The following is a 144,179-nucleotide window of genomic DNA, read 5'->3' on the forward strand; positions in this document are numbered from 1 at the left end:
ATAATTAAAAATTCCTGACTATATCCAGCTTTCTTTTTTGTGAAAATGAATATCGAACATGGCTTGCACTCATAATAATTTAGCAACTCCTTAAAAGTACAAAACACAGATGTCACATATTCCTGGAAAGATGCCGCCTTATATGCAAATATCCACAGAAATGTGTTAAACAATGAACCCGCTGCAAAGTGCATCATCTTGCAATGCTAAATACAATTAATCTTTCTTTAACATCGCATAAATGCTCCTGAAATTCATATGTTCTCTGAATGACTAAAGAGCACTGCATTGAAGCATACTAAAAAATATATGAGGATAGAAACAGTGGAGTTTAGTAATTTTACTAAGTTATCATTGATTTGACTGCTTTTGACCTTCTTTAACTTCCTGCATTTAAATTGTGAACAAATATTTTGCTACTTCTTGAAAGAACAAATAGAGTTCATTTCCCACTAACTCTAATCAAAGGGAAATTTGACTTCAATGATTTAATTCAATGTTACTTTAAACAAAGGGAAAACTGCCAAAGCATGCTTTATTTACAAAAATAAATTGTTTCATTTAAGAAGTCATGGTACAAAACTGAAACTGACTCTGAGCCCAGATGAGAAGCATTAGAGTGTCTTAGAGGAAACCCACACACTTATACTCACGTTGACAAAACCAAACTGGTCTCTTGCATTTATGTCACGGATAGACATTTTCTCATATAATTCATACGACTAGCTGTTGAATACAAATCACCTCTCGATTGTCAAAGTAAGTGTGATTCTTATGCTACTGTGTTCCTTCATGATGCATGCAGAGCTATCCTTTATAGGATTGTAAGATGTTCCAAGACAGTGTGGGGGTCAAAGATTCAGCATCTAGGACAAAGATTTGGTGAGTTATTGGAGAGTTGGCAAGCCAATCAGAATGCCTACAGGTGGTCAAAGATTTATGTAGTGTAAAAAAATATATATAAAAGAAGGATGATTTAAAAGATAATGTTAAAATAATCAGTGTTAATATCTACTACAATGTATGAGAAACACTCGGAAATTTATTTGCCAAGTCAATTAAGAATAACTCAAAGCAGATATTAGATAGTCTTAGAGAAGGTTTAGTTTTTTACTTCTGATATTACGACAAGAATATCTGAAATGCTGTTTTGAAATTTTTTGCATAGTCTTATTTTCCCCATCCCTGTCTTTAGGTTAAGCTGTCAATGCAAAGAAAGCAAGTACTTGAATTTTAATGAAAAGTTCATTATAAAAGGACTTGCTGCCTGGTATGGTGTAACATGTCTGCAATCCCAACCGCTCAGGAGGCTGAGGCAAGAGGATCCCAAGTTCAGATTCAGCCTTGCAATCCTCCTGCCTCAGCCTCAGCAACTTAGGGAGGAGTCCTTGAGCAACTTAGTGACAGCTTGTTTCAAATTAAAAAATTAAACGGGCTGGGGATGCTGCTTAGTGGGTCCTAGCACTCCTCAGTTCCATTCCTCGTACCACCCCCACAAAAAGATTTGCTAGATGTCAGTTTTTCATAAATATACAATCCCTTTCTTCCCTACTTTGTAACTTATATAACGTATTCCTGTAAGGTAATTCATGAGGGACATTATAGTGTGGTTTAACTAGACATGTGAGCTATCAGTTACTTATTAACAATCTTAGCAGGCAATGACATAAGCATACTGTGAGGGAGCCCCAGCATTAAGCCTGTGTTAACCAGTGTGGGACAGGTTCTCTGGGTGCCCTGGTTCTGTCCCACCTTTCATCCCATGTCTTAATATTGAACAGGTTATTTCCATTTCTAGTGCTACAAGTTCCCAAGTCAGAGTATTTGTGAAAATCATTTAGGGTTACATAACATATGAAAATTTAAGACAATTTTTTTATTCTTGAACACGATATCAGATTCTTTGGTTCTGATTTGCCTCCTATACACGAGAGACATTGTTGAATTCAACAACATTTGAAAAATCAAATGTTAACTTTACCAGAGATCACCCTTTTACTGTAGTAAAAGAATGCGACCGAGTCTCAAGGGAAACACATATATACTGAAAGTCCATTTCCAGTTCCCTGGCCTTCCAAGTTTGGGGACAAGCAAGGTCATTAAGATTCCCTGTGTCACTGCTGGTAGTGTGAATGAGTCATACTCTTCATAATGTGGCTTGCATTTTATGGTGGCTTGTTAACTTGTTTTAAATGCTGATTGATGAATTCTCTGACAATACTGAAATGTGACCTAAACAGTAAGAATTTGTTCTGATTTCTAAATTGTGGGACAATAGAACAATGACTTGTGATTTATCGTAATGCCTTGCTTCCTGGCACTAACATTAGCGATGAGGTGACCTTTGTTTATATGCATTATGAGAACAATCTTTTCCCGTGGATGTTTATTTTTGTGTAATAACACTGATGTTGGAAGAGAGCTCAGGCTTAATATGTTTCGCAGCATTGTTGAGAATAGACATTACACTTAGTTTTGTGGGGACTTTTTTGTTTGTTTTAATCATGAAATAAGGAAAAGAGAAAATAAACTCAGATTGCTTTCTCCACTAATTTTTCAAAGCATATGAACAAAATTAATACTCAGAAAAAGAAGAGCAGAGGATTATAAGCATAGCTTACATGACAGCAAAGCTGGTTCAAATCCCAACTCTGTCATTTAATAGCTGTATTATACCAGGCACTGAACTTGCCCAAATCTCAGTCTTTCATCTATAAAATGAAGAGAACAAGATTATGCATGGTATAGAATTTGTCTTGAGAAACAAATATAGGAAAAATAATTAACTAATATTCCACATGTATTATGCCTCAGTAAATGTTAGTTATTATAATAACAATAATTTTCAAATTTGTAAGTCATGATATAAAAATATACATACCCTTCAATTGGATCAGTATTGATTTTTAATGTTGATTTTTTAAACTTTTTACATGCTATTCTAAATTATTTCATTCACCTTTTAAATCTCACAAAATTCCTTTTATCAGGAAGAATTATATTTTCAAATTATGGGTGAAAAAGTTTTGACTACAGTTAAAAATCAAGGCTAATTCCACAAATGTTCTTTTGAGTGAAATGGAAATGGTGAACTTTTCCAGGTTAGAACTGTAAGATTTTGAAAAAATATATATATATTATATATATAATTGTTATTTGTAATATATAATTGTTATTTGTAATATTTAATATACATATTTATATTGCCTAATTATATTTGCATTTCCGATAAGCAAAGAACAGTTTTTTAGTATGGGTATGTCCCCAATACTGCATGGGATATACTAAAAATTGTTACTTGTTCATTTGAAATTCAGATGACAACCTTATATCTTTTCTGACACCCAAGTTTCATATTGTCATGAAGAAAATAACCATTGGTAGTTCGAGTAAAGAAGAATCTGTGTTAGAGGATCTTTAGCAAAAACAAGAATTCATTTTCCATAAATGATTAAAACTATTAATTGCTTTACAAATATTAATCAAAATTAGTAATTATGTTTGTTCTAGGGAAAGAATAAAGTGTAAAGTAAAATGTAATGAGGATTGCAAAGGACTGTGCACAAAATAAAAAAGACCCATAATAGAGTAAATCTCTTCATTTAAAGCAGGAAGTTAAATAGTCCAATTTTGACTATGTCTCCTTAAAGAAACTTCAGATTATCCCATGTAAACAAAACACAAGAAAATGAAAGGACAACGTATCATTTCCTTCTAGTTAAAACAGATTTTTATTTACTCAGAAGTTATGTGTTTGAAGGTCTTTGATCAATCAATATATTTTGCAATGAGCTAGTAGCAATTACCACCCACTTCTTCAGCCCTAATGTGGTGTTCTGAGAACTTTTATAACAAACCTCTAGTGTAAATCAAATATTAAGATCAGTCCTACTTACTTGTAAGAAATAATAAACTTCACATTCAAAATTTTAAGGAGAAAAAAGGAAAAATAGGTACAAAAATTTCACTGATCAAGTATTAGAATTCTGACCAGAAATTTCCACTTTTAAAGTCATCTTGCAAAGACATTCAGCTACTGACATTTTCCAGAACATCTTAATGCATATACTTTCTGAAAATATTTGTCACTTATGTACAAAATTATTGACTTGAGAACTGAATTTTAAGATAACTAAATGTATCTTTTATTCCCCATGAATTTTGGTCCCAGAAATAAAATAAACTTTAAAAGAAACATAATCTCTTTCTGTCCAATATATAGACCCTGGAATTTAGAATTTTATCCTTAAAATGGAAGAGACTTTTTAAAGTTGAAAACTTTTTTCTTACTTTTTCTGACTAGTTCTTGAAATTAATGTCAGTGCCAGACTTTAGCTAAGAAATCTTTTGTGTTTTGTGACACAAAAGAAATCTTTTGTGTTTTCATTTCCTATGAATTCAACCCATAGCCAAAGACACCACATACCATTTTCATTTTAAGATGGAAATTACAGACATATTCCACATTCAAGTGCACTGGGCCTCACCTTCTGGTTGATGTATATGTTCTCACAGGGTGACTGCTCTCTGAAACACAATTTATCTTTCCTTTTACCACACATTCCTATTTGCAAAAGAAAAAGAAAAAAGTTCCCAGCTTGTTTCTTAAACTAGCAGAATTACCATTGTTCTATTTTCTAAATATTTATTTTGTATCTCCAAAAGGACAGTCTTGAGTAGAAGATACATATTTTAAATGCTCAACATTCACTTTTGGAAGATGTTATGTGCAGTTGAATCCTCTAAAGAGAAACCTTTTTAAAGATTATGTAAAATTTAGGTTTTTTTGAAGCAACTCAGATAAAAATAGATACCTATCATGTGAGTCTACTGGACATTAGAATTACGAATTATAGTAGCATTATTTAGTAAATGGTAACTGGTCAAGTTCCATGAGGTAAAACTGAGGTGTGGAAGTTTGAATGACTATCAAGAAAAGAAAAAGTAATATTTATTTCTTTTTGATGACTATAATTGATGGTTTTCAACTGCCTTTTTCTCACTATAAAGGTAGTAACTGACCTCAATATAAATTGGAAATTGTTGCTTCATTATAAATTTCTCTTTTTTCACCTATTAAATAAGGGCAAGGAAATACACAATGGCATAAGGATTTATTGCTCATTTTATGTGCTATAATAAAAAAGAATTTGGAATAGAAACAAAATAAATGTGGCTTATATAAAAACAAATTGATGCTGTATAGTTAAGATACTTAATATGAGCTACAAAAATGAAGATATAGAAAATCAAATCAATCTAAAGGTAGTGAGACCCATGTTGAAATGCAGAATTCACCAAAAGTCATCTTGGAAAATACCATTATTCTTGAGGATTTTTAAAAAGAGATTCCATATGATTATTATTAGGTTATGAGTCTTTTTCAGAAGTCAGAACCTATAAAAGTGTTGTAAATGTTATTAATTGTACTTAACCTATATTTTAATAGGTGCGCATATATTCCACATATGAACATGTAATACAATATATTATAAATAAGAAAGTTGATTATTGAACTTTATTGTGGCTATTAATATCAATTCCTGGTGGAAGCAGTCTAAGAATTTGAGATATTCAAAATAATCGCATTTTAATGAAAGTCAAAGATGAACTTTAATGCGGAAACTATACATATGCAATATTGTATTTCTCATATCAATGTTAAATTCCATAAAATAGTTATGCTAAGTGTCAGATGTAAATAGGGCACAAATAGATTTTCTTGCTCTATTTGTATCCTATGGGTTTTAATACAAACTACATTTGTTTATTTTAAAGATGTTTATTTAAATTCAATTATAACAAACATAAATTTAACCAAAGTCTAAAGCAATAAATCCCATATATTGTACAGAAAATATTCTATGCAGCAAAGGTAACACCCATGTGAAAAAAGCAATATAGGCTCACTTGAAAACTTTACATAAATATGCCTAAAAATGTATTGGACTAAATGCTAACATACAGAGTATACGATTTCCAAATGTTAATTTAGTTAACTTTCTTGTAGTATCCATACACACACATACTACTTTTATGTACTATAAGTAAAATAGTAAACTATAAGATGTATCAGAGTAGAACAAGGAGGACATCTTGAGGTCATTCTAGAAATATACACGTTGCTAATCTTATACAGAGTGCACATGCAATTTGACTTAAAACAATAGAAAGCTAAGTTAATAGTTTCAATTAAAAGGGTGTTCTTTTTTTTTTTTCAGATACACACATGAAGATTACCAAGAAGTTGTTTGTGCTTAATGATAGATAATACTTTAAAATAAGCATAACACTGTACAAAACATTTTAGCAAAACTGGTTTAAATATTTTTTTCCACAGTGGTAAAATAGAACCCTCCCCCAAACGTTGGTCCAGTGCACTTCCTCAGTCCACTGTCTTCCTATTTCTCCCTCTTATTTCTAGAAACACAGATAACAGCTGGGCCAGGCTTTGCGATGGCCCCATGTACATCTTTTCCTATGAGCTTTGAGTTAAAGCTGGACTCGCAGGACCATTGGCAGAATGTTCTGGTCCCTCGGTGCCACTTGTGGATTCAGCACCTTGCACCTCTTTGTTTCCTTGGTGGGTCTTGTCTGGGACAGCAGATGGATGAACGCAATTAGCACCCTGCTTTGCTTTGTCCACTTCATTATCAAATTCAATTTTATCTTCTTGATTGCTGATTTTCTTTACTTGTCCATTCTGGGCAGGGTAGGTGTTGGCAATAATGTCATATAGAAACTGGTATTGCTCCTAATGAAAGAAAGCAGCAAGAAATTACATGAAGAAAACTGATACCCTTGTTTTTATGTCAGATGAAAATTAGCAACAACTAATCCTTTACTTTTGGAAGCCTGGATGACAGAAAAGTTCTCTGACATGTCCTCATAAAGAAAATTTTGAATGACTTATTTCCTTGCAGTCCTGAAGGATGAGCTGTTTTCAAAATGGACCCTAAAGCACCACCAAACAGGAGTTCACTTCCTTCCTAACACATGCTATTTCAGTTCCATACCTTTGCCCTTGATGTCATTTTGTGTTTATCTCTTTGGCTAATGCATACATAACCTTTAAGAAGGAATCACCTGCTTCAAAAAGTCTACCCTGATCCCCATAGGATAATGCCCTCAATTCATGTTCCTATAATTTCACTATGGTTTTAGTTACTACATTGTTTACTAAGTATCTACCTTTTCCCAACATTAAACAGTGAGTCTCTCAAAAGTAAGAGTACGTAGCAGGCACTCAACACATTTTTAAAATCAATATATGTAAACTCAACATCATACATGATAAAAAGCTTCATATATTTTAGAGAGTAATTAAGTTTATATTGTAGAGAATTATCAATTTCCAGCTGATCATCTATAGTTACTGCAACATAAAGAAGATACATATTTGCTTTTTTTTAAAAAAAAGATAAAACACTTCTTATTCTCCTGTATATACAGCTCTTCATAATGCAACTTCAGGCACTTAGGAAAAGACTAGGAGGAGTCTGTGTCCCCACCCCTTGAACCCAGGCTGGCATTGTGACTTTTTCAGCTGATGCAATACAGAGGAAGACTTGGTATGTTTGTTCCAAGTCTGGGCCTCAGAAGGTTGTCCAGTCACAGGGAAATGGCAGCCAACATTGAGCCTAATGACCATGAAGATCATTTTAGAGTAACCAGACCCCAGAGGACATATCACCTGGTGGCAGACATATGAGAGAGTCTGCTCATCTGAGCCTAAGGAGATCAGTAGAGCAATCCAGCCTATCAATAGGCTTATTGAACTATAATCAATGCTGTTTAAGCTGCTAAATTTTGGGATGGTTTATTACACGTTACTGATGGATAAAGAATTAAAGAAAGGAAATTGAGTAATCCATGATCATGTAAAGAAAACTTTTTTAAATGTTTTTTATGAACTGTCACAACAAATTGCAGGCAAAATCTACTTAGGTCTCTTATTTGTACTGATAAAAATTCCATGTGAATTATAACTTAAAAATAGAAGAGAGAAAAGAAGAAAAGAGAATAGGATGTGAGGAGAGGAAAGGAGACAGGAAATTCAAAATAAAAATGAAAAGGGTGTTGTAAAACAATGGTGAAGTATACTTACAAATGTGGAAACCATTCCTGGCCTAGATTTTCGTAGAGATTTCACTACTTGGAAAACATCAACTACCTCTTCGGTTTCTGCACTTTCCAAGAGATTTAGCAAGGCACAAAATATTCCTGTTTGCTGAGCTCCATCTCTATAAAAGGAAGAAAAGATCAAAATAGAAATTTACTGTATTTTATGGAGAAAGTGATATTAGTATAAAGTAGGGGGAGATAGAAAATAGTTTTTTACTAGATGTTTATTATATTATTCCAATTTCTTAAAAGTCAAATTATTTCTGTTAAATAATTTTTAGAGGGGTGACTGATCATTTACAATTTAGAATTTCAACAATCCTGTATTTTTAAAACAATTGCATTAGGCTTTTAACATATACTTTCTTCTATTTAGTACTTCATGGATTTAAATGTATTTCATTTACACATGAAGTTGTTACAACCAATATAAGAAAGACAGTTTGATAGATGAGGAAACCAAGATTTAAGGACAGAAATTTAAGTCAGGAATTAAACCAAAAGTAGAAAAGACCTGATTTTCTTTCACTCTTCTGCCTCTCAACCACTTTTTACAAATATTTCCACTTCCATATCAGTAGAAAAGTGATAACTGATGGAATTATTCATTAAAACAAAGGAAAACAAATAACCAATCTTACTATGAAAGGTGTAAAACAGGATAATAGATTCAATTTTCCCTTGAGTTATCAGCAGGATGCTGTGTATCATACATGACTAAAGAACAGTTAGCAGGTATTTAAGCATATCCTAAGAGATACATAGAAGCTGAAACTTCCCTTCATTTGCTTTCTTTCCTTCTAAGTCTCATTTTCGAAAATTGAAATAAATGCTGAAAAGTTGTCTATCTCCAAGGGCTTGATTCTAGTATCTGCAATTCTAATAACACTGAGGCTTTTTCAAAAAGTATTTCAATAGGTTTCAATTTCTCATTTTACTTTATGATTTTTTTCATTTCTTATTTATTGTATGTTCATTTTTATGTAAACTTTTTATGTTATGAACCCTTCTCTCAATATCCCTCACTTAAGGTGGCTATTTACCACAGGTGAAATTCTGTAAGGCAGATATTCACCCAGGTGAAATTTGAAAGTCTGCATAAGGGAACTAATAAAATCAAGTATTAGGTTTTTTTTGTTTTTTTTTTTTTTTTTTTTAATTACTAAAATATTTGCCTCTGGGTTCAATTAAGAAAATCAAATGATGGATTTAAAATCAAAATTGCTAAGCATTGAGATACCACTTAATATTTAAATGAAGACATGTTTATTGAAGATGAAGTTTTCATTCCTCTGGCTTCTGAGATACTGAGTAGGGGACTGATGCAGATGAGCACGTATCTACTGTAATCTATCCATCTGTGCACCATTCCTGCCATCATTTGCTCATTCAGCCCTTATGACATTCCAAGCTCAGGTACTGAAGAATCCAAGATGACATGACATTTGGTATTTATTGAGTGAAATTTATTGCCCAGATTTATTAAACTCAAATATAACCATTTCTATTATATTTCTGTAACTATTATGCTGTGGAAACATAACCAAGAGAGTGACCGACTCAATAAGAGATTTTTTTCTGAGTTCATATGTTTTCAAATATGAAGACAAATAGAGAAAAGTGCCAGCAAAGAAGTCAAATGTTATGATTTTTAGAGCACATCCTATCAAATTCCACCCACCTGCAGTGAATTAGGATAGGCACAGTCTTGGTGTACTTATTCCCTTCCGTGGAAGTCTTCTTGGGTAGTTTTTGTTTGAGGATCTGGATCATGGAAATTAAGTCTTTGGGTTCTGCAGGAAGCTCTTCCACACTCCAGTTGGTATACTGGTACTGGTACACAGTTCTAGGATCTTTCCTCTAACATCAGAAGGGAAGGGGACATTAGCTGAAGGGATTCTTGGTCCATATAGTTTACTGTCACATTTTCTTTACAATTGCTTTCATCTAAATAATTTAAATTTTTGCTCTGAACCATTATACAGATGTTTACTTTTCTTACATAAAATAATTTATATCAGTGTTACTACCATACTAATTACATCAAAGATATATACCATCTAAATTGTTTGTTTACCTTGGAATGTCTCAATTCAAATACACGGAGAGTATAAGACGAATATTTGGTTGTATCCTTCATATCAACTTCTAAATCTCCATATGTTTGCTTTTCTTCTCCCCAGTACTGAGCACAGATTTCCTAAATAGGAAAAAGTAGGATTCAATGGCATCTACACAAGTGTTGAGTCTCAATATCTCTCTCTCTTTCTCTCTCTCTCTCCTCTCCTTCATTATGTTCTAATAAATGGAAATTGCTCTGTTCTAAAATTGAAACCTGTACACGAAAAGAAAAAATTCTAAAATTTACTTGAAGATATGTCAAAGACTCATTTAACAAATATGTGGTTTTCTTTGTACAAATAAAGGAAATTAGAGAATAATCAAGGAGGCTAGAAACAGTTATGTCTTTCCTGGTGTTGGTCTTTGAGATTTGTTCCTGCCTTCCATATCCAGATTCATTATCTCTTCAAAATCTGTAGATTGACACCTCCAATAACTCAGGTCCTGTGGTCCCTCCACCAGTCCCAAGGAAGGAACTAGCATCATTTAGAGATTTGTCTCTGCATCTTGATAACCAGTACCGAGTGACTAAATTGAGAGAATATCAAAGTAAAGGGTCATACTGGGGTGTAGGTGATTCTCAAAATGATTTCCTCCCTCTGCAGATTGCTTCACTGCTACAACCCCACATTGCTGACAATGATGCTGTTCCTGCCTGTATTCTCATTCTATTTCTTGACTTGCACAATTAGATAAACGAAAAAATTACTGGAATTTCAAATGGAAATCTGAACCTATGTTTATTTTATAAACCAGAAGAAAGAAAGAAAAAAGAAATTTTTGTGTATGGGACAGAGCACAAGGGGAACAGAAAGAAAGTCATGATTCTTAGTGTATGCCTATGATGGTTTTTATTAAATAAGCATTAACATATGTTAGGTCATTTGGTAAGTGCTAAGGTACATCTTAAGTTCACCTCCAATTGTAGAATTTTATGGCAATAAATACTACATGGGAATGAAGAGGGAAGGATATAGCTAAATTTTCAGGAGTTTTGTTTTGCTAGCATAGGGTCAAGAGAGAAAGAGAGGGCACATTTAGGTATAAGAATAATTAGTAAATTAATACACAGAAATGATAATGTAAGAAGGTTTGCCAAGACTTAGTTTATAAACCTACTTTTCCAGAGTGAAGAGTAAGTAAAACTTAAAAAAAGTGGATGAAAATGAAAAGATACATGGGGGTCTGATCTACGAGGGTCTTGCACATCAGAAATGGAGTTTGATTCTTATCTTTAAGAAAAAGTAGCTGTTGTTTGTTGTGACACTAGAATCTCTGTGTTCTGGAGGTCTCTGAGGAGCAAGACTGGACAGTCAATCATGAGATTGTCAGAAACCAGGTCCAAGATGATGGGGGCCGACATGGGTGAAAGTGGTAAAACAAAACAAACAGACCTGTGTGACAGAAGGACCGAAAAGATGTGGGCACAGTGATCAAGCAAGTATCTCAAGAACGAAGAGTAACATTTTATAACAGAAAGACTTAAAAAATATATTCCCAAAAGTACAAACCTGGTCTCCATGCTTCAACTCCGTCAACATGACAATAACTTTGACTTTTCTTTGGAATATCATCTGCCAAAAGTCGCCAATGGTTTCTTTCAATGGTCCTTGAGCAGCAATCATCATTTCTGGCTTCCAGTAACTCTTCAAAAAAACAAAGGTGGGGATTTGGTTACTACCACTCTCTACAGAGGAAGGACAGTGGATTCTTCACAAAAGCCATTTGGAAAAAATATTTTGATATCAAAGCTGTTACATTAAAATATTGATCCTTAGGTCCAAGAAAGAAATATAATATCGACATATGAAATATTTACTCAGATAACAAAATAGCAAATAATGTTATATCACGATTAACACATACAATATTATCTTGCCAAATAAGATTTTCCTTCCCAAAATACTTTCCAAATCTTTTATTCACTATAATTTTTATTAGGATTATAAAAATAATTCCATAACACTTAAAATTATCTTCATCATGACACTACTTTTTTGATGTCTATTCATTTTTATGATATAGCATAATTAAACTAATGTTCATTGAATACTTAAAGTGTTTTAGGAAATCTGGGAAAAGAAATCCAACTTAGCATACATGTAATAAGTATTTACTGAATGACTAAAATTTTTTTGTTTGAATTCTCAGTTTATTTTTTAAAGTATGTAACAGAGATTCACCTGATAATCCAGTTAATCTAAATGAAAAGTTTTGAACTATGTAAATATAAAAATAAGGATTTGCTTACTTTTTGGTAATAGGAGCAAAGAAGAAACATTTTCAAATACTATTATTTGCTCAAATTTTATTTTTAAAATCAATATGGTAATAGTCATATTTGGCATAAAATATAAACAATAGCATGGCCTTATTCTAAATTAATTCAATAGTTTTTAACATTTTAAAATTGTTTTGAAGTTAAAATATAACACTAAAAGTTGAAACTTTTGTCAATAGGTGTGTAGTTATGATCAAGCTCACTCTTTTTTTTTAAACCAACTCATATCTTTATCAATTAAAACAAATTAGCATGTGTAGAGTTTTTTACATACATGTAAAAGATTTGAGCATTGCTGACATCATAGTATTAGACAACGTTATTAAACAAAGTTATTATGTATTTGTTACACAAATACATATGGAATGTTCATCCTTTGCTCTTGTTCTGGGCACTGGGTTTCACAATAAAATTTAATGCATAAGTAAGCAAATAAAAATAAATGACAAATTCCTGCCAGCAGGCACATTATCCACCAGCAATTCTAGTGGGGAACACACACAAACAAAGAGAACACAAACACATATAAACACACATAGATACACACAAAGTCCCACAAACAGATGTATACACATAGATGCACAGGTACACACAGACCATCACAGAATCTCACTCTTTTATGAAGTTGTGTAATAAATGGCCCTAACAACATGGACGTGATTTTTAAGAGTGTCAGATACTGGGTCTGGGAAATATAAGCACTTACCATAATGAAAGATGCATTGATATATCTGCTTGTTTCTTCTGAGTCACTGTCTTCATCAGAGGATTCCTCTGAATCATGCTCACTCTCTTTGCTCAGTTCCAGTTCATGTTTAAGTGGCACTCTGTTAAAATCATCTATGCAAAATAAATTATCAGTAAGTCTTCTTTAGAAATAATCAGGGCTGGTGATGTAGCTCAGTGGTTGAGCACATGCTTTGTGTGTGCTAATTCCTGGGTTCGATCCCCAGCCCATCAAAAGAGATACAATTAAAAATAAATGATCAAATCTATGCTTGGTTGACTTGTTGAAATTAAAAACTAATTCAGAATTAAATGTGCTAATATAAATGCAATGATATCCTACATATAATTCAGTACTAGTAGATTAAGAAATTATAAAAAATGTCTTTAAAAAAAAAAGGGAAGGCCCAAAAAGTTTACAGGAAGAAACATAGAACATAAATAAATAGATGTCAAAATGCTTGAAATGGTTATGCAATCTTTGATACATATTCTTTAGTTTTACATAAAATATCATCATTTTGCTTGCTATAAATAAAAATAGAGCCTAGAGTTTTGTTTCTCAATCATATTCCATCAACATTAAATTAAGAGTCTTATTTAAATGGGTATCTCAGATTAATTATGACTTAGTCCAAATGTTTTCCTTGCCTCTCAATATTTTAAATTTGTAATAATCTGGTCAAATGATCTGTTTATATTACTATCAACTCAATATTTTAACTATATTCATGAGGACTTCTGCAGAAATTAGGTCAGCCATGCACTGATTTGATTTATTTGGTTGTCTAGTTTATTAGCTTGGCTTATATTTTGTTCATGCTAATTTTAGTGTAAGCAGTTGAATAAAATTACAGTCATACCAGATGTGATCCAATAGATGTGCTTAAATGGTAGAATTCCAGTCTTGAAAACTGTGCACATTTTGATTTATTAAATTTGATGATTGCCAGTTTATAGAGCATTTTCTATCTAATTCCAACCTCCCAGATATTAGGGATAAAGAGAAAAAATCAGAAACAGAACGAATGGATATACTGATTGCTATCTGACAAATACCCTGAAATAAGATTAAGATGAGAGAAAATTAGTAGAGAATACTTGACCTTTCTTCTCCTTGCTTCATAGGTTTCATCTTACAACCCCTTTCTGAAATAACTGGCAGAAAGATAACACTGAATACAGTCTTTCCTCTAGAGACCATTCAAAACATGGGGTTCGAATAATTTGCTGCAACTAAAACTTGAATAACCTATTAACTTCTCTATTGTAAACCAAATATCAAAAATTTGCTCAGAGATAACATGCATGTGGGTCTCACATTAAACAAATCCAAAGAGAGTTTAACTTTAGCTGATACAAAAAGTCATAATAAAAACTACATACATGGAATGACATTAGAATTGCGGTTTTTCTTTTTATTTTCCTCTTGGTTTCCAATGTGCTGTGTCCTCCAGCTCCTATATGAAGGAAGTCTCTGAAAAAAAAAAAAAAAAAAAAAAAAAAAGAACAGAAAACTCCTTTAAAACCTAAATATTAGATTAATTTATTATTGTGATATAAGATGCTTCCCACAGAGAAGCGCTTCATCAATTTTTGTGAAATTTGTATATACTCCCTACAGGTCACAATTTTTAAGTTTACCTGTGAATTTTCCATTTTTCTTGTTTGTGCATTAGGAACAATTGACATGGCGAGTTGGAACCAAAAATATACATTTTTCTAACAGAATAATCTCACTTAAGAGCTGCTGCACAACGAAGTATTATACTTCATTCTGGTATAAATTGAACGTACTGTACTGTTCATTACTACCCATATTGCAAAATCAATGGCAATTATTTTAAATTATGAGAACTAAACTTAGCAGGCATAGCATTCACAGAAGATTTGCTGCTTTAAACACTGATACTCAATGTTTACGCCTCTGAGGCTGCTGTCCCTCTTATGCACAGTAGCTAGTAAGTTAGCAAAATCTATCACTTCTACTGGTAAAGTTCACTTTTACTTTTCTCTCTTCCTACTTAGTGCAGTTCATTTTCTTTTTTTTTTTTTTCACTTGGAAAATATCAACAATTTCATAACTAGCCTCTTTATGTTCAATCTTTCTTGGTCTAGACCTTCTAAAACACAAAATGGCAGATGTCCCTCTTAGGCTCTTTAGCAACTTCCTTCCAATATTTGGAAGCAGTAAAGCTCCTCAGTAGAGCATAAAAAACCTTTAGGGATATGATCTTGACTGTCTCTCCAGCCTAATCCCCTACTAGTTCTCTCCCCACTTCAACCAAACCAAAGTCCTCCATTCCTGGCAGCTGTCAAATTCTAGGATAGCCATGCTGTCCATGAACTCTTGGCAGGATACAGTGGTTTGAATGTATCCCAAGGGTTCATATGTAAAGACTTGATTCCCAGATTGGTGGTATTGGGAACGCCTATGGACATTGAAGAAGTTGGGCCTAGTGGGAGGTCCTTTGGTCATTAGAAATTTGCCCTCAAAAGGGGTCCATGGGATTGTGGGACCATGTTTCCCAAAATCTCTGCTTCTTGACTTGTGATGTGAGTATTTTGCTTCAATACATGATCCTGCATGATGTGCCACTCTTGCCAGAGTCCCAATACTATAAGAACAATCAGTTTTGTATTCGAACCTCCAAATCTGTGAGCTAAGCAAACGTTTTGTTCATGAGTGTCTTGTCTTGGGTATTTTGCTTTAGTGATATGAATCTAAGACACAAACATACATTTTTTTTTCTCTTTCTTCTTTGTTGCTCATAACTTTTCATACTCTGTAACTACCAGTCTAAATGTCAATGCCTTCTGGAGGACTTCCCTGCCTCTTCCCACTAGTCCCTAAATAAATATTGATTGAGTATATAATATTTCAGAATAATAATGCTTAATATTATGAGTAGACTAAACTGAGAAAGCTCCTCATGTGCTATTAAGATTTTCGATACAGACACATGCATGCAAATGTATGTGTGTGTGTATGTGTGTGTATATACACACGCATTAACATGAAACCCTTTTAAACCAACATGGCATCCAGTTTCCAACCCCACTTAGGCCTGTGTGATTGAATGAAAGAGAACATCATCACTAAATACCACAAAATACTGGCCACATGAACACCACCTTGAGCTGCATGTAAAATGAGTTGCTTTGGAAAGCACTACAGAACTTTTGCTCTGTAAGAGAACACCCAATAGCCACTGCCCTCTAGTAGCCAATGCTTGGGATTATAAGTGGAAACAATGGCTCACTTTCTTATAAGACCCAAAGGATTTTTCCATCTTCAATTCTGGCTTATCTCAGTTGCCACCAAAAGTCTAAGCCTCTCCTTGCATCCACATACCTCAGAATTTTATTCCTAGATGGTTTCCTGTATTCTCAGATAAAACCCAGTCTCTAATGTCAACCAAGGCGTTCCTCTGGATCTTTAGTGTCCATGGTCTATCATTAGCAAACCCCCATCCCTGGAAATCCACTTCCCCTTCCCATTTCATTTACCTCAAAAGTTTGAGGAAAGTCATGGGTTCTCTTTGCTACTGCTATTACCGCAAACCATTTTTCCATATTTTGCCCCCAAAAAACCAATAACTTTGATTTTCCTTCCTTATACTACACTATCTTTTATCCACTGCCCTTCACATGGTGGGGTGAGGCACTGATTTCTGGATCACTCCTCCTCTCAGTCTTAGAGTTAGACTTGGCTAAGAGGGTGCTCTTCCTCTCAGGTTCATCCTCGCCCTTGGTTACTTCAACATTGACAAAGATGATCTATCTAACTCTCGCGTTGATCCATCTGTTTTTTCACCACACACGACCTTTCCCTCTATTCCTCAGCCATTCACTTTCACCATTATACCTGTGTAGGTCTTATTCCAAACATTACAACCTCTCTAAAATCATGATTTCAAGCATCCCTGGTCTTAAAAACTATTGGTATTCTTCCAAGAGATTAATTCTAATCCTTTTGACCTAGTAACTTGCAAATCTATCAAAACCTTCAACATATTGCCATTACTAGTTTTTCTTATGTTCTTCATGTGGCCATTCACTCTTTATTATCAACCACTATAATCATACAACTCCCTTGCCTCTCAAATTTCATATATCACATTTCAAAATCTAGATGGGCTGAACCCAGCTATCCACATACACAGGGTCTATCCCAAGAGTTCTGTGTTGCTGTAGAAAACAACACAACTAGCTCATCATCTTTAAATTATGCCCATATTTTTCAAACAATCAAACAATAAATTCCTGCAAACCTATGACCTTTGCCTAGAAAGACTGCATTCTTACTTTGAGGTAATGACTTTATTATACTTTTCCCCTATTTTAATCACTATGATATTTTTTGCCCTACTCACTCCTGTACCCCTAATTCTACTGATGACCCTGACTCACAATTTCTCGAGAAATTGAGAGCAATTGGGATTGAAGTAATTTAGTGCCAATTACCTTGATCTGGTCATTACACATAGTATATGTGTATTGAAGTATCACCATGTCCCCCATAAATATGTATAATTATGTTTCAAAAATATATTTAAAAAGAAAGGAAAGGCAATGAGATTTTCCATTACCAGATTTCCCACACTTTGCATCCACCTCATTTTCTACCTTCCTGTCTAGTGAAATGGAATAATTTCACTGCCTCCAACATCAGGGCTATAGGCACTACCTATGCTCTGGATGATAGTCTCCCATGCCTTCTCCTAAGTTCACTTACAAATCACTTGCACCTAGAATTTTACTTGACACAGAGTCACAGCTCTATCATACCTGCTCAGTGGAAAAAATGCCCTAATTACTGACTATACATATCTATTTTTATCTTAAATATATCAGGATCTCCCAACAGCATGTGCATATGCAGTTTACTAGGGTTAGTGTATTGCTTATGGTAAATTTATAAGCTAAAATAGCAACACAACAACAACAAACACTCCTCTCTTTAAGTCTACTCTGTGCTTGCTAATTCTTCCAGGAAAGTGCAGGTTTTCTGTAGGACCCAGTTGCTTGGTGGTTATTATAAGCTCCACCTCCTCCCCCTACCTTAGTGCCACTTTGATCCTAAACATTAAATGTTTCTGCATCTGATTAAAAACACCTTCCTGGCCTTGTGAAACTCTCCAAATTGACTAGTTTGGTATTTTATAGGAAAAACTCTGTAAACTGGAAATCATCCGTGGAAGAGAAAAGTTAAAAAACATTTTTTGACAACTAAGCAATTCGAAGATAACTGTGTCAACACTCTGAAATCGTAGCAAAATATATCCTCAGTTAACTGCCAGAATAATTGCCTAATAAATAGGTTAGGACACACTTATCCTTTCCTTTCTGTCTATCAGCTCTAGCCATTTCAACTTCCTAAGCAGTCACAAACCCCCCTAATTATTTCCTTTTACAAAACAAAACCAGATGCAGTTTTTAAAGGCAGGATGCTACATCAACTAGAGCAGACCAATTTTGTAGCTATATACTATTATTTTGACACTTCATGTTATACCAGTTTAATGAGTGAGGGTGGGAAGTATTAGGGATTGAATCACACTTCTGGGTTTAAACTAGTCTTCTACATAATAGGTATGTAGATCAAGGTATTTATTTTAATTTCTCTATGTTGGTTTCCTCATCTGTGCTCCATTACTTAGGGTGAGGATCAGAAGCAAGAACTACCTGAAGTGCATAGCAAACACCTAGAAAATAGAAAGCAATACAATTTACTACTGTTATTTATTACTGTTATCCCTATTATTACCTGGAATTCAGCCTCAAGAGGAGATGGCTCACTGGGTGGATCTCTTTTCTTCATGTTATATAGACATGGATGTAATTCAGACAAGTTCACTTCTGTTTCTCCAAACTGATTGTATTCCACTAAGGCCTGATGGATCAAGATGTACTGTGCCTACAGAACCAAATAAAAATAAAAATAACTAGGTAATGCAGTGTCCTGTGTGTCACATTTAAATAAAATATGCATTCACATCATTTCGTTCATATTGGGACAACTGTGGTAAATTAATTGATAGGTATAACATGTAAATGTTCTGGAGTTAGCTCTCACCACTCTCTGGAATATGAGCAAATTTCATTTCAGACTACTTTTCCAGAAAAAAAAAATTGTTTACCAAATAGAGTATCCATTATATAGCTGTATATCTCTTATCTTATTCCTGAACATTTAAAAATAGTCTATTACTCTCTTCAGTGACTATTACTGAGTTAATAAGTGAAATTAATAATACATAAAACTGTAATAACATTCACAGGATATCAAAAAAAGGCAAGTTGATGTTCCACAGAATATATCATTAAAATTTTCTAGAATTTCTTAAAATAAAGAAAATTATTTAAGATCAAATATGCCAAACACAAATTTGGCAACTCCAAACTTGTTTATCATATTTGAATTCAGTACTTTCAAAAGAATTTCATATTTCTGATTTAAAGAGAAACATATTTTTCTTTAAATAGCACCACCCATTCCCTGAGTTTGCTTATATCTTTCTCCTTTGTTTCATTTATTGCACAAAAAAAAAAAATTTAATTTCTTCTTTTCTGGTTAACAATCTATTTTTGTGCTAAGTCTTCATTGATATTTATGAACATAAAGACATTGCATGTTTTTTCTGATTTTAAGATCACAAAAATCATGTTCTGTATGTTTCATTTGGTGACTTCATTCACTGTTTCCATCTAAGCATTCATTCACATAGGCAGATACAGACCTAGATCCTTTCAACTGCAGTATGATATTTGCTATTCAAAGTCCACTGTCCACCCTGCTTCCCCTATCCCCTGCTGATATCCAATTGGAGTGTTTCCACTGTTGTGCTCTTCTACCAATGCTGAATGCAAGGAACAGTCCTACACCTGTTTTTAGTTATGCACATTTGCAATTGCTTCACTTTGATATACACAATACAGACATGTGCGATTGCTTGGTCAAGTACAGACATTTTTCAGTAACAACTACCACTTACAATCACTGAATGCATAGCATATGCCACAAACTTGTCTAAGTGCTTCACTTCTATTTCCTTTTTTTTTTTTTTTTATAAACCCGCACAGTAAGTATTTACCTTTATTTTCATTTTATGGATGACTTAAGTGAAGCATAGAAACATTTAACACTTGTCCAGAGGTGCATAGGATTAAAAATTAGACAGGAATTGAACTTGGGAAATCTAGTTTGAAAACACAGGTTCTTAACCACTATACAGTCTCCTTGGTTTTAATTTTATGAGATGCTGCCAATCTGTTCTTAGTGCTTTTATTTCTTTCCTGGTCTGATATGTATAAATAGTATTTCATTATTTTTAAAAAATACAAAAATTTTATGGTCATTTTTCTTCTACAGAACTTTCAAGGACTAATGAAAATGCTTTTGACTACAGTCCGTGATTGCTACTTTTTCATTTTCAAAAAACTAAAAGAAAACTACTTCCACCCACTATTTGAAGGTTTGATAAATTTAGATTTCTTTTAATACAATTACTATCACCCTAAAAGAATTTAAGTTCAAAAACAAAAGTAAGCATAATTATTAAATGTTAGGATGTACCTCCACTTGAACCATGAGGCATCTCTGTCGCCTAAGCTTGACAACATAACCGTAGACATCCACCTTGCCCTCTGCTTCCAGCCCTTCTAACATGGCATCAATTCCAATGTAGGTGCCTGTGCGCCCGACACCAGCACTGTCAAAATCAGCACAAACAAGTGGAGACAAGATCATGATGAGGAAATGCATGGAAAACCATCAAGCATGAAGCAGAGGTAAGAACTTAAGTTTCTCTTGAAAAAGCTCTATTCAGGGCCCTTGCTCCTGGGTTCACAAATCACAATATCACTTCATACACTCTGAATTTATATAATTATAAGTTGGCAATTTACCAAAAAAAAAAAAAAAAAAAAAATTCAAAAAAGAATATAAATTACACAAAGCAGATTTTTTTCCCCAAAACGGAATTGCCGAAGGAGAGGACATCCTTAACTAAGGACTTGAACAGACCCATAGACCCAGGGTGCCATAGGAGTTTCTATTTACCTGCAGTGCACCACGATGGGGCCACTGAAGAAGTTGCTGAAAGCATTCACTCTCCTTCTCAGTTTGAGGAGCAGGTGGGGGTCTTCAGGCACCCCATGGTCTGGCCAACTGGTAAACTGAATGTGTGTCACCTCTCGTCCCGTGGCTTTCTCTCTTTTCTAGTCAAGAGGTAAAATTTTCTTTTAAGGTAACTTTGTTTTCATAGTAAACCATATATCATAAATAAGTGGGAGGAAGAACCCACGGTAAAAACTCCTCATGCAAATGGAAACTGCTCCAGAGTCTTTTACTCAGGCATTCTGTTCCGTAAGCTTTTTTCAACTACAATTGCATTTCCCTTTCCAATGAATAACTAGCAGTCGAAAGATCATGCAGGAAGTTCATGCACTACCCAGTAAGCAGGAACTTACCAGTGAAGTAAGGTAATGTAAATAGAGCTGAAACTCCTAGGAACTTTCATGCTACAAAGCCAAGAGAGCAAAAATAAACACATCAAAAAATGTGGGTGGGGAGTGGCTTGGAGTCAGGCTGGGGGTTTGGGAGAATGTGTGAAAAAAAAAATCTAGTAAAGGTCACTCTCACAGCTGTTTAAAACTCTTCTGCTTGGTAGACCAGCAAACAGGACTATTTCTCACATGTAGAAAGTCTGACTGTATTCCTTAAGCCCTCACAAGTAGAATCATCAACTTGAAAACAAAAATAAAGACAAAGAAAAATGATGTTATTTTAATTTTCCAATAGGAAATATCTGAGTTGATTAAGAATAGTAACCCCAGACTATCTCTATAGCAAGATAGGTATCAATGTCTACATAAATGCTATCAACATTCATATAAATGCCTATATCTATGGATTGGGGGCCTTTGTAGCTTTGTCAATCATGTATTTAGCCATGAGTCACTGGTAGAATTGTTTTATAACCCTCCAGTGCAAAGCAGTCAGTAATGCAAAAGGAACCAAGAGGGCCTTGGGAGAAATACACAGTAAGTTTGCTTCTTCCTGTAAAAAAAAAAAATGTATTTGGACTGTATAGAAATAAAATATAGATTACTGAAAGACCTTCGACAAATGGAATTCAGAGAAAATTTCAATCCCTCTTGTAAAGACCTGCACTTTTTAAACAGCACTATTAAAGCACATTCTATTAATCATAAACTTCATCCATTTGAAGTGTTTTTATTACATGCACAAATTGATACATCACCAGTATCTAATTATAGGACATTTTTGTCAGCACAAAATGAAAGACTACACCCTGTAGCTGCCACTCCCCACTCCAATCCCCTCAGCTGGAGACAACTACTAACCTACTTTCTGTTTTTATCTGCTTGCCTATCTGGAATTTTTATACAAATACAATCATATAATATTTGTGTTGACCTCCATTTTAACTATTTCCAAGATCTTGGTGGCCTCTTTATTTTCTGAACTAAACATTTATCTCTACTACATATTTAGAATTTATACTTCATGTACTGCTTTCTAATTGTGTAGTTTGTCTAAATGGTCTTTGCATAATGGTAACACTCCATTCAGAATTATTTGTTAATTAATTTAATAATATAATCACTTTTTGACACATTTAATGGACCCTTCTTTTTCTAAAATGCTTCAAGGGGTCCAGCCTAATAGGTACTTTTGATTTGACATAGGCAAACCTAAAATTTGACCTATCAACTTGTTTCTTATTCTAACCTAACCTTTTCTCCTAGAGATCATTAAAAAATTATTTTCCCAGATATATTTTATTTTCTCACATTTACTATCTCATAATTACGTTTTTATAAAAATATCAAAACAAAAATCATGTACTAAAACATACTCACATTTGTAATGCTCAGTTTCTGAATGATATAATCTGGACATCTTTTGTGCTCATATATCTTTACAATAACATCTCCAAAAGCCCGCATGCCTTCTTCCATTGACGGCCAATATTCTGCACACTTGTTCTATATTTTAAAAAATCATTAGTGAGTCCAGTTTTTCATCTAAACAAAATATTACTACACACTCTTAAAAAACCAAAACCCAAAAATTATTCATCCGAAATTCTCACAATATTTACATATTCTTTGTTAAGCACATATACACCTAAAATTGCGGTATTTGAAATGCACTGTTTCCCATCCATGTGTTCAGGAGGACTTCCTTCATACCACCCAGCAGAAGGATGATGCTCCCAGGCTTAGCCGCCTTTAAACAGAAGGCATCCTCAGTGGTCAGCAAAAAAGAGGTGATTCCTTGTAGTCAATTTCAGGTGGGGGGATCAAGAGGCTTTTACTCTTCCTAATGTCACATTATGTGATTTAACATTTGTATGCTCAAAGTTGTATTCACTAGTACTTGTGAAGTTAACACTTTCCAAGGTACTGAATAATGTTGGGAAGCAAATTAAAAAAAAAAAAAAAAAAAAAAAAAAAAAAAAAAAACCCAAACTTGGAACAAAAACAAAGTCCAGTAGTTAAACTGAAGCATCTAAATGTCATGCATTTAGGAATATATTTCATATGTATAAATTTTATTTTTCTGCATGCATGAGAATGCAAATCAAATGTTAGCACAACTAAAATAGAGAGATTTCTATTTCAGTCAGCAAGCATATAAATGTGGCTTTTTGAAATGCAACTCAGCACTTTCTTTTTCTGATCCCAACCACTATCCTGTGAAACTTCTAGGTTCTTACCCTGTTTCCTTCTTCACACCGAGTGACCATGACAATAACAGTGGCTTTTTGTTCCCAGATCATCCTCCAGAAATCATCCACAGTTTCATCCCTAGGACCTAGGAGATTTAAAAAAAAAAAAAATACAAGTGAAGAGATATTTTTTTAAAGTCCTATAAAATAATTTTCCAAACATAATATAGGACTATCAAATAATTACCTTGTGCAGCAATATATTTCCTGGGTTCTTTGAAACCCTGTTCAAGAACACACAAAAATATGTCATTTACTAAATACTCCATTATTCATTAACATGCAAAATTCCTTTTTCTTTTTTTTTTTCTTGGTTTCAGGGATTGAATCCAAGGGCATGTAACCACTGAATCACATTCCCAGACCTTTTTATTTTTTATTTTGAGACAGGGCCTCACCAAATTGTGGAGGCTGGCTTTGAACCTGTGATCCTCCTGCCTCAGCTTTCCAACTTGCTGAGATTACAGGAGTTTGCTACCATGCCCTGCTAATGCGCAACTGAATTAGAAGCAATTGCTTTAGATTTGCTATTTGTTGGTTACAGATTTCCCAAGGCATATTCAAATTATTAAGGGAAATTGTATTAATTTGTGATCAGTCACTTAACTGTGCCAAACGGATTAGTTAGCATTTGCAAATGATATTCATGACTTTCATGTATTTTGCTATACACTGCAAGCAATTTTTAAAAGTTGACTTCATTTTCACTTAGGATAGTACAACAATTTATAGGTGTGTGTCTTTTATTCTTACAGTTTAAATTCTGAGAACCTTTATAGGCTTCTCACCAACCATGTAGTTACTTTCCATTTCTTTGTCTAAATCCCTCTGGAATTGCCCTCTACACTTCCACCTCTTAACTATGGTTGGAATATACTGCTGAGTCCCTGGAGTCCTTTTTTGCAATTCCAGATAAGTGATGCAATCACTTTCATTTCATTACCTAAAATGTCTGCTTTCTCTGCTCCTGTTACTAAGACAAAGAAGGCGCTCAGAAGCAGATGAAACATGCTACTTTCTTTCAAAATTATCTCAGACTCTTTAAATTTACCTTTATCTCATTTACCTCAATGAGAAAAGCTCCATAGAAAGAGATGAAGTTTGCTACTGAATGAAATTTTGTACAAGATCTACAAGAATTCATGTCAATTTTAGTAGCTTCTCATGGCACAGTATTAGTCATGTTCATTTGTCCCCAAGCACTTATTAAATGGCTAAAATATGTCAAACACCAATCTCAAAGCTGAAGATGAATGCATTCCAGGAGCTCCTAGCTGTGTTGTGGAAACCTAAGTACAACCTGATACCACAGCAGCTATATATATGTATTTGAACAGAAAGTTCAAGTTCTTTTGTTTTGTTTTGTTTTTCCTAGAGACCATCAAAGTCCTTGTAAGTCTTAGCAGGTCTGCTCTCAAGTTCTTTACTTTGAAGAACAAGTTATTATGTGTAAAAAAAGACAGTATATGCTAACATAAAATTGATTAGTGTTAACTGTAATGGTCTGTGGCACTCATCTGACAGAAACAGCTCAAACAGAAGTGAAAAACATGACCTCAAACTCATAATTATTATTTGGCCTATGACTTAACATTTGCAAAAAGTGTTAGGTGCTGTTAAAAATAAGCTTTTGAAAGATTATGTTAAAAAGACATAGAATAAGAGATTTCATTGTGGATATCATGAGAACAGGTTAAGGGAAGAACTATTTGTTGATTAAGGTAGACTTCCGGGGACAATAGCAAACAAGGATATGAAAACTGTAATATATCAAACAAAGTGGAGGGGAAACTAAGTTTAGAGTGTTTGCAGGGGTGGAATCCCAGATCTACTAGCAAAATAGAGAACACCTTTCAGAGTTGTGAGATTTAATTGAATTAATACACATAAAGCACTAAAAATGATAACTGATGAATAGAAAGTGTGTATCAATCATGTTATAATCATAATAGTCATCATAATCACCAATGTCAGTAATTTGGTCTAGAAAAATCATTAGATATATCATATGTAACTTGATCAGTGATAGGGGCTTGGAGGTTGAAAATGAATGATGTGTTTAGAAAATATTTCCAAGTTATTCTGCAATTATACATAATTATAGAATAGTGGATGGGATTGTGTCCCTCCAAAACTCATGTCTTCCAGAACTGCAGAATGTACCCTTGTTTGGAAATATATCTTTGTGGATATAGGACTTAAAAAGATGTCATGCTGTACAAGGTTGTGTTCTAAGTTTAATGACCAGAGTTCTTAAAAAGGAAAGAAGGAGGACATTCAGACAATGACTAGAGACACAGGGAAGAAGGCCACGGGTGGAGGCAGAGTTTGGAGTGATGCAGCTATACACCAAGGAATGCCAAGGATTGCCAGCAGCCACCAGAAGCTAGGAACAGGCAAGGAAGGATCTTCCAGAGATTTCAGAGGTAGTATGGTTCTGTGGACAACTTGATTTCAGATTTCTGAACTCCAGAACTGTGAGAGAAAAAGTTTCTATTGTTTTCAGGCACCTAATTTATTGTACAGACTAATGCACTGCTTAAATAAGTAAGTAAAATTTCAAATTTAAGTCTTTACTAAAAATTTACTTATCCAAGTGGGCCAATGGCAATAGCAATATAAACAAGAAGGAACAACTCAATTTCAATTGTTTTTCTTTTAAAAAAAATCTGGGGAATTACCTTATAAATCAGCATACAAGGCAGCATGAAATATACCTAGTAAGCTATTGTATTGCCAAGTTTTCTGATAGTACATTGTTTTGGCAAGGCTACTTGGAAGTAAGCAGGTTCATACATTGCTGCTGGATTATAAGTTGTAAAAAACCCCTGAGGGCCATTTAGAAATATTTTTTTAATTACAAATGTTTATGTTTTAGACATTTGTTTCGGAAATGTATCCTACAGATACATTGAAACCCACTGTGGAAAATAAGAGTTCGTATGATTCATTATACTATTGTTAGTAGTAGTAGAAATTAAGAGACCACATTTAATGCCTGTTAATTAGGAAATGATTAAAGAAACCTTAGTGCAGTTATACTGCAAAATCTATAAGAACATCAAAAGATAAAAGTTCTCATGGTCCAGGGTTAGCAAACTATGTGTTGTAGGCTGAATTCAACATGTCTTAATTTTGTAACAAAAGTTATTTTGTAACTTAGGCACATTATGTATTATCTATGGAAGCATGGTCACTCATGGCAGAGTCTAGGATTTGGGACAAAGATGGTACGCTCCACAGAGTCAAAAATATTTCTTATCTGGCCCCTCACAGGAAAAGTTGCTGACCCCGTTCTTTATAGTTATATCATATAAATCCCATATAGATACAGATATATAGATAACTATGTAGTCAGCAGGATAGAGAACAGTGAGATTTTTGTGTTTACATTTTCATATAAAGGGGTGATAACATATGCTGGTGTTTTAATTATGTATAAAGAAACTCTGGACAGATAAATAAAAAGCCAACATAGAAGTTATTTCTTCTGGTGGTTGGAGACATTGGACAAATGGTAGATTGGGTGAGAAGGGATTTTTTCAGTTTGTGATGTTTTTATAGTGTTTAAAATTGTTTTACTCATGTGAAGCATTAATTTATGATTATATAAAAAATGAAATATTAAAATATCAAAATATTTTGAATAAATTTACCATGTACAGAGGATGAGAGTCAATCAAGAGTGTTGCTGCTACCATGTGGTGTATGCAACAGACGCACAGCAGTCTACAGTCAGGCTAACTGGAGCGGAATCTCAGATAAAACCTTTACTAATATGTGAATAAGGACAAGATAACTAACCTGAGCCTCTCAGGTATCATCTACACAGTTAGCATAGTGCAGAGGTGGAGTTCTTATGACAAATATATGCTAGTTCATTAAACCTACTATCCAGCACAAAATTAGCATCATAGAGTATTAATTTGCAGTATAATTTGTTTTACAAAGAAGAAAATCTTATATTACATAAAAAACCAACAGGAAAATAATCAAGAACTATTCTTGTAAATACTAGTGATTTTGTTGTTCTTATCAGTGACCGGGCTTACTTCAAAATATTTCTAATAAATTTTATAAAACTTTACAAATACATAGAAGGATTTGAACAGGATGCTTAGACACAAGAAAAATTCAAACTGTCAATGATAATATGAAAAGAATACAAAATAATTTCATATTCTTACTCACATCAATATAACTGGCATTTATATAGTTTGACCCTGCATCTCCATTTATTTCAGAGAGTTCAACACGGTTATAATCATCTGTTTAAAGAAAAGAAAAGAAACAAGTGAAATAATGAGTAATCAAGCAGCTTAAATACATAGAAATTCAATTCTCAAAGAGGACTCACAAGGAAGGATGTCAACATAACGATTTTTATTTTGGTTGAAAGACTTTCGAGCATCTTTGATAGAAAACTTGCTGAACACCCGTGGAATGCTCTGAAAGACACAAATATTCTTTGGGTTAGAGCGGATTCAGGAAAAGTATTTTCCCCCTCACCAGTTATTGTATTGAGTTAATGTGACATCCTGTCAATTATTTTCTTTATACTGATAAGCATGTCAGATATGATTATTGAGATGAACATTATTAGGAATTATGCAAAACTTTAAAAATTAATGATGGATTACTCTCAGAACAAATTTCATGTGTAAGACAAAATTTAGAATTAGTTGAAGTGCTACTCTGAAATTCATTTTAAAAACAAATGCTTGAATAAATAGCTACAGTACAAGTATGAAATCAGTCAAATATATTTTGTGACATGACTTCATATTTGTAATAATGAAATAAAGGATTATACCAAAATATAGACTTGATTCATATTATAATCTTGTCAATGTTTCATAAATAACTACTAATAATATCTGCCTTGATCATATTGGAGTAGTATGTGGGATAAAATATTAAGACAAATGGTTAGACAAATACATTTAAAATTTTCTTATTCTATCAAAGAAAACTCATACCTGAAATTCAGCTAGAAAAAGCCGTCCTTCATCAGCAATTTTTCTCTTGTAAGTTTCCAACAAATTATCTGCATTAATTGGTTCAACATTCATCAACTGTTTTTCCTCATCTATAAACATATTAAAGATTCACGTCTAGTGTTATGTCTGTCTTTAAAATGTGCATACAAATTATCAAAAATTTACATCTAAGACTTAATTCTTATTGTCTTTCCTTCTCACAAATATGCTGCCTGGAAAATCTCACTCACATATAAACATTCACCTATAAATCAATGTCTTTTAAATCTTATGTTTCAGTCTTCTTTAGGGCTTTATATTGTTCCCTCTACTAGAGAGCTTTTCCTTATTTTTTATTCCAACAGAAAAAATCCCAAACCAAATGTCACCATTGTTAGGACGTCCATATGATCCATGTAATTACATGTATTTTAAAGCAATTAACATAGTTATAATTATTTTTGTTTTACTTTCATTTTAACTTATTATAAAATCTTGTAATTGTGCAAATGGAAACAAGAGATTTTGATTAATACCCTTCTACCCCCCTATCCAGTTTAATTTTATTGTCTATTTACACTAGACTATGAAACAAGTTATATTCCTTTATTGTGCCTCTAGATCATGAAACACAGTTATGTAATATGTTTGTGAAAAATCTTACTGTAGGGTAAAAACACAAATTTATAATCAAGAGTAATAGTTGTATATGGACCTTGAAAAACAATAATTTTAGCAGAATAAGATATTCAAGCTATTATACATGTAAAAATTGTTTCCACTCCTTTTCCATTCATGTCCTGTTGGAATATTTCTTTTAGTTCTCATGCTAATTTTCTCCATTTAAAGATGAAGAAAAGTTGTCCATGAGAGTGTTACATTATTCTTATGATCCATAGAAACTTTCTATCCATCACAGTTATCAAAAAGGCCATGTACTTCTTTGTGTTACTGGGGATCCCTAGTATTCAATTACTCCGAACTGAGGGCTACCTTCAGGGGTTTAGGAAGTTTGGGTGTCTAAGTTCAGGCACATTGCATGGTACAATCACTATCAATTTTGAGATCAATTTTCTTTCTAATCTGCCTTGACTCCTTAAAATAAATTTTCCTCTTCTGCTCAGGTGCTGTTGCTACTGTGCTCTTCAAACTAATTCTCAGGACAGACTACACTGTTAATTCATTTATTCATTAGCATGAATTGAATTCCATACACTCATCCAGGTCCTGGGATACAGCAATGAAAGAGAAAGAAAAACCTCCCTGTCTTTCCCAAGCTTACATTCTAGTTAGGGGAAGATAATCAACAAACAGATGAATAAATAACACATTCCACCAAGGTATTCATATATATTCAAAAGAAAACAAAGTTAACAATGAGGGACCTCCAGAGAACCAGCCCTAAGGCTTCTGCTCAGAGCCTTGCTATCTGCTCTGGCAAGAGGGAAGCCCTTCAAATGTAACACAAGAGAGAGGGATTCTAAGGTCTGCCTGTCTTGAGCAAGAGAAAAGAAATAGCTCTTGATCATAAGCACAGTTTCAGCCTCTTTGATTTCATTCCTTTTATCAGGATCATGCTTTTTTTAATTAAGGAAGTAATATAAAATTTGACAAAAAAGGAATTTGTTTTCCTCTCCTAAGTCAAATTGTTCTTCTGTGTCTTGTCCCTAACTGTGCCTTTGGTAGGAGCAGCCACCACCCCCTACCAAGGACCTGAGGACACTTACCCCTTGTCTCTGTGACTTGCCTTCTGCTCTTCCCTCCCTGGTTCCTCATTTGTCCATCTAGTGCTTCCCAGGATCTTAGCAGACCAGATCCTACCCTCCCCACAAGCAGGTTTCTGTATTCTTTGTGTATACCTGACACATTCAGGGACATAGCATTTATCAACTTATTGTCTTATTTGTCAATATCGCTGTATTCCTATATTAGATTCTGAATCCTTTAAGAGCCCAATCCTGTGGAATTCTCAGTGCCTTGTACAACATTTGGCATACCCTGGAAGCCTCATAGATGCTTGCTTATTGCACGATTTAATTAAAGTTTCATCATTTTATCAACAGAAGTCCAGGTTAAATTAAAAATACCTAGTTCTTATTTAAAAAATAAATGGACTTGAATGCAAGGGAAAGAGTATTCATCAGTGAAAACTAAGCATACTTACCTCTCTCAACAAGTTCCTGTGCTTCATCAAAATTGCTGTGAAAATAAGAAATATGAATGTCTCTGTTCTTAAGAAACACTGAATTCAGTTGGCATTAACTTTCATTGAGTAAATTTCATTTAATGAATTCATGGAGGGAAGAAAGACGGAAAAGAGAGGGATGGAGAGGAGGGGAGGAAGGAAGTGGGGAGATGGGAGGGGAAGAGGAGGGAAAAGAGGAAAAGAGAGGTGAGAAAGTAATCGGGAGAGGGATAAAGAAAAAATGACGGACCATAAAACAACCAAGAAGCATCTGCCAGGCTCTGATATGCGACCAAAAGAGTTGATTTTAATGCTCCTGGTTTTCATAAAATATAACTTTTTCAGGCCAAAGAAATAAGTACATGTCCCAAACTATTTCCCTCATTTCTCATGCCTTTGCCAATCTTAGATCCCTCTGATCCACTTTGATCTAAAAGAACAGACACACATTCTTTCTACGGGCTATAAGTAAAACAAATCCATAACATTATTTGCAAATGTAGAAAATATGAATACTTAATGTAAACCAATAACACCATAACAATGACTCCAATCCAATGTCAGTCAGGATCTGAACTCCATGCTGTCTTCTTTCCTTCATGTATTTATTTAACTGGGTCGATTACTGCCTTATGAACATGAGCTTGCATGGCTATTACTCCCACTCTTATTTTTAATTCATATGTCATTTCTTACCTGGATCTTTTCCTTTGCAGATCATAGATTTTATAAAGGACAACAAGCAGGGCGATTGATGTCACAATAATCAGAAATGCCAGAAATGCAATCAGTGCCTTAGAATTATCTAGAAATAAGAAATAACACAAGGAGAGGTTAATGCCTCAAATATTTTGTCTGATGCTCTGAATAATAATCTTCAAAAAATGTATATTTTGATATTTTTCATTATTGTAAAGTTTTAAAAAGCTAATAATTTTCAAATAAGACTACATACAATAAATATATTCCTGATTTTGTGACTTTTGATTATATTATTCAGAGCCCATAAAAGCATACATATTAAAAGAAAACAGATTTCATTAGACAATGTCTTTTATAAATTACAATGTATTTTATAAATACTTTCATTCAGATTTAGTTCTTTTTCAGTCAGTCTATCTTAAAGGGATTAAAGAGGTAATCTATTATAATTTTTTTTTTCTTTTTGCAGAAATGGGTAGCCTCCCAAAGGGATCAGACAGGGTTCTGACCCACAAAAATAAACCCTCCAATGTGCTCACTGAGGGATAAAATCAATTAAACAAGAGGCCAAAAGTGTTTCATTTGACAGTAAGGAAGACTTGCCATGACTTAAATTTTCATGAAGGTTTAATATACACAGTGAACAAGCAGCAAAATGATGCAGAGACTTTAGTATTTCAGCCTCAGAGCCAGACTGGTCAAGTTCCAGTCTCAGCTCTACTAATTACCAGCTGGGAAATTGACCAGAATCCTACTATCTTCAAACCTCTGTTCTTTAATTCCAAAATGAGTTCAGGTATGATGATTCAGAGTGGAGTGCCTGAAACCTAGTAAGTAATAATTATCCACTATTCACAAAAAGATATTTTTGATTCTTATCATCTGTAAACACAGTTCTAGACACCTAAGATATCTCACAACACAGAATATAAAAATCAACAACGACAAAAAAAAAAAAAAAATCGGTAGCCCAGCTACATGCTAATAGTAGATTTTCTGAAATAAAAATTAAGAGAGCAATACCACTTAAAAGAGCTACAGGTGGGACATGGTGGCATACACCATGTATGCTGTAATTCCAGCTACTCAGGAGCCTGAGGCAAGGACAATAGCAAGTTTGAAACCAGCCTGGGCAACAAAGGAAGAGCCCATCTCAAATACATAAATAAATAAACGTAAAAAATAAACTGTAAAAGGAAATACCTAGAAATAAATACTTCCAATGATATCTACAATGAAAGTTATTAAACATTGATGAAAGAAATTGCAAAGGATAAAAAAAATAGAAAAACATCCCTTGTTTTGTATTAGAACAATGGACACTGTTAAATGTCCATACTACCAAAAGCAACAAACAGATTTAATGAAGTTCCTATTCAAATACCAATGACATTCTTCACAGAACTGGAAAAAAATAATTCTAAATTTCTATGGAATCATAAAAGTCCCCAAATAGACAAAGTCACCTTAAGCAAAAAGAACAAAGCTGGAGGCATGACCTTCTCTGACTTTAGAATAAACTACAAAGCTATAATAGTCTACATATAGTCCAGGCATAAATGCAGACATCTAGACCAAAATAGACAGCCTCAATATAAAGCCATACCCAGCTGCTTTTTGACAAAGGTGCTTAGTACTTACAACACACATTGGATAAAGGTCAATCTTTTCAATAAACAGTGCTGAGAAAATTGGATATCCACATGCAGAAGAATGAAATTAGACCTATACCTCTCACCAGTTACACTAATCAACAGAAAACAGATTAAATACCTAAATGTAAGACCTGAAACTATTAAACTACTAGAAGAACAAAGAGGGAACATTCAGGACTTTGGAATGGGCAAGGACTTTTTGGGGACAAGATCCCCTAAGTACAGGAAGCAAAAGCAACAATGGACAAGTAAGACTATATCAAACTAAAAGACTTCTGTACAGCAAAGGAGACCATCAATAATGAAACTACAAAGGGGAGAAAATATTTGCAAATATTTGCAAACTATACATCTGAGAAGTGGATCTAGAATTATAAGAAACTCCAAAAGCTCAGTAGTAAAAAAAAAAAAATTAGAAATGAATAATCCTATTTAAAATGGGCAATGTGTGAATATTTCTCAAAGAAAGACATAAATGGTCGGCGAGTATACGGAAAAAAAAAATGCTCAACAAAACTAATTGATGAAAAAAACTAATTGAATGAAAACCACAATGAGATATCACCTCACTCCAATACTAATGGCAATTATTAAGAAGATCAAAGATGACAAGTGCTGGGAAACCCTTGTACACTGTTGATGGGAATGTAAGTTAGTAGATTCATGGAAAATGACATGGAAGTTCCTCAAAACATTAAAGCTAGAACTACTATAGGATACAGCAAACCCATTACTGGGTGTGTATATATATATATACATATATCCAAAGGAAATAAAAACAGTGTCTAGGAGACATTTGCACTCCCATGTTGATAGCAGTGCTATTCACAACAGCCAACAAATGGAAAGAACCTAAGTGTCCATCAACTGATGAGTGGATAAGGTGTGGTTCATATATAATGGAATATCATCATCCTTAAGAGGAGTGAAATCCCATCATTCCTGATAGCATGGATGGAATAGGAGATCATTATATTAAATGAAATAAAATAGGCCCAGAAAGACAAGAAGCACCAGATCTCATTCATACATAGAATCTAAAAAAGCTGGTCTCATGGAAGTACCATTGATGTATGTGCACATTGTATAATGTAAAATCGTCTTTCCTCTCCACAGACTTTATCACCTTTACACTACTTCTCCATTTGCTTATTGATTTTGTTTATTATTTGATTAAATAAATTTTGTTTATTATTTGATTAAAGGGTTATTTGTACTAGTTGTACATTTAAGAATGGTTGGATAGATGAATGTAAATGTGAGTGGATTGTATTGAATGTTTTTAAGGAAATTCTTACTGTAATAGACTTTTAAAGTGACTCCAAGTATTACTGTCCTGTCTGTATCTCAAATTCCTTTCCCTAAAACTGTCAATCCTTACCAGTGGTTACTGGCATGCATATGCACCCATACATATACAGCATGTGTGTGTGTGTGTTTGTGTGTGTGTATATGCCATATATATGCCAATCAATATTGTTTCCAGTTGTAGGTAAAATGTCATCAGAATACAATCATATCTCCTCTTCCTTAAATAAATTACTAATATGAAAATATTTTACTAGTGAATTAGAAAACCTCAAAGTTAGATTTTGCAAAAAATTGCATCAAATTAGTACAAGTTAATGTTCTAATCCATAATAATTAATTAAAATTGGTTCTACCAAAACATTAAGTAGCATCATTGATAAACTCATTTTATTTATTAAAAAATAGCCAAATCTTCAGAGACATTCTAAGGTCTAACCACACATTTTCTCCTGTCTTTCCAGGAACTCTGTGAATCTTAAAGAACTGAAAATGCATCCATCCGTTGGCAGAAGGATGACAGAGAAAGGGAAATAATAGGCAGAGAAATTTAACATTTGGAAATTAAAAAAGAAAGGGGAGGAAGCCACCAGCTAACCTGCTGAACAGGGTGGAGACCAGTCACTCAGAATCTCTGAATCTCAAATTTGGAGAGAACATGTGCTGTGGAAGTGAACCACAGGACAGAAAACACAGCAGGCAAAAGTCCATGGTGCTAGTAACTCTAGACAGAGCGTGCACAATATTGTTTACTGATAGATGAAGGAAATTATTAGGAAAAATGAAAATAGACATAGTCAAAGTGGTTATTCTGGTGGGTTAAAAAATAGGTGGAGAATGTGACATACAGCTGTTATTATTATTATAATGAAATTTATTTGAGAGATTTTTCCATGTGCACCTTTACTTTGATTAAAATATTTATGATAAATATTTAAACAGTGATATTGTTATTAGGGAATGTTCATCTTCAATTAGGCAAATCAGGACAGATATGTATCTAAGGCCCACTTTTGACAAGTCATGTTTAAGGGACAAAATAAAGAACAGAACAAGACAAAAAGGCCACAATCTCTAAAACTGTACACACAAAAAAGTTATTAGCATGAGTAATTGTAATAAAATTATCATAATTTAATACTCTGTGCTGCTAAATCATCTTACAGATTGTTTTAAGAAAGCAGTAATCTTCAATTGTATTTTAATACGATGATATTGAATTTTAATACGTTTACCTATATATAGTTACCCTGACAACTTAAGATATTATATCTATTGAAACTTCTAATTTAAATATTCAATAATTAAAATATAAGCTTGAATATAAAATAATATACCTTGGTAAGAGCTAATGCATGTTATTATTATATCTATATTACTATAACCTACTAATGACTTACAAGATGTTGATTGATGCCTAATAACTGGAGGTCCACGATATACCCCATTGTAGAAATAAACCTAAATGTCAGTAACAAAAAATAAAATAATTAAGTTTTTCAGTGTTGATATATAATGCTGTTTATTTTTGTTTAAAGTATGCTGATATGCTTTAAAATTGGAACTTGAAGATCACATCAATATTTTGTTGTCAAACATTTTTGAAGAGGCAGTTAAAAGATAGAAAACATTTCTAGCAATGATAGTAATAATTGTTATAATTAGCAAAAATAAATGGAAATGGTTGAAGAATTAAAATCCAATACATCAAAAGATTCATAATTTAACATTAAAATTACATTATCAATGTGCTAATACCTTCACATTTTATTTTCAAAAATGGAAATTTAGCCATATGCTATTTACAAGAGTTGTACATAAAAATTCACTTGCTTTTTAAGGGTAAATGGATACAGGGTCAAATATATAGTAGAGACATAATTAACACAAACACCTATATCTCATTCAATATGAATAAAGAAAAAACAATGTAGATGCACAGGGAAACAGAAGGAGTAAAGAAGAAATGATAATCTTGGCACAATAAAAACTCATTAAAAGAGATCTGAATAATGCTTCGAAAGAGATTAATGATAAATGTTTAATATGCAAATATGTAGCCAGCCTTTGATTCTATAGGAGGATAGATGAATGCCCCACTATTCATAGTACATTCACATTAATCATATATTGAGCTGTACAAAAATTCTATCAATTCCAAAAGTGGGCAGATGAAAATCAATGATCTATTATAAACTCATAATCGCTAACAATAAAAAAATGCAAGCACCAAAAATATACACATAATCTCTTAATTAAAAATTTGCAATCATAGATTCTTTAGAAATTATTAGAAATCGGAACACTCTACTTAAAGAATTCATTCATTATATTAGTGACACACAATATAGACATGGGAGACAATCAAAAACTTACCAAGGGCCAATTTATAGCCTTAATCTCTTTTAAATTAATAGAAAAGAAAAGATATATAATGGCAGGGTAAAAACACTTTCAATCCAAAACCTACCAAAAGAACCCCCAAATGAACAATAAAAAAATAATAAAAACTATTAATTTGTTAACAATGCTGAATAAAACTAATATTATTGCTCTCTCTCAGAGATGTAAACATGGCAATAGAGACAGAAATAAATATGAAAATAAGAAAGCAAAAGGTAACCTCTTGTAGAGTAGAAGAGGAGAGAGGAGTGGTCAGTAGGAAATTATACCCTAATTTGCATATTAAGATTATATGTTAATAGGATGCTCACCTACATTTTTCCAGAATAATTTATTATTCTTGAAAAGTGGGAGAAGAGAATTCTAGAAAGAGAGAAGAGCATGGGGTAAGGTGCTTAAAGAGAATAAAACTTGGGTGTATTTGAGAAACTAAGACCGGCATGTCAGGAATTTGGTGGGCATGAGTGAGGCAGTAGGAAATTCAGGAGAATGTATAATGACATGGTAACAACAACATGTTTCTTTGAGATGGATTATTCTTGGAAAAATATAGATATTCTCACTCAAAAAAGTTAAAAAGTTGAAAAAACATGTAAGTGGTTCTGAAATAATTCTTTTGTATTAAAGAGATTGAACTAAATTTTTCAGAGAACAAATTATTCCTATACTATTTAAAAATCATAAGCTTCAAAAAAAGGAAAAATATCTTGAGTCTGCTTTATCCCTTAGCATAACCCTTATATCCAGCTGCAACAGAACAATGCATTCCCAAAGCTGTGCCAACTCTATCTTTCCCTGCTTACTGAATGATCCACTTTAGGGAAATACTATACAATAAAGACTATACAACATTAAGCAATTGACTCATAATACTTTAAAAGAATAATGAACAATGACAAAGCAGAGATTCCCACCCACCTTGGAATGTGACAGTGGTTTACTATCAGAAGCTCTATCACTATAATTCACCATATAAACAAATAGCACCAAGTTATCACATCTATGGTTACTATAGTGCCTTAAAATTACTTTGATAAAAATCCAACCTATGTTTCTGGTTAAAAAAAACCCAAAAAGATTATAAATATTAAAAGATTCTTTGACAAAAGTTATGAAGTCAATGATCAACTTCTTATTAGTTAACTGTAGAAATTTCCTTTTAACAGGAATAAAAGTTATTTATCTGCACAAAAAAAAAACTGATAAGACTTTAAGGGCTGTGAAGAAAATTAAAATGTGAAGTGTAAACTGAAAACAAAATTAACAGTATACATGATATGGAGTTTAATACCATTAATAGTTACAAAACTTACCCCCAGAAGAGGAAGAGGACAAAAGAGGTGAAGATATATAATCATAAGAACAATAACAAAACTATATGTAATCTCAACAGAAAGTAAAAATCTTCATTAAAACAAAAAGAAATACAAATACCTTATTCTACATGCTAAACATTAAAGTATTGGTGAGACTCTCAAGAGATGGTCATTTCATACATTAATACCAAAAAAAACGGTGATATGTATCCAAACAAATCAAAAATATATGTAAATATATTGACTCAACAAATGAATTTCTTGGAATTTATCAAACAGAAATTATTAAAGATATTTGAAGGTTTTGCTATTCCCAATAAGTGTGCTTATAGAATGTTGTCTATATTAGAGATCAACATATAGTTAGTGGAATTTGATAAAGCCAGATGATAGAATTCTATGTATATTGGAAGTTACAGAGTAGCAAAATATTTAACAAGGAAAGATGAGCATGATATAATAATATATTGAAAAATAGGGTTCTTCAGATTGTTGACATTTGTTAAATGCATAAAAATGCATTACAGGAGCAGGGCATGGTGGCCCATATCTCTAATCTCAGCTACATAGGAAGGCGAGGTAGGAGGACTGCAAGGCCAGCCTGGGTAATTTAATTCCTGTCTCAAAATAAAAAGTAAAAAGGGATGGGGTAGTAGCACAGTGGTAGGGCATCCCCGAATTCAGTCTTCAATAACACATGCATATGCATGTGCACACACACACAAAGAAAAAAAAAAAAAAGAAATGTGCACTTCTCATTTTAGAAGAATATTCATAAACTATGATGCACACAATGAGATTATGTGCGGGAATCCATTCATGATGACCAAGCACAGCTCAAGCCATCCACAAGGAATATCTGACCTCAGGAAATCACAGGTCAATAATAACTGCTTGAGAACACCTGGGTCATGGTTATCCTGCATTAGCTCACCACTCAAGTTCAAATATAAGCATCAGATTTGGGAGTGATCCAAATGGCTTACGCCACCCCATCCTGTTTTTCATGGAAGAAGCTCCTTCCAGTCCCTTTTGATCTGTACCGCTATAAATAACGCAAGCGTGGACTCCTTCCTTGCTTAGAGCCAGTCTCTTCTGGATGGCTGGTCACACCCCTGCACTTAAGATAATTCTGTCTTCTGGCCTTATCTCTGATAAATAAATTTCATAGCTTTTATTTTACAGTCAGTCCATTCTTCTGACAGGAACCCTTTCTCTATCCCAAGAGGAATGTGTGGTGAGAATTATGGACATTTTAAAATTCTTTATGCTCACTAATATTTTCTGACGTTTTGCTACTAGTGTTTTCTAACTTCCAGGTACACATAAAATTTTTGCAGCTGAAAAATGCACATGAATAAAATGAAAAGGGTAAAAAAAGTAGCTAGATAATAATGTGTTCACAGGAAGGACTGTACCTCTTGACACATGAGCAATAATTTCCTTAAAATTGAATCATTTTGAAGTTGTAAAATGTTCTAACATTTTCTTTAAGCCATAGTTTATAGTTCCAGGAATAAATAATTTGGAGTCAAATTTTTGAAACTCCCCAAGTGTGATTTCATTAGATATCAGAAGTTCTTAAGCTCATGTGAGCACTGATGTTAATGTTATTCAAGCACTAAATAGTAACTACTAGAATATATATATATATATATATAGGTACTATTATGATTATAGAAAGCATGATCTTACCCGAAACTCATATTTTGTTGAATAGTAAAGATTACTTAAATGGAATTCACATGTTTCTCCTTTCTTTTCCATTTGACTACCTTTAGTTCTGATTTCCAAGTGGTAACTTTTGTTGGGGCCATTAATCTCCTTAGGTTGTTTACATGTGACAGATATACTGTTGTCTGCTATCTGGGAGACAGTCACTTTCTGGACCTCAGTTGGAGCTATCAAAACAAAAAGAGGTTTGTTATTTTAATCATTTCATAAGCATACATTTAAATTACTGGACATAATGTGTATAGTATAAGATATCTTAAATATTATCTTGGGATTATAATAGTGCATAAATTTAAAAAACTGTATCCAAACATTTAAAAAGAAATCACCTGTTCATTCAGTAAGCATGAACATATAGGTTATACTTCAAGCTATGAGATGTACGCAGGCCCTGATGGAAAGTGTGTAGAATAAGAGAACAGAGGAAAAGCAGAGGGTGAGGGAAGGAGTAGGGAGGGGAAATGGTGATGATCCAGAAACTTCCGAGGCCTACCTTAACTCCCAACTGTCCTTTCCAAAAATGCTTGAATTATCCTGCTTCAAGAGCAAGCAACAGATTGTATTTTCTTTCTGTGATATCACAGAAACTCAGGAATACAAAAGAGGCATAAACTTGGACTGTTTAAGCCATAACCTCAATGATGGGGAGAATATTTTAACTCTATAAACAGGACAATGTTCCTTCACTGACATGTTGTCCAATAAAGTCTCTGAAGCTACAACACTGCCTCACTCTGGGTTATTTCTTCTTCCTTGTCTTTCATGAAAGTTAGTAATTACTTTAGGGGTAGATCTATTTTGGGGCCTGGAAACAGGAGACTTCATACAGGCAACAACAGCCAAATATCCCCCAAAATCTCAAATGAAAAATATGATATAAAATAAAATATTATGTAGATCATTGTAATATAAAGAAGAAAATTGCTCAAAAACATTGTATTGCATGAAGTGTTTTATCAGGTGAACAGAGGTTAAGGTAATGCTTGGTAAAACACTGCTAGATCTCTGATTGTATAATAGTCTGCAGGGTGAAGAGAACAAGAAACAACGTATTTTTTATTCAAGTTGGTTAGTTTTGGTTGCCTATAATATTACAAATTTTACTGATTCTTTATTTCTGCTGTTCTATAAATATGTCTAAAGTGGAGAGAACCCAGCAAGGCAGTTATTAAATTATTTTTAATTATTTTGTTTTCAATGGTTATAAATCCTAGATGTTAACAGACATGCTACATTAACGTGTTTCAAAAATGAAGCAAAAAGGTGGAGGCATCATAGACTAAAATGTTACTTCTGGTCTTTTTGCCCTTCATTCATGGAAAGAAGTATTAAAGCATGGAACTTACCTCCTGCTTGGGTTTGAAATTTGCACTCTGCTGCGCTTCCATTCCGTTGTACTTTTGCAGTGACAAAGGCGTATAAGGATACATCATATTGTTTAAAGGGTTTCAAAGTTTCCAAATCATGTTTGGTTTTGGTCCAATTCAGGTGACTGCAGTTTTTTTCTTAGGAAAAGAAAAGAAAAGAAGACTTCAGCAAGGTCCTTAAATGTCAAGACTACCAGATTTTTAATTTGGTCTCCATATAATTCCAAGCAGATTCCAAGCTAATGAGTGATTGAGAAGTAAGTATATCCTTAATGCTCAGAAGTACACACAATGGCTCAGAAAATATTATTGAACAAATTCAATTATTATAAAAAGAAACCTCTAGTATTCAAAAATGATGGTTTTATATGATTGATTTAGCATATGATATATTTAAAATCCCCAGACACATTTGTGAAGGTGTTCTCTTTTTTCCTGAGACATCACAGCCCCCGGTGGGCACTGTGAAAGTTGTAAATTAGAATAGTTTAGAATGATTACTTTTTTTTTTTTTTAATCAAACCTTTTTCAATAGTTAGCCTCCAATTTTTAAATGTCAATGTGAGCTACCATTATGGACCTTCATTGCAGACCTCATTGGATCACTAATAACTAGGTGTACTCTATCATACTAAATTAAGCACTGCAGTAATTCATGTGGGTCCATGAGACCGAGTGAAAACTAGTATTGGAATCTGAGCTCTTCATTCAAAGATGAGTGAAACCGAGTGGCTTAAGGGAAAAAAGATGTGGTGAATGAAAGAAGGAATGTTTTAAGCTTAGGGACAAGCCTAAGACAGCAGATTCTGACCAAGGATGCATAAGAGAGGAAGAGTCTCACTAAAGTATCTTTACAGTCAGTATTATTCAAGTGAAAAAAATCACTAGAGAGTGACATGTTTTTTACTAGACAAGTGACATGAGGAAAGATGGGTTAAATGAAGATAGGAGAGTTAGCATGTTATTGAATAGCAGTTAAAATGTAATAATAGAGCAAATAATGATTAAGAACAATGAAGCAAGCACTTGCTTCATGTGCCAAGAAGTCAGGCACATGTTTTTTAGATGGTATACATGAATTAATTAATTTAATCATCTCTTCAACCCTAAACATTGACATTCTTAGTATTATCTGATTTTACAGATGAGAAAACAGCCACAGAGAGATCAAACAATATGTCCATGACTTCAGTGAGAAGGAAGGATGAAGGCAATGTGGACTGAAGCTTGAGATTTCAGAGTTCATTCTCCAGTCTTCGTCATTTCACATGCTGATTGGGGTAGTAGACTGGACAAGCACCTGCAACAGGACAAAACTTGACCTTTTTCCTGAGTACCTCCCTTTGCTGGATGTGCCCCTGGGCTTGTAAGAAGCAGTGTATGTTTAAAAAAAAAAATGCAGTATATGCTTAAGTCTTAGTCACATATTTGTAAAGTGGGAATTATAGTCATATCTAGAAAACACCATGGGATTGCAAATAGATAAAGTAGCTATCCTGCATTGCTGGTGGGATTGGAAATTGGTGCAACCAATATGGAAAGCAGTATGGAGGTTCCTCAAAAAACTTGAAATGGAACCACCATTCCAAACAGCTATCCCACTCCTGGGTTTATATCCAAAGAACTTAAAATCAGCATACTACTGTGACACAGCTCCATCAATGTTTATAGAAGCTCGATTTACAATAGCTAAACCATGGATCCAAGCTACTGACAGAGAAGTGAGAAGTTGTGCTTTATTTGTGTACAGCGTGTCAAAATGCATTCTGTTATCATTTATGAATAATTAAAATAAATTTAAAAAATAAAAAATTAATTAATTAAAAAACCAAACACTGGTACAGTAAAATGGATTAGAAATTATAATCTCAAGTTTATATATATATTATTATATTAATTAACACTAATTAATATAACTATCACTAGAGTCTTAGCATTATAATATAATGATATTATATGTTGTATGCTGTATTTCAGTTTTTATAGGTATTCCACATCTGGGACAGTGGGACAAAATGGGTTAAGTAGAACATTATAAAAATACCTGATAGGGCTGGGGATATAGCTCAATTGGTAGAGTGCTTGCCTTGTAAGCACAAGGCCCTGGGTTCAATTCCCATCACCACAAAAAAAAAAAAAAGAAACAAAAAAAAAATACCTGATATACCAAGGAAGCTAACTTAATACCAAATACCCATTTTAATTCCTAGCTTTCAGAGACACTGAAACAATTATGAAAATGACAAATATAATATGTGATTAAAAAGTAATATGAAACGTAAATCTGAAAGACTTTATTCTTTTGAGTTTTTAATAGTGCTTTTATTTGAAGTAATGAGAGTGGTTAACAATTACTTCCACAATATTGTAATCGTACCAGCTCCTGTTGTGTTAGCGTGAGAGAGGATCTCATTATGGTTTGTATTTGAGATGAATGAGAAAACAAAGCAGAGCAATCTTGTAAGGAGGAAGGTTGTTGGGGGCTGTGTTATGTTGGCGGCGCCGGGATGGCGCCTGATTACATCGGCAGCGAGGAGGTTAATTGACATAAGCACACTCAGGTGATTTTCTAGTCCATGCATACAATGTATGTGCATATGTTCTCGAGCACTAATTGCCTGCTCGGAGCGTCTCGCCTAATCTTTGCGTAAGAGGCGTGGACCTGCTCTCGCCTCCTGGAGGTGATATAAGCATAGGTGGAGCGAGACATACACACAGCAGCCATTAGCAGGAAAACAGCAGAAGACACACGCGGCAGCAGCGAGTAGGGGCAGCGGCGGAAAGCAGATCGAGGACCGGAGAACTGAGACGCATCACTAGGGCACCTTGGGTGGACCCTTAGTTCACAGGATGCAGGACTTTAAGGTGTAGCAAGTCTCTTCCTCTAAGCTCTAAGCAAAGCTTGTCTTTCTCTCAAAGTTTCTCTCTTAAGCAAAGTTTCTTTCTCTCTGATAAGCGGGCTCTCTCTCTCTCTCTCCTCTCAAAGCAAGTAAACCTCGTTTCCTCTATCCTCTATAAACAAGCAAGAAAGCAGTGCACTAAAGAGAAAGATAGAAGTGCCTCAGTTTCCATTCCACCACCCATAAGACCCGTGCAAGTTGTTGCTGCAAGCGGTCACAAATATCCATGGATTTTGGAACCGCAAAGAGCCAGCGACAGAAGGTGGGTTTTGCATATGGAGAGAATGAACTGTGTCCTGGATCCAATAGGTCTTTAAGCAAAGTCAGTGCATGTACCAGAGTGAAGACTGGATGTAGTTACCAGTATGCAGTTTTGGAGAAAAGGGCCCAAATGACATTGTCCACCTTCCTCTTCTATCTCCTCCAACCCCACACAAGCATTATAGATGGATAGCCCACATTTTGTGTATAGCCATTGGAGTATGTTTTGGAAGGCATTTGCTCTTGGTTGGTTTGTTTAGGGACTTGAGTAATGACTTTGAAACAGTACAAGTCACTTACATAACATTTGCAAGATAGAAATAAGTAATTACTGTTAGAGATTTTCTTTCTCCAAGCTTTGGAGTACAAAGATTGGAACAAAGACAGATCATGAAAAATAAGCCAATGTTGAAGATGTTCTGTGTTCAAGAATGGAAGCAATTCTAAAATTAAGGCAAATAGGATGCCCTCACATCTCTATGCTGGAAGTTCTATGGTTCACTGCCTCTCTCCACATTTCTAGAACTTTCAAATTCTTGACTTCCCCTTTTTGATAAGGAATTTAACTCTATACAAATTACCTGAATTGGTCTTATAACAAAGAACAAATCCATGGGGATCGAATTCACTTTTAGGGGATTTCCAGGTAATTACTCCTTTGTTTTCACTTTCACTGGAACAAGAAAGATTCTGAGGCACCCCTGGAACTGTTCAAAGAATAAGAATATGTAATATGAAAAATAAGACATAGAGTACACATTCCTTTATATAACAATCATGCATTATCAATAGCTATATTTGATTGTGAATTAGCAATGGAATTTAAAGAACAAAATTGGAGTTTATTAAATTTGCTGTAGAATTAATGAACAAGCTAAGTGTCACTTCAGAGTGGCTCTGAAGAGCTTAAGCATTCCGTTAACTTAAAGATACCTGAGAACGCCCTCTTCCTCTCATGTTTGTTGTCCAGATACTTTGAAATTTCTAGATCTCACTGTGCTCAAAATATCTAATTTTTAGCACTGATAAATTTAGTAGTTATTATTTGAGTAGCACTTATTGCTTTCAGTAACTAGTTATTAGAACCTGAGATAAAGAATGTTATAGATGTTTAAATGAAATTTATGAGGCATATTTTACATGGAAATGCTTCCATTTGAGATTCAGCTTGACAGGTTATAATGAAGGGGTACATCCACATAACCACCACCATCATCAAGATGTAGAATACTTCTATCACCTCAAAAAGGCCTTCCCTACCTCTTCTTAGTCAACCCAGCTCCCTTGCTCAGCCTGTAAACCTTCTGATCTGATTTCTGTTACTGTATATTTAATGTGTCTTTTTACCAATTCCATACAAATAAAATTAAACGGGAAGTAGTTTTTTACATCTCACATATTGCATGTAAAAATAACATTCTGAAGATTTATTCTTGTTGGTGGGTATGTCAGTAGCTACTAATTTTTTTTACTCATTGGTAGTGCTACAGTTTGGATGTCCTCCATGGTCAGTGTGTTAAAGGTTGATTCCCAAAGTGTGCTACTAGGAGGTGGTAGAATCTTCAGGAGATGGGGCCTAATGTGAGGTTCTTAAGTCATTGAAGGCATACCCTTAAATGGGATTGAGGAAACCCAGTGTCTTCCTTTTCTCCTTTTACTTCATAGATCACAAGGTGAGCAGTTTGCTCAATGATGCACTTCCCATGATTGCCAGTAAATGATCTCACCAGCGGCCCAAAGCCTGGGGTCACCCAATCTTGAACTGGAACTTCCAAAATCATGATCTAAATAAACCTTTTTCTCTTTATACATTAATTTCATGAGGTATTCTCTTATAGGATGGAAAGGTGACTAATACAAGTAGTATTTGTATCATTATGAAGATATGTCACATTTAGCTATCATTCAACAGTAGATCTTTGAGATTTTTCTAGGTTTTGGGCTATTCTCAATGAATATGATGTGTTTGGGGGGATATATTCTTTCCTCTTTGGTAAATATCTGAAGTGAAACTGCAAGGGGTCATTACTTCATATCCTCACCAATAGTTACTATAGTCCCATTTATTTATTTATTTATTTATTTATTTATTTATTTATTTAGCCATTTTAGTGGATGCATAATATCATTTTCATCTTATTGCTTTGATTTGCATTTCCCAGATGGTTAATGACTTTGATCATTGTTTTATCTGTGTATTAGTCAATTGTGTATATTCTTTTGCAAAGTATATGTTCAAAATATTTGACCATTTTTCACTGGCCTATTTGCTGTCATGTTTCATAGCTGAAAGAACTCTATACATTTTGGAAAAAATCTTCCCTTGTTGAAAAACATTAATCATAGATATTTCCTTACAATGCATGGATTGATTTTTCATTTCCCATGATCTCTTCATTTAAAGGGGAAAAACATTCAATTTTGATGAACTCAGTTTATCAATTTTTTTTTTTTTTTTTTTTTTTGCTTTTCGTGCCTTGGGAAGCTTTGCCTAGGCTAAAGGTACAAAGTTATTCTCCTGTGTTGGATTTTTTACAGTTTAAGTTTTGAGATCTACAGACCACTTTGAGTGAATTTTTGTGTTTGTTCAGAGGAAAAAGTTAATGCTCATTTTTTTTTTTCTACAATGATGCCCTCTCCCCAGTAGAAGTACTTGTGTGTTTTATTAAATACAACCATTAGTTTTCTGAGATTTCTATTTTGATACAGTGATTTATAAAGACTTTAATAATTTCAGTACTTAATATGGAAAAAATATTAAAATTTTCTAGTAACCTAAGGGTGTGGTTTTATGTAGTCTTTTTTACTCTTCCTGTGGTTTATATTTGTTTGGAATATTATAGGGAGAGCTGGATTTAGGTATTCCCTTAATCTTCAGCCATGACTTCCATACAGAATTTAGAATCACTTTAGAATGGTCTGTCAAAAATCTTGAAATATTATAATTAATAAATGATTTCAGCAAAGTGGCAAATTACAAAAATCAATACAGTAAACTCTATTGTATTTCTATATACTACTTATGAACATGCCAAAAATGAAATTTAAAAATAACAAGAAATAGACTTAAATTGGGAATAAATTCAACAAAAGAAGTACAAAATCTGAAGACTACAAAACATTCTGGATATAAATTTAAAAAGACATAAATTAATGGAAAGACACTCTACATCAGTTCATGGACAAGAAGACTAACATGTCATGTGGTCATACTACCCAAATTGATCTAGATTGAACACAGTCCCTCTCAGAATTTCAGGAAGATTTGTAAAAACTAGCAAGTTGATCCTAAAATTCATCTGGAATTTCAAGGGCTGCCATATATTCCAAACAATCTTGAGGAAGAAGAAGGAATTTGAATGACTCAAACTTTCTGATTTGTAAAACTTATTACAAAGCAACAGTAAAAATCTAGTACTGGTATAAAGATAGATACATAAATGAATGAATAGAACTAAGAGTCAAGAAATACATTTATCATTAAGTTCACCTAATTTTTGAATAGTAGCCAGACAATGCAATGGAAGAAAGAATTTCAGCAATTGGTGCTAGGGTAACCAGATGGTCACATGCAAAAGAATGAAGTTGAACACTCATCACAAGCCATGTACAAACATATATGTACTTGTACAAGTATACATATTTTATGTATAATATGTACATATATTTTTTTATCCCAGTAATACAGGAATCTTTCAGCCTTAAATAAACATATTACTGGGATAACTCTTAATAATGTATATATATTATTTTTTAATACATTTTGCTAATTGTCTACTTACTACTTCATTCCTATTTTCATAGGAAATGCAGATCTATAGTTGTCTAAGCTCTGGCCAGGTTTCATACCTGCATTATATTAACCTTAACCCTATTCGAAATCCTAAGAACAATCAAAGTGAGTTGATAGGTTCCCATGCCTTTTATACAGTGGAATCATTTGGATGAGAATTATCTGCTTTTTAAATATTTGACTATCTTGCTGTTAAAGCTACCATTTTATTTTTATTTATATTTCCAGGTGTTTTGGATTAAATCTAGTATTTTGTGCATGCTAAATATGGGTTCTACCACCCAGCTACACACTCATGCCCTGTAAAGTGATCATTTCTTTAAAAGATAAAAGACAATTAAGAAAACAGGTAGGTAGAAAGATAAGCTATATAGTTTTAATTCTAATTTGCTACTCTTCCTAGGTAAATGCTCATGTATCCAAGCCTTTAGAAAACTACACTTTTCATCTAATTTTTCAAATTGGATGCAGAGTTGTTTTCTAATTTATAGAATTTCCACTATATATTTTATTCTTATTATTTCATTCAGTCCATAGAGCTTCTCGAAGGATTGTTCTGCTGGATACTGACTATTTTATTATTCTTTTCAAAAACCAGAACTTACAATTAATAATAAATTCCTATTATTTTGTTTTTTCCCTTGTTCAATAATATGTTCTCTAAACTTTGTTATCTTTGCATTTGTTTCAGGCGCACTTTTCATTGACTTTCATTCAACCCATAATAAAGTGAAAAAAAATCCAATAAAATCACTTAAACTTTTTATGCTACAAAATTTCCCCCAAATTGGTCTTTCCTCAAATCTGAGTAATCTGTGCAAAGCTCTCATTTTTGTTGGGACTTTTGATATACTGTGACATTTCTATTTTCCTATTGTTTCCTACTTGGTGTTCTCTGCCCCTTCCTACTCTTCCTTTCTCTTTTGCTCTTCCTCCTCCTCCTCATGCTCCTCCACATCACCTTTCCTTCTGTGATACATAGAACTCTTTTCTTTATTCCATCATTTTCTTCTATTGCTTGTCAGTGGTGCCATCTCTTACTTTCCTTATAGTGGTTATACATAAATTCTCAAAGAATAAATATTCCTGGAAAATTCTAAATTTAATTGGAACCTTTATAGTTCTAAATAAATATGGAAATTTTAACATTATTTTACCAATCCTCCTAAATGCTATTCATTTCTGTAATCTCACTTTTCAGTTGTCAATTATGAATTATCATCTTCATATGACTCATATTGCTGGTACTTTGATAACAATAATTACTATTTTGCAATCAATACTTAGACATACTACTGTGCTTTGTGAGTTTCTTTGCTCACTTTACTTCTGTCAGAGGCAGGCTTTGATAGAGGGGCAGAGGGTACAGCAATGCACAAAAGAGAGAATGATACTATTAAAAGAAGGGGAAATGAAATGGTAAGTGAGAAAACAAATATTTTACTTATTTCGGTTCTCTTTCCAATTACAGCCTACAATTTGAACAAAAAAGAAAATGACAGAAGTTTGGGCCTTGTGTAATTTACTTTCAAATTCAACTTTAAAAACAGATTAAAAGTTGTTTTCTGAAATTCCATTATTTTCTGTAGTCCTCAAAAAGTCATTAATAACACGAAAGAGAAAGCAATTTTACATATAAACATAAGTAATATACTCACTTCCAAGATCTGTTTCAATAAATTTATTTGTAGTAATATATGGACGGTGATTATAAAGCACGTTTGATTTACAACTGTAGAGTTTTTTTGGTGAAAGATTTTTTAACTTCACTGTGCTTTGATTAAATATCTTATTACCTGAAATAAATAATTGTTGCAGATGAGAACATAAATATATCACACCTAACTTTCTTTTCTTAATCCATATTTACGGTGATATAATATTCATTAGCTAGGAAACCAATGCAAATGGTTGAAATAGTAAGTCAAAGATCCTGAAAATAATTTTGCTACACTCAACTTTAAAGGAAACACTTTTCAAGTGTAACTTAATTTGAATGTTTCCCTCATTTAACTGATGGAAGGAGGCATTGCCTCAGCATTCTCTGTTCAGAACTGAGAGTGCACCTTAGTTCGCCTTGGCCTAGACAGACCATTTTTGTTGTAGTTTTGTTTTTCTTTTTTTTTTTTTTTTTTTTTTTTTGTGGTGCTGGGGATCGAACCCACTCTACCGACTGAGCTATCTCCCCAGCCCCCAGACCATTGTTTGGTTGTCTGTCTGTCATACGATTGCTCTGGCTGTGCCCATACAGCTTACACCGTAGTCAGGCATCTTCTCCTAACGTGGTGATAATGGCCGGTGCTGCACTCCATCCTGTATGTGTGTGTGCACAGCTCTGTCTTCACAAATATGGCTTGGCAGGTGTCTTTATGTCAAGGGCTGGGAGAGTCCACATCGTTTTAAATTCAAATACACTTATTAAGCAATGCTCTCTCAGTTATTGGTCCCTCAATCTAGAAGCAGATCTTTTCCTCAAAGCTCTTGCTGTTTTCCCATTATAATTATTTTCCCATGAAAATAATAATGATAATTAATTATATTAAGTATTCTTGACCTTCTGTGTGAACTTTCTTGACGGAAGCCTGACAATCCCGTATCAGTTTTTCCTTTCTACCAGGGTATATGTATCATCAGTCTGTTATAACACCCTTCTCTCAAAATCTTGTCAACAATGCCTGTTATATAGCAGTTATCAATAAAAATATTTAAGTTAATAAGTGTTTACTTTTTCAATAAATACCTTACAGGGTGAGTCTCAGTTTTGTAAATTTGTGCAACATAAATAATACAGTTGTTTGATTTCAAACATACCACAAATCAAAAATTAAATAAATACATACATACATAAAAGGCAAGAGTGGGTATGTAGGGGGAGAAAAAGAATTAAACCATATCTAGAACAAGTTTGTACCATAAAAAATTCTCTGACTAATGTCATAGACTTACCACATTGAAATGTATATGTAAATTTTTTTTGGTCACAAGGCAAGGAAAGAAAGGATCCTTTTACTTTCCAATTTAAACAAATTGAAATATTTGCTTCTTCTTTTGGTGTACAATCAACCAACTCAAACTTTTCAGGCTCTGTCAAGAAGATGCAAAAATAAACATGATTAACACTTCATAATCTGTATTATTTCCCAACTAAAGTCCCTAATATTATATTCATGACAGGATTTGATAAGAATTTAGATGACTTTTGAAAAAGCCTTATAATTTTCACAGTTTGGTGCTTCCTGGTTTTTTAGTTTATTATTATCGTTTTTTGGTTTTACTTTATTTTTAACTGACACATAATTGTACTAATTTGTGGTGTCCAATGTGGTGTTTTGATACATGTATATGTTGTTTAATTGTAAAGGAAGGGTAGTTATATCTATTACTTCAAACATTTATCATTATTTATGGAAAACAGTATTTTTATATTTTGAACACCATATATTTCAGTAGGGTTTCATTTAAAATTTATGTTACTATTAAAAATAAAGCTCAAGCAACTATCTAGATAAAATTGCAGTTTTGCACATTTTCTAAGATTTTATTTGATTTCTTATAGGTATGTTCATTTTTCAGTGAACTATTTGACTTTTACTGGGACAACTGTTGCACTGTAAAAGAAGTAGATGGGGCATTACAGGGTATGAAGAGAAGGCTTGTGTGACTTGATCATTCTTACTGGGTTAAGGGTGCATACAATTCATCCACTGTCTGCTTTAATTCCCTCAGCACTGTTCTTTCATCAGACTAGGATCACTAGAACACACATGCATGAAACTGTGCTGTGTTTGTCAATATACAAATAGAAATAAATTGATATTTACCTGGTGGCACATCTAATTTTAATCTTTTAGGTGGATAAGTACATGAAACATCAGATAGATTAACAATGGTACTGGAACATCCCTGTAGACCTTGCAACTTTGATTTACAATTATCAGAGTCACATGACACATTAACTTCAACATTTAGCAGCTTTGCCGTAAATGATCTACTATTGTGGTCATATGAATAATTCACAGAGATGGTCTTATATTTTTCCTCTGAAAGAAAAAAAAAGGTGAGGATTATCCTTTGGAAAGAATAAACAAGACTACATTAAATACAAATTCCTTAATAAATATTTTTTAAAATGTCAAATCACTAACAAAATATCCCCACAAACATAAAAATACAGAAGAAATACATTAGGGGCCTCCATGCCCCTCTTTAATAGTTCCCTGTACTTTACTTATCAAAGACTCCAGCTTATAAATTTATATTTAGATAGTTATTGTTAATCTCTATCTTCCTAATGGGGCTATAATTTCCATAAAAATCAAAACTAGTTTATTTTTAACATTGACATAAATTCAGATCAAAGCATAATACCTGTCATTAATAAGAGCTCAATAATTACTTGCTGGATTGATGCACAAATCTGACAAATTTCCTCTCTTTACTGTATAATTTTCCTTGCTTTCTAAAAAGTGGTTATAAATGAACTGTTTCTCTAAATATGTGGAATGTCAATTATTCATAGACTAGGCCCTAATTCAATACTTTTATTCAATCCTTTACTTACTTTTTAATAATAATAAACACCTCCTAAACACTTACATTTAATTTAATGTCAACAATTTCCACTGATTGGTAAAACTATCTTTTCAATAAATATGACTCTATTCACTCGTTTTTATTTAACAAAAATTCTTAAGACCTTGTTATGTTTAAGATACTATCCCAAACACTAGAAAGAGAAAAGCAAGTCAGATGTGATCAACATTTAGAAATGTACCCTCAAATGTGGAGAGAAACACAGCCTCAATTGCAGGACACAAGCAAAGTTCTATAATAAGATTATTCAAGAATTATCTGTGAGCAAAGAGAGAGACATTTCTTCATATTGAAGGGATAGGAGAGGGTTTCCAGAAAAGATGACTCCATTTGTGTTGTAAAATATGAGCAGGAGATGCAAGAACAAATACAAGAGACAGACAATAGGGATGGAGCAGAACTGGAGGTGCAGAGGAAGAGCAGGAGCAGGAACAGTGGCAGAAACATATGTGTTTGGAAAAGTAGTTTCATGTTACTTAAGTGAAGAGTATAAGGAGACAATGATACCAGGGGAGAGGTTCAAGAAATCTGAGCAAAAAAGGTTGCATTACCTAAATAAATGCATGAAACAAATATATATAGTTCATATAAAGATCTACTGTCATGTACAACTAATTAGAACAAATTAAAAAATTTAATTTAAAAAATAAGATTGTAATAATATCTTACAAACTTTTGTTAATCTGGAAAAGAAATATGCTTTTTTCTTATGAAGACAATTTATTCTCATGGAGAATACACATATGCATAAAATGAAAAGAATAAAAGATCATCATATAGAAAGCTACTGAAGGCTGTAGCTTCGGTGGTGAGAACTGGAAGTAAATGTAAGAATAAATTTTTCTGCAAAGAAAGACTTTGCTTCTGCTGGGACGAGAGATAAGAATGGACTAACTGTTTCTAAGTGGCTGTACTGAGCTATCCCTAGGTCTGGCAAGATGGAGAGATGGAGGGATAGGCAGAAAAGGACTCTTTTCGTCTTCTTCTTTCCTTCTTCATAAGTTTTGCAAGTATTATGCACATATTTATCATCTTTCTCCCATCCTAAAGCAAACTTGCTATCCCATTTTACAAATAATTAACTGTTGTTAAGTGACTTCATCAAAGTTGTCTAGCTATTAATTTATAATCCTGAATCTCAAAACCAGGTCTGAATATGAAATCTAACCATCTTGCCACTGAGCAACACTGGCTTTCAAGATTTGGAGCTGGTCATTCACAAAAGATGAGAGCCAGAGAGTTCATTTTGAAATCTTGGAATGAAGAGGAAAATAATTAAAGTTCTCTTCCACACTAATGTAGGCTGCCTCTAAGTAAACAAACTTACCACATGTTGGTAAAGTTGTAGTAGCTGTAATAGAAAAGAAAATAAGGTGAATTATTAATTTTTTTAGAATAGAGCTGCTCTAGTTATTTTGGGGAAAGGTGATTTACACTTTTTAACTTCTTAAGCTAGAAAATCTATCTAGTGAGAGTTAAGAGTATATTTATGCAGAGTTTGTCCAGTACCGTGTTTGATATCAAATCCCAAATGTTATAAAATAACAAACTAGGTCCATAAAATATTTTCATAACTTTATTCACTAAGTGCAAATGTAATAAAAATAGTATCAAGACTCTTTTGTACACATCTGATTACATTATGGTGATGAGGCCAAATAGTCATACTGCCAAAGATATTTTAAAGGTCCTCACCCCCTTTACTAATCTAAACCTGGATTTATATGGCTATAACCTTTATTGATTGAAGTTTATACTCTGCTTTTACAAATCATATTACAGGTAAGGGCTGTGTTGTTCTTTAGTTTAGCTTTTGTATAAACTCTTTAAAAATACTTTGGCAAAGAGAAAAAAATAAATTGCTCTCTCAAATTGAGTAGCATATTGTGTGAGCATATGATTTAACTGAAGAGTTGGGAAGAAATGTGATACATGAAAGGTAAGAGATCTCTACTAGTCTTCTCTCAGAGTTGGAAGAATTTGGGGGAGAATGGTGGACTTGCAGACTCTGCCTTTGCTGATCCAGATGCAGCCACTGCTGTGGGGAATTCCCCAGGCACCCCATCCCTTCACCTTCATGCCCCCACATTGCTTGACCAAAACTGTCACCCATCCTTGGTTACCTGTCCATCACTTGGAAATCAGTGCTTCACTGACAGAATTATTCTTTTCAACACTAATATTTAAACCCATTCTCGGAGAAAGAAGTTCTAATAGATTTGGTTATTTCTCATATGGGTTTTCATAAAGCATAGAACTTGTAGGGGATGTTACTGCAACAGTGTGGTGGCTATTACAGTAAGATTATGTCCTGATCGCATCGGTTCTTGCATTGCCAAAGGGATAAGGGCATGCTATTCCATGGCTCTTGGGAATGAAATGCTAAGTTGAACCTCTCAAAGAAAGCAGCCCCAGAAAGAAGAAGTAGAAGACTGGGCTGTAAGTATATCCTCAGTACTGGTGGTAGTGTGACCACATGACTGAGAGTAAGGTTGTCACCTATTGTTGTAACTGGAGGGACGGTGCTTGCTGGAAGGCTCACAGTGGATGCTGCAGTAGATATGGAGTTGAAATCTGCAAGGAAATAACAAAAGAATAAAAGTTAACAACTTGGCCATATTAAAGGGTGAGGGAAAAACTCTTTAGCAAAGATAATGTCCTGATCGATTTTTTGTTCTAGGAATCCCTTTTGAACTAATACTTGCTTGTTTTTTGAAATAGTCAAATGAACCAAAGATTTTCTATGACTAACCCTTTTAGATAATTAGTATTTCCAGTAATTTGAACTAAACATCATGTAAGTTGATAGTAAACTGTGCATTCCTTAGTATTATTCTTACCTGATGTGTAATTCTCTTCAAACTATTATTTTGCCTTTCAATTACAACTCTCCTTATTTTCAATACTAAAGGGATTGGTTACTCTTTGATAATATCCATTGTATATGAGACGTTTGTGCACATTCAATTTTCACATCAATCTCATGAAATGAGTATTATTATATCCATTTTTACAGAAGGGAAAAACCAATACTCAGAAAACACTAGCAACTTGTCCTAAAATCAGCTAGAAAATTGAAGAAGCTGAATTAGATCCCAGGGCTAGATAACATTAAAATCTATTATCTTTTCTTCTTTAATCATACACCTTTATAATACTAGTAATAAAAAAAAAAAAATGTCCAGAGAAAGCTTACTGGTAAGTGTCTTGTGCTTAAATTAGTATCAAGATGTAAAATTCTGTAAATCAGGAAACCTGAAAATAATATTTGGAGTGAAATAAAAGAGATGCATTCAAGTTTTGAGTTTCCATTTCATTATCCATAACCTAAAACACCTGCAGCATCAAGGCAAACCTGAGGAGTTGTCTGTGGTGCTGATATTGGAAGTGTATGCAGGTAAGACAGCAGAGCTGTTGTGTGCAGGTCTGAGGGTGACTGCTGAGGAGAAGGCTGTGTCTGCAGGAAAGGTGCTGGCTGTACTCCTCCCATCAGGGACACCTGCAATCAGAAGGACCATCAGCACTGTCACTTGATTCTGTCACACAAGAGCAGTGACTGGACAACCAACATAAATATGATTACTGAAGCTAAGGCAGAGCTGGAGCATTCAAGCATATCTGCTGTATCACAATAGACGCATTCCGCAAAACTGTACTAAAAAATACGAGGGCTTTTGGGAAAGATGAATTTTAAGGGCAGACAACTGGAAACTTATGCAACATTGTAATCAGACCATAAATTTAAGAAAAAAAACAAACAAACAAACAAAAAAAAAAAACAGTTGGAGCCCCAGGAAGTAGGTTGAACAGCACAGAGAGGTCAAGATTCCTAGCTGAGAACTGACATAGGCAATACTGAAAATAAATCAGAACAGCAGAGAGGGATGCTCTCTTGGTGGTGTGGACACCATGAAGACTAAAGTGAAAGCCTGCATGTAAAAGACTGTGTTAAGGTTGGAACAGGAGGAAGTGGGCCTGGCACCTGCTGAGAACCTCACATGGGTACACCTCTCTAGGAAAGGATCCTTGTGTGCAGGTACTCAGTTTTAATTTTTTAAAATAGATACCCTGGGCTCCTGCCTATGCAGTAGCTGAGCTCAGAGTTCTTTCTGGCTGAAGGTTACAATACTACTTTCACTGGGTAGGTTCTCTTGCCAGGTAAAAATCAAATTGGTTTGGAACCAACAAACTTTACATTATGTCGACCTAATTTCCCTATTTTCTAATGATAAATGAGCTAATCAGTATAGAATCTAGTGTTGTAGAAGTTGCACATTGTACTTGGTGAAGACTCTTCCTTGTCAGGCTTCAAAGCACTTAATGAACATTACAGTCTTTCCCTAGACATCACACTCAGAATTACAACTTGACTAGTTCTTTGCTAGTTGTCATGGGGAGAGTAAAAGAAACAGAAGCTAGCCCCTAATCCAGAGGTTGTTTGGTTATTTCAGTCAGGATGCCTGGGGTTGTCAGTTCAATGATATGAAATTGTGCCCACCTGCAGTGAGACTCTGCATTTTGTCAGTGATACACATATGCATGTTCTGCAAATGACTTTAATGGTGTATACAGGCATCTTCCAATTGCAAATGTATTGCAGTTCCTAATTTAATGCGTTCCTTCTTTTGGAATTGGAAATGCATCTCCCTCCTAATTGAGTTTGAGTTCTTAGTTCAGTCTTCCAAAGCTACTAAACATCTACATTTAACTAAGCCACCGAAGAAAATGAATAAAGTAAACATCAATTCATCAGTTCAGGATCTTGAGCAGGGCTCCAAAAGAGTAAGTAGAAGAGTAGGAAAGCTTATTTATTTTTACTTTCAAATTTCATTCAGACTTAGAACTGGAACTCTGCAAAGTTTTAAGGCAGCCAGGTTTGTCTTTAGCCTTCTTCCACCTTCCTTCCTACTTTTCTTTCACTTGCCTCTTTTCTTCTTTCCTCCTATGCAACCCTTGCCCCTGTGCTGTCCAGAGGTCCCCTGGTTTTCACCTCCTCATCTGAAAACCACATTTCCCTCCTTAGGTAGGAAATCTCAGCCACAGTTTAGGAATGGCATTTTCAACTTTAATCAGGTTGATTCTTCATAATAAAATAGATCTTTAATTAGTAAAAGTAGCCACAGAATGAGAGGAGGAATTCTTTGATTAGGGCAGAGTAGTTTGTGTGACAACCGGTCCCTAGGGGTCAGTTTTATTTGGGTATTTTACAATTTCTTCCCTTCCACATCTTCTGAGTCTATGGATTTGCTAAATACACCGATGTTTAACATGTGCAAGCTTCTTGTAATATTTTCATGCTAAGAGGACCCGCTAATCCTTCAGAATAAATAAGTATGTCTTATATGTGCTGAGCTTCCATGTTTGAATCGTACCAAGCAGCACTGCTTTCCCGCCAGCCATTTAGCCCTCCACTTCTATCTGTAACATCCAAGTACTCAGGTTACTCAATTTACATGTGTAAGTGTATGGACTTATGACCTGAGAAGGGACATGCTTCCTTTATCTGTGGAAAAAAAAAAAAAAAATGACACCATGAAGGGATTTAGACACTACTTTTGGAAAGTTAAGGAGAGGATGCTTTATGAAAACAAAGACGCTAATATGAATCTGGAGAATTAAATGGAAAACACAAGCAGGTTTTTCTTTTTTCTCATTTTCTAAAATAATAATTTCATTATTTAGTGATAACAAGCAATCACCTAGTTTTCACTATTGTTTGTTGATTCGAGGGTTTAAAGATTTAAAGATTCATTATTCTTTATTACTAGCAAAAAGGTTTCACTGTACAATAACTGCCTAAAATAGAAAGAAATACAGTGTATCATAAATAACCGGTTCCTCCTGAGCACGTTTTTGCTGTAGCCTAAATCCTCATTCTTTACTATTTCATATCTGTTAGAATAACTTTTGTTATGTGGTTTCATATCCTAAGAGTAAATATGAAAGTCCAAATTTATCAGCTAGCAAGTGCAATGCGTTGACTAAGTGGCTGGATTTTTTTCACACCCTTTTTAGATACAGCAAGCTCTCTCGTACTCTTTGTATTTGCACAAGTCTAAAGGATCCGCAAACCTGAAACATTAAGCCCGCCCAGAGCGGTCGTGAGTGCGGTAAGCACAGCCTTGCTGCTGAGTGTTTGCGGGTCAGCTTCTCCGGGAGAGGGCGCCGGCGAGTCGGCATGCGTGGGAAGGTAAGGCGTCTGTGAGGATGCAACACCTAGGCAAGAAAATGAGATCTCTCCATCAGTCTTTCTGCACTGCAGGAGAAAATCCAAATACTAAGAGACTAACAAGGAGCAAGTTGCCATTACAGGTTACCAAACTGTGAAGTGACCCAATCTATTAAAATGTCCCTGCCATTTATGGAGGTCCCCTGGCAGGAAGATGGCACCTGAGTGCCCCGTCTCCAGATTCCTGGGGGCTCCCTGGGTTAGACAGCTGGCCTTAGAGGATTCACGCGTGCAGATTGTTTTTATGTGACTTCCAAGTCTCTATGACCTTTTCAAATTCTCCTTCAACTCTACAAACTGAATGCTGGAACATTTTCTTGTGGACAGAATAAGAATGGAATCCTCCAATAAACTAATATCTCACAAATCACAGAGAAGAAATAGAAAAATGGACAAACCATGTAGCAGGTATCTAATTGATATATACAGAATTCAAAACGTATGGGGAAAAATGCTCATCATTATGACAAATTAAACAAATGTAAATCGACATGAAGTATTTTTAACTACCATAATGGCAGTTTTGACAGATTGATAATATTTACTGCTAGGAGAAGTGTACAACCAGTTCAATGAGTGTGTGCTTATATACACATGTACATGTACACACTCAAGAAACTATAGTTTGCACATGTTGCATCTATTTTGAATGGTGCATATTAAATCATTAGAAATGTGGATTAAAGTATGTTTCCTTGCATTTATCAGTGAGCAAGACAAAAATTGGTTGTATTCTAAAATGCAAATCAATCATAATCATGAATTAAATAATGTATACATAATTTGTTGCAGCAGATAACTGATATATCACCTTATGGCAAGTTTATTTTCTATATAAATGTGCCCTTTTATTAGAAAGCAGGATTGATACTGCCAAAATTAATCACAATTTTAAGATTAATTATCCTTATTTTCAGTACATTCAGTTTTAAAACCTTTTTTCTCATATGCTCTATTTATAAATGTATGACTTATTTGTTCAGGTTAAAAACAAAGTATGTGGCAATAAAGAGTCAGAAATGTTTCATAAGTGTGATTTGTTGTGTGTGTATGTGAAGTAAAACATGGAACCTTTAATATGGAAATTCTGTGTGACATGACTCAGCAATAGTAACTTAGAATGAAATGTTCCACCCAATAACAGCAACTCCATCCTTAAATTGCGTTTGTAGAAACATCAGGCAATGAGTTCAGATGTTCTAGCCACCTTTCTGCTGTTGGTGGCAGGAAGAAGTGGAATAAAGATTGATTACACAGTCAGTAATTGCTGAAGAAGGCATTATCCATTTATTTAACTGCTTATTAGTATATTTCATCAATGTTGCACTCAAAACACTGCAATCTGCTGTAAACAAAGTTTCTGTGACTGTGTTATACATGTTTGTTTTACAAATTAAGATAAATGGCATTGTTAATCACATAGCTTAGTTCTTATCAAAGTTTATCTATAAACCTGTTTACTTAAGAAAATTATAGCACATTATCTCAGAAATACATGGACAACCAACTGTCCTGTTGGTAGATTTATGTACTGAATACACTGGCAGACCTAACGTTGACCATAAAAGGAGCTGGAATCATTGACATGTAAATGTTCTAAGGAGCAAAATTACTTCTCACATCAATCTGATATCTTGCTATGAATGTGACCATCTTACCTTAAATCCCACTATTAGTTCTCACAACTTGGATTAATTTAAAATATAATATAAATAACACAAATATCTCCGAGAGAAACCCACATAACAAAGCCAAGGTAAAATCTTCAGAGAGGATTTTTTAAAAATAAATTGTCTATCTTCAATAGTTTTTGATAATATGAACATGGAATGGAACAAAGAAAGGGAAAGATTCTTCTTTAACTCTGATAAGGAGTTCCAACCCATCCTGGGCTACAGCAAACTGAGTGAGCAGGAATGGAGAGAAGTGGGGACATGGAGGAGAACTGGAGAAACTTTCCCCTCCTGATTTTACTTAGGGTCTTTCCTCCCTCCCTTCCCCTCTCCCTAATGGCACACATTCATGACTTCAGCCAACTAATATTTTATAGGGATCTACTACTTACTACATTTTATGCACTTGAATAAAATACTGCACACATAATTAGAAACTGCACACACAATTTAAAGAAAAGCTGTTTGATCACTTAAGAATTTTTTTTTAATGAGTTTTTCCCTAATATATTTCAGTTAAGAACATTTCTGTGTTAACCTGTCATAGCAAAAACATTAGCATCATCCAAAGGGTCTAGAGAGATTTGGTTGAAGGATCACCTGGACTAGGAGGAGACACGGTCTCTGAGGTGTCATTTTCTCTTTCAGAGATGCTTGCAAGTGAGAGTGCAGTGGTGCGAGCAGGTAAGGGGCTACTTGGAAACAGAATCCTGGAATTTTCAGTGGTGTTCAGTCCTGTTATATTAATGGGAGATGGAAGAAGAAGGAAACAAATACGTGAACTCCATAGTATACCAACTCTAAGTATACCAACTCTAAGAGAGTACACCTAAGTATACCAACTCTCCAGTTCCTCATAACATATATGCCATGCCCACTACACATATGTAACACAGACAAGTAGGTCAACTTTGGTGGAGGCAGGATTTCAATGATTCCTTTTGCTCTGAGAGAATTGTTGCAACAAGCTCTCTTTACCATCCATTTCCACTCTTTTTTTAGCTTTGGGGGTGCAAATACAGGTGCATGCAGAAATATAACATGCAAATATAGATAATAAATTAAGCAACAAAATAATAGCTAAAGGTAAAAGTGGGAAAATAGTCTTGAAAACAGCTATCCTTTTCTCTCTTCCCATTCAGTTTCTGGGTTTTTAGTTATCCAAAGCATTTGGGTTCAGAAGGATGGAGAACAATGGGTAAAGATGCTTAAGGGAAATTTTAAAAAACTTTTAGATGAAGAAAATAAAGGAGAGAGATAAAGTCAGAAGGGAATTATCAGGAGAAATAAGATTCCAAGAGAAAAACAGTAAAGGAAAAACAAAATTCTAGATACACACAGACTTTTTAAATATATTAAATGTAACCAAAGCAAATGAAATGGGAGTAAAGAACTGGAAAATGAAATTCACAAATAGGTATACACATGACTCACATTTATGAAAACATCAAAATATCTTTAACTTTATGATAACAAAAGAAACACAATTTAAGATACTGAAGTAATATTTTCCACAGTTCAAATTCACTTTAAAAGTAAGAGATTTGTGACCAAGTATTAGTGAAATAGGTACCAGCAAAATTGATATCGATGTACCCATGGGAACAGTTTTATTCAGGGCAAATCAGCAGTGGATATGAAAGGCCTTTAAATTGGTTTGTGCTGTTTGACAGAAAAACTCTATTTCTTTATGAAAGAATAGGGAAATATACCAAATTGGTTTATTTTTAAACTTACATGTGATTTTTGGAATTAATTAGGGAAATTAATTTTTCTAAATTTTCTGTTTAAACATGTATTAATTTCTTTGGATAGCAAATTATGTATTTTTAAATATTCAATTAATTAAAACTGAAATATTACACAATTACTGAAATTAATTCAGTTCAACAAGTTTGGGTGAAAGAGAATGGCTCAAATATGGGAAGATGGAAAGACTGAGAAAATTAGAAAAGTGGAAGTGAGGAGATGAGAAGAAGAACAAAAATTAAGGTATTATTACTGATTAGAAAATTAAGAAAATGGAAATCGGAATAACAGAAAGAAACCCTAATTTCATCCATTAATGCAAAAATAAAGTTAATTTTCACTACAGATAAAACCAATCTAAATCATATTGAACTGCCAATACATGGGAAATATCACAAAATTATTCCGTGATTACAGAAATCCAAAGTGCTAATGCACTTGTTATATGTGTTATTTTCCAATGAAAATATTCACTATCTAGAATTATATAACCAGGTAATCACAAATCAATCCATTTAGTAACAAACTTTCACCCCTAATTACTTGCCAACATATCCAATGAAAAAATAGGCCAGTAGCTACCCCCAATCTTTGGGGTCAAATTGAAAGCCTAACCATAGTATTTTCCCATCTACTATGCCTTGAATAAAAGGGAGGGAAAATAAGGGAAAAGAAAAAAAAAGTGAAGAGGAAAGCAAGGGTAGGAGGGAGGACTGAGCTATTCTGTCCACCAATGTTCACTCACTATCATCATTATAGACACAGCAACTATTAATTTGTTATTTTTAGGTTGGATAAACTTTGTTGTTGGCAGGATTTCAATGATCCCTTTTGCTGTGAAAAAAAAATGTTGCAACAAGCTCTCTTTAGCATCCACTCCCACTCATTTGTTAGTTTTGAATTATAAACTTTAGAAGGAGAACCAATCCAAACACTCAATGTAACAGTGCTATGCTATTTTGAAGAGGGAAATTCCTAAAGACTACTTCCAACAAAGCAGTTTCAGTCCTGGCATATGAAGCTGGGTGTTCAGAGATCTGTTCTTCCATGTAGAAGTCTTCATATCCTTGCATACACTTAATCTCTAGTTTCACAAATAGGAAGTTAAGATTAGGGGACATGATTCAATTGCCAATTTCACTTTGTCTCCTAACTCCCACCTTGGTCAGATTACTGGTTCCCATTGATAACATTCTTGTTGACAATATTTGGGAGATACCATTCACTTTTGCATAATGGGTCACAATTTTAACTCACCAGGTTTCCTCATTTGAAAACTTATGACAGCAGAGTCAATGAGGGCAGAGGAAATGGAAGCTCCCTCACAATGGTACCAAGTCATCTACCATTTTAAACACTGACATCTCATTCTATCACATATCCATCTCTTTTACACAAAAATAAGTTGTTCATAAGATCGAGTAACTTAATCCTCTATAAAAGAGATGCTATATTTCATTTAAGAAGATTACGTAAATCAATCAAACTCTGCTATGCAGGAATGACATAAATTCCATTAGACCTTTTAAAAATTAAAAGAATATACTTCTTACACAGATTTGGGAGTGTTTTCATTAGTATTTGCATAGTTTTTGTTTTCATTATTGGGAAAGAATTTTTATTTAATGACAAAAATAATTCCTATAATTATCCAATTTTCAGAATATGTCAAATATGTCACATTTAGAATTGTGTGTTATAATTATTAAACAGTAACTGTATTAGTGGTTTACTTACTTTCTCAGTGCATACAGTCAACCATATGATTAATCAGTAAATAAATAGAACATCTTCAATAATGATAAGTGACATGATTTATCTTTAATTGACTGCAATTTAATTTATCTATTATTTTGTGTGTAATACATATGACCGTGTTGGCAGAATTTTCATTGCTTAAATTTATTTATCTCAGAATTTGAACACTTTTTAAGACCATTCATACAATTGTGAAAGGAGAATTTGAAATGGTTATTACAAAATATCTTAATAGTCAAGGCTTTTGTATGCTTTGAAAATGGCAAATTACTCTTGAAGAATTAAGATGCAAATAATTGTTTACTATGTAAGACTATATGTGAAATTTTAAATATTAATAAATACAAATGTAATTAACATATAAAATATATACTAACTTAAATAAACATAATTATGTTTAGACTTCACTTTAATATCTCATAATTTTTAACTCACATTTGGACTATAAAGTTTTGTGATATAACTTAAATTTATTTATTCATAGTATTAAAATATTTAAAAATTATTAGAATCCTGTCGTGTGACTTACCGTCAAGTTTAATAGAAGCTAATGCTTATACATAATAACATGTGTACAACTTAATATGTTTAGGTAGTTAACAGACTTATCTCAGGATGGAACAAGTGAATGTCAAGAATCATTCAGAAATATAAAATTTGTTCTTAAAATGAATTATTTGAATAATAAATATATGTCTACATTATAACCTTCAAAATAAGAAAATAAAATAAGTAAAATACAAATATTGCTCACTGGGAGAAATCAAGATTTGTCCTACAAAAAGGAAAAAATCCTCTTAGAAAATTTCAAAGTTTATATATGCATATGTATATGTAAATTTAAAATTACATATCATTTTTATATTGGAACATTTACAAGGTTGCAATTTTCAGTATCTTTTACCTCTTTGAAGCTAGTTTTCCTCTTTACATGTTTACAAAGCTCAAGAAGATCAATATAATGCTATTACTTTTAAATTCCCAGGCAAAATTAGAAAAAGGAGGAATAAAGGGAAACTACAGATTAATTTCAAGTCTGTCAAAGTCTTAAAAATGATTTTTTTCTCAGATGCATTCGTTTACTTAAATGATGATTATTTATTTTGAATACTTGCATTATGTCACATGGTAAAGGCATAACATGACAAATACGTAGAAGTTTCCTACCCTCAATGAACTCTGAGACACAGAAAACCCAAAAGATCGACATAACATGAAGACAGAATGTACTGCAGAAGAAGTACATGGGAGGAACATCTTATTAGACTTCCAGGTTGGTGGCTGGCTGGTGGATGCATTTAAGTCATGACCTACAGGTTTATGTATAGTTGGTATAGTACTGGAGGAATAAGACTTTGTGATTTATTTTATGGTCTTTAGATAGCCATTGGAGTGATATCTTTAAGGGGAGATGTAATAAAGAAGCATTTGAATTCAGATCAAACTTTTTGAGAATTGGAAAATGGATTAACAGATGATAAGGCTGAAGACAGAAAAAACAATCATGGGACTACAGGAAAGCAAATGAGAGGCACAATCTTGGGAAAATAGCATCCCAAAAGAAAGCAGGAGAAAAAAGAGTCCATGGAACACTTAAGAAGTAGCCATCAAGACTGGGTAAATCTTTGGGAGCAAGGATGTGTGAGACTGGTAAAGAAAGCACTCGTACTGAGAGTTTAACATACAAGTGAGTTACAGCAGGTAGGACATGGAGAATTTCATTGTGCTAAAAAGAAAGAAAAAACAAGTGAAAGAAGAGAATTTGATAAGCTTGAGATTCCATGTAAAATTGTTCAGTAGCATTTGGACTCAGAGGTTAGTAGCTCAAGATACACCTGGACCAATACTATAGTTCAGCATATAGATGAAAGAGATCCCCAAAGCTGTATTAAAAATAAAAAAGTCTCCAAAACAGAATCCTGAAGTTTAGTGAAAATTAAGAAGAAGGCCAGTAAAGCTAACCAATTATTTCTTACAGGAGAAAGCCTGAAACCAAAGAGTTAAGGGTGGAAAGGGTTTCAGGAAGAAAATGGTCAAAGTCAAATAACATGGGAATCTACTTGGCACAGCTGGATTCAACATTTAGGTTGTGAGACTGTGTGAAGAGCAGTTTTATTGGCAAGATAGAAGCTGCATTCGGTCTAGAGTTAAGAGACATGTGTTCATCCCATCTTACTTAATGACTATCAAGAAGAACATAAAGTTCTTTTCCAAATGATATCGAGCTGAGGTTGTGAAAGGGAGTCAAATATTAAATGGAAAGAGGGAATGGTTAGTATTAAGGGTGACTTTTTGCCATGACATTTCATTTTCTGAGGACAAACTGATCTGAAATATCTCTCCCCTCAGAGGTGCCACCAGAGGGGTTTGACCACAGTATTCTTCATCAATACTCAGTGGCTTAGGCCTTGAAATGAAATGTATTTTTAAGTACATGTACTGATACATGTGTATAACTGATGGGTAATGTATAATTATTAAAATATGCATTTTCTTATTGTATTTCTCTACTTTTTATTGATCATTCATTCTGAAGTACAGGCATGCATTGCTTAGCAATGGGCACATGCTTTAAGAGATGCATCATTAGGTGATTCATCTTTGTGAAGCACCATGGAGTGTACTTTCACAATTTAATATCATGATAGCATCACTAGGTGATAGAATCTTGGGATCACTGTTGTATGTGTGGTTCATTGTGGACCAAAACATTGTTATGTGGTGTATGACTTTATTATTTTATATTGGTAAATTTTTCCCTCTTCTTGTTTAGTGATCTTTTATCATTCTATTCCATATAAATTATTGTTATTTTTATTTTTATTTTAACCACCATTCCTCTCCTCTCCTTCATATTTTTTTCTTCTTAATTTCTTAGAATTCTATTGGTTTGCAAAAGAAGTAACAAGAAAAAAATAGAATATTAGTATATCAGTAACTAATAACTCTCATGTAGTAAACTAATAGAAAAATATCCCTCATGGTTTTGGTAAAGAATACAGCGTATCACCACATTTATAACATCCAAGTTGCTTTGAGTGTCTGAATACATTTCAGATAATACACTTCTCTTTATCTGAGAAATAGATGAGCTTTTAAAATTCTAAAATTATTTTTATATGTTCCTTCTTAATATAAACATGTAACTCCTTGAAACCTGAAATGAGTTAATTTGGTTCAGTAGGGTTCAAGAAATATTCATTGTTTTGCTGGCATGCTATCAGATGTTAAGGGTTGAACATGACAAAGGTGTTGTCCTTGTCCTAGAAGAGTTTATACTCCATAAGATGTAACGTCCAGCAACCTACAAAGACATTTAATTCATGGATGAACCTGATTCAGGCTAATGACTAAAATTCCTTCTGTGGGAAATTAGCAAGAATTGTAAGAGGAAGAGCAGCAACTGTAGCTAGAGTTTCCAGATAGTAAGTGGTGAACAAGTTAATTGTTGAATGATCTTGGACATGAGTAAATTCAGGGGATAAATCAAACAGATCTGACTATAACAGTTTTGGGAGAAAAGGTGAGGAGCAAGCTTTAGAGGATCTGATAAGGAGATTTAGTTTTTCCTGAGAACAATGCAAGCCATCAGATCAATGAATATAGAGAAGAAATCAGATAGTAAATCTGGCAACACAGGAAAGAGGAATCAGTGTTACATGCCCCAGCTCCACCACTTATTTTACAGATCACTAGACTTTGGTGATCTGATCTGTTAGCTTGCTCTCACTGAAATATGTAGCGTAAAGATAAGAGTATTTTATAAAAAGAAAATATAAACCATCATGTTCACTATGAAAGTGAGAAAAGAAATTCTGGGACAATACGCAAAGTTACTTTTTTAAAAATGAAAAAACTTTTCAATATTAGAGTTTATATGCTAGAAATGTTTCCAAGTAGTAGACTTGACCAAGTAGACCAAGACTGTTTCCAAGTAGTAGACTGTTAAGTCTGTGTTAAGTGTCTTAAATGTCTGTGTTAAATGTCTTAGAAAAATGATTTAATTCCAAGTGGTTCAAATGCAATGCATTTTAAAAGGAACTATGTAGTGTGTAGTATTTTAATCAAAGTTCAGAAATGGAGGATGAAGTAAATTACTGAAATAGAGATTTATCTTTTTTAAAGAACAATCCAGAAATGGTATCATGATATTATTATTAGTTGTTAGTAGTAACTGAGTAATTAATAGGTACTAGGCCCTATACTATACTAACCTCTTTGTTTGTTTGTTTGTTTTTAATTTTTATTTTTACTTTTTTTTTTTTTTTTTTTTATCTTAAGCATTGCAAAAACCCTATGAAACTCGGAAAACTCAAGTGTCTTTGCAGGGCTGGTGCACACTAGCCCAGGCTTGAGCCTGAGCCTGTCCAACTCTGCAGGCCACATCCTCACCCTCAGGTCTCCCTCCTCCCTTATCAATCTGTCCTCACAGCCTTTCTTCTTCATCTGGATTTCATAGCAAGGAAAATCTTTTAACACTGTCTTACGTTCCACAGAGAATGTGTTTATTAATTGTTCATAAGTTAATTTAAAAAAGCCTTTCAATCAGGATTTTCCTTCAGAGTACATTACCAGTAATATTAAAAATGCAAAACTAACCTGGACCCTAGAAGTGGATATTCAGATTAAACCATAATTTGCTGAATGAATGCTCTAAACATGTTACAGAAAAAGATTAGGGAAAATTTAGAGGTCTATCAAATTCATTTATTATAGGATATTGTCATGACCAGAAAGGCAACAAAACTTCAGTGAAAAACACAAATATTAAACATTATAATCCATAGGCCTCTTGTTTAGCTGTGCAAAAGTTCTGAAGCTTGGGAATAGAATTACATGTATTTCTGGTATAATTGTGGTTCCACACTCAGTATCTCCCCAAATCCTTTAAACTTTTGTGCAAAAAAAAAAAAACTTAAAAAAAAGGGGGGGGGGGGCTGGGGAGATAGCTCAGTCGATAAAGTGCTTGCCTTGTAAGCACAAGGCCCTGGGTTTGATCCCCAGCACCCAAAAAAAAAGAAAAAAAAAGTTAACATCCCCAGAAAACAACATAATTTCTAAAGTTCTGTCATGTTTTCATGTCTTTGTTCATACATACTTTCCATAAAGGTTTCTCAGATTGAACGTACGTTTACACGAATAGACATTTATCTCCAAAAGAAATTTTAAATTCCTCCATCAAGTGGCTATGTTAAAATACTGTAGTTTATGCTTTTCTTAAATTTTATTTATATGATGTGTCAAGCTTGCACCTACACACACACACACACACACACACACACACACACATACACCCTTTCTTTTTTTGAAAGAAAATTCCAAGACTTCAGCATTACTGGTTTAGATTCAACATAAAACCAAAATTATTTGTTCTTATGGTCACAAAATCCCTGCAAGTATATTTTCAGTATTAATGACTTTTATTTAACACGATTAATGACATGAAAATTTTTAACTGCTCAAAAAAATCTCATAATCACTCCAAATTTTTTTTAAAAATTCAAAAATCACTCCAAAATTCAAACCAAAGCACTTTGCATCTGTGTCAGCAGTGCAACTTGAAATAAGACATTAATGTCCACAGTCCATATCCATTTGAACACCTAAATTTAGAGTCTTTTAAATTATTTTTTTAAATCACAAAAATTTACAAATCTCCAAATGGGAACACAAAGGTGACCGACATGAATAGCCTGGTTAAAATCCCTAATATCTAGGGGCAGTCCTCCCCCAAATCGTCTCTTAACTTACATAAAGGCAATCAGTGCACTAACAAATACTTCTGTGGAGATGGTCTCTGCATATGAAATGAAGTAGAGGGTAAGTGACATTGCTTAGATACTTAGAGGAAACTATATGTCAAATCCTTCAATGCCCCTATCACATTTTGAAATTCTTCCTAAGTTCCATAGCAATGACTGTGTTTCATTTCATGTGTGCAGACCTCATCAGAAGATTGCTGAAATCATAGGTAGAAGCACCTAGGATGAATCCTCATTATTAAACAAAAAGACCTAAAAAGATTGGTTGTGTGAGATATTTAATTATTTCACGAACTATCCATTTAGCTGCAGTATAGGGTGACAGATTACTCTGGTTGGGCAATGCAAAGCAAATTAGCTAATGTAGTTATCTCAGTTGTTTGACATATGTGTACAGCCCTATGCCCTCTATACCTAGCTCCTGAAATACTTAAAGTAACAATCTACTGTTACTGAAGTCAAATAGATCTGGTAAAACAGAATCTTTGCATAAAGTACTTAACAACCAGTGCATGATAAATACATATCAAATACTATGTTATTTTAATAAAATAGGATTATGATGTATGCAAACTTTATGTATGAGCAAATACTGTGAAAAGGTGGAGAATAGGTAAAGACAAGTACATAAAATAATATTAAGTGAACATATGTCCAGGTGTGTAACAATAAAGAGAAAGCATCAGTTTTTCTAAAAGAATGAACTGCATGGAGTTTTCCTTTGAATTCTATAAATGCATCAAATAAATATAATAAAATAAAGCACAGTAATATTCTCAGTGTTTCTATTAATTACAGAAAGACTTTGACTTTAACCTTCTGGGGACACAATGTTCTACACTTTTTTTTCATACAAGTGCCCTGTGTCTTCATTACCTAGGGCAAGCAATATTTAGTAATATTGCAGTAGGTGGCACCATAGCACCAAAAATCTGTAAATCATCTAACCCAGATCTCTTTTTCCCCATTATAATCCTGTTGTGAATCACCAATGGAATTGACTGGATACATTAAACAGATGAAAATGTAGATAACAGAACACTTGATCTTCAAAGCAGTGTTATTCTAACACATGTATTGTTACTGAATTTACCTTTCCCAATATGTTTCCTTTACAACTCAAAATGTTTATGTGATTGCAAATCAAAGTTGCCTTGAAGTCACACCCTTAAGTCCCAGATCAGAGATTTCAGCAAGAACCAGGAATCAATTTGAGTGGAATGGCATTCAAAAGACATACCTGGTCTTTAAATACTACCCCTGCTACCTTGCTTCCAAAAATAAATAAATGAAATAAATGGAATGCCATTTCCAAGGGGATTTAAGCCTGTCTAGTTGGCAAATCGAAGAGAAGCATGAGGACAGAAGGATAATACAGAATAGATGAAATAAATGCTTATTCTAAGTATTGACCTAAAAGGAATGGAGGCGTGTCCTGAAGGTGTAGAACGAATCCCTGACTTCCATAAGCATAAGGGCCATGCGAAGTGGAAAAAAATAAAGAAAAAAATAAGGGTCAGCTAGAACTGATAGGCACAGCTTTCCATTCTCTGTATGGCATGACAATAATAAGGTATACAAAAAAATTAAAGGATTCTACTTTTACTTACTCCATAAACCTGGCATATGATCCACAGATAATAAATCCAACAAACAGTTTCACATTAATAAGTATTAATAGAACAAGAACTCTGTGCACATGACAAACAAGCTATTATCAAGATTTCAGAGGAAGTAGCCTTTCCTTCATCCATTATCTTGTCAGAAAATAATGATAGAAACAGCTCACTGAAATGTTTTTATATATCAGACACCATGTACACCTCTTTCTGTGTGTGTGCATGTATGTGTATTTTTAATTTAATGATTCAGGTAAGCCATCCCAGAAATTATTTTACCCATTTTATAGGGAATTAAACTGATAATTAAAGGACTTTAGCAAATTGTTCGCAGTCATACAGAGGAAGTATTAGATTTGAAGTAGTGTTCAATTAACAGTAATTTTCTTATTCTGTAGGCAGACTAAATGTTAAAACAGTAGTTATTATTATGTTTGGACTCCTTTGTGTAAAATAGCTGCTGTCTACTGCCAGATAATAATTCAGACTTCTACTCATGTGGAAACACAAGATTCTAATGGTATGTATTGACATGCATTCATCTGGTAGATAAGGAAACTAAGATTGAGAGAGCTTATGCTTTTCTGATTTCATTCAATAGTGTTAAGGCTAATGAATTCATAAGCTTCATCAAGGCCCAGAGAATTTAAAAATATTTTTCAGACCTTACTCGTAAATACAAATAGACATCCAAGAAACACTAGACCAAAGCCTCCCACAAGAATCAAAATAAACACAGGTGGAACTTGGTAGAAACAGACAAGGCAAAGAACAATTATAAAACGAACTATAATTAATAATCTCAGAAATGAGATGACATTGTGTCCATGAACAAAGAACAAGAGTTTATAAGATCAGCATTTCAACATCAAGGTCAAATGGACACTGGCTAAAATCTTAAAACACAAAACAGTACAAAAAAAATCACCATTTACAAACGGTACAATATCATAAAGTGTTTGTGTTTGTTTCTAGAATGCAGGAATCAATAGGGGAAATGCAGTGACAGAAAATAGCTTTTCTTTACTCTAGGGCTCGAAGTATTGTCTAAATGTTCAAACACTTTTTAAATGAAAATACAAATATTAAAGAAAAATATGTAAGACAGAGATAGAGAAGACTAATATTTAGGTCGTTGGGGTAAAACAAAATCAAATAATTTATTATTTTTAAATATAGCAATCATGTCCATCTCTCTCACAAAGAATTGTTGTGCACAATATCATAAATATTATTTTTCATTTGTGAGTCAACATGAATATGTACACACTTTAACCTAGAACGCTACTCATGCACTTACAGATCTTTTATTTGGCTTAAAACACCATGTTATCAATTTTAGACATGTTGATTAATTAAGAAAATGATGAAAAAAAATTAATAAAAACTAGATGACCAGGTATGAAAAAGTTGTTCCCTTTTTTCTATCTTACAATATTTTTATCTATAATTCATGGGTAATATAGAATATTACTTCCTGTGTGCTAATGGGGAAACAGGTCTATGATTTAGATTCACTGTCTTTAAAAGTCAAATGCTTTAAAAAATAATTTTACATGCCCTTTGGAAAGATTTATAAGTCGCATTAGCATATTAAAGGCATAGGTAAGTTTATGTAGTTTTCTTTAACCCAGGATCTCCCAAGAGTTTTTGCCACAAGCACATACTCAGAACATGTACCATGGAATTTCAGTGTTCTTTGAAACACGGCTTATGAAATTCTCATTCGTATCAGTTATGTATTGTGTGTGTGTGTGTGTGTGTGTGTGTGTGTGTGTGTGTTACTCTGTCAATATTGTAATCCTGATTAAAGCAAAATATCAATCTTGTATGCATCAGTCCTGGTTATGCATTAAATTGAAAGTACAGATTCCTAGGCTCCACCTCTGGAAATTCTGATTTAGTAGATTCATGGTGTGAAGCAAAGCATGTTGTTTTTTTCTTAAACTTTAATGATTACAATGGGGAACAAGGGTTAAGAACAACTGGTAAAGATATCTCCTTAATCATATACTCTTTTTTAAAAAAAACCCATATGCTCTTCTTAAAACAGTTCCCAGAATACTTTAATTTCCATATTATCTTTATTATTCTTATAAAAATCTCTTGTTCTCATTTCTCTAAATCCAAGGATATACATATTTTATTCATATATTGCACTTCAGATAGCAACATCCATTAATTATGCTAGTCTCTTAGTTTTGTGGCTCCTCACTTCCTCTAGAATAGGTTAAGCTTACAAAGAAATGACCACCAAAGGGCCTTTGCACAAGTGGTGAAATTGTTTGATCAGTGTCTTTAGTACTATTAATAATAGTCATTGTTTAATAAGCAGCTACCAGATGGATGGCACCATGCTAAATAACATTGCATCTTATTTTATCTAATTATTATAGGACTCCTACAGAGTCAATAGCATTATTTGGTTTTTTATAGATGAAGGGTCAAGAACATAAATAAATATGAGCAAAGCTAAAGAACTCATAGGAAACTAAGTTTAAACTTCAATGCGTATCTGATTCCATGCATGTTCAATAGCACTGTGTTATAGGGGAAAAGACTCTGGGCTAAATTCAGTACTTGTGCCAAATAGTTACGAGGGACTCAACAATAAGTAAAATACCATATATGAACCATCATTCAAACTATCACACATTAAAACTTATTGTTAAAAAGCACAAACTTCAGGATGATGACTGTTGAAGAGGGAGATTCTTTTTACTTAGAAAAAAAGGGGAAGAACAAGGGAACAGGCCTGCCTGTGACAAAATAACACAATCACATGAACTTGTGTGTCCTGGGTGTTTTTACCCAAATCATCCAGGAAGGAAAAGCAGTAAAACAGGCTTGAAAATGTGTTACTCTTACCACACACCCATGCTTTAAAGTAAAACAAGCAAAAATGACAACAAAAATCTCTGCTGATGAAATCTGTAACTTCTCAGGAACAGGGTGAGGGGGTGAACCAGTGAGGAAGGTGGAGAGACACACATCTCATCTAGTTCTGTTTAAGGCTGCTCACAACAGCACAAAAAAATGCCTTTCCATCAACCAGGAGGCAGATTCAAATAAATTTGTGTGCATGTAAATGAAATAAAGACAATAAAAAATAAACAGAAAATAGTACTAGGTTATGGAGAGAGCCCCTAACAAACCAGTCTCCATATCACCCATAGAATTGATCAAACATCCACCAAACCTGCACCATTTGCAGTCCCTCAGCCCCTCAAAGCTGAGGATAATCCAGCAAAGGCTGATAAATGCACCACTAATTTCTTCTCATTTCCCCTTCACACCAACGCTGAACAGCAAGCAACACTTGGGTTACTTTCAAAATCATTAAAGACGCAGGGCATAATGGGAAAAGCTACACTTTGAAAGAGAAGAGGTTTTCAGTGTGTTGTTCTCACAGACTGCTGTTTGCACAGCTAAAAGCTCACAGCAGTGTCTTTACTGCCCTTGTGGTTTCTCCTCCTCGCGAACTTCTGTTTTTCTTATTCTAAGTCTTTATAGGAAAGGAAGAGGCGCAGCTCATGCGGTTAAGCGCACAAGCGCTTCCAAATGGTGCAACTGGTTGCCATAGCACTAGCATAATCAGCCCTATCTCAGGGTAAAAACCACAACTTCTCTAGTTTGTGTAGAAACTGTCTGGTTATACATTTAACTGCTACATAATACTGAATTTCAGGTCGATTTGGTTTTGCTTTAATGAAAATGTATTTCAAAAACAAGGTTAATTTTTATTGTGATTTGGTGTATTTCAGGAGCACTCCATTTTGAAAAGCACTCACACATTATATGTTAATGAGAAACAATGTTAAACCCTATTTTATCTTCAACAATATAAAAAATAAATAATCACCCTTTCTTTGGCCAGCAATCAGATTTTACTAGTTAGTTGCATAATGAATCTTGGAGAAAAATAGGTTATAAAGAAAAAAGCAAGATGCCTGTGTTCAATTGTGAGTTGAATTCATATTCTTTTTACCTCACAATTATGAAATGATCAGACATAATCAAGGCAAGGATTTTTCATATTTGTGTTGAGTTCTCTAACATCATATATGAAATATTACTTTACTGGTAAAAAAATATCACATTGAGCCCTTTGCAAGCAAATTACTGAGCTATACTGATTAAGCAACTTCCTTAATATGGGATTGGACAGTCTAATGAAAGATAATACCCCCAAAAAAACAAACATGTATAGGGACCTTTCTCTGCCATGCCACATTGACTGATAATACCCTTTTGCCCTGGTTGGTAACGACTTTCCATGCTGAGTATGTCTACCAATTGTCTTATGTTTTGACTAAATCAGTATTTCATGATATAGAAAATATTAAAATAATCTATTAACATTCATAAATAAGTTTTAGAAAGTATCATGAGGATCTTTTCATTTAACTTCTTTGGAAAAACATACTGGGGCAGTGCTGGCTACATCAGAAAAGCTTTTTTCTATGTTGAGTGAAAATAAAAAGGAAGATGTACTGGATACCTACAATACATTATTTTACATAATCCTCATAATATCCCTATGTGATAAATATTACTACTTTTGTTTTATAAGTGGTGAAAGGAAGACAGACCTTTCAAGTAAATTTCTTCAAACACCAAGTAAGTAACAGAGCAAAACCTCAATTCCGTGTCAGTCAGATTCCAAAGCCTTTATACTTCTGCTGCCTCCCGGGAGCAGAGAATTCTGAGCATTCATTTCCAAACCTTGTCCTGCCCTTGGACACAGAGTTCTTGAATACCTAATATCTGGAAGCTGTAACTTCCTTTTCCTTTCCACTGCCTTTGCCTACTCTAGGTGCTTTATCATGTCCCATTCAGTCACCTTTGTACTCTTGTTTATAAGCTGACAACTTCCTCCCTCCCTTCCCCATGCCTGCTAGACACTCCTCATCCATCTGCTTTTAAATACATGGATATGTTTGTTTACTGTTAAAAAGTTTTAGTAGGAGAATGTAAACTTTTTACTATTAACCTTACATCAGCTCCGGTTATAGTTAAGTGAAGATTATAATATCTACTTAAAAGGCTGTTCTGCCTCTTAAATAAATCCTTAGCAACTTGTTGAAGAATTCAACAAATGCTAGTAATTACTATTCTCTTATTCCCACCATTATATTGCCTTTCCATATTTGACTTGCTAACTCGATTTGTGCCTCTTAAAGGCACTGATAAAAATCAGCATCCTTTGTGTCTTACACAGTGGTTAGTTTGTGGGAAAAACAATTTTTTAAAAATTTTAATCTTAATATAATTTGTGCCTAGAATCCCATAGCATGAAAAATTTGAGCAATAAAATTTTGAAACTCATTGTAAGAAATGGCATGTGTAAGTTCTCATTTCATAAGATGTCTTCCATTTCCTCTTGGCATTTTCATGTGCTTTTGAATTTTCATACATTATCTATATTGGTGTTCATGCAACAAAGAACAAAATGCAAAACTGTAGCCCCAAATATAAATACTGTGGTGAAAGAAGAACTGAACTTTATATCATACTTAACTGACCTGGTTTTGAATCCCAGCTCAACCAACTAAGACTTTGTGTAGGTTGAATACCCAGCAATCTCACTACTGGGTACATAAACATCAAAAATGAAATCACTCAGAAAGAGCCATCTGCACTCCTGTGTACACTGCAGCACTATTCACAGTAGCCAAGATATGGAACCAGCCTACATAGCTATCGACAGATGAACAGGTAGAGAAAAGGTGGTACATACACACAAGGAAATACTATTCGGCCACAGAAAGATGAAATTCTGTTATTTGTGGCAACATAGATGAAGCCGGAGGACATTTTATTAAGTGAAATGAGCCAGACAAAGATAGGTGGCTACTGCAGGAAGTCACTCACATGTGGAATATAAAAAGTTGAGACATAGGAAGCACAGTGTAGAACAGGGGTTATCAGAGGCCACGGTGGGGAAAGGACAGAAGGGAGAGGGAGAGGACAGAGCTACAGTTAAATATAAGGAATAAGTTCTGGTGTTCTATGATACAGTAGGGTTACTGTAATTTATAATAATGTATGTTACAGAATAGCTAGCTGAGAGAATTTTAAATGTTGGAGGTGATGGACATGCTAATTATCCTGATTTGATCCTTATAAATTGCATACATTTATTAAATCATCCTATCATGGCCCATAATTTGTATTTGATTTGATAAATAAATTTGATTATTGTGTCAATTTAAAATGACATAAAATAAATATCATTGTGAGTTTTTACTGTAGAGCAAGAATCATAATAACTAGTACAGGTATGAGTTAGTATGAGGATTATCTAAAGGGATACTTGCAAAGGCTATGCAAATGGGTAGAAGATCCACAGGTAGCATTGAGTAAATGTTTATTATAGTTCATTCTTTTAATTGTCATGCTAAATTTCATTTTCCTACTAATGTTGAATTTTATAGGCATCTAAATGTGCCTGCTATCTTGAATTCTGATTTCTCCATAATTCTACTGTGATTATGCCACTCATGCTGAGTAAAAAAAAAAAGCATTTGAGTAATGATCTCAGATGATGATTTGTAGAAGGCCCCATAGCTTGAATGTATATTCCATGTTCAATGCTGTATTTTATCACATTTCTTTCACATTTTCCTTCATTCGTCGGAGGGCTTTAAAGTAACATTATCAAAAGCAAGACTTTTGAATAAGAATGAAGATATCAAGTCTCCACAACACATGTTTTTTTGGTGACCAGTCACATGAGGTTCTATCTGCATGCAGTGGGAACAGCTGCCTCCCGTGGGTTCTGAATCCCAGCCCTCCCTTTGCAAAGTGGCTCAAAAATGATGCTAATAACAGGCAGTTACGGGGATCCAGTTTCCTGACAATCATTCAGAAAATTTCCTCCGAACCATCCTCTCCTCACTGACTGACACAGATCTACCATCTGTTTCTTAAGTTTGACAATTGTATATATTAAAAAAAAATGTTTTTCACAAGTTTGATGGAAAAAGAGATGGCTTCTTTCCAGATTCACATTCAGTTTTTTTATTCCTGTTGATGGGCCGAAGTATTCCCACGTGTCAAAAGGACACTTTACACTCATGTTGATCTAGGCTGGAACAGTAAGCAGCAGGCTAAAGCCTCTGAAGCAAGGCTGCCTACACCTGGCCTTGGGTGTTCAGGACCACCCTGGGCACTCACAGCACCTCAACACTCCCTGCATGCAACTAATCCTTCCACTGCATTGAATTACTTAAAAAACAAAACAAAACAAAACAAAACACAAAACCAGGTACATGTCTTTCAGCAACATTTGGAGATGGAGAGTGGGCATTTAGTAGTCTATAAAATTATTCATTACTTTCCCCATTTCTTTTAACAATTTTTAATGTACCCCTTTTAATCCCAGATGACATTCATAGTCTTGATTTTGAGGTAAACTCTAAGGAAGGAATGATGTTTTGGTCATTGGCATTGTTTTGAAATTATGCTTCCAAAGTTTTCTAAAGTTATCTTTTTAAATGAAATTAACAGTTAACAAGAGGAATTTTCAGACCCATTCCAGGAAAGCAGCAGTTGGACTGATAAAACTGGACCTTAAGAAAATGGATAATTCTCTTCCTTTTATAATGATGAAATCTTCCAGGTCACATGGATTCTGTGGTTTTCAAATTTTATATGTTACTTTAATAACATATCTAATTTATAAATACAATTTTTTTGTGTATGATCTATGAAAAGGAAATCCAGTTCTTGACACAGCATGTCTTTTCTTGACATAAAGCAAAGATCAATTATGGGCTACAAATTCTTACAGGAAATCTTAAGAAGAACTCATGGGTTTGTTTTCAATTTTTTTTTTTTTTTTTTTTTTGGCATTATCTTGCCTCTTTATCATAATCTAATCCTAAAAGAAGGATTAGGTCAGGCTAAAATTAGATAGATTCCTATTACTAATGGGATGTTACTAAAGGCATATGCTTTTTAAAGGAAGAAAAACTAAATGCAAATAATGAAACAAAGTTAAACTTGAGCAACATTTGGTGAAAAAGATTTGGGATAGCTAGCTATAAAAATATATTTTTCATACTCAATCACCTCTCTTAGCAAACTTATATTTTCTTAAAAATCTAGGTCTTTGCCACCAAAATTAATTCCATGTTGAAAAAATATAATTGATATTTTCATAAAGTGACTAGAAATAAGAAGTGTCTAAAATTTTCCAAGGCTTCTACGAAACTTGTTACTGTCACTCAAATGGCAGGCTTTCACCCTGCTGTGTTGTTAGCACAATCATTTCTCCTCGTCTGCATTGCTTTTAGCGTGAAATGCATGTAGTTGAGCCACACATCATAAATTCCATTTCATAAGTATTAGTAATAGATTTAGTGTTCTTGTGAACGTTAAATAATATGCTGTTAGTGGTAATATTGTAAATTACTCCATCCTAAATAGAATACTAGTTTTGATAACAGAATTCTCTTAAAATTATTTGCAATTAGCATCCATGTTTAAGAAAGAGCATAGAAGTTCAATCCATACAACAGACATCCTAAAATTCAGAGACATTCTACAGAACATCTGACTCTTCAGTTTCAAGGTTATAAGAATCAAAGAAAGACTGAAAAACTTATAAATCAAAGGAGATTAAAGAGACATGATTAATAAAGGCAACATGGTTTCCTGAATTGGATGATCCAGTAGAAAAAGGGCTTTGCTAGAAAAAAAATAGATGAGATACAAATAAAAGCTGTAGCTTAGTTAATAGCATTGTGTAATGATTATTTCTTAGTGTTAACAAACATACCCTTTGACAAACGTTATTAGAGGGCACTGAGTGATGAGTTTATGAGGACGCCTTGCATTACCTTTGCAACTTTTCTGCAATTAATTATTCCCAAATTAAAACTTTAAAAAAATTGCCTGGTTGTAAATAGTTCAGAGAAAAAAGAAACAACTTTTCTTTCATTTCTCAGTTGAATGGTTTTGAGACTGGACACTTTGATAGCACATCTGGTATATGCTTAATTCCCAGCCCCACTCATTACACAGTCATGCAGATGTTGAAAATTAGCTCAACTAAAGAGACAATGTTACACATCCCGATGTGTTTAAGGAGTCATAACGTTTCATGATTGAAAGATCATAAAGCTTACCCATCTATCTACCGAATACTTAAAACTGCCCTATAAAATTTCCATTCACTAGTTGTGAGTTAATTCTTAAATGCCCTAATTGGAAATGCTTTTACTGCTCTTCCTGCCTGTACGGCATCCATTACCTAACTGAGAGGATGAACCTGAGATAATGCGCCAGGAGCTTCTAAAAGGGGGCGTGGTCTTGAGGCCAAGGGGACACTGCGCTCCAATGCACAGGAGGAGGAAGCAAATGCAAAACAATAAAGGTCTCTGTTTTAAGAAAATAGATCTGAATGAAATAAAATACAAAACAAAAATACTTTCTTTCAAAATCTTTTTTTATTTTAATGTACAAATGAACTCACAAACGCCTACCAATGAGTGAAGGAAGGGTTTTTATTCCCCAGTTTTAGGGTTTTATCCCCCAGTTGTTTACATAATCCACCCACATGGAACAAGTCATGCAATTAAAACTATTTTCCAGGGGAAAGTAACATTTCACATTTTCAAATTCTTAAATTTGGAATTGCTTTTTTAAAATATCAGCAAACTAAAGAAACAAGAATCATAAATCAACAGTCTTTTTCTGCTGCATTTCCAGGGACATTTTTTTTTTTTCACTCCCAGAATACATTATGCTTTAGTCTTTCATCACACCTTGTTTACTTTTCTTAGATTGTTTTTCTTAGTATCACAGGGACAATGACAAAAATGAATCTTACCATTTTTCTGGATAAAAAACTGAGGATGGGGCTAGGCCTCTGTAGTGGAAATAACCAACATGTTTTTTCATTTGTTTAAAACAAATTCATCTCTCTTTACCAAAAAAAAAAAAAAAAAAAAAAAAAAAAAAAAAAAAATTTTAAATGCCTATTGTGTGTAAGACACTGAACACAGCATAATGGAGAAAGTAGATCCCACAGGGTCAATCACAATCACTAACATACACACACCTCTCAGTACGTATCAAGCACTGCACTGAGGTTACAGACAATATTTGTATTTCCCATATATGATCATATAGGATATTATTCTTATTTTAGAAGAAAAGCCCAATAAATAACTTATCCTAGATCGTTCAGCTCCTGGGTAGTAGAGACGGGATTTGATGCAGAACTATGACTTGAGGTTGACTCTTTCAATCATTAGACTATAACCATATTACAAAGTACTAAGCATGATTGTGCCCTGGGTTCTATGGAAACAGAGAGAACAAGGGCCTGAAAAAGGGAACATCTAAGTTCAGAAAGTTGCATGGGGGTTAAGCAGGTAAAAAGGCCATTCTTTCAGAGAAAAAACCAGTGTGGCCCCAAACTGAGAGTCTAGTATATTTTAGAAAGTAAAGCTGTTCCTCAAGGCTGAAAAGTAATGTATAAGGTCAAAAGTAATGCTAGAAATGTTTCTGGGGAAAATGTGATGCTGGTTTGCTATTACAAACTGAGAAAGAAGTTAAACCATTATCCTCAGATTATTGCAGAACTTTAGGTGGGTGAGCAACTTAATTGTGATGTACAGAAAGGAATTTAGGGATGTAAGATGGATCAACAGTCTGTAAAATATTTTTAAATGCTATTAAAATAGCAGCGATCATCTATAATTAGCATTTTTAAAATTCAGATTACACAGTTATTTATTTATTTATTTATTTATTTATTTATTTATTTATTTATTTGGTACAAGGTATTGAACCCAGGGGTGCTTAATCACCAAGCCACATTTCCAGTCCTTTTTTTAAATTTTTTAATTTGAGATAGGGTCTCACTAAGTTGCTTAGGGTCTCATTAAGTTGTTGAGGCTAACCTTGAATTTGTGATCCATCGGCTCAGCCTCCAGAGTTGCTGGAATTATAGGTGTGTGCCATCATGCCCACTTAAAATCCTGAGGAATTTATTATTAGTCATACAGAGTTTAATGCCATGGGCAGAGTGATAATATCAGGACCCAGATTCCTTCCACATTTTTGCACTGACTTCCACAGGGTATGGTTTAACTGCCTTCTCAGTCTCAAAATGACCAAGAATCATATTCTCTTAAAATAGCATTAGAGCCAAGCATGATGGTGCCCTCCTATAATCTTAGCAGCTTGGGAGACGGAGGAAGGAAGATTGCAAGTTCAAATTCAGCCTCAGGAACTTAGCCAGGCCCTAAGCAACTTAGCAAAACCCTGTCTCAAAATAAAAAATAAAAAGTACTGGGATGTGGCTCAGTGATTAAGCGTCCCTGAGTTCAAGTCCTACTACAAAAAAGCAAAACAAACAAACAAACAAACAAAAGCATTAGAGATGGAAGAAGGATCTCATTTTCCTTTTGTCTCTTTTCAAGATTGAGGGAACAGTTTCCCCAAACCCCCTTTCATGCTTCATTGGTCTAATTCACATTCCCACCAAAGGAAATGAAGTCACCATGATTTCCTTTGACCAATCAGGAACTCATTTTAGGTAGCAGGGAAACAGTATGATCCAGTTGAACTTCAAGTCATATAAAAGGAAGGGCTTAAGTAATTAAGTAAATCCAACCGCCCAAAATGCAGGTGATCCAATTTAAAGTTGTGGCAAGGGAAGTAGATAGAAGTAGACACGTGAAGAGAGATGAGGAATATAGGATCAATACGTCCTAACTGAATGTGTTCTATTAAGAGAAAAGGAGAAATTCAGTGTATGTCCTAGATATTTAGCATGAGCAAGTATGTAGAAACTGATATAATTCATTAATAATAGGGAATGAAAGCAAGGTGAGTTACTGGAAGATTTTGAGTTCAGTTTTGGTATTGCTGAGTGTAAGGTACCAGTGGGACAGCAATGGGAGGGCACAGCTGGAGAAATGGGTCCTTTCCGCAGAAAAGACAGCAGAGCTAGAGGTGTACACATGAGTCTTCAACTTACAGAAGACCTATTAAGCAATGGCAGCAGGTGATGTCACCCAGAAGGCAGAGGAGATGAGGCCTTAAATAGCATATACACCAACACCAACATTAAGGAGCTAATGGAGAAAGAAAGAGGAGACAAAGCACTGAGATAAGTAATAAAACTAAGAGAAGGTGGTTTCATGTTTTATGGAAACCAGGAGAGGAAAGGATTTCAAAAGAGGAAATGGTCTCTCATGTCAAATGTCTTTGAGAGATGAAGTGAAGTAAATGCTTGTATATAGTTAATTAAAAACCGGGATTCAAGGGAGATGATATTGGTATATGCATGTAAGTGGTTTCAGGGATGTGCCGGAAGTAGAAACCAGAAAGTAGTAAGTGGAGAAGAGAATGGGAAGTGAGACACTATAGATTGTGATCCTCGGAAAAAAAAAAAATCTGTAAGAGTTGGTGAAGCAGAAGAAAGGACTAGAAAACAGTAATTAAAAAGCAACTTGGAGAGGAGAGATAGTGTTTATTTTTTAACTGAACTGCCATCATAATTCTCTCAAAACTGTTTTGATGATTGTGCGTGTGTGTGTGTGTGTGTGTGTGTGTGTGTGTGTGTGTAGTTCAGAAGAAGTAGCTGAAAGAAAAGTACTAGATTTTAAAACATAATGTAAATATTTCTGGAGTGTGTCATATAATAAGTCTATAAATTATTTTTTTTAAATTTAAGCCTTTGCTTTTATGTTTAAGTACTAAATGTGTCCAAAGCTATTTTGTGTTCACTTTTCTATGTGTTTCTTCAATGGTGTTTTGTTTTATTACTATTTCTTAAACCCCATGCCAGCTAGCTTTCATATTATCAAGTCGAATACAGTTTTCATACCTAAAAAGGTTATATAACTGTGCTAAATAAATATTTCATTATGAAGATTTTGTTTTCCAGTGTCTTTCCTTAAAACAGCTAAGGAAAATGAACAGGAACACTGCTATTCTGTATTTTTAAAGGCCACATCTGTCATGTGGACCCCAGTCAAACTACTCCAATGGTGTGTCATTCATGACCTAACTTATAAAGTGTCAAAACTCCTGAGATACTTATAAAATTTACTTCAAAGTGGAAGCTGATACCAGTTTTGAGTTTTATTTAGCATGAAAAAAGAAGTTGCTAAATTTAGGTCTTCACAACAGAAAATTAAATTGTTATTAGTTTGTATTTATGAGGGCCCAATGGGTGATGCCAAAGAAATACCTGATTGAAACTTATTCCCTTTACCAATGGGATGATGAGGGTGAGGACTGGGAGAGAATCTGTACTTTAGAAAAAAAATCAATTCATCATTCAGTGGACTTTAGAGCTCAAAGACGAGTTAGGCTAGTAATTCAATCAATATATTTTCTGAATTTAAAATTTTGCTCTATTATATCTCTTTGCACACACACATGTGCGCGCGCACACACACACACACACACACACCACACAAATGTGTTTTTCTCTTGTTTGAGGGATAGAAAGGGTTCTGGAGAAGCTGGCAGGGGTCCTGGAATAGATCCTGCCTCTGCTTCCAACAGAATGGGCAAATCAAGGGTACCCAGGTCCTTGGTTCCCATATCTATAGAATTCAGCAATGGGATATTGAGGGCAGGTTAAAAGACACTATGAAAATAATTCGAAATCTTTCTAAATGAAAAAAAAAATGTGTCTTGAAAGAAAAAGTTATATTTTTTTTTTTGAAAAAAGTCCTATGAGTATGTTGTGAATCGGGCGGTAGAGTGAAATACGCGTTGCAAGGAAGGATGGCGGAAAACTGAAAGGAGGACATGGGGTGCAGGTGGGTGCCTGTGAGCACCGGAAGAGGCTGGCAGACAACCAGGGCCAGCATGACTGGTGAGAGATAAAGAATCTTGAGCAGGAATTTGGAAGCAAGTGAAAATTACTCATTTCCAAACATCCTCTCAAATCTACCATAGTTTGAACTCTGAAAATAAAATGTCTTCATTTTTGTGGTTACTCCGCACCCATTTAGGCATTTCTTTATAATGTTTGCCCAGTGTGCTAGCTTTGGGTACATTTCAACTATATTATTTATGTTCCTTTGAAACCACCGCCATTAGGCAGTCTATAGAAAGGGGTTTCTCTCATAGGTTAACAGTGATTAAATACTGTCAGTTTTACATGTTTTGGCCTGTATGTTGTATGTCATCTACTTTGCCTATGAAAATACCTTCAAGTTGAATGTGCCAGAACCCTTAGGTGGTCTTGTTGCGGCTTACACGGATAGATGTCAGGTTTCTGGAAAATTCTCTTAATTTTCCTTCAATTGGTATCTATTCACTAAAAGACTCTCATTTTTTACATAGAATGAGATTCCTCAACTCAGGAAAGCTGAAACATCTACCTTTGCACTTTTAGGATCTGAAATGTCTGCAATCCCATGTTTATCTCCTCCTCTAGCATTTAGTGTACTCGTCTTCTCTACTTCTTCTTCCTGTACTCTTCTCATCTAATCTGAAAAAGCATTGATTTTTCCTGGAGTCCTTGTAGCTGTTGCTTTAGATCTCTTCTTTTTATAATCCCCCTTTCTGACACAGGGCCTTCTAATTCCTTATCAACCCTTCCCACCCTAACCTTAGTCATGTATTCTTCCAAACCATGCCATTGGAATTACTACCCATTTGCACTACTATGTACCATTACTACAAATTTTGCATTGACTTCTCACATCCAAGTGTCTTTTTGTAGGTCTCCTGTCTCCCTTACTTTCTCTATCTACTGCTTCCAATTCTTGGTAGTAATATGAAAGAAGCATGGTGGCACTAATGCACTTGGTTTGTATGCAAACCCAAATCCTGGATGTTTTAACACCCTGCGTTTTTTCCATGTGCTATGCCCTTCCCTCTTATTCATCTACCTAACATTTAAATGGCATTCAAAATCCTAAGCGAGATGACATTATTTTTTGCTGCCATGTCACTGTGCATATGTTCACATAAAATATCACACTGAGCTATCACCTTGGATTTGAGTACATGCTATGTTCTTCCCCTAGAGATCCACATGGCTGGTTCTCATCATTTCTGCTCTTCACCTGGTGTTTCTCTCTGTAAGTTCATCCCTGACTATTTTAATAATTGATATTCAGCTGTTAGGACAGTATGTTTTAACTCTCACTTCTTCATTCAGAAGCAGCTACCATCAGATCCCCATGTGATTTTCTATCCTTTCCTCCCTTACTCTCTGCAAACACAATTACTGTACCAGTGGGCTCATTCTTCCCTATATTTCTTTTTGTTATCATCTCTTCTCATGCTGAGCACTGTCAGGAAGCCTGTGACACAGTTACTACCTATACAGATCTTTGTATTTAAATTCTATCAACTACCTGAAAATATCTCTGAAAATTCTAATTTTCATAAATATTTTTAAATATATTCCTGTGGTACCTTGTGAATCACTGGTTTGTATATTTGTGTACAGATCATGTTCTACAAATAAAATAGACATGTTTTCAAGGTGGGAACCATGATTTTTCTTTTCTGTTCTCTTCTCAAGGTCTAGCTTTGTGTTATGAGGTTAACAAGTAAAATAACAATTAAAATAACCAAATGAATGAATGAATGAATGAATGAATTCTCTTTGTTGTCCATCAATAATACCACCAAGGCAAAATCTTGACTTTCAAAATCCATATGGTCAAAGAGATCAACATTCTTTTATCAAGAATTATTCCCATTTGAATCAAACACACTATTTTTTTTTTTCTGGTTTTTGTACATTGTCAAATACAATGGACTCTTATAGATGCAATTATATGGAGCTACAGCAACTAACAGACAAAATAAATATTTCAAAGTTGTTCAGAACCCCATTTGTCCTTGTTTAACTTTACAGTAGAATTGAAAAATGAAGGCTTTTTAGTTTTTAGTGCCTTCCTCTCACCCGTCATAGCAATGGGTGCCCATAGGATCTATTTCTGATCCACTAAGTGTAGACAAAAATCTCTGGGGAAGGTTTCTATTCATGAATAAAGGGCACCACGTTATTAAGCACAAATCTTTTGCTCCTGTGTCCTTCCCTTTCTTCTTTCTTGGAATGCAGATGAAAGTTATGGATGCATGGCAACCCTTATGAAATACAAAATGGCAAGCATAAGTGCAAAAGCCCACAGAATGGGATGGCAGAAAAGAAATGTGAAAAAGCTGTGGGTTCCTTATGGCATGACTATGCCTCTGCAGCAGTTATGTGTCTCATCCCTCTAGATCTTTGGTAGTGTTGCTCCACTTTAGTTGAACCACTAGTATCTCATTTTATTTTGTTTGACAGCTGAATACAAAGATAATGGATATAGCAATCTACAGGATCATTACAATCTACAGGAACCTTTCTGAGGCATCTTGGAATCATCAGAATTCAAGCATGTTTATATTTGACTTATAAAGACAAATGAAAATGAATCTATTTTTCAGAGTATGTCCATGGTGGATGTATACCTTGAAAAGAGTGTTGAGATCACTTTGCTCAGAGAATAATTTTTGCTCTTGAGTTGTATGTCTAGGGAAGGTGAAATCTGTTCACATCTTTTCTGTTATGGTCCTGTGCATATTTTAAGGCTGCCTTTGCATCACAGTTTTAAACTCAGTAGATTAATAGACATTTCATTTTTTACTTTAATTACAGCCTTGGTTGGAAAATGCTTTTATATTTCCTTTTCTTTGTAAGATAGATTTGAATTACAAATAATCAGTCAAAACATTTAACCTAAAAAAGATCTATGAAGCCCAAGGAATATGGGGAACACCATGATTACCGAAAATAGTCTCTCCATTCCTACCCTTTCCTTCCTACATAAATGAGACACACACCAACACCCACCCACACACACACTCATGCAAACACACATACACAGACTATTCCAGCCATACACGTGGTTATTTTTGTTATTCACACTTGTATAAATAGATGTCCACAACACTGCCTACATCTTTAAATTTGAATATTCGAACAGACTGAATAAGACCTGTCTTCTATAGGTGAAGAACTACAGATATTGTAATATAAACAGCATATACATTTGAGTTGTCTTTCCAGGACAGGGAAAAGAGTCACACGTAATTCTCCATATTATCATTTTATCCTTACTGTGCCAATCTGAATTTAATTTCCCATCCTCCACCAAATATGCTTATCCATCTATGGTATTTATTGTCATGTAGTGCCCGACACACTCAAATGTTTCTGTTGTGCTTAACACTTTGATGATAAGGATCCAAAGAAGAGAGATGTATGCACTAGGTTCACAATTTATCTCTTCTTGAGACATGTTAACTGCATGGACTGATCAGGATTCTAATTACTCTAATGACCTCATGGTGGGAATGCTGCTCAGACAATCTTAGGAGACGAGTTGACCATTGCAAAATGTTCTGGAGTGTTCTTGCCTGATCAGTCTTTGTTCTCATGTCTTTTGTGCCTAACCCTTAAGGTCTCAATAGAGACTTCTTGACTTTGACCAGTTTTGATATCAAAAAACACCCATTAAAATTAAGATAATGTAATGTGTTCCTCTATAAAATATGAATTTATTAAATTGCTATAAAAAAACTGAATAACATTCCCAAAGTGCTTCCCTGGTACTGTCTCCAGTTCTATTCAGATTGAAAGGATGTTTTCCAAAATGCAGACTGAGAGTTTTCTAATAGCCTCACCCCTACACCCACAAACAACATCAACCTTAAGAGAAAAAAGATAAGCATTTTATTCCTCTTATCATAAACCACTGTTGATATGTAAGTTACTCAAAGTTCAAAAAGAAAAAAAAGACTCAAAAACTTGTTCCAATGTTAGAGGAATGTAAGCACAGGGACAGAGCACCAGGAGAGTAAGCCCTTGACTGGCAATCCAGCAATGATCAGGGTTACATTCTGTGTTCTTTCCAAACAACCTGTCCCAGAGCTTCATGCACTTGCCTGAAGGAGACATCTGAGATGAAGATGAAAGTGGTTCCTGACATATTTGGGTTAGAATTTTCCAGACTTTCAAAAATCATTCACTCTTACTAAAGACCACTAGTGTCATCAAGTAACATGATTACTTTAAAAATGTCTATTTTTAATGGGTATTAAAAAACATTAGTTGACAAAGAAATAAATTCAGTTCTGCTTTCTACCAGGAAGCACAGAGCTGAGTCCGCCTCAGGCCCTGATGAGATAGTCAGAAACTTTCAGGACCATGTCTCACACTGCAGTATCTTCTCAGGATAGGTAGTGACTTAGTTTTTCTCATCCACAGCATCTTTACTCTTCTTGCTACCTCCAAAATTTCTACTGCTATTAAGACACTGCACAATTATGGCTGAATTCCTATCAGGCAGCCATTTCAAAGAGATATTTCCCATCATTGCACAGTTCCCTTTCAAATGTGGGAAGATATTCTGTTCCTTATTTCTCATAGCTGGCCATAGACATGAAATGAAAACACACAAATATATATAGTCCTATAAAAATATATAAAAACTACTGTAGAAACTGTCTAAAGTAATATTATTTACCTGGCCCTTCCACACATTCTAATTATTTAATATACTTTTCTTTAAATGACCTAAAGGCATGTGGAATATAAAAAAAGTATAATTTATAGACACATTGGAAATGTTTATTGTGAATTTTAATATAGAAAAATTTCTGCTGCTTGTGTTCCCAATACTCTGATGGTGGAGAGGTAACATAATCTCATACGTAAAGGTTAAAAAGAATAAAAAGAATATTAGCAAAGAAAATGATCATAATAATTGTTAACATGTACTCAATACTTTTCAAGTGCCAATCATTTAGTCGTTAATATCTGTGAGGCAGACACTCACATGGATGGTGAAACTGAGGGACAGAGAGATTAATCAGTTTTTCCAAAGAAACACAGTCAGTGGCATATCTGGGGATTTAAATGCAGGGAAGTCCAGTTAATTGAAGTCTTCAATCTTCACCACTGCAAAATGACCTTGCACAACAACATTAAGCATTTTGGCTACCAGACCAGCTCTGGATAGGGGAGGCTGTATGCCTCTCACATCCACATCAGGATTTTGTTCATTAAGACCAAGCCTCTAACTGAAGTCTCCTTCCACTATTTCCTGAAGCTCACTGGTATCTCAAATTATTCAAACTCAGGATTGTCTCTTTGGATTTCCAAAAATCCATCTGTGCCCTTTTATACTTCACAAGAAGTTGAAAGCTTATTTAATTAGATTAAGGAATTGTATAGCTAAAAGTGCTCCTGAGAATTCTATTTTTTTAAAACAGATAAAAAGTTAAAGACCATTATTATTCTAATTGTTACTGCTACCAGCTTGATTTCGCTTTGTTAATGGACTGAAAAGAATGAAATTGAGCAAGGTATAGAGAGAGCAGGTGCACTCAGCAGGACGCAGGTCCAGGGATTTCAGAATTACACAGAAGAAGTCATCACAAGTTCAGTCCTCCTAGAGTGCGATTGTGTCAGGAGAAGGTTTCTTTTCATCTGTGGGGTGGTCACGAGCTTAGGAATGTGTCATACTTAGCAGGAGCAGAGGTCTGGGAAGCTGAGCACAGGTGCTCCATTTCTGCTTGGCCAGTAGTCCTGGCTCTGGTGTGGGGCCAGGCTAATTCAGGCCCTTCCTGCTGCATGTATAGAATGGACTCTGGACATGTGGCAGTGTTACTTCAACTGCTACAGGGAGTGGTTGGTCCTGATGGAGGGCCTAATTGAGGCCCTCAAAGTCAAAGGAGAAAACCTGATTTATATAATTCTATGAAAACATCTGGATATGACAGTTACAGCAGCAGACTCGTTAGAAGAACAGAAACGTAACTGTCAACTAGCTGAAAATATCTGCAGTATCTGTAATGCTGTCCTAAAAGCAGAGACAGGAAATTGATCAGTATGGAGAAAGTCCTGTTATAACATTTCAGCTTAAAATCTCTAACTATACTGATATTTATATTTATACTAACATAAGCATACAAACACATACATAAACAGAGTTCCCAGAAAAATCCTATTCACAAATGACACTGGAATCAAGTTGTTTGAGATAAAATCTTGACTTTGTCTCCTGTTACTTATGTAAACTCAAATTTCCTAATTTCTCTGAGCTAAAGCATATAAAAAATGAGAATAACATAAAAGTTGTATGAAATAGATGAGAAAATTAACATATATAAACATATACATCTAGCACATGAAGTGATTAATACTACCAGTTATTTTAAGAATTATTTTTATATCAGTATTATTGCTAAAATAGCCAATACAGCATGGAGGAATCAAATTGCCTAGCGCTAGTTATGTTGACTCAGATTACAGGAGTACTATACAAACGTTGTGAAAGGATGAAGTCCCGTCCTTTGCAACAGCGTGGATGAACCCAGAGGACATTATGTTAAGTGAAATAAACCAGCACGGAAAAACATATAGCATACAATCTCTCTTCTATGTGGCATCTAAAGAAGTTGACTACACAAAAGCAGACAGAGACCAGGGAGAGGTAGGGAGGCTAGAAAGAAAGGCAGGGATAGGCTGGTCAACAGGGACAGAATTACAGATAGAAGGGAGGTCTAAGTGCTTGTACCCTCTTGTACAGTAGTGACTATAACTAACAAGAATGCATTGTATATTCCAAAATAGCTAGAACAAGTTAATGAATGCTCTGATCACAAAGAAATGCTAAACATATGAGGTGATGAATATGCTAATTATACCTGATAATTGCATGATGTATACATGTATCAAATCATAATACTGTATCACATAAAAATGTACAATTATTATATGTCAAAAATAACCAACCAGTTGAACTTGATAGCTTCCCAATCATCAGTCTTTGAAAGACATATATTCATTGATTCCAGGTACCAGATCCCTTGAGTACTGTGTCCAGTTCAGGGTAACACATATTTAAAAAGGAATTGAAAACCAGGAGTATTCAGAGGAGGTGACTTGGGGATACAAGGTGGAGAAGGTGTGAGACAGCATAACTTAGAAACTATTTTCCTTTTTCAAATTCTCTCATTAGTAGAAAATAAATGTTTCTGAGAACTAAATGGCATATGATATTGAAACTATAAGAATATAAAAGCAGACACAAGAATTAAACTTTCTTCTATTAAGATACACATTAAAGAGAATTATAAAAATGCAAAACAGTGCCACTATTTCTACTTTGTTTGTCTTCGCTTTATAGTATGCAGTTGTTTTTCATATATTATTTATGTTAGCACTTACTGAATTTATTCTTATTGTTAAATCAAGAATAAATAAATATTTTGAAATTCACTTTTTTTCATGGTAAATATGTTACCTAAAGAAAAATAGTCCATAATCGAGTTTAAGAAAAAAGTTTATGTACAGGAATGTTTAAGAAGGAATCCTGAGACTAGTTTGAGAACCACAGGTTTTAGTCTTATTTAGAAGATTTTGAAACCACAAATTTCAATAAATTTGAGCAGTTCAAGATTAAAATGGGCTTTCCTTTTAAAAAAAAAAATAGTCTTTAGAAATTATTCAGTGGGAATGTGTGGATAAAGGGATACAAACATTGAACTCCAAAGTTTCTTTTAACTCAAAAATTGTACAACCCCATTGGGAAAGGAATTGAAACAGGGGGCTTACCAAAACTGCTGTTCTCAGAGGCTTGGTGTGAAAGTTAGCAGGTAGGTGTGTGGTTAGGGCTGGAAGTCTGAGGCGAAGCAGAAGGTGAAGAACCTCAGTGCAGCCTAAGGGTGCACTTTGAGTCACTGTGTTCTGGTAGGTTCTCTAATGGGCAAGGTTATGAGACTCAAGAACTTAATGCCAGATACCTGGGTTTCATAATGGATTCTTTTCCCGGAATGATGGAAGGTCCACGGTAGTCTTACAAGTGTCCTCTGAGCACTGCAGACACTAACTAGTTAAGATTTTTTTCAAGGAGAATTGACAGATGTACACAGAGTTCCTCTGTTAGACTATGTCGCAGGAGTTAACTTCATAACCTCTATTCTTTGTCTTGCTTCTATCATTTTTGACACATATATATATATTCATCTTTTATATAACTTCAAATCAAAATTCAAACACAACCACACAAAAGAAAAATGTGCAAGCATTTTTTTTTTTTTTTTGTGATAGGTTCACAGAAGAAGTGTTACATGAACATTGAAATTTTAAAACAAATACCTCAGGCTGGGCATGTGGTAGAGTGTATGCTTAGCATACGTGATGCCCTAGATTTGGTCATCAACACCACACACACACACACACACACACACACAAGCACACGCACACACACATACACTCACACACACACACAGAAACCCAACCTCAATAAAAAATCAAATTAAATGCAAAATAGTAAACTTAAGAAATAGTCCTACCTATAAAATTAACACGTTTGGAAATAATGAAGTTAAACTCCGGCAAAAGCTTGTGAAAGGAAATTCAGACATAGATAGGAAAAGCCTAAGTACAATAACTTTTCTGAAAGCCATTTGTTGCTATGTACAAAGAAACCTAAAATGTTCCTAGTCATTGAAACAAAAATTCTAGGTCTAGAACTCTATCTTAAAATATGGTCATGTATATCTATGGACAAAGATTTCTGTGTAATGGTATGTATTTTAAGGAAAAACTATCAAAATGTTCTTCATTGACTGCAAACTAGTAGACTAGTTCTATACAAGAATGAAGGAAAAAAATCCTTCAGGGTTTGGTCATTGAACATACATTGCCCATTTCTTCAGTCAACCTTAACCACAATGTTTCAGATTGAGCACAGGCCCTTGCTCCTTCGTGGTGGAGCACTCCCATTTGGTGAGCCTGCACAAGTCCATCTGGGCAGGGGTCACGGATTCATCTCCTGCTCCCAGACATAGAGTGGTTCTAACATTTGTAGACTATTTATAGAAATATTCTTTCTTACAAAGTAAGCAAAAAGAAAAGTCTTTCTTACCAAATAAGCAAATAATGATTATGAAATAGGACGTGTCAGTGGTGACAGGCAAAGGAACAAGGCAGAAACAAAACATGAAGAAGTTGGTGACTCCTTCTTGCAGACTTTGGCTCAGAAGGCTCCACTAGCCCATTGATCAGCCTATGGGTTGTCAGTTTATCAGTTATCAGTTTGCAACTTTAAGGAAATAAAAGCTCACATCTCAAAAAAAAAAAAAAAATGTAATTGTACTTGAATTAATTTGCTCCTTAATTTCAAATTCATCATTAAGGTATCTTTCAAATATTTTCAAAAATCTTATCTGGAAAGAAATTTTTTTTTTCTTATTTACCACTAAAATGAACACTGACGCCAATGCAGAGATTGTCTACACCCATCTGTAAGGGGCATCATACAGCCATTCAACTTAATATTCTCAACTGATTTCATGAAAAATACTTTTAAATTTTGTTACCCCAAAGGAAATGGAGAAATGAATTTCCTTCCAGATCATTAGGAAGAACCACCAGAAAACTCTCTAAAAGTTAAGGTGACCGAACTATCATAATTTTCCAGAAATTAGCACAGAAACAGAAGCACAATTACATCAAGTACTGCCCTATACATGTGCCATTTAGTATTCCAGATCACAAATGTCAAATCACTAACCATTTTTAGGGGATGATAGGTAGAGGAAAGGGTAGAAGACACATAGAGAACTTGTTAATTTAATCTGTAAAAAAAGAAAAAATGATAAAGCAAAAAGTGTGCCCTAAATTTACCACTTCACAAAGTGGTACTTATCTTATCCAATAGAGATAGATGGTAAGTCATGGTGAATATTGAAGGCCATCCATATTGTCCTGCCTCAAGGAATGAAGTATTCATTGTATGTCTTTCATGAGTATAATTATCTACAGTGTGCACTGCCCTATTTGATTCCCTCCTTAGTAAGACAGTAACATAATTAAATAATTTACAAGGTCAATAGCTTGCCATTCTTCCTATCAGAATAGCAGGCCTCAGTATCAGTGTATCTGTAGGAAACAGGCTAAAATATTTCCATGTAGCCAGCTTCTCTCAATGAGTTACAGGCATCCATTATTTAATTTATTTCATTATTAATTCAACATATAAATGTCTGAAGGCTACTCTGTGATGTCAGGCCCTGGGTATGCAAAAGCAAATAGGGAAAAGACTCTCCCTTAGAGGAGTTTACAGTAGAAAGAAATTTTAAAAAGATAATAATAATAAGGAGAGGCATTGCAAGGAGACAGAACTAGAAGGATGTCCCCTGAGGCATGGAGAAAGGCTGCAACCAGTGTACATTACACCTCTTACCTAGAAAACTGGGACGGGAGGGACTTGCTATTTCACAGTTCTTGGGTGCAATTTAGTTTAACACATTCACTGTGTATCAAACATAATTAGGCTATTTCTGTCTAATTATGGAAGAGATGCTACCACCACATATTTTTATGAGGTATTCAGGAAGCCAAAGGCAAGAAGAAATCTAGAAGAACTTGTATTCATTCAGAAAGAGGACAGGGACATTAAACAATGAGGAGCAAACTGAAGACCTGCTGTGGAAAAGAAGCACTAAAATGGGCATTTAGCAAGTATGGGCTTTTCTAGACTTCTGGTATTTCCATTTGGGTGGAAATTAAGAAAAAAAAAAAAAAAAAGGAAAAACAGAGCAAAATTTTCTCATAATGTTTTGCAACTTCTGCTTCCGGTCTCAGTCAGAACCCAGTAGTAGCAAGAGAGTTAAAAATGAAAACATTGTTTATTATGATTTTTTTCCCAACAAAATGGACTATACTTAATTCGGGTACTTTTGGGATTTCAGATGAATATCTATCTATAATGAATTTACATTTTTTAAATAAGAAAATGATTTATTCTTGGCACCCTTAACCTTAACTTGGGGAGAATAAAATCTCCATTGTTTGAATCCAATAGAAACAGAAAACAGTGTAGCCTATAAAGTTTGAATTTCTTTAAGGGAAAAAAAAAAAGTTCCAAAGCACCAGTAATCTGGTGACAATATTCAATAACCGAAAATATTCTTTTCTCCATTAATATATTATCAACTATAAATTTTAGAAAAATTTTCATTTTCTGAAAGACTGTCAACACTTTGATTAGTAGAAACGACCAGAGAATTTGCTCTGCTCTAGTAACTGCATGCTTCAGATTATAATACTAAATTTACTTTACTGGAAAAAGGTAAATAAAAATATTTAGAGTATGAATACACATGCAATATGTTTAAAAAATTCTTAATTCCATCCTACCTTGGAGTTTAAATGTTCCATAACCAAAGACAGTTCTATCTTAAGCAAAGTTGATTTTTCCCTACTCTCATTTAATCTCCTCATCTAATGCTCTTTACTATTACTCCCCTATAGAAGTCTGCTTACTTAACAATTTCTGGTCACAGGATGTGGCTGCCTCAGTTTTTATCTCCATCTGGCAGAACATAATCAAACTAACTATTTGAGCTCTTAGCTCCTACCTTGTCGCAACTAAACTTTCCTGTGTACCAGTTCCTTGACCCCCACAACATGACATGATTTTTTGTAAAAATCCCAAGTCAGTAAATTTCCTCTGAGAACTTGTAGCAATGCATGACAAAAGAATTGATCCAGTGCTGTGCAGTAGAGTTCATTGTATTTGCTCCCTGGTCTGGCATCTGTGGCCACACAAAAGTCTCTGGTGTATCTTGATATATCGCTCCTGTACAGTACGTCTCCGTATTAGTCCCTCCTCCTCCACTGACAGCTATCTGGATCCAGTAGGGATGGGGTGGGAGAATGGGGTGGAAGAAAGAAAGAAAGAAAGAAAGAAAGAAAGAAAGAAAGAAAGAAAGAAAGAAAGAAAGAAAGAAAGAAAGAAAGAAAGAAAGAAAGAAAGAAAGAAAGAAAGAAAGAAAGAAAGAAAGGAAGGGAAGCAACAATACCTTTTAATTTAAAAACTGATGACAACAGAGTCCTACTCTTTCCATATTCAAAGGATGACAATACATCTATATTCTTTTTCACTCTGAAGCCTTTAATGTTGTATTAGATCTTATCAGGCACAACTGCCCTGCACAACTGCAATGAGGAAAGGAACACCTATGATTGAGGACAGTGAACACCTATGATTATAAGTGAGTTTCTATTTATCTTTGAAACAATGACCTATTACTAGAGACAGCTAATTATTACATTTTTAAAATGCCAGTTACCAGGAATATATTTTATATATTTTAAAGTTTCTTAAACTTATGAAATATTTTGTATTTCACTATCACTAACCATTTCTCACCTGCAAATATTTTTATCACTTATATTCACTGTATATAAATTACTGAGGTGCCCTTTGGTCATTGTGTACCGTAACCAACAAACTTCATGGTGAATAACACTTAGTGGTTGATTTCAGAAGAAACACCCAGTGTCTAACCATGTAGTCTAGAACAGCACCACATCATCCCTGGAACATCCCAAAGAAATTACAGCTGCTTTAGTACTTCTCCATGAAGGTGATAAGGCAAGCAGTTTGTTCTTAGGACATTTGGCAAAGCCTGGAGATATTTTGAGTTGTCACAGTTGAGGGGGGCATGTGGTGGGATACCACTACATCTAGTGTGTCGATGCTACTAGGAGTCCTATGATACATAGGACAGCCCCATTCTCCAGCTGAAATGCTGATAGCTTCAGGATTGAGAAACCTAAGTTTACATTCTGTTGAAAAAGAAACTGAAGCTTGAAAAGGTCAAGTAACTTGCTCAATGCTACATATCAGAATTAAGTACGGTGAAAAAAATTAGTGGCAGATTTAAGATTCAAAACTGCCCTTAAATGCCTAATTCAATATTCATTCCATTACATCACGCAATGGATAAATACCTCATAATACACCAAACTGGACTAAGTTTCCTCATTTTTATTATAATAAAGGACAGGTCATTGAACATCACTGAGATACAGTTTTCTCATTTGTAAACCAGACAGTTGAAATAGATGATTTCTAAGGTCCCTTTTTAACTCTGAAATTGTACTATAATGTAAATAATAATGCCGTATGTTTCAGTGGCTACCAAATTTTCAAATTTCTTTCTGTTTAAACTTTTTCTTCAGGAGTCTAGCCCAAGTAGAAGCAGTAATAATTGTGGTGAATTTAAAAAATAAAGTGTTGCGAGCAATAGTTGACTCTCACTAAATAGTAAAGAATATAAAATTCAGATGTTATTTAAAAATAGTGACATGAATAAAAGTCATGTCTCATTTCTGATCAATGTGAAGACAAGGTCTTCTTGCACTCTGTGTAGAAATTAACTTATTTTGGCTATATTTATACAATATGAAGACTTTAAAAATAAATGATGTCAGTCATGTAAATAAACAAGAATTCTTACTACATTAACTGAATTGGTTGGACAGATTCAGTCCATTGACATATTTCTTGAAATAAAAATTTCCCAAAGTATTCATAAATCTGTAATTCACTCTTGGTAACTTAACATGGAAATAATGGGTACACATTTAAATTTCTCATTCTTATCTGTGAAAAAAACTAAAAATTATATTTTTGTTGAAATATTGTTATGCATATATTAATGTGAATTTTGAGGAGCTTTATATGATTTGCTCAAATTCGAGTACATATTATTCTCTTATAATAAGAAGGCAAAGTTGAAAGAAATGAGGATCAATTGAAATGTATTTGAGAAAGGAACCAACAAACCAAAGTTGCTTGTTATGTGCTGTATTTTGTCAAATGAAGAGTTAAACAGGCTAATTGCTACAACTGTAAAATAGGGAAGTAGATAAAAAGAGAAAATACACAGCCATCTTCTCTTCACTAAAAACAAAACTAGTATGTGTAATCTGTGTACATAAATTACAATCCCTAATTTTAAATTCCTTTCATTAAAAAATTAGAGAATAAAATCTTAGCTACTGCCTTGTTGGTTCAATCTGCTAACTGAATTTATTTCAATTAGAGGAAAATAAGCTGTCATTTTATTAATCAAAAAAATTGCACAAAAGAATTTTAATCTGACCCATGTGCCATCATTATTGTTAATCTCAGTACATTTTCACAACATTTTGATGGACCTTAAATCAATTAACACTATAAGGGAAAACATCTGTGCTTCTAATACATTTTAGGGTAGCTTTTAATATTGCTTTTATAAGGAATCTAAAATGAGTTTAATTGAAAATGCCATAATTCATTGTGTGTTAAAACAGTAGATTTTAAAATCAAGTCAATTTATTAACAAACCTGTGGCATGTGTATCTGTAAGAGAGGATTATTAGAAAAGCCAGAGGAAGGAAATGTTTTCTTTCCCATCAAATCCAGATGTTCAGCCCATAAAATGGAGGCCTAGCATAAAAGGCAAGTTATGGTACTGGGATCCTTAGGAAGTGTAACTTCTGAGAAAATTCAAATTAGATTTTTAAATAAGTTGTCTTTGACTTTTGTTTAAAAATAAAGTGATATTTTCAGTATCAAATATGAAATGGAATAATGAATGAATTAAAATAAAAGGCACATGATGTTTCCAAAACACCTTCATGACAAGATTTTTGTTCTAAAATATAAATAATTTCTTTTTAGCAAAAATAAAGACCCATGATAAGCATTTTATTTCATGCTTTGATGAAATATAAACTGGAGTCAATATTACACAAAATCATTGCTTTAGGAGTTGCACTGATTTTTCTTTTTTCTTTAGTCAGTTGCTCTTTAGCATACAGATATTTGTAAAATAGATTAATTACAAAACAGGAGTTAACATTGACAATGGCCAAACAGTCTGTATTTTGATTTACAAAATAATATGTGAAATATTTCTTATTTTTAAATCAAAATTTCAACTTTCACTCCAACTCTTGAAGTGAAAAACCATGAGAAGCTAATTTTAATAGTAATAACAGAATTTCTGCACTCCTTTATAGTTTTCCAAATGTTTAAATAATGTAACAATCCCTCACATTATTCCATTTTATTACATTTTACAAAATGCTTTCATGTTCATTTTCTATAACTACCCTAAACTAAGAAGCATAAAAATCAAAATTGAGTTTAGGAAATATATTCTATCGCATATAACAAGAAAAGTCATTTGGAATTCTTTTTTCTCTTCTTGGAAATGGACTAAGTTAAATGGGAAGACATGTTTAGTAAAATTGACATTAATAGAAAATAGCTTTAGTTTTACAATGCTCCTGCAAAATAGAATGTGACAAAACTGGCACAAATTTCACATTTGACAACTAAAGGTATTTTTATTATTCTTATTTCTCTGCCTTTGAAGTACTTCTTATATTGTATCTGACTTGTTCCAATTCCAGAATTTTGAGGTTCTGCTTGCCTTTGATCTCTCACTAGCATTCCCAATACTTCTTTCATCCAAGCCTTTCTAGCTGCCCTGAACACAACACCACTGTCTATTAGTAGAAAAGGGAAAATCTATTTCAAAGGCTTTGGTGATTGTTCTCTTGTAGGTCAACCTGAAAGTATCTTTTATGTCCCCCAGTGTGAGAACCTCCACCTTCTTGAATCTCCAGTGACTCCTGGGTTCCATCTGTTTGAAAGTCGCCCATCAGCAAAGAGCCATCACAGCTGTTCACATTTACATGAGGCTCATTCCTCTTATAGTTCAATGGGATGTTATTTCCTTTTTTTTTTTCTTAAACTTTTATCCTTGAAACAATGGGTCCAAAATAAATTTTTTAAAAAAGCTCTGATATTTGTTCACCTAATTGAGCTAACACATCTGAAAACCGATTATTTAAGCTTACTAAGGTTTTATCTCCTTGTTATTTACAAAACACAAGCTTTTTCTGCATTACAGCAAATTACACTTTCAGATTCACAGTAGACAGTGCCTACATGCATGGTTTCTATTTCTCACACACTAGGGTAGTATTTTCATTGAATTGGCATGTTTTCTCTCAATTGCTCCCTTTTCCCACACTCTCAAATTTACCCTTTAAAATGTGGATTAAGCAGAGGTGCTTAAATTGCTCCTTTATATTCATATGAAAATTAAGCAGGGGCAGGAGGAGAAAATGATAAGACTTTCTCCTGTGTGGACTGAAGCTTTCTATATGATTTCACTATTGAGATCATAAACCACCAAACCATCTTGTGCCCATTTTCAGTGTAAGCAAACTACCACAATGCAAAATAAATATCAATAATATTTAGATTACTTATTCTTTGAGTTTAAATATAATTGTTTCACCTATTAAAACTAATGTCAAAGAGGCTGGAAATGTAGCCCAGTGGCAGGCACTTGCCTAGTATGCATGAAGCTCTGGGTTTTATCCTCAGCAGTGGAAGAAAACAAATAATAATAAGAAAAACTTGAAAAATAGATTAAGTAAAATAAAACTAATAGCCGAAGTCTGCCTATATATTCATTTAGTAATCCTAAGAATTCAGAAATAATTCTGAGGCTGAAGAACACAGTGTTTTATCAAGTAGCCATAGGGCCCCAGGCCCTAGGGGGACACTTAGTGTTACTCCCCTTCCTGATTCATCCTTTCTCAATTCTAGTATTTAATATTAGAACAAAGAAAATCAAATACTACTATTTCCTCTTACAATATGATAGCCAGTAAGTTTTACTAATATCTGGAAACAGGCAGCTATAAGCTAGAATCTGTAACAATTTGCAAACTTAAGTTAAATATGATAACATCTGTAAAATATTGAAAATAGTTCCTGGTACATAGTAAGCCTGGCTTTTCTTTTTTTTTTTTAACTTTTTTACTTTTTTACTTTTTTTTTTGTTTGTTTGTTTGTTTTTAGTGTCTGGGATTGAACTCAGAGGCCCTTAACCACTGAGTCACATCCCCAGCCCTTTTTTATTTTGAGACAAGGTCTCACTAAGCTGTTTAGGACCTGGTTAAATTGCTGAGGCTGGCTTTGAACTCATGACCCTCCTTCTTCAGTCTCTGGAGCTGCTGGAATTACAGGCATGTCCCACCTTGCCCAGCCATTAACTACTTTTTGTGTTAGCTTAGTACTTAGTACAGACTACTAGTAAGTATCAAAACAAGCTGCTCTAAAATATAAATCTCTTTTAAGTAAACCTGCTGAGCCTGATATCAAAAGATTTATTTCGTATGCTTCATCCTTATGGAGCATTTTAGTTTTACTTAATAGCTGCTAAAATGACAACCAATTGTTTTTCAAATTTTTTGAAGAAATGGGAGATTTAAAATTTAATTTAGTAATAAGCCTTTTATATAACCAATAAACACCCATAAAAAGACTCCAATCTGTTCAAGCATTAACTTAAGTAGTATTTTTAACTATTTTTAACAATATACATCAAAACAAAATACATGTCACTAAGCAACTTAACAGAGCATTATATTTTCAAGACACTTTCCAGCTAAACTTCTAATCCATTAGCTTCTCAATGCATTTTGCAGGTTTTATTAAAAGAAATTACGTAAAGCCACACCTTTCTTGTATTTTAGCAACTATGCTTAGCAAGTGGTATATTAGATAAAGATTTAATTCTTCTAAATATTGTGACAAATTTCTTCATAATTACTTTTCTGACCATGTTAAAGTAAATAGGGATATTTGCCAATAGTTAGGAGGCTCATAATCACCGTTCACCCTTTCAAGATGAGACATAGATTCAGATATTCATGTGGAATGTGGAATTTACTGACTTCTCAGTATATACCACCAAGAGTGCTATGCCCCACCATACACTCATGGACTCTTATTTTAACATTCAAAGTAAAATGTATTTTGTTTTCCCCCACTGGCTAGCCCTTCTCATTTTGTCTTCCTATCTCTTCTCCTCAACCCTTTCAATTATGGAGTGTTCCAAATTAGGATTAGGCCCTCTCCTCTTGTCCATCTAAATATTTCCTCACATGGTCTCATTCAGTCCTTTAGCTTTAAATTCCATTTGGTACACAATGACTCCCAAATTTGTGTCCCCAGTCAAGACCTAGCTAGTAAGCCCAGATTCTTACCTCCAACTGACTAGTTTTTATTTATTTTGTTTTTGTGTTTGGCAGTGCTGGGGATGGAGCCCTGGACCTGGCACATGTAGGCAAGCGGTACTCAACCATTGAGCTATATCCCTCCTCCCCAGATGATTTCTTGATGTCTCTACTCATGTGTCTAATGAGAATTAAGGTATTAATATACAAAACAGAATCCTTGATTGCTTACCCTTAACTTGGTTCTTTCCAAGTTCAGTAACTCATGGGGAAAAAGAAAATTTTCTATAGTGTCTTTGGCCTTTCATGCAGCAACTTTCTTCATTCTAAGTAATTTTTTCCTTTTTTTTCCACCTTCACTGGCAACAATTAGTCTAGTAGTTCAGATCACCATCCCCTTTCTCCATCCCACTGATTCAACTGGCTCCAGGTATTGATTTACACCCAATAGATTCTCTTTATAGCAGCCAGAGTAGGGTCTTTAATATGAAAATATGATTAGGTCATTCTCTTCTTACAAGTTCAAAATGGCTTCATCTCATACTTAGGATGAAATCTAGGTTCTTTGCATTTTCAACAAGGCAGTATAGATCTGCTTCCTACTTGTCTTTCTAGCCTCAATATTAAACTTCCAGTGTTCACTCACCATACCACAGGTACCTGACCTTTCTGTGCCTTGAACTTGCCAATTTTTTGCTTCTGCCACAGCACCTTGGCCCCTGGCATTTCCTCTCACATAGATCTCTTTGTTGTTGTCTAACCAACACATGGTTCAAAGACACTTCTTCAAAGAAATCTTCTTTGATCAGCCTATTTAGAGAAGCGTTCACCCCTGAATCTGGCCTATCACTATCATTTCAGACTGTTCAATTTTCTTTGCAGAACTCAATTGAAATTTTCTCAATTATTTATTTCTTTTCCTGATTGTTATCTTCCCTTGCTAGGATATAAGTTCCATGAGAGTGGACATCTTCTCTGTTTTATTTGTGATTGGGTCAGCATTGAGAACAGTTTCTGTTACATAGTAGGGACTCTGTAAACAACTGTAGAACCAGTAAACAGATCATCTCATTTACTATCTCATTATTATTCTCATTTTATATCAGAGGAAACTGATGCACGAAGGGTAAATTTTTGCAATCTTCCATGATTAGCAGGTTCAGACTGGCATCTAGACAAGATTTTGAATATTGACTTCTGAAGTATTTTAAAAGTAGAGCTTGACTGAGTCCAACGTCTGCATCATCATCTAATTTACTTTCATCAGCTTCACGGCTCTTTTCATTTCCTTATCTACTTCCCTCATATCACTTCCCGTCAGAGTCAGAACTCTGAGCTGTTATCTTGTGTTTTACTGTTCTCCTTAGCTATTATATATTTTGATCATATCTAAGGTATCAATAAGTAACTCACAGTATAAAAATGTGGATGGATGATTGAAAAGTAGAAATACTTAGGGTTTATTAGATCTAAGTTAAGTCCGATTTTAGAAACAAAAAGCTATATTTGGAAATCTAAGTCTAAGAAGTCAAAGTAAATTATTTGTCCTAAATTATCTGATTAGCAGTCCATATTTATTATGTTGACCAAATAACAAACTTTTTCTTTTCTGTCCCTTGAGTTATTGAGCCCAACTCAATAGGAAACTTATAGGAAAGTATAAAATAGCTCTGCCTGATTCATTTAATGCATCTTTTGGATGACTATGAAAAGATTATTTGGTGTCTACACTTCCTGGAATAAGATGAGAACCTTATGTGTTTTCCATGATCAAAGTGTTTTAACAAAGGTCAAGTTACTTCCCTTGTACTTCAAAACAAAAATTTAGATACCTTAGTGAATTATTCAATGGCTTTCACTTTATGTAATATCAAAAACCAATTAAGAAGGGGAAAATCCATTGTTTCCATGGTATCACTCACCTCAAGGCAAACTCAGCCCTGTACTTCATTATCCTCTTTTTCAAGATGATAGTTAACATGTCACTTTTGCATTATTTGTGTGGCATCAGCAATCATGGTAAAGGAAATTAAAAGTCAAAATGTCTTTTTGCTTTTTCCAAGTGGCATAGTCTCAAATGAATTTTTCTTGCCAAAGATATGGAAGAGGCTAGTGTATAAAGGTTCAAGGAAGTAGGTAAATCAAATGAATGGGATTTAAATGCATATTTCACCCAAATGACCAATAGCCCCTCAAATCCTGCTGTGTTTTGCCCACCCACATAGTCATGGCTGCAATTACTGTATTATCAAGCAGAATACACAAGATCCAGTAATCACTGGAAAAAGGATAGGCCTAGAATCAGATAGACCCAGGTTAAAATTCCAGCTTTCACCCCACCCAACCCCGATTTGTTTCTCTGCTGGTGACTGCAAAATCACTCTGAAAGAACACCAAAAAACCTAAGGATATGTTTGTGTGGTGTGTATGGATGTTTGCACTTTTCTCCCCATATAGCTATTTTATTTTCAGAATAAATCACAAAACTAAATAAAGGAATTTTGGGACATCATCTAGTCCCTTTTTGCATCCACAACTTCAAAAAAATATATTAAATAATAATCTACACAACCCAGTGGCAACTGCAGAACTATAACTGAAGAGTTTGTTGAGAAAAATCTAGTCAGATCTGGGGTCTGGAGGTAGTTTTACTATATTACACCTAGATTTAAAATTAAAATCTAAATGATTTTTAGTTATAATTTTAAAAAGGCTATCAACACCAATAATTATATGTAGCAAGGAACATTATCACTTCGATGAGCAAGCTTTTGGGTGCTGATGGAGACTTTGGAAGATTTAAAATCTCATCTCTAAGCAGTCACTGCCATAAATAGATTGCAGACTGCATGAGAACCAGCACAGGAAGTGGTACTCCCAGCAAGCAGCACAGGGAAAGCACTCATCAAATAATTGTTCCTCAAAAGAATTAATAAACTAATGAATAAATGAACAGATTTAGTTGTCCTGGTCAAATTAGATATTCAGAATGTTTTTACGTTTTGGGTACTGGTAATCTGTGAGATTTTCATTTGCCCATTTATCCATTTCTGTATTCCTCTCATTGTCTAGAATGATCATGATTTTCCTAGAAAAAAATAGGATATGCAATTTTATACATAGCATGTGATCAAAAGAGAAAGAGGGAGAAAAATAAATGATAGCAAAAACTTTATGCAATTTCTTCCATCTTCTCTTGCCTGAAATATGCAAATGTTCTGTCATGTAGGAAAATCCATCTTGGATAATTCACTTAAATAAGGACAATAACAAAAGGACAGAATTAAAATCGTTCATAGAACCATGAAGTGCTTCCTACCTACAGGGCTGGGTCACACTCACAGACCATCTGTGCATTCAGAAAACAAGTGTCAGGAACCTACAGACACTGATGAATAAGCAGAAACTCAGTGACAAGCTACATGAGCTCACCAGCTGCTATGAGAACCCAGTAAAGAACACTCCAAGAGGGGTTATTCAGAGACCAGCACAGCAGCAAAGCACATACCCAGGTGAAAGTGGTGAAAGAGCAGGGGATGTAGCTGTAGTTGGGGGGCTGCCCACAGAAGGCAGGCATGATTTTCTAGCTAAACTTTGAAGTGGAATTATAATTTACTCAATAGGAAAGAACAAAAAAGATATCCAGAGAATTAAAAATAGCATAGCCAATGGCTCGGAGACAGGAGATTATTGTATTTTTAGAAAAATGAAAGTTACAACAATAGTATATAGCATATGTCACAAAGCAGCTACAGACAAAGTTGGAGAAATCTTGAGGGATTCAAATATCAGATAGAACTGCGAGTGCAATGTTAATTGTTTTTATTTTTACTAATACACAGAGACAAAAAGGTAGGGTGATTTCACACTTTTACACTCCACCATTTTACACTGAGGGCATGTTAAACCAATCATGTCAATTTTTATTTATTTATTTATTTTTTTACTTTTTACTCCACAAATAAGTAGTTCCAAGTTTGTAAGCTAATCAGAATATCATAAAAATGAGTGAGAATTAAATGTAATTCTATAGTGCAGTTCCAGAGATGTTTCTAAAGTTCCCAGTGGCTACCTATGGAATAATCAAAACTCTTAAAATCTCAATGTTAATCCAGCTGAAAGTGCTCTCAGTCTCAAAGTGAATGCTATTGATGGAAATATCAACCTAAGTTTGAGAATGGTTAATGCTTCTCAATGTAAGTTTGAAAAAAATGAAAAAGTAAATCATTTTAGGTATCATTGGAATGCAAAAATAAATAAATAAATAAGTAAATAAATAGAAGTTGCTAAAACAGGGTACAGGAAATCTATCTAAAAAGAATAAGTAAGCCATTTTTGAAAATTTTAGAGGTTTATTATTTTACAAGTAAAATTACACTTAGAAAAATAATGACAACTAGGTAAAATACTGTAATCAGTATAATTTGACAGGGATAAAACTGATTCATGAATTTAATAGTATAAGTAATTGAAAAAACTTAAATGAAAGGGATGCTATTGAATTCAGTAAAGCAAAAATGAAAATTAAAAAATTGGAAATTATTTAATTAAGCTACACAGAAATAACTAATTTGGCTTAATGAAGTTTTTTTTTTTTTTGTACAATGCAAGAAAAATCCATTGATGTTGGCATATCTTATTTTTATTTAAAAGTTGAATCAAACATCCCTAGTATCAAAATCATGGGATCATAACATTCTCTACCCAATAGGGAGTCACTCAGGGAAGGATGCTTAAATATCAGATTTTTGTCCTTTTACAGAGTTTATTCTGTAATTGCAAGTATGGGACAAGTAGGGATTGAAGGAAAATAAGTTTTCAGTCTATTGTTAAAATAGAAAATGGTTAAAGTATTCCTAATGAAGAGAGTCAAAGGCAATGGAATATACAGAATCTTTAAAATACAGAATTCAGAGCAGCCCAAAAAATCTCTGAAAAGGCATGCAAAGTTAAAAGAAATCAAAGATCTATAAGGATTTATTACTCTACCCCTTAACTTTTAAACTGTTCCTTTATGTCCTCAAAGTGTCTCAAATGAAATGATAATTGTAATTGTGCTTCAGTACTAAAGAGCTTTGTGCTGTGATTTCATGGGATGGCATGAATGATATGTATCACTTTATAGACAGTAGTATTTCTTATTACTTTGAATGCTTACAAAAACTTATGGATAAGGAAACTATCTCGAGGGAAAATGATTTGGATCAAAATTACACAATTTTACTGTCATTTATAACTAATTAGAACAAATAAAAAAAATTTTAAAAAGAATGAAAAAAATTATACAATTCATAGAGTTGTATTTCCAAAATATTTATTTCAAATGCCATAGTATTGCCCAACATGGAATGACTCCTGCCTCTATCCTACTATGCTGAATATTTTTTTCCTTTCTTTGTAAACAAATTACTAGGGTTTTTTTTAAGTGGGGGTATATGAAATAGAGTGACCACCTCTCACTCTCATATCACTTTGATATCATCTCTTAACATCACTGCTATTTTTATAGGTTTCTCTAAACTATCTTCTGGAATATTGGAAAAACATTTCCAATGTAAAATACAAAGATTTTTTTCTTTGTCTATCAATGGACTTTATTAAAGTTTCACTTTCTCACTGTCCATGGGTGTGATGCTGGGTGACCCCTCAGTTCTTGCCTCCAGCCAGTGACAGCAGATCACTATTTGGAAATCTGATAGTTTCCTTCCCATTGCTCAAATTTTAATTGAGAGTAATTTTTGAAATGTATGAGTGGTGATCATTTTCCCTTGAATATCATTGCATTGTAATTATAATTTTATCATAAATCAATATACACAAGTTATAGAGTTTTCAGTAAAGCAATTTTTTCACTTTAAACAGTGGTCTCATTTCTAGCAGGAAATGAATGTCTTAAACATGACCAGATAAGCACCATAATAATATGTTAACTTTTGTTTGAACTTGGGTCTGTAGTAAAGGATCTAAAAAAAATTTGAAATCCTTGCTGATTATCTTTGTAAAAGTGAATCCAATGAAGGTACTGTGAATGGATACAGTAGATGCTGGTTTATTTTGCTAGCATTGACTTTTTGTGTTTATGTGTGTCCTAGAACAAAGGATAAAATGTTTTCGTGAGTTTATTCTTCATGAATTATTTTGTGATTCCTAAACACAAAATTTTCTGCTCACTATGGTCATTCCTAAGCCTTTTTGACAGAGAAAATTTAAAATAGTACACTGACATATGTAAACAGGAAAGCAGATTAAAGTTTTCAGATAATTATTAGATATTTTCTCATCTAAATGTTGGTTAGAGTCATGTATGCAAAATCCAGTGATTACTATAATTATTTCTTTATATTTCATATGTGGATATATATACACATATATATGTAGAAGTAGACATCATATATTACCATATCATATGTTACTAAATGAAGAGCCTGCTGTATTTTATTGTTACCCCATACCATGGTCTAAAGAGTGCTCTCTTTCCATATGTAAAAGTCCTATCACTAATGCACTGGTAATAGCAACTACTGTGGAGCTAAGCATCTAGTACTGACAAAGATATTTAGTCTAAACTGAATTTAAGTTTAAACTGAAGTTAAATTTCTAATATGATTTTTTCCTGTATAAATAATATCATAATTTTATGAAGATTGGGAAACCCTGAATAGCTAGGGTAATGAAAATTTTTCTCTGTACCTCACTGAGTTAATGCATGTGTTTGAACAGGCAACTGTGTCTTCATTAACACTGTGTGTCCACCAACAAAACTACAAATCTCAGGGTTTTACTCAGACTGAAGCTCACTCTCACACTGTCTTGTAAGAAATGGTTCCCAGATTCCTTGCAACCGCCCTGCGTCCACACATCTCCATCTGCTCTTGCAAACAGTCCAAGTGCACTAGCATGAGGGTCCCGCCAGCATTTGCAAGGGCTGGTCTTGACTCTGTTATCCTCCTGCCACATGAGTGCTTCCTTCTCTACACCTTCCTTTCCTTTTTGTGGGGACCTGCATTTGAAGAATGACACTAACCCACCCTATCACCTTAGCAAAAAATGTCCAAAGAGCAGGTGGAAGAAAATTTAGAAATATTTCAAACTATGGATTTTAAAGAACTAAGGGAGGCTTCTCCAGACAAGAATTGAGACAAGGAGATGAAAGAAAGAAATAGGAAAAAAAAAAAAGGGGGGGGGGGCAAAAGCCACTCCCCCAACTTGGCTCTCTAATTTTATTTTTCCTGCTCATAGTCTCTTTTGACCACCCTCTCTGAGATTTCCTCCTCTTCCTTCTTCATCACTATAATCTACAGTATAATTAAGAATAAAGGTACTTTGGATGAGGCAGAGGGGAGTGAAGGGAGGGGAGGGAGTATGAGGGGAAGAAGGATAGTAGAATAAATCAGACACTATTACCCTGTGTGCATATATGATCACAGGACCAGTATGATTCCACATCATGTACAACCAGAAGAAGAAGTTGTACTCCATTTATGTACCATGTGTCAAAATGGATTCTACTATCATGTGGAACTAATTAGAACAAAAAAAAAAAAAAAAGAAAGAAAGAAAGAAAAGAAAAGAAAGAAAATTCACTATTTACTCAGTATCTGGTAAGAAATAAAGTACAAAATATATGAAAAAAGACAAAGACATAGTTTCTGCATTTACGAAGGTTGCAATGACAGTGAATCCACTGAGGCACATATCATCACCATCATCACAACAGTTAAAACAGTATTTGAAAAATGCCAAGGAAAGGGAGTAAAAGAACCCAATTTCAGTGGAGATATTTTGTGGCAAGAGTGACAAAAGAGAATGTCAGTGAGGAGATGTGACTTGCACAGGGCACAAGAGGCCTTGAGGGAGAATCAAAGAACTGGACACTGAACCACCTCTTGCTTATTCTCTTTCAATCCTTAGAAAGGGAAGGAAAGATCACCACCAACTCCATGCCCAACTCCCAGCTCATTGGCACACCCAGCTGCTCTGCCTAGAGGATTAGAATCTACATCATGGGCAATGAGAAGATATCAGAATTTCCCTCTTTCTATTGTATTTTTAAGCTGTACAATGTACAAAGACAAGGATGAGACTGATTAGAAAACTAGTATTTAAGAAAACAGATGGATTAGAAAATTTTTATATATTACAGGTGAAAACTAATGCAGCTGTGAATTAAGGTGATGGCAAGGAGGGGTAGAATGAGGGAAAGATTTTAGAGATTACTAAAAAGGAAAATTTCAGGAGTTGAAGAGCATAGTAAATGTTTTTGTTTAGGAAAGGAGGTAGGTTTCATATTTCTGAGGGATTAATCTGAAAATGGAGAATTAGGAGCACAACACATAATAGATTATAGTAATCTACTCAGATGGTAGAAAGCAAGAATAAAACTGGCCAAGTTTATAGGACCCAAATATTTATAAGGCAGATAAATATGGCAAAATAGTAGTTACATTGATGACTGGTAACAACTAGCATATATAACTCACATATACGATTATAGAACATAACTCACGCAGATAGAATATATGTGTATCTTTATGTATATAAATAACGTAGCAATATTTCTGTTCCTACAGTACTTATTTGTCACTGATAAAAGGATAGCAGAAGAATAGAGAAAGAACCCAGCTCAAGCTGACACCTCTGTCCCTGTGCTTAGTTATGTAGAGAAAGAGAATAAAAGGAAATACAGACCTCTAACCCCACTTTACCTTCCCTTAACACAATACACTTCAGAATCTAGCAATAATAAGAAAAGTTTTTAGTAGGAAAATATTTTTAAAAGATCAATTAAGCAATCATGCACACACCTCAGATTCTCTGAAGCTGCATTTAGCACTTAATAGAAATGCTTATCAAATTCAATTAATAATTTGCATTGAATGTCTGTGATGTGCAAGATACAGGATGTGTTTGTGACATGAGTTATTTTTTTAACATAGATGGAAAATGAATTATGTTCAGGAAATGAGACTTAACTGTTATGATTCATAACATAACTCATAGCACATTTCACAAGGCATAGTTCAAAGTACTCTTAACTGTTATACTATGGAGGGGTAGATTTGCCTGGCACTACAACTTTATTATGGCCAGAGAACACTCACCCATACCTGCACTATCAAAATTATCATTCTTCCCTAGAATTATTTAGAAATTTTAAATAAAGCTTTAGTTTCCAATTGTCAGTTGAAACTTTTGTGTAAAACTGATCTCAACATTGTTATTGCCTTGCAAAGCCTACCTTTGACCTTGTCCACATGTGCATTTTATTTTATTTTATTTTTAACACGTTTATTTTAGAGATTAAATAAAGCATTTGAGTTGTATGCATAATAATTCAAGATGTCTCTTCTACATTTGACTATTTCTTAATACTTTTAGAACATAAAATATGAATTTTGCTAACATTTATTATTTCCTGTGGACACTAATTATAACATATTTAAATAAAACATAGGATTGTTGCTAATAAATAAAAATATGTAATTTAAAGCAATTATTTTCCAAATTATACATTGAATCACAAAGTATCTCTTGGAACTTAAAAGTATGCTAAGCTACATTTGCAGATACAAAAGATTATGTCAATATATGTTTTCCCCAAATATTTATATATTCAACAAGACTCTCAATACTTTTTGTAAAAAATGGTTGTTTTTAATATTAATGTGACAAAGGTAAATGTGAATTTTCAAAATAGATCTGTACATATCTATCCATTTATAGCATAAATTATTTAGAAAAGTTGATTTAAAGGTTTCCAGATCCATATACTTTTATTTTGATCATGAATTCAAAGATATTCCTTATGATGAAAACCATTTATAGATTAATTTGAATTTTCATGGTGAATTGGTCTATGACCTACAAAATGTTTTAGTATCCTTTTATACTTATTTATAAATGTTTCGCAACATTTTCTGAAAGTGAATTTTTAGTGTCCCCTGATTTATGATAATATACATTTATCATCTTATGACATTACCGTTTTTCATAATTTGCTTTTGATTATGATAAAAAGACTTCACAGGGGTGGCAACTTGACAAACATTTTCTGTAATATAAGAAATGCTGCACCTAGGTAGACTTTTTGAAATTCAGCTTTCCAATGAAAAACAAAACAAAACTAATCACCACAACAAAAATCTTATCTTACAGTGTTTTTCTTTCCACTGTCATAGGTTACTTAAAAAATAAACTGAAACTGTAACATGATCAGGAGGTAGTTGCTGCCCTGACTTTCAGAGGGAAGGAGAGAGGGGGGGAAAAGCTGGCAAAACAAGATTTTTTTAAAATAACTTTTTCACTTAAAGAGTAGCTTGAATTTCTACAAAGAGCCTAATTTCAGTGCTGTTTTATTAAAAATAGTTTCCTACATCATAAGGAGAAATGTTAAATATCTATTAGTTACATTTAGTAATGAACCAAAATGTATTCATGACCCAAACTGACAATCTTCCAGAAATAGCCACGAAGTAGACCATAACTGTACACAGATCTGAAGTTTAAATAGGGACCAGAAGTCCAATTCATTGCATTTTTCCATAGAACATAGAATTTGCATGATTTTAAAAATTTAAATATCTCTACTTCCCCAAGGCTATGATGCCCAGGAAGGGCTGTGGCCCTACAAGAATGTCCAAAGCAAAATATCATTAAAATTATTAGGAAGGCACTAAAGTTTGATTTAAAATGCATCCCATGAGAAGATGCCAAAAATCAATGTTTTATTAAATATATAAAGGTATTTTTTAACAATCATGTACCTACATGTTCAATAAAATATCTCGAATATTTCAATAGTAATAAAATTTGAGGAAGCAAACTCTTGATCCGAAAAGAGGGAGTGACTTTCATGCAACCAAGGCCATCTTATGATTTTTAAACAGTTCAGTTTTTACTAAAATATTTATTTTGTCATTAAATAATTCCTCAGACTTTCTCCTATGTGTGTTCATATCACCGTGAGGGTTAAGTAGCAGGGTCACCTTCGCAATACCTCAATAGTTTGTAAGTGAACAGATGCTATTTTTTGTTAAAATTGTGATTCCTCCACCCAAATACCTATGCATTTTTAAAAAGAAACAATATATTCTGTCACAAAACAAACCCTGGAGCCACAACAATCTTGACCATTTTACAGCAGGCTTATCAGTTCTAGTCCCCAACACACAATTTTTACTGTCTATTTCAAACCAATGTTTCTCCAAAAGAAAAGACAATCAAGTACGGAAATATTAATATTCTTGTACCTACCTGTAACAAGCGCCTCGGTGTCCAGAATGGCAAAGCCAAATGCCAAAAGTTTAAGCCACAAATACATGGTCATATCTGCAAATCAGTCGTATCCCTATGAAACAGCATGCGTCCCCCTGAAAGGCAAAATAATTATTATCTCTCCAAAAGATTTTCTCTGCAAACCCAAACCAAAAATAAAAGAAATGAATGCATACTCTTCACTGCTGTTTTATCAGAAGGGGAGCAATTTCCTCCTCTGCTACCCTAAGAACAAACCACTTGCCAGCTACATGGAGTTAGCAACTAGAAGGTGGTGATGTCAGATTCGGTTTTACTTACTTCTCCAAAAATACTGTAAAGGGACCTCTTTGCAGGAAGTTAAAAAAAAAAAAATTGTTCAAAGTAAATGCTATGCCATTTTACTTCCTTTAACTAGTTATACTAAGTTCTTAGGTCTTTTGAAAGATTTTTCCCCTCAAGTAAATTCTTCTTAAACCATTCCTACAGTAATTCTTTAGAATGTCTATTGTTGCTTTAAAAATAAAAATAGAAATCCCTTCAAAATAATAAGTAAATTTTCTAGGAGATGATAAAGCAAATTCTAGGAGATGATAAAACAACTTCAGCCTGGGTATGACAGAATGGGATTTGGCAAAATGATATGGTATCTGAAGCAGAAGAAGAGCCATGAGTTTGATTTTTTTTTAGATGACCAAGTGAAGGAATGAACTATCTATCTGGTCATTTTTGGCAATCAGTATCCTTCACCATGTGGGCATTCAAGCCTCAGCCACGTGACAGTTTGAGCATGGAACTCATTTTGTATGCAAATGTAACTTCAGAGGACTTAACACTTTCCCCCAAATTGTTTACCAGATATCCTTGTGAGGCTAGGAAGGGAACCAGAATGTTATTTCTACCACAGCACGTCCTGGTTCAAAAAATGATTGCATCTTTGACTTAGGGTATTCTTCATGTCACAGATGAGGGGGAAAAAACCAAGTGTCTTTTACAAAAGTTAGCCTTTTTTCTTTTTCTCACAATACTTTTCTAACTCTTTTGATAAATAAGACAATAAGTTAATATAAAATGTTCTTCATGTTCATGAAATAAGAAGATGATTACTAGCAAAATGCTATTGTGAATCCTGCTATACAAATAAATGAATTGGTATCATTATCATAATACAGGCACTAAAAAATAAAAGTAAACACAAGTACAATTCATTCTTTGAACTATAGGCAATACTTGGAGGACTTACAGGCAGGCAGCCTTTGCAGTATTTCTGCAATCCCCAGTTAGGGGATTGTATCTATGTAAATAAATATTTTGAAATTACTAGACTTACACTCTTACTTTGGCTGCTAGGAACTATAGAGACAAATTTGTACCTCTCTTTGTGCAAATGGAAATAACCTCACAGCTTAAACGCTGGCTAACATTTTCATAATATTATGATTATGATTGCATTCTATTTTGATTATTATTATCTGTGTTGCCTTATGAGTCTCTTATGAGACTCTTATGAGTATGTGCAAGAATTGTGCTTAACACTTTACACACATTATCTAATTTTTATTCAACTCTTGATTTGGATAATGTTACTATTCTCCATTTTGTCTATGTTGTTCTGAGAGAGTTTAGATGATTTGTCTAAGGCCTCACAGCAAGAGAACAGACAAGTTACGATTGGAACCCAAGTCCCCAAATTTCATCTTTACTTAATTACCATCCTTCATTTTCTCACTTCTTTCCCCAGTCTATCTGTCTATATATTTTTATAGTTTTTATCTCTAAGAAATAGATTATTAAGTCAGTAAAAATGATGTTGTTCTCAGTTCAGTACTGTGGATCAAACCCAGGGGTACTGGACCGCTGAGCCACACCTGAGCTCTTTTTATTTTATTTTGAATCAGGGTCAAACTAAACTACTGAGGCTTGCCTCAAATGTACCATCCTCCTGCTTCAACCTCCCAAGTTGTTGGTATTATAAGCACACTCTACCACACCTGGCTGTTTTTAAATAAGATTATTTTGAACTCACTAATTTTCATACAAGGACACCTAATGGAAAGTAGGAATCAGAGACCACAAATGTGAGTGCTTAGCTCTGCACTCTATTTCTTAAAACACATTTGTAATGGAAAAATCTTTGGGAATTAGTTTTAAATATCTTTAAGAATAGTCATATTTTGTTAGCATGCTTTTTATGGCCAAAAATTCAGCAAAACTAGAGGCCAGGAGGAGAGTGCATGACATATGATCTTTTAAAAGGCAGAAAAGTATACAAAATATACTTTCTATTTATATACATATATATGTATACATTTATATACACACACATATATTTGCAAAATGTGGATTTAGCACATTTGAAGAGACATCAAGTCACTTCAGTAAGTTAAGAGAATCAATTTGATTTCAGGCAAGTAGGTAGAGACAGTACACCTAAGGACTCTAAGACTAATAATAAATGAATTGGATTATTTTATGTTTAACTGAGTTGGATGATTCATTAAAATTAAGTTTAATGTCTACATAACATAAGCTTTTGAGTAGCAAAACCTATATTGTGTACTATAAAGACAAGGAAGTAGAGCCTGATGTATAGAGACAAGAATGGATAAATATATACACAATTCTGATGATTCACCATACAGGCAATAGCAAATGGCAGGTTTGACAACCCTGAGGTCCAGGCTTTGGGAAAACCAAGGAGGAAGTTCCCAGCAGGTTGTCAGGAGATGCATCACAGCTCTCTTTAGACAATGGAGAGTACGGCACTGGGAATGTTGGTAGCGGCAGCTGCCTTCCTTTAGCACATCTGGGGAAACCTCTGCTCCTTTACCACATCTGGGCCTGGCACATGGGTCTCCAGCATGCTAACATGGAAGACTCTCATAGAAAGTAGGAGTGTTTGCAACATAATGATGTCATCCACTCTCATTGATGCCAAGAGGGTGAACAGGTGGGCAGCAGTTTAGGCAGTATTTTGCCAAAACAACAGAGGCTAGGAAAGGGCCAGGAATTAGCATCAGATTTGGCACATAGTAAATATAGTGATACTTCTTGAGGAGTTGAAAACAGCATGTATCTAAAATAATCTCAAATTGTGATCAACAAAATTTGCTCAAAATAATTAACAGCTGATTGACTTACCATAGACTTTTTAAATGCTAGAATAGTGTTTAATTGAACAAATCATTTTTCAGATTTTTAATTACATAAAATAAACACAGAAATGAACAAATTACTTGAGGTAAACTACAGAAGCAGATATTATTCACTCATTCATTCAATGAATATAGAGTAAACTCCTAATACAAGACAGTCATTTTGTCTGACCCAAGAAAAATAATGTTGAGCAAAACCAATCCTGCTCCATGCCTTATCAATACTTCAGTGGAAGACACAATTATTGACAATCTAATCATCATGACCCGTTCAGCATACAAGTATTCAATGCCCTGACTTAACCATTCAGTAGGGTATTTGGTCTAGTCCTTGGGTTGAGAAGTTTATCTGGAATAAATAGCATTGAAGGTAGATTTGCAAAATTGATAGATGTTAAAAGGGCAGAAGATGAAGGAGAGTATTGTAGATGTAAAGAACAATGTATCTAAAGGGGGAAAGTGTGTTCAAAGCATGAAAAGAGGCTGTGTGGCAGGTGCCTAGGGAAGCACAGCCTAGAAGATGGGGAGGCTTCCAAAGAAAGAGTAGCCAAGCTTGCCTGACCTTGCTTCAGGATTTAGCTTCATCTCCAGAACTGTGGAGAGTTATTGAAGCCTTGTAAGCTTTGCTCTTGAACTTTCTTGCCAGGGATCTACATGGTGCAGATTTTATACCATCACATTTCTCTGTGTTCCTGTGCTTCTCAGTGGCATTAGTTAGGCTTCCCTTCTCCATTATCCCTGTCAGTTTATAAAACATCATCTGTAGATTTTTCTCAATCCTCACTGAATATTCCTTAGCAGTCGCCATGTTGGGTCTCTTCCTCTACCTGACTTGTAAGTGCCACTGAGACACAGTCAAAACTCAGTCCTGGACCTGCCTTTCCCTTTCTGGGTGACTCCTTCATGCTGACTCACAAATGTATATCTCTAGTCAGATCTAAATTTCAATTCTCTAGACTTACCTTTGCTCCTGCCTTCTTGATAGTCCCTGATTGCCTCACAGTCAGCTCAACATAGGATGGAAAGCTTGACTCACCCTTTCTTCAAACCTGCCCCACCTCTCAATCTTATCTGAATCTGTAAATGTACCAAAAAACACTGTCATTTTTGCCAGAAACCTAAGTTTTATTTTTTATTTCTCCTTTTCTTCCCTGACTACATCCAATCCATTAATGGATCTCATTCATTCTCTCTCTACCATCTCCTATAATTGTGCCTTTCTAGTGTGTCACTTAGGACCCAGCCACCATTGCTGCTGAAGCAGTGTTTACCTTATGTCCACGCTTCCATCTTATCTCCCTTCTCTATTTCCTTCTGCGAGTAAACAAATTGATCTTCTCTCAATATACATTGGGTCATGATAAGTCTGTACTTTGAATCTATCTATATTTATCCAATTTCCAATTGAATAAAATCCAACCTCCTCCACATACATTGCTTAACCAACTTAATGCCATGTTTCACCTTTTCCAAACTATGCTCTGGCCATTCTAGTCTTTGTGTTGTCCTTGAAACAAGCTCTTTCCCATTGAGAAGCTCTGCTTTTCATTCTGCCTGGGATTCTCTTCTAATTCTCTTCCCACCCCTACCATTCAGTCTGAACATAACTTCCTTTAGGCAACAGCTTTAGTGTCACTTCCTCAGTGAAGTTTCTCCTACCATCCCACTTTTAAAAAGTCCCTCTATGTTATATTCTGTCTCAGGACCATGTTTGTTTTCTCCAAATCCAGGAATGTATTTGTTTATTTATATTCAACTCCTCATGGGTCCATGAGCCTACCTTCTATGTAGTAGACAGTGAGATCTAAGCAGTGTTTAGTATAACAATTTTCATTCATGATACTATCTGTTAAATGAATGAACGCATGAAGCTTGGGTGTGCCCAACATATTGGGTATTGGCAATAGCAAGGGCTGGCAGAATAGTGGAGATGCTTGTGCTTGTAGTGTAGGCAAAGATAATGTCAGAAAGAAATGTTCACCAGTTAAATAAATGAGCAAATCGACACCAGCAATTAAAAATCATATTGAAATTTGATACATAGTCTTATCCATGAACAAAAAAACTATAGGAACACATAGGAGGGTATGTTTATATATCTTTATGATTTGATATAAAAATATAATCTTGTGTTCTGCCAGTTTTCTTTTGAAAATTTAGGTGTTGAACACAGAAATCTATGCTACTGGATAAATCCACCCCCTTTGTCTTTGTATAAAATGAAAATACAGACAAAAGTAAGTCTTTCCAATGCCAAGTTGCATGAGAAGGAACGTGATGTTGCTTTCACAGTTTTTCCCATTCTGAGCACCAGAACTTAATTCTCCTGGTTATGGTAGACATACCCAGCCCCTATACCCTGAACATCAACAATCAATGCTGACAGAGGAGTTCTTTATAATGATGTTTTTAAAAGATGATTTTGTCCAGAAGTCAGGAAATAGAATTAAATACTAGTCCTAGAAATTATTTAATCCCTATAATTTAGAGCTAGTAGTTAGTGTTGCTAATGTTAGTGTTGCTGTGAGAGCTAAATGTATTAATTAGGAAAAATATTCAATAATTGGTGTAGAATAAACAATAAGGTATAATTAAAATGTTTCCAACAGAGCATGCTTCCCATTCCTTCTTCTTCCCCAAAGAAAAAGAAGGGTAGGGACTCCACAGGAGGGAGGGAGAAGATCTCCCAGAGGTCCTAAAGATCTGTTTTCCTTCTGTGAGTTGCACAGACAAAGAGTTGATGGAAAGTGTGAAGAAAGAGAGGAGATAAAAAGTTAAACTAGACATGAGAAAGAGAAGTGTTTAACGGGAATACAATTATTTATGTATTTATTTATTTCCCAAAAGGAACTAGGAAGTTTTGAGAACTGTTCTCTGTATTGTTAAGAGAAGAAAGGGGGAATTCAGTATTTCTTGTTTTATCAGTTTAAAGGCACTGTCAATTACAAGATGCATCCTGACTTCAGTAATGTTAAAGAGTGTTTTATAAAATGTGTACCTTAAAATCAATGAAATAAAGTAGTACAGCAGACCAGGGTCAGGAAAACAATGAAATAATTTTGTTTGTTAGAACAAATGCTCCTTTCAGAAAGCTAAAAGCAAATCTCACAATCTCAAATATAGTCACAGAATAAACAGTATTAGATGAGTTATGGATTGGACCCCAGTACAGTAAATACAACTAAATGAAATATAATGAGAGGTAACACACATGTGAGAATGTATAAATTTGATATAATGCAACCCTAGAACTTCAGTTTATTACAAGTCTCTAAAATCATGCTCTCAGCATCTCAAAATCATTATGTATCGCTTTGGTTAATGACTAAAACACATTTAAAATACTCATTTTCTAATCTGTCTAAAATTTTTAGCATGAAGTTTCCAACAACACTCGTTTTAGAGGCAATCTTGAGTCTGTCTCTGAGAATAGGTCATAACATGCAGATTCTCTCACCCTTTCTATTCTTAGAAACAGCAGCTGGGAGCCTTCGAATAAGGCAGAGAGTCTTACAGCTCTTATAGTTCTTCCCATTAGTCTGTACCATACTGAAAACTTCATTTAATTCACTAGAAGTACTTCTCCATGTGACTTCCATGTGTATCTCAAATTTATTGACTTCTTTCCATCTATAGCACTTCCAATTTAGGTGCCAACATCCCTTGAATATACAACTAAAATGGTCTTCTAAAAGGTTTGCCTGTATTTGATTCTGCTAATAGAAATTATTACTTGCCAATCCATTCTCCACATTTTCTTACCCAATCCTTATACTGTAAATATCTTCCCATCAAATTTAGGTTTAAAAGGGAAATGCTTGAGGACCTCAAAGGCTCTGCCATGAGACCCTTCTCCTTGGAAGCCCCATCTTTCACAATCTCCCAGCCTTCTTTATCTCAATCACATATACGTTGGCTCAGACCCTCCTTTTACTAGGGTCTTATTAAGGTAAGAGATTTTACACATGCTGTCCTCTCTTCCTTGAAATCTCTGCTCTGTCATTTAGGAATATCTTTTCTAGTCTTTCTAGTATGAGCTCCCTTGTCCCTGTCTCCAGAAATTCTTTCTTGTACTTCTCTAAGGAGATCAAATATCCTTCCATGGTTCTTCCAGCATTTTTTAATCTTCTTCATGGCACCTTGTTATACAGTTTGGGTGATTTTTTTCTTTCTCTCCAACCAAGCATGTATTCCATGAAGACAGTTACTCTAGCCCATAGGCAGAGATGTACTATAATTAGTTGTTGAAATGAATGAAGAACCGTAAGATACTTCCTGATGCTTTGAGGCTACTTAAGACTGACAGGATGTTTTGCAATGATGACATAGAGAATACATTTTTCTGGGAACAAGATTGGATTTAATTTGAATTACAGAAAATAAGAGAACATGATAATTTTTGAGCATCCAGGTTTAAGTTACAAAATCTTGTCTGCTATACTTGTTTAGTTAAGCACCTTTATTCTTCCTGTGTATAGACAAATTCATTTTTATGCTGTTATGCAGGAAGAAGAGAAATCAGCATGTAAAATCAAAATTATCTTCCAAAGATGAGGCAGTTTCAATGGAAGGCCCTTTTACTCTAAGCTCTGTTAGGGTAAATATTCCCTGCTGCAACAATTAGACCTCCAACTTATAAAGACTCAAACACAGAGCTTACTTCTATGTCATAAATCAACACAATAAGGTGTTCCAGGGTTTGCAGCCACTGTCTGCATAGTGAGTCAAGTACCACACTCTCCATCTGGATTCTCTGTGATCCATTGGCCTCTCCGTTGTCTGAATTTAATAGCAGAAGTGGGAAGAGTGCATGGATAAGACACCCAGGATCTTTAAAGACCTTGACCCTAAAGTGACATATCGCTTTGCCACCTGTTCTATCACAAAGAATAGTCACATGTCACACCAGATATAGGGGAAGGCGTATTAGAAAAACAGAGTCTCCAGATGAGCATCTACCAATCAACAAAGCTCTGTACTGTGGGCAGGGGAACAGAAACATGAGTTTTGGGGTACATCTTCACATTTCTGCCAAAATTACTCTGGGTTTTGAGAAGAAAAAAAATATGCCCAAGATAGTTTGGAGGTAGAAACAAAAGAAAACTAAAACATTCTTCCACAGTGTATGTAGAGTACAGTGAGAATGAAAATAAAATATTAACCATGCTGTCAAGGAATACAACTCAGGGAGGAAGATAACAAATGCATAAATAATTGTAATATAACATCATGATATAATATATGCATGAACAAACACATGTGAGTGTTTGCATGCATGTGTTCAACTTTTTGACAAATACAAGATTCTTCAGGCCTTTGGGATTTGCTTATATCTTTGGAATTATCTTACTTTCCTTTTGAATGATTGTCAAGCACGACTGGGTTTTGTTGGTATCAACGAAATTTCACCTTTAAAAAGTTACATGTAAAGGTCGAATGTTTTCCCTGATAAGTGGATGATGATATATAATGGGAGTGGAGGTGGGGTGGGGAGTGAGAGCAGAATGGAGGAACTTTAGATTATGTAGAAGGAAATTAAAACAAAAAAAAAAAAAGGAAATGAGAGGTGGGGATATGAAAAATGATGGAATGAGACAGACATCATTACCCTATGTACATGTATGATTTTACATGAATGATGTGAATCTACATCATACACAACCATAGAAACGAAATGTTGTACCCCATTTGTGTACAATGAATCAAAATGCAGTCTGTAAAAAATAAAAAAAATTAAATTTTTTTTAAAAGTTACATGTTTTATAGGAGAAGCACAGCATTTATGTCAAATAAATCTTGTCACATTAGTTTGTATTTAATATGTAAGACTGTAAGTTTCATGATAAAAATAATTATAAACTAATATAATAAAGACACCATAGTACTGAACTGGAGTGAAAATGACAGTCCTGTGCCTATACAAATTTACAAGACAAGGGTACCCAGAGCACCATTTAAAGCACCAAAAGAAAGTTTTGCTTTTAATTAGTTTTATTTTAGTTTTTTCCCCAAACCCAGCAGGAACAGAACAGTGGTGGATGCAGTGCTTACTACATGCCAGGCACCATGTTAAGCACTAACATGAATTTTCTCATTCCTATTTTCCTTTGAAGTTGGTACTATTATTATCACCATTTTTTTCAGATGAGTGAACAGGCCCAGATTAGTAAAGACACTTCGCATAGTTCACTTATCATCTAAGAAACAGAACTTGCATTTGAATCCATGATCCAAATTTAAAGAACCCAGTCCAACCCTCCCATATTCTGCATTAAGGAGTTTTCACTTAAAAATAGAACTAATTCTATGTAACTCAGATAGAAATAGAAATGATACATAATCGAATAATACTTTCAATCAAACATAGAGTTCTATTTCTGAGAACTAAAATAAATGTTATAAAAATTGAATGCAATGTAAAAGCAAAACATTTTTCAGAACTTTGATACCTAATCTCCTCTATCTAGCAAATATTGCAGTTTGCAGTCCTCTTCTTTCTCCAAACATTGTCTCAAGATAACCTCATTGACTCCTGTGAATGGAAATGCCACACATTTCCATGATTCAAGTATCTATCCATATTTTTATTCACAGTCCAAACTCACCTGTGTGCCCCTATTTCCTATTGCCAAATCCAAGGCAACTTATTTCACAGTCACATCTAAACCTAAACTTTTGATTTCTCTATTCCCCAAATTTGTCCTACTGTACCAGATGTCCCTACTTAGGTGAGGGCACCCCACTACCCAGTTACTCAAGCCAGATACCTTGAAGTCATCCTGGATCCTCCTTTTTCCTCATTTCCTATGTACATTTCAAGCAACCCAGCCCAATCCAGAAGCAAGTTCTCCCAAATCTGTCTTAAAGATGTCTATCAATTCCATCCATTTCATTTCCACTATCTCCAGATCTAGAGAGCACAGCTTCTCTCTTGGAGACTGGCACAGCCTCCCAACCTCTATCTGCTTCCACACTTCCTCTCCTCTAAGCCATTCCCTACACTGAGCAAGAGAGAGTATCTTAAAATGTAAATAAATCTGTGCTATGTCCTGGTTTAAAGTTTCTATTTGCAATGCAAATATTACACAAATTCCTTATCAAAGCCCATTAGGTCCTCCTGCAAGTTTCAGCCCCAGCTTGGTTCTCATACCTCTTCCTACACAGCTTTTCACCTTTGGCTTCTCCCAAGTTTCCTTAAGCTCAACCTGTCCCATTTGGAATGCTGAACTTGAACAGGGCTCTTTCCTACTGCCCATGCCAGATCCTTATTGATTGGCACAACACTTCTTACTTCTCGTCTTCTCGGAAAGTCCTCCCCAGACCCTCCTCGCTAAGAGGATCCCCAACTCTCATTCTTTGTCCTTGTTTCTTCGATTGTTGTGATGTTTTAATTTACTAACTTTTTGTGTGATTCCCCTTTTGAATATAAATTCCATTGAGGGAAGGCCTTGTTTGTCTTGCCCACCATTGACTATCTGTTGTCAGGAACAGTATCTGTCTTCTAGAAAGTGCTAACAAATATCTATTAGCAATGGAGAGAATGATATAAACAAACAAGTGAACAAGAAAGTGAATGAATGAAAGATGTAGCTTTCCTTTGCCCGTGTGAGGAATCTTGAATGTAAAAGTAGTTCTGTTAGGTAGTGAAACAGTGTTATACCAATGTGAAGGTCTCTCACTTTTCTTTCAGCTTTCCTTCCAAAAATGGAACTCCTGACACTATAGTTTAAGGCCTTAAAAAAAGTCATCTATCTTTCCTTGCCACAGTTACCTCGAATATAATATTATGCTAATAGAATGAAAAGTAAATGAAAGGACATCTCAAGCATTCAGCCAGTGTTTATTCATGGAAGAGCTTAGAAAACCTTAGCTCCTTGGAGGACAATGCCCACAACCTAGACATCGATTCAGGAACCAGAGGGACCTTATTTCTATTCTTGGTTTTGTCACTTATTTGCTCTCTGACCACTCAACCACTCTTTTCTTATTTCCCTATTTAAGGGAAACCATCCACCTCTTCCTTCCTGTAAATTGCCTCTCACACATTGGCATCCTCAGATAATGAACTTTAATAGTGGCAAGGGGACAAAAAGTAAAATGTTAACTTTTTTTAAATAAAATTCTAATCCAGTGTCCAAAATATTTCAATCCATACTTCTAATCATTTATAAATATAAGATTCAAAATGTTGTAAGCTCATCTTTTCTGGTCCCTTATTTGACAATGTAACAAGTGTTGGAGGACCACCAGTCTGAAGGGATCCCCTAATATGCTTGTGAGTGGCACCTGTGTTTGGGTCAATGGACTCTACCTTCGTATGTATTTGGTTGACTCAGAATGACTATTAGGGATTTTAGACCTTTATTTTATTTATTTATTTATTTTTTTTGGAAGGGGGCACTGTTCCCTAGACAAATGTGTAAGGGAAGCTGACCCTTCTACTCTCTAGTTGACACATTCCCAGGCCTGAACACATGAAGGAGTTGTCAGCTGGCAACATTCCACCTTGTTGGGACATTCTGTGGAATAGAAGATCAAGGATACTGCTATTTAATAATCAACAACTTCTTCATTAAAAAGCAGTCTGTTATCATCATTTGGAAACATACAGAAGAATAGTGATTTGTCTTCAAAGTAGGATCAGAAATAAAAATTTTCAAAGTTTATAAGAATGAGATCATAATGCTGCGAGGTATTAGAATTATAAGGGTGAGAGATTAAAGATGACCATATGTTCTTTAACAAGGTTTGAACTATAGAAAGGCCTATGGCAGCTTCCATGTTCTATTTCTTGAATACTCCCTCTTGAAACCTTGAACCTTCATGTAAGAAATCCAACTACCCTGTGCTGCCATGCTGTGAGGAAGCCTGAGCTAGCCATGAGGAGATGCCAAGGCAAGAAGGGTTCAGCAAGATTTTCTGAAAAAAGTCAGACGGTAAATATTTCAGGATTTTTGAGACATGGACTCTACTGCAACTGTTTCAACTCTGCAGCTGCAGAGATTAGACAATGTTAAAACAAATGTGCATGGCATGTACAGACACAAATTTTAATTTCATATAAGTTGCATACCTCATGAGGTATTATTCCTCCTCAGCTACTGTTTAAACATTAAAGAATTTTAAAACCATTCTGTTTGTGACCCACACAACAACAGGCTGAAGACTGAATTTGACAGAAAAAGAGAGGAAATGAGACATTTGGCCAGTTTTCAATTTTTCCATCCCCAGATATTTTTGTCATTCCAGCTGAGGTTTCAGACATGAGAGCAAGTCGAGACATCTTTACTGGGTACTATACAAATTCTTGGCTCCCAGAATTATGAGATAAGATAGTAAATTATTTTAAGCTCCAATTTTGTGGTTGTTTATTAATAAGCAACAGATAACTGGAAAAAATCTTATGACAAACCCAGTGATGAGAAGTTATATTAAGTTTATTTTAAATTCTATAATCACATCACTAATCTTATCCCTTATAAGTGTCCTTTCCTGTTGGTACATATGAATCAACAAGTTTGTATTTAACTAGTGATTAATTTTCTTGATGGCATAGATATAGTTCTATTATCAAAATGAGCAAAATTTCTGACAAAAATTACATTAAGAGATATGAGACATAATAAAGCCAAGTAAGAGGTGAGCTTTCTGGTTTTGACATTAGAATTTGGTAACATGTTTAGATCCCAAATTTCAAATCTAGGGTTAAAGAAGTAATCATTTTTTCTTCACCTACCAACCTATTGTTTCTGCCACGCAGCTATAATTTCTCCTTCCTCTGGTCATATCCCCCTCTGCTTCTCTGTCCCTCTGGTCCTGGAGAAGGTGATTGTAGAGATGGGGCACATCACTCAGGCCTAAACCCATCAGAGTAGAGCATTATCCTGGCCAGAGAAATTAGTTCCACAATGGACACATACCCCAAGAGTAATGGTGATCTAGACAATTTTAACTGGCACTTCTGTGACAGAGTCTTTTTCTTCTTCTCTTCTTCTTCTCTTTCTTTCTTTCTTTCTTTCTTTCTTTCTTTTCTTTCTTTTTTTTTTGTACACTGAAAATTGAAAGGATAAAAAAGACTGAGGTTTATCATACAAATCCTAAGTTTAAAACTAAAACAGTTTAAATTCAAACATTAGAATGAGAACTAAGAGATACAGAGAAATATGGTAGTGTTGTCAATCTGGGTGTATATAATCTAGTGATACTCCTAAATGTCTTATTTTCCTTTAAACAGAAAACTGCCTCTTTGTTTAAGTTAGATTAGGATCAATTTTGCAACAGTTACAACAGAAAGTGTCCTGATCCCTCACATGGGAAAAGACTTTTTCCCACTAGAATATTCATTTATTTACTCCTCAAGAAATATTTTTAGAAGTATGTCTAGTATGTTCAGGGCATTCATGATGAGACCCAAGAACACAAAAATAAGTAGGAAAAAAAAACCATACCCACCAGAAACTCACAATCTAGTGGTAGATACAGGATTATAAACAAGTACTTAAAATGCAGTGTGATTCAAGGGTAATGACATTGCGGCCTAAAGGGGGAAGTGATCAACTCTGCTTGAGTGAGTAGGAGAAGGTGCACAGGAGAGATCACTGAGCTGGGGATGAGAGGGGCAGACATCAGAGTCCAGGCAAAGGGTCAGAAACAAGGGAAAGGCCATGAGGCCATAGTAGCAAAACATATTAAAGATGTTTCATGGGTATGTTTGAGAAGTCAACAGAAGAGACAGGAGTGAAAAGCTCCTGAGACTGTTCCCCAATATTTACACCAGTCAGACTTGCAAAATTCAGTAAATATGGATTAAAGTAAAGATCTCCCTGTTCTCGCTCAATTTCAACCTGTCCTGTTTTGTAACTTATATTCACTTCCTATTTTCTTCCTCTCTCCTATGGACTTGTTTCTTTTTTCCCTCAATGCAAAATGTAGAGCTTGGTAATATTCAATTCTGTTTCACTTCTTTTATCTTCTTTGTTTTGTGGCCCCGTTTAATAAATGATTGATAGTCTCTCTCTCCCTCTCCCTCCCTACCTCTCTCTCTCTCTTGCTCTCTCTCTCTCTCTCTCTCTTTTTCCTCCCATCCCTCCCCACTTCTCCTTTATCAACTTTGCTTTTGCTTTTTTCATATGCTCAGTATGCAACTAGACATAGAATCCCAGGAGGGAGTGAGGAGTGGAGATGTGTTCAATAGTGTCACTAGCAAGAGAGGGTGACTGAGGAAAGGATTAAACCTAAGCACTTTTAGGAGCAGCTGTCTGGTCCATGTGGCCTCCCACCAACACATGGCATAGGAAGTGGCATCTCGGCTCAGAAGATGTGAAAGAGCTAATGGAGGCAGTACCGCAGTTCTCCACAAACTTCTCTCTTACTTCTGATGTGGGCGGAAATGAGCTCAGCCTAAAACGCTCCACTGGTTTCACCCCTCCTAGCTGGGTGGAGCAGCTGCAAAGCATGTGCTGTGAACCTTGTAAGCTAACCCTTGGGAGCCACAGATCCGTGACTCGTGGCAGGAGCACATTAAGCCAGAGGCATAGTGGCGTTAGCAATGGGAACGTGGCCTGTCTTACTGCAGGGTGCCTTCCCAACACACCCTTCAGCTCCTTGGAGTTGCACCTTCAGAGGTGCTTGCCGATGCACTTCCTTTGAACAGAACTAAAGAACTAAATAGCCCCCACTATGCTGCCGGGCAAGGGTGAGAGGAACCTGTGCTCACAGGAAGTCAGCGGTTCCCTTTTTATCAATACCTGCTCCCAGTTTGGCCTTCTGCAACTTCCGTTTATAACTTCTGAGTGTTGGAAAGGCAAGCTGGGCTCTACTCTTTGCTGTCCCTGCTGTCCTGTGGGACTTCTTTCCAGGGGTTGGGTGGAAGGGAAGAAGAGGTAGACTGGGTTTCATAACACCGGTTGAGTCTGAGCTCCAAGTTCACAGCTGTGTGAGCGGAGTTCAACGCCTAGGTTAGAGTCCCCCTGGGGTTGTGGTAGTAGCAAACTGCAGAAGTGTGTGGTTCCTTCCACATGACAACAGATCAAGGTTCACGTGCATACTACATGCACATTGAAGACAGCAGCTCCTCCTAAACAGGAGAGGCCTCCTCCTCTTCTGAAGTGCATATACACTGTGGCAACATCCGGTCCCTGATTATTAGACACCTCCTAACTCTAGATGGGATCATTCTTCATTTAAACAAAGACTGTATGGTTTGAGGACACCTTGAAAGGGCTGAAAACGTGTTTTGTGCCTAGAGATATACGAGAGAAGAGAGAGCTTTTTCCTTGTCTCAAGGGGGTTGATTGTTTCTATAATGTTAACAACTGATTTAAAAGGAAAATATAAGGGAATGGTACAAGATGAGAAAGATATGTAGTTCAACCTGGTCACCCAAGTAAATAGTGCTGAAAAATTCAATCTCTGGTGTTAGGTTTGTCCTTGTGATTCCTGCTGATCTAGATGAATAAGATCCCTTGAAACTTTTTCATTTACTTGCTTTTATCATTTCCTTGAAGCACAAGAACCAGGTTCATATTCACCCTGGTGGAAGACAGTGATCCTCCGCCTAGTGGTCTGTAATGTAGCTTAAGAGATGCATGTGAATCTATATTTTTCCAAAAGAAGGGCAATTCTCCAAATCATGCAGTTCCTCCATTCACAAGGACATGAACAGCTACTTTAGCTTGAACTTTGCAAATGTAGGCCTGCTGTAACAGTGTACGAATAAGGAAAATAAAGATGAAATCGTGAATCAGAAATAATCTAAAAACTATTGTTACAAAACTATTTGTACTAAAAAATTGACAAAATTATGGCATTCGCAGGCAAATGGATGAAATTGGAGGATATCATGCTGAGATAAGCCAATCTCAAAAAACTAAAGGACGAATGATCTCACTGATAAGCGGTAGAGGACATACGGGGGTGGGGGGTAGGAGGGGTTAGTGTTAGGGTTAGGGTTAGGTTTAGGGTTAGGGATAAGGAGGGTGGTAAGAATGAGGAAGAAAGGAATGTATGGAGGGAAAAGGGATGGGAGGGGAGGGGGGAAGGGAAAAAAATAACAAAATGAATCAAACAACATTGCCCTATGTAAATTTATGATTTTTAATTAAAATTTAAAAAAATATTAAAATAAAAAAAAATAAAAAATTGAGCTGTTTAATTATAATTAAATGGATTTTTTTCTAGCTTTTGCAAGCTGACTTTCTGAATAAACCAATTCTTCATATTAAATAATTTTAGGAAATTTATGGTAATTTACGTTAGGTGTGTAGTACAGGCTGAATATCCTCTACCTGAAATGCTTGAGACCAGAAGTGTTTCAGAATTTTTGGATTTTGGAGTATTTGCCTATACATAACTAAATACCTTAAGGACCCAAGACTGAACATGAAATACATTTATCTTTCATATACACCTTTTACTCACAGCTTGAAGATAACTATATGCCATTTTTAGCATTCCTGTGGTCTGACTGTGACCCATCACCTGAGATCAGGCATGGAATTTTCCATGAGTGGCATCATGTCAGCTCTCTGAAGGGTTCAGATTTTGAAGTATTTCAGATTTCATATTTTCAGACACTCAGTTTCAATGGTAATGGTATTAGGCTGTTGTGAATATGCATGTGGGAAAATGTTGTAATTTTTTGGATAGGCAGGTTGAAGTCTTTGCTAAAAGTAAAGTGTTGACAATTATTTATAATGCTTCAGGAAAAAAGCACAGAGACTAAATTAAGAGATTAATAAAAAGGCAGAGAGATGAAAAATACAGCAAGATGATAATAATTGGTGAATCCTGCTTTGTGGTCTTTATAGAATTCTTTTTATTTGTTCAAACATTGTAATAAAAATGTTTTAAAATTATATGTATAATAAGGATGCAAATATACCTCACAGATCAGGATTCAGCTTAATGATTCTTATTGTAACTATTTGGTATTCATCTTCTGAAATACTATTATTAAGTATTAAATTATTCAGTACAATTCCTTTTGCTACTATATTAAAAGTGTGTACAACTGAAGTTCAATGGGGAAGAGGCACTGCTAAAAACACATTCATGAATGAACTTATCTCTCTTCCTGTAAAATGGAAAAAGGTATTAATGCATGGGAAAAAGAAGTTCTTTAGAGCACATTTTATAAGATCCAACTTATGCAAAAATAAATTTGTGCTTGTGTATACCTGTGAGTGAACACAAATGTATGCATAGACAGATGTCCAGAGTATGTTTGCCTCAAGGGACTTTATCTGACTATTTGATTGTTAAGTGATAATGTTCTCTCCTTTATGATTTCCAGTCTTGTTTGATTTTTTAAAGTGTGATATTATTTTTAAAATTCAAAAATATAATACAGGAAATAAATCATGCATTGACTTTAATCCTGCCCTGTTTGAGAAATACATGAACTTGATGTTAACCAGAAACCTATTCTATGAGCACAGTAAATATGACTGATACTGACTTTCTCAAGAAAAATGCAATGCATTAAGCAATATTTAGATTACATTCATATTTCTTTTCCTTTTCCACTCAGGATAACATTTGTGTATGAGGTTTCTATTTCAAAGAATATGAAATTCTAAATAAATAACTTCCTCTTTTGCTGTATTTTCCTCTGTATCTAAGGAAAGAATTATTCATATACCATGGCAGGCTGCACCATAAGTCAAACTGACTATTACATTTTCAATGAAAACCTCTTTCTACTCATTTAAAATATCATTGGCAAGTCTAGTCTACACATTACCAAGTGACATTTACTTTCACCTCATGGTATATCAAATACATTTCATGGTATATCTTATAAATGAATTGCACATGTATCATGTATCACTTTCATAAAAGCATGCAGAATCATGAATTGGAATAAACTCGAAATCATATTGTAAAGAAACCACTATTCTGTTTATTAAAAGGGAGAAAATATTAGTAATTTTTAATACTATGTTTACTAATTGTTGCTCAAGGCTAGGCTTAGACTCCTTTTAAAAAGTAATAAGCTTAAATGTTTCAAAAAGAAGTATGCAATGAGCAGACTAAAATCAATCTGTTGCTTGAACAGAAAAAGAACTTTGTCTACATTCTTCCTTACTTGATTAGAATGTGCCCAGTGTTGTTCATGCAAATGTGCTCAGGGTGTTCATGCAAAAAAAAAAATAGCAAAATGACACAATTACTAGTGCCTTTCCTTCTGTTTATTCTGTTCATTTTTCTGAGCAAATGCATTCTTAACAAAGGATCAGAAAAATTCACTAATAGTCATATGATGGAGGGAGCCCTCCATGAAAATTCAAAGGTTTAGGATCTAGTCTTATTTCTGTAATTAGTTGGTTGAGTGATCTACAAATTATTTAACTTCTCTGAGTCTCAGTTTTGCAAATGATTTAGACATGGGGCTCTCTAAGAAAGCTATTGCTAAAATATGGAAAACATGTTCTCAGGAACGGGCCAGGCCCTTTTCTCCTGAATGGAGGGACATGGTGCACAGAATAATACTAGCCCAATCAGGCTCTGCAGGGGTCCACCAACCCTGGTGGCTCCATCAGTTTTATCCATCACACTCTGATCCAAAAACAAATGAAGGCTCCTTTCTCTGTGGTGAACTGTAGGCATTAGCCGGCCTGGTTGAAATCAGCACATTAGGGTATGACTTCAGTGTCCATTTTAAGACACTTTTCCTACCAGCAGCAGCTTGTGAGGTTTTCTGTCCCCCTTTCTCTTTCTCTCTCTCCTGCCTCTCTGCATCTCCCTGTGTTCATCTGCCTTCTCCCTACATAGTATCTCAGATCTAGCTGCAGTTAAATCCCTTGGATTACTGTGAGTGGTAAAATGATTATAATTGAAACTGCAAACTGAGAAGTGCTGAGGTATGAGATGTCAGAGCATTGCTGCTGGCTGCTCCTAAAGGGATAGGATATGGTGCAGAGTTTCTGTTGTGATAAGATGCGTGGCCCTTGACGTAGACAGTAGCATCCTCAAAAGTGCATGTCGCTGCCTTGTGTTTATCTGCAGATTTCAGCAGCTCTGGCAGGTGAGAGTAGCACTGGCACTCTCAGCAAGCTCTGGAGTGAAAAGAGTTGTCATCAGAACTGAAAGGAAGATCAAGAAAGGTGAGAGACGACATATGAGGACACTCAGAGGCCACCCCTGTGAGACCATCCCTCCCACCTCACAGAGATACTCAGGACTACTTGAGAGGAATGGGAAGAAGGCTGGACATCACAGGTGGCAGGAAGGATATTGTGAACCTATTCTTACCATCCATCCAGGATGGAATAGGAAATGTGTTTTACATGTATTTTAATAAAACGTATTTTTAACTGCAACTTCACCAAGACCATTTATTACTAGTCTAAGAACTTTATAATTAGCCTACAATTTGTCACAATCTCCAGAATCCTAATACTAACATATTATTATGTTATGTTATTGGAATAGCATGTCAAATATGCTGAGGCTCTAAAGCATACGAATAAAGGATGATATCTTAAGCCATCCATTTGTATTGAACATCTTCCCTGCATTAGTTAAATGTACTTCAAACTTGAGGATAATTAAGATAAATTTTGAAAGATAGATCATGATTTCAAACAATAACAAAAAATAAGCAATGTATCAATGACCACCATTTATGCCACAATTTATTAGTTGTTTTCATAAATCTACTTACCTTACTGTATTTTGGTGTGGAAGTCATTATTGAACCATGTAGTGTTAGCCTCACTACAGAACTGGGGAGGCAGATTTCAAAGGAATGATAATGAATTTGCCGCCACTGTTTTTTTTTTTCCTAGCCATATTTTTATTGTGACTGTTTTAATATGAACTAGCTGGGATCCTTTAAAATTAAGAGAAGTTTTCACAGAAACTTACATTTTCAGTTTCTCTTGAAGAGTTAGAGGATTGTACGATACTAGGGTTCATATTCTTAGGATGATTACAAGATGGTAAAGGTGAATAATTGATGCTCTTCTAAATACTGGATCCAAACAGCCACTAATGTATTTTTGTTTGTGTGTTTGTTTTGTGGTACTGGGGATTGAACCCAGGGTCACTTTACCACTGAGTTACATCCCCAGTTCTTTTTATTTTTATTTATTTTATTGTATTGTATTTTTACTATTTCTTTTTTGTATTAATTTTTTTTATTTTTACAGACTGTATTTTGATTCATCATACACAAATGGGGTACAACTTTTCATTTCTATGGTTGTACATGCTGTAGATTTACACCATTCATGTAATCATATATATACATAGGGTAATACTATCTGTTTCATTCTACTATCTTTCTGCCCCCAACCCTCTGGTACTTATTTTATTTTGAGACAGGGTCTCACTAAGTAGTTGAGGCAGGCCTTGTGATCCTCCTGTCTCAGTCCCCTGAGTTGCTGAGATTATAGACACGCAACACCATGCCAGGCTGAATTTTCTTGTTAAATGTTTTATTAATATGTAGTTCACATACAGAAAAATCCAAAAGTCATATTAGGTTCAATTCAATTTTCATAAGTTAACATGAAGCTAATAAGCACCAAATCAAAAGAGAGAACATTATGGACTTTTCCAAAGTTCTACCTACCTTCATTTCCAGCCACTATTGCCACCTAAGATCACCATTACACTGGCCTTTTGTATGAAGGGCACTTTCTGCTTGTTTTTAAACCTCACATAAATGATACTTATCTCTTACTTGTGGCTTCTATCATACACCACTGTGTTTGTGAGTTCATCCACCTTGCGCTGTTTATGAGTAGCTTGTTCATTCAGTTTATAGTATAGAATTCCATTCATGAACATATCACTTTATTCATTCAGCTGCTGGTAGACATCTGCCTTCTTTTTAGTTTTTGGCTATAGCAGAGAATGCTATCATGAATATTCTGCTGCCTGTCTCTTGATGAACACGTATTTAAGAGAATTTAGCCTAGAAGTAGAAATGCCAGATCATATGGTATGCACACATTCAGCTTTAGTTAGATATTGCCAAAAATATTTCCAACCTGATCGCACCAATTTACACTTTCACCAGAAGTGCACGAGCATTCCAACTGCTCCACAGCCTCCCTGGCACTTCGTGCCATCCGCCTTGCCTTGTCTTTTGTCATTCCACTGAGGGTACAAGAGCATCACATTATGTTTCAGTCTATTTTTCCCTAATGCTGAATGAAATTGGGTACCTTTCAAGTGGTCCACTTGGAAATTCTCTTTTGTGAAGCGCCTGGCAAAATATTTTACCCTTTTTATTCTTTGAGTTGTCTTTCCTAGTTGAAAGGAAATCTTCACATATTCTAATCATAAGGCTTTGTCAGACATACATATTGCAAATCATTTTCTCCCACTCAATGGCTTTAATTTTTACCTTTTAGTGATTTTTTTTTCATGAACAGAAATACAGAAGTTCTCTATTTTAATGTTATCTAATTTGCAATTATTTTTCTCCCTCTACGAATGTAGAGGGAGATGTGTCATCTTAGCAAACGTGTCACCTAAAATTGATCTTATTACATGGTGTTGAGATCAGGCCATTTTTTTCCACATTAATATTCAGTTAACCCAACCTCATATACTGAAAAATCATCCTTTCCTCCAGTAGTAATGGAATCTTTATCATAAATTACATAGAAATTTTAATCTGGACTCTATTCAGTTCTTTGGTCAGTGAATCTGTTTATACACCAATAATACCTTTATAAAAATATCAATGTATGAAAATGTAAGACTTCTAGCATTGTTCTTTAAGATTGTCTTGGCTAATCTTTAACCTTTGTATTTTTGTATAAATTTTGGAAATAGCTTGATCAAAATATATTCTATAATTTTGATTACATCGTATAGATTTGGGTATCATTTCTATCTTTATTTTTCAAATCATTAATATGATAAACTTCTCCATTTAATTATTCTTTAATTGTTCTTAGGGATGTTTTGTTGCTCTAATTTTATACATCTAGAATTTTTTTAGACTAAGAGTCTAATCTATAGTCAATGCTTTTGATACTATTGTAAATTAAATTATGTTTTGACTTTCATCTTCTATTTGTTTATTCCTGATATAAAGGGATATAATTGTTTTTTTTTTACAATAATGTCTCCAGTAATTGTAACTTCTTTTCTTTATTTTATAGTTTTAATGTTACTAAAATCACTTATGAACTTCTGTAGTAGATTCCCTTGGATTTTCTATGCACATGGCCATATTTTCTTACATTTTCAGTTCCTTCCTTTTAATGTTTTTCTTGCCTTAGTGTATTAGGACGGGCCTTCAATGTCTTCTTGAAAAGACTGCTTTTCAACCCAAACTCAGGGAAAATGCTTTCAATAAAATTCTAATTATTCTGGCTTCTGCTGTAAGATTTTTTTAATAGAAGGTTGTTATGATATTAAGGAGCTACCTTTCTCCTCATAATTTACTGATATGTTTCATATCATAAATGTGTCTTTTTTTCTGCATCTGTGGAAATAATTATGATCTCTCTCTCTCTCTCTCTCTCTCTCTCTCTCTCTCTCTCTCTCTCTCTCATTTTTTTGACTCTGGGGTGAAATGCATTGTTTGATTTGAAAGCTAAACTGCCCTTTCCTTCTTGGAATAAAGTCTAAATGTCTATTTGGTTGTGATATATGATACTAGGTATATTTTTCTTTTGGATATTTACCTAGTTTTGTGCTAATATTTTATCTATTAGTTTTGCACTGTTTTATACTTCTTTATTCTTGTAAACCAGCATAAATTTTTGAGAATAAGATTATACTAGCCCCTTAAAATAAAACAGGAAGCATTTCCATTTTTCTTTTTTTCTGGAAATGCTTGTGTGATTAGCGTTACACCTTATTGGGGTAAGGGAAAATGTAATATCTGTTTTGGACCCACAGTGCAAACAAATGACAGATTAAAGAAAGTCAAGCAAAATAAACTTTTTAAATCAATTTTACACGACATGGGAGTCTTCAGAAATGAAGACCCAAAGACCCAGGGCAAAGAGTGTGTTTTGGGGCAAAATCTGAAGAAAGAAGTAGATAATTGTGGAGAAACATAACTGGACAAAAGGGATCCAATCTAATGGTAATAAACTGAAGCAGGAATCCAGCAAGGTCTGTTCAGATTCTTCTGGGCCTCTGTGAACCATTGCTTTCCTCTGGGTATAGGGCAGGACACCTGTCACATAAGGGTCTTATGACCTACTTTTAGGGGAAGTAGGTCACAGAGTGATCTTTCTAGGTTTCTTTTAGGGGAGAAAGAGTAGCAGGAGATGGGAGAGTGGGTGGAAGAAGGTCACAGACACCCTGCTTCTGAAGCCCTCCTTCTCCTTCAGCTCAAAAATACTCAGCATGTCAAGACACCATACTGTGATGTATTATGTTCTGAGTCCTGACATTACAAAACCCATCTGGGTCTGCGGGATTGTCAAGTGAAGAGGAGAGCAAAGATTTTTAATAAAAGAATCAATTTATAGGTTAAAAAAAGGTATTAGTTTTTCCAAATCATCTTGAGGCAGTTTTGATAAATTGTGTTCTCAAAAAATTTATAAATTGAATCTAAATTGTTAATTTTGTTGTTGTAATGTTACTCTTAATGTTATTTTGCTAGCTTTTCAAAGTTTTAAAAATGTATATAGTAATATCAATTTTAATTACTGACTCATAATTTATATTTACTTTTTCAATTTTGCTAGAGATGCATTAATCTTTTCAAGAATCAATTTCTGTTGGGCTTTCTTAATTTTCTCACATTTATTTATTTTATATTTCATTGGGTTTTTTGTTGTTATTGTTTTTGCTTCTATTTATATTATTTCCTCTCATTATATTACATTGACTTGATTTGCAATTCTATTTCTAGTGTCTTGAGTTGGAAGTTTAATTTTAAATGTTCAATATCTGTCTTCTATCTCCATCTTAACCCTTTCATATTACCATCTTAATCCCTGTAGGCATTTGGGTTTGCAAATCCTCCAAAATTGCCATTAACTTGTCTGGTATCAGTGTGCCATGTTTATATGTTAATAAGAAATAGTCAAAATTCAAATCCAAGTCTGTCTCAATCCTAACTCCATGATCTTTCTTATTCACATAAAATTCATCATATGAAAAACATGAGATTGATGATACACCCACAAAAGAGATAATAGAAAAACTAATAAAAGAAATGAACCATGGCCGACACTTACTTCTTGCCAAATAAAGAGCAATTTCATAAGGAAAAATGGGAAAGAAGAGGAGAAAAAGAAAGTTGTGTCTAGATGCTTCCTAACTATCTGATGTTGTATGACTCTTTCTACCTTCTGAAGCCACTGTTACCTCATCTGTAAAATAAGAAACATGGGCTATTTCCAAGCTTTCTTTCTGCAATAGTTTCAAAGTGAAAATGTTGTTACATAACATTAAATGTTGTCAAGGTTATAATGTAGTTTACTAAAAGGCAATAAATTTACTAATTACTGAACATTATAATACTGATGGTGAGAGCTGAATATCAACAGTTCTAAAAATAAAATGGGTTTTATGCCTTTCTCAAGTAATTAGAGGTCTCAGGGGCAGCATACCTCCTACCACACTTTCTAGTGACAGTTTCCTACTTGTGACAACTTGATAATGACACTCAGCTTACCAAGTCCTCTTTCTCATAGCTACAGAGATGTTTTGTTTGTGTATAGGACACATCAATCTAAAAGTCCCATCATGGGATAGCAAAAAAAGAAAAGAAAAGAAAAAGAACAAAAGATTCACCAGAGTTTGAGCATAAAAGGATTACCAGGAAAAAAAATGATATTTAAAAAAATCTAAAACACCATCATATGTGGACAAGACAAACTTAAATGGGACAAACCATTATACAAAGATGATTCATGAAATAGTTGTGACAAAAATCCTCTTACTGACCTAGGTTTTTCATCTGCGACATTTTAAGAGCAAATATGATTTAGAAATAAGAAGCTTAATACTTTCTGGTGACCCGAAAGTAATGAAGAGATTTTCTTCCCTCTCATTTCCTTAGAACATTTATCATAGAAAACTTGTAACTGTAATTACTTTCTTCTCTCTTTAAAGCGCATGTATGTGTGTGCCTGTGTGTATGCACACAAACTCTTTTGAAAACTTGGTAAGTTGCTAGCTTTTATACCCAGGAATGGATTTTTCAAGGACCTAGGAAAGAAACATCACTTAGAAATACTCACCTATCTCTGTCTCCTAGTTTTTGTGGGAGAGTAGGAACCTGACTTTAGTGAGCACCTTACTTCAAGGTATAAAACCGTAAGTTGTATAAAACTACCTCTGTGAAAAAGATTTGAGAGGTTCATTCTCCCTTTGGATACAGTAATTCAGCTAACAGAGATCCTGACTTCAATTATCATGGTCAAGTTAGGATGAACTTTGTGTGACTCTCAAGTCCTTGGAATTGAGGACTAGATGTTGTTTATCTTGAAAAATGAACCTGATGGTAGTATCTCATTGGCTTGATTGATGAGGGAATGATAGTTTTTTTCTGTCTTTGCAAACTCTTATTAGTTTGCCTGTGATGTACATCACATTCTAGTTTAATATTTATTCAGTAATCAAAGTGTTTTCTATCTTTGTTAACTTTGTGTAGAGTATTTTGGGGTTCAGAGATGAATTTGTCTTTGATTCTATTTCCCAAACACATATCAGGGTTGAATTCAGAACTGAACCTTCTGAGTTTGCACAGCATATTCTAAAACCTCCCATCCAGCCAGACTTCTGTAGTGTCTGTTCCCAACCAAGTAAATCATTTGGCTAGAGGTGGATAGTGCTATGCTAGAGGAAAAAGGAAGAAGGGAGAGTCAAGTTTATAATCTGGACATTTTACATCAGAATCCTTTACTTTGTTTATCTCTCAGTAACTTTATGGAGCTGAATAAAACTCCTGACATGTAAACTTTTGCTCATTGAATAAATAAAAAAAGGTGCATATTAGATTTCATTGTTCATGAGTTTGAAAATGAAGCAGAGATAAATTTACCTGGAAGTTACTAAAGTATTTCAAGCTCCCTGGCTCATAGAGGCCTCTTTCAAGGTCCTAGAAAGGTGTTTACATGTCTTCATAAAATTTACAAAAGTAGGATCTTTCTGTATTCCTTTTGATAAGAAGGACCCACCAAAGCTTTAGGGTCCTGCTGTAAAAGAGAGAGTGAGAGAGAGAGGGAGAGAGAGAGAGAGAGAGAAATAGCAAGGGCTCAAGAAAAGGTGAAAGACTAGAACTGAATTTGTGTATGTTCTAAAAACAGGATTTTCCTAAGAAAGTAGGCATTATCCAAAAATAGCCACTATGATATCTTAGAAGAAAATTAATTTTTTAAAAATTCCTGCCACACAATAAAAAATTCAGTTACCCTGACCTGAATTCTTGACATCCAACTAAAAAGCCTGTCAGAAAATAGTTCATTAATACATTCACTTTTCTTCCACATAATTTATTTCATGCAATCAAATAGTGGCAGCTTAAAAGAAAGTAGTATAATCATTATAATAGTATGGAAAATCTCTTGAACAGAACATTTTTTGAAAATAGCAAATTTTCAGAAATTAGGGGTTAAGTTATGAAAATACAGTGTGATTTTTTTTTACTATCATATACTAAAACTTTATCAAGAAAAATGCACAAGTCACTATTCATATGCTATTCATATTACAAATGCATCATGCTCTAAGGCAGAAGGAAATGACAATTCTTTCTCCAAACATTCTTATTTATAAAAGACATAAAATTAAATTAACATTCTTTAATCACAGTGCCAAATGAGTACAAGTGTGGGGATATACAGAAAGAGCAGCCAGTAAAACTAATCTTGATGTTTTGTAATGTCCACAAACCTACTCTATGAAAAGGAACCTAGAGGAAATCCTCAAGATGGATGGAAGCCTAAACAATCCTGGGAATGAGATCTCCCTTTTGTGAAGGTTTTGGGTTTTCCAGAGAATTTTACCATCGGAGAAAATTAGAAGAGTGAGTAAAATTTAAACTGGGACTGACAAGGTGAGTTAGTCAGCTTTTTGTCATTGTGAACAAGATACCTGACGGAACAACTTAGAGAAGGAAAGGTTAATTTAGAGTTTGCAATTTCAGAGGTTCAGTCCATGGTTCCTCCACTCCATTGTTCTGGGTCAGAAATGAGGCACACTCATACATTGCTGGTGGAGTTGCAAATTGGTGCAGCCACTCTGGAAAGCAGTATGGAGAATCCTCAGAAAACTTGGAATGGACCCACCTTTTGACCCAGTTATCCCACTCCTCAGTTTATACCCAAAGGACTTAAAAATCAGCAAACTACAGTAATACAGCCACATCAATGTTTATAGCAGCTCAGTTCACAATAGCTAGATTGTGGAACCAACCTAGATGCTCTTCAACAGTTGCATGGATAAAGAAACTCTGGTATATTTACACAATGGAATACTATTCAGCCATAAAGAAGAATAATATTGTGGCATTTGTAAATAAATGGATGGAATTGGATAATATCATGCTAAGTGAAATAAGTCAAGCCCCAAAAACCAAAGGCTGAATGTTTTCCCTGCTAAGTGGAGAATGATATATAATGGGGGTGCAGGAGTGGGGAGTGAGAGGAGAATGGGGAAACTTTAGATCATGTAGAAGGAAATTATGGGGGGGTATGAAAAATGGTGGAATGAGACAGACATCATTACCCTATGTACATGTATGATTACATGAATGGTATGAATCTACATCACGTACAACCATAGAAACAAAATGATGTACCATATTTGTGTACAATGAATCAAAATGTAGTCTGTAAAAAATTAAAAGATTTAAAAAAATAGGAAATGAGGTGGAACCCCATGCTAGAAGGGGTAGGAAAGCCACTGACCTCATGATAGTCAGAAAGCAGAGAGAGGAAGGAACTAGAGGGTCAAGATATAGTCCACCAGGGTACATTCCTAGAGACACACTTCCTCCAGCCATACCCCATCTGTCTACAGTTACAATGTTTCTTTCAAATAATTATTCCATCACATGGATTAACCCACTGACTAGGTTTAGGCTCTTATAATCTGATCATTTCGCCTCTGAAACTCTAACGTTGTTGTTATCACATGAGCTTAATAGGGATACCAAATCGTAACACAAAGGATAGATTTGGGAGTACACAGACTTTAATGTGAGCACGTATGACTTGGACTTTCTTCTTAAGGTCCATCCCTCTTCTTTTTCAAAAGTATTTAAGAGACTTAACCTATGAGGCCTGTGGGGTTATTGAAGTTGGCTAGAACTACCTTTCCTCCATCAGAGAATTCCCTCTGAGAGTCCCCTTGCCTTTCAAAATACCTGTTCTATGGAAGGTGAAGGAACAGTTAGCAAGGAAAAAGATAACTTCCATCCCATTACTTCTGGACTCCAGTTGAAAAAGATATTTTATTGGGTCTATCCATGGTCTGCCACCTGTAATTTCACCTGGAAAAAGATGGGGTCAGATCCCCTAGGGCAAGGAACATCTGGACATGATATATATAACCTCAAAAAACCAAGTCAACATAGTCTTATTTTTTATGGCCTTCTGTAGATAAGAACCTTAATGATTCAATATATTTCACCATTTTGATATAATATGAGCTCTTTCCAACAAACAGGAATATCCTGAACTTCTTTCCTCTTTTCTTTTTTTTTTTTTCTGGTTTTGTGTGGTTTTTGGTTTTTAATTTTGTGTTTGTGATACAAAAACATACAGAGATTCTCAGGAAGTAGTGTTGCATTTCACAATGTCACACAATTCATAATTAGTGTAAAATAATGGTCATAGAATTCTTATTCAAAAACATAAGAGTTTATCATTGTTTTCATTTAATTATCAGCTGCAGAAGTTTAAATATCAAAGACTGATGACTTAGACGCTTAAGAAATCAAGACAATTTTCCTTTTCAT

General features: G+C 34.4%; 1 protein-coding gene and 1 long non-coding RNA gene across 10 annotated transcripts; one reads left to right on the forward strand and one right to left on the reverse strand.

Annotated features, from left to right (window-relative positions):
- Window positions 1-6,203: 6,203 nt before the first annotated feature.
- On the reverse strand, window positions 6,204-115,449 carry PTPRC (protein tyrosine phosphatase receptor type C). Of its 9 annotated transcripts, XM_079108155.1 has the most exons (32): window positions 115,328-115,449; window positions 115,131-115,246; window positions 61,714-61,848; window positions 59,284-59,427; window positions 56,567-56,710; window positions 55,711-55,785; window positions 54,539-54,562; window positions 52,440-52,658; window positions 51,565-51,702; window positions 50,277-50,414; window positions 45,407-45,532; window positions 41,644-41,802; window positions 40,259-40,464; window positions 36,245-36,305; window positions 31,876-31,984; window positions 31,159-31,193; window positions 28,995-29,104; window positions 28,373-28,463; window positions 28,207-28,283; window positions 24,203-24,239; window positions 24,004-24,101; window positions 23,144-23,269; window positions 21,318-21,475; window positions 20,832-20,967; window positions 19,023-19,172; window positions 14,639-14,729; window positions 13,233-13,366; window positions 11,757-11,891; window positions 10,202-10,324; window positions 9,806-9,984; window positions 8,108-8,243; window positions 6,204-6,754 (listed from the first exon to the last, which is right to left on the reverse strand). In XM_079108155.1, exons 2-32 carry the CDS (start codon window positions 115,201-115,203, stop codon window positions 6,479-6,481), a joined length of 3,843 nt encoding a protein of 1,280 aa, XP_078964281.1. In that variant the 5' UTR covers window positions 115,204-115,246; window positions 115,328-115,449; the 3' UTR covers window positions 6,204-6,478. The 9 variants fall into 9 exon arrangements, with proteins under 9 accessions (XP_078964281.1, XP_078964283.1, XP_078964284.1 ...); XM_079108157.1 differs by lacking the exon at window positions 61,714-61,848; XM_079108158.1 differs by lacking the exon at window positions 56,567-56,710.
- Window positions 61,767-62,869, forward strand: LOC306642395. Its single transcript, XR_013758494.1, has 2 exons — window positions 61,767-61,902; window positions 61,938-62,869. It is a non-coding gene; the product is annotated as an uncharacterized lncRNA (long non-coding RNA).
- Window positions 115,450-144,179: the final 28,730 nt, after the last annotated feature.

The sequence above is a fragment of the Sciurus vulgaris genome, assembly GCF_902686455.1.
Source record: "Sciurus vulgaris genome assembly, chromosome: 12".
In the NCBI taxonomy this organism is placed as follows: Eukaryota; Metazoa; Chordata; class Mammalia; order Rodentia; family Sciuridae; genus Sciurus; species Sciurus vulgaris.

Excerpts from the sequence above, each read along its gene's own strand:
- PTPRC (XM_079108155.1), bottom strand. The coding sequence starts at position 115,203 with ATGACCATGTATTTGTGGCTTAAACTTTTGGCATTTGGCTTTGCCATT. Across the intron at positions 54,563-55,710 it reads CCCTCCAGTTACAACAATAG|CTACTACAACTTTACCAACA; the intron begins GTGACAACCTTA and ends TTTCTATTACAG. Across the intron at positions 28,464-28,994 it reads TTTTTCTAGCTGAATTTCAG|AGCATTCCACGGGTGTTCAG; the intron begins GTATGAGTTTTC and ends TGTGTCTTTCAG.